At 42.5% G+C, this 120,490-nt stretch overlaps 3 protein-coding genes and 1 long non-coding RNA gene across 14 annotated transcripts; 3 read left to right on the top strand and 1 right to left on the bottom strand.

Moving 5' to 3' along the window:
* Nucleotides 1–9,519: 9,519 nt before the first annotated feature.
* Nucleotides 9,520–21,282, bottom strand: TP53INP1 (tumor protein p53 inducible nuclear protein 1). 4 transcript variants are annotated; one of them, XM_058030783.1, is made up of 5 exons: nt 21,200–21,282; nt 17,828–18,109; nt 16,968–17,319; nt 15,302–15,335; nt 12,856–12,959 (listed from the first exon to the last, which is right to left on the bottom strand). In XM_058030783.1, the coding sequence occupies exons 2-5, from the start codon at nt 17,937–17,939 to the stop codon at nt 12,942–12,944; spliced, it is 516 nt and encodes a 171-aa protein (XP_057886766.1). In that variant the 5' UTR covers nt 17,940–18,109; nt 21,200–21,282; the 3' UTR covers nt 12,856–12,941. The 4 variants fall into 4 exon arrangements, with proteins under 4 accessions (XP_057886747.1, XP_057886756.1, XP_057886766.1 ...); XM_058030790.1 differs by having other exon boundaries at nt 16,968–17,316; XM_058030764.1 differs by lacking the exon at nt 15,302–15,335 and having other exon boundaries at nt 9,520–12,959.
* A 19,595-nt stretch (nt 21,283–40,877) lies between these two features.
* On the top strand, nt 40,878–58,636 carry NDUFAF6 (NADH:ubiquinone oxidoreductase complex assembly factor 6). 4 transcript variants are annotated; one of them, XM_058019842.1, is made up of 10 exons: nt 40,962–41,029; nt 41,980–42,104; nt 44,475–44,574; nt 45,436–45,617; nt 47,627–47,683; nt 49,277–49,379; nt 51,939–52,072; nt 53,885–53,986; nt 57,924–57,980; nt 58,482–58,636. In XM_058019842.1, the coding sequence occupies exons 4-10, from the start codon at nt 45,480–45,482 to the stop codon at nt 58,608–58,610; spliced, it is 720 nt and encodes a 239-aa protein (XP_057875825.1). In that variant the 5' UTR covers nt 40,962–41,029; nt 41,980–42,104; nt 44,475–44,574; nt 45,436–45,479; the 3' UTR covers nt 58,611–58,636. The 4 variants fall into 4 exon arrangements, with proteins under 4 accessions (XP_057875798.1, XP_057875825.1, XP_057875807.1 ...); XM_058019824.1 differs by having other exon boundaries at nt 44,475–44,578; nt 45,495–45,617; XM_058019833.1 differs by having other exon boundaries at nt 44,475–44,578.
* A 27-nt stretch (nt 58,637–58,663) lies between these two features.
* Nucleotides 58,664–70,629, top strand: LOC131080987 (uncharacterized). Of its 2 annotated transcripts, XR_009114234.1 has the most exons (4): nt 58,664–59,570; nt 63,077–63,160; nt 67,283–67,501; nt 69,428–70,629. It is a non-coding gene; the product is annotated as an uncharacterized LOC131080987 (long non-coding RNA). The 2 variants fall into 2 exon arrangements; XR_009114233.1 differs by lacking the exon at nt 63,077–63,160.
* A 3,339-nt stretch (nt 70,630–73,968) lies between these two features.
* PLEKHF2 (pleckstrin homology and FYVE domain containing 2) lies at nt 73,969–93,453 on the top strand. Of its 4 annotated transcripts, none has more exons than XM_058027490.1 (2): nt 73,969–74,031; nt 91,160–93,453. In XM_058027490.1, the coding sequence occupies exon 2, from the start codon at nt 91,174–91,176 to the stop codon at nt 91,921–91,923; it is 750 nt and encodes a 249-aa protein (XP_057883473.1). In that variant the 5' UTR covers nt 73,969–74,031; nt 91,160–91,173; the 3' UTR covers nt 91,924–93,453. The 4 variants fall into 4 exon arrangements, with proteins under 4 accessions (XP_057883473.1, XP_057883463.1, XP_057883482.1 ...); XM_058027480.1 differs by lacking the exon at nt 73,969–74,031 and adding an exon at nt 74,348–74,430; XM_058027499.1 differs by lacking the exon at nt 73,969–74,031 and adding an exon at nt 74,852–74,875.
* Nucleotides 93,454–120,490: the final 27,037 nt, after the last annotated feature.

Below are 120,490 nucleotides of genomic sequence, written 5' to 3'. Positions count from 1 at the left end.
CTTAGGCTGCACTAGGGGAGGTTGGGGTTGGACATTACAGAGAATTTCTTCACAGGAAAGGTGATTAGACATTGGAATGGACTGTCCAGGGAGGTGGTGGAGTCACCATCTCCAGAGGTGTTGAAGGAAAGACTGGATGTGGCACTTAGTGCCACAGTCTAGTTGGCATGGTGGTGTTCGTTCAGAGGCTGGACTCGATGATCCCAGAGGTCTTTTCCAACCTAATTATTTCTGTGATTCTGTGCCAGCTGGAAAGGCCTCCCCCAAGCACAGCCTCCATGACATCGTGTGGACAAGCCCTATTCCCTGCAGAGCAGGTTTCCACGCCTTCCTGCCAGGCCCCCCTCAGGCTCCCACTGTGTCCAAGGGCAGCAGGGCCCACTGCAGGAGCACCCACCCTGCAATCCCCTTCTCCAGCAGATGATGCTGAGTCTTACCCTCAGCACCAGCACACCTCCTGTTAACATCGCTCAATGGTTGCTTGGAGTTTTCTTAATACACATTCCAAAACAACCCCCCCAAAAAACCACACTATCCCAAAAGCAATGAAACACCACATACCTAGCAATGCTGTAAGCAGATGCTTTTCTTTAAAACACCCAATACAGGGCGCCCACGGCCATTTTGCTAATAAGGAACAACTGGCACTTTCTCTTAGTGCTCAGCACGTGTCCTGCAAAACAGCATAAAGAGAAGCCATGTCTGCCTTCAAGTAAATCCACATCTTCTTTTTTTGTTCTTATTTTTCTTTTCCCAAGTGTAACATTATTGAAGAGTAAGAGTAGGTTTTGCCTCCAAGTATGTATTATAATAATTAAACACAATAACCAGGTGCTTCTCCTCTGGTAGCTTTGCCATTTTAAAGGGGGCAAGAGAAAAAGCAGTGCAGCCCACCAAGGCAGAGGTGTCACAGTAGGGTCACTGACAGCAGTTTAGCAGGTCCCAAGTTTTGGGCACCGAGGACCATCTCTCAGCTGTGTGTCCTTACAGTACCTGATGAAGTGGGGCCAACAATACCTGCAAACTTGAAGTAAAGCACTGACATGTGCAAGATGGGCATTGCAGCCAGCCACCCACCTCAGCTCTGCAAAATATCTGTTCTAGACCTTGTCATGAAGAAAATCTGCTAGTTGTGGCTCAAAAGGAATGCAAAAAAAGCCCAAAACACTGTCATTTAAGCAGTCTTTTGTCAACTGAATGTATTGCATCAGCTCATTGTAAGAAATCTAACCCATGTCATAGTTCAGGTTGCCTGCAGTCGGCATGCAGGTATCTCTTTTAGTTGACTTCCACTGAAATCTGCCAGCAAGATGCATCCTGCATCTGGAAGTTCATCTCCTACTCCGCTGACTACAGAGGAAAGGTGGTCCCCTGAATTTGGGCAAACTTGACCTCCTGCCTTTAGCTGACTGTTGAAGTTGAAATACTACCGTAGCTAATTTGTTTGAAACAACTGAAACTTCAGCTAGCAAGAGAAGAGAGACAAATTATAATTTTTCCCTAAAAGTCCTCTACCCTTCAGAGATGCTTGATTAGGGTTTGTTGGCAAACAGGCTCCACACAGCAAAGTGGGTTTGGTACATCACCAAAGGTGGTACATCAGGAATGAATTCCATGGCAAACTCTGAAAGGAGAACACTGTAAAGGGAATAGTAGCTAAAAATTGAATGGGTCAGGATGGCCACGAAGAGGTCTCAGCAGAAAGACTGTAATGATTATGCTGCTCATTTTTCCAGACCTTTTGATGTGAGCTGCTGCAGGTCGCCTGCCACATTGTTGTGGTTTTGATTCAGCAGTGGAATATGCACCAGGTCCCATGAGCATTCCTCATCCTGCCAGCAACATTTCCCATAAATTTTCATCAGTGAAAACATCCCACAAATCAACCAACCAAACCAAACCAAACCAAAACCCCAGAAGCTAATGTGCAATTGAATCCTGCAGCAGACAATGAAATTATGATTTTAATGTGAGCTAACACACTGACCTTTTGATGTGGCAATAAAGCTGAAGTGGGTTAGTCCACAATGGGGCATTTCCAAGTGGATTGACACATAATACATCCTCTTTCACCACTGTGAGGATGCCTCCTTAGGGAGGATGAATGTAAAAGAAGATTTTTTAAGCTTCTAGAAATATACTACTGCCGAGCAGTGTTTGTGTTGGGATCTGGCAAGTCCTTTTAGATATCTAGTGGGTTTCTTTTTTTTTTTTTTCTTTTTTTCCAATTACCACTTGTAGGTATATTCCAGAGAAGGTGTTAAGGCCTTCCTTACAAGTTTACACACCTGAGGTTGTGTTTCTTGGTTATCCTTTTATGGATTTATTTGAAGGACTCTGGAATCTACAAATGATCTAAAATGCACAGATCTAAAGCTATGAGGATCAATCCAATTACTGTGTGCTCAATACTGCTCTTCTGCCAGGGACTTTCTGAATCCATTTAGGTGCTCCCAAGGAAAGGAGTAGGATTTCATTAGAACATTTATACACAGCTCCACTGTGATCTGGGCACAAAAATAACATGGAATATCATGTCCCATATTCCTCCTACCTTGCAGTAAGTGTATTGCTATGGTCATCTGCTTGTGCTGTCAGGCTTTGTCCTTCTCAGTCACAGCCATTTTGTCAAAGCTGTTCTGTAAGGCAGTTAAGGGAAAGGCCTGCTCTTCTGTGGATGAACTTCACAGTTTTTAAGAGGAGTTTTAAGGTTATTTATGGCTTCAGCTACATAGCCTAAACAAAGAACCATTAAAGCTTCATACCTCCTAAAGAGAAATACTTTAGCAGGAAGTTACACCCTTCCATAAAGGTATTTTTTTATGTTGAAGAGGCTGAGACAGCTTGAAACTCAGAGGTTTAAAAACCTCTTGTTTTGTATTAGAACATACAATGTTCTGCTTTCCTGCTCATTTCATTCAGAGATCTTTTCAGAGAATCAACAAGTTTGGAAGGGAGCACAGTGGGTCATGTGGCCCAACCTCCCTGCTCAAGCAGGGCCATCCCAGAGCACATGGCACAGCGTTGCATTCAGACAGCTCTTGAGTATCTCCAGTGAGAGATATTCACAACCTTTTTATTTTTAAACAAGGCATGATGCAGTTTAATATACATTAAGGAGTGTTTTTAGGACCCTACAAGATGAACTCATTTTGTAGGTTTTTTTTTTTCTGATTTGGTGGGGAAAGAGCTCATATTACTGTTATTAAAACCTGTTAGCTAAAACATAGCTGAGTAAACCTTTAGTTATAAGCAAATGAATATCTCTTTCTAAGGCAAATACCAGCAACAGAGAGCATAGGCAAAGAAATCTATTGATAAGCAGCTTGTATGACAATCAAATCAGCTTAAGACATCCAAACCAAGAGTTTTAACTAAAAGATATTAACTAAGAATTATTTTAATAATAGAGGAAGGAAACTCAAGTAGAGATCAAGAATAAGTTACTAGTTCCCTTACAATTTACAGTGTCAAGCCTGGAACAGTATAGCATGATACAAGGATTTCCTCTTTCAATTAAATTTTTGAAGGCACACTTTTAAAGGAGGTGGGGAATCAGAGTCACCAGCCTTTTAAACTCACATTCAGAAAGTAGATGCTGTCACTTCACAGCAGTTAGAAAGCAAACCAATGAACTATGTCCTTCTGGCTCTTATTAGTAGCCTCTTTCTTTTTGAGATCATGCACCTTTCTTATCAGAAGGGAGCTTGGAAAAAACCATTCTCTTGTTCTGAAAGCCCTTTTATGCAGAAGGCACTTTATTTGTATCTATGAGAACTCATATTCATGTCAGAGACCCATAGCCTTTCCTGTACATAAATATTTAAACTCCTGCTGTGACACACCAAAGATGAAACACCTTTAAAGAACAATTCTTACACCTAATCTCCTGAGCAGAGCCCACACTCATACCCCAGTAGGGATAATGTCTCTGCAGTGAGAAGGAGCACCTGTAGTGGTGGTTGTTCAGCTGCTGTCATAGAATCATAGATTATGCTGAGTAGAAATCATCCACATCATCAAGTCCCACTACTGGCCCTGCCCAGGGCACCCCAAGAATCACACCGAGGGCCTGAGAGCATTGTCTAAACAATTCTTGAGCTGTGTCAGGCTTGGTGCTGTGACCACTTCCCTGAGGAGTCTATTTCAATGTTCTCTATCCTCTGGGTGAAGAACCAGAATTTTTCTGATATCCAGCCTAAACCTCCTGGCTCAGCTTCATGCTGTTCTCTTGGGTCCTCCACTGGTCATGAGAGTGAAGAGGTCAGTCCCACCCCTCTGTCTCCCCTCATGAGGATGTTGAGGTCTCCCCTCAGTCTCCTCCAGGCTGAATAAACCTACCTCAGCTGCTCCTAATAAGGGTTCTCCTACAGACCCTCCACCATCCTCGTGGCCCTCCTTTGGACACTCTCTAATAGTTTAATGTCTCCTTTGTGTTGTGGTGCCCAAAACTGCCCCCAGCACTGGAGGTGAGGCTGCCCCAGCTCAGAGCAGAGCAGGACAATCCCCTCCCTTGCCTGGCTGGTGATGCTGTGCCTGATGCCCCCAGACAGGGTTGGCCCTCCTGGCTGCCAGGGCACTGCTGACTCACATTCACCTTTCCAGTGACCAGGACCCCCAGGTCCTTTCTGTGGTGCTGCTCTCCAGCTTCTCGTTCCCCAGGCTGTCCTTACACTGGGTTGCTCCACCCCACATGCAGAATCTGGCACTTGTCCTTGTTAAACTGTGGTATTATCATACTGTGGTGATTGCCCATCTCTCTCGTTGACTTCTCTCTTCAGGGCCTCCCTGACCTCAAGAGAGTCAACAGCTCCTCCCAGTTTGCTGTCCTCGATAAACTTACTTGGGATTTTTTTAAGCACTGTGTCCAGGTTGTTAATAAAGTTGTTGAAGAGAACTGGGTTGAGGATGGGGCCCTGCAGAACCCCACGAGTGACAGGTCCCCAGCCTGGTGTCACCCCACTCACTGTCACCCTTTGTGCCTGACCCCCGAGCCAGCTGCTCACCCATCACAGGATGTGTTTATCCAGCTGTGTGCTGGACATTTTGTCCAGAAGGATCCTGAGAGAAAGAGTATCAAAAGCTTTGCTGAAGTCCAAAAAGGCTTTCCTAGATCAGCAAGGTGGGTTACTCTGTTACAGAAGGAAGGTTTGATAAGCAAAACTTTCTTCTCATGAAGCTGTGCTGGCTGTGACCCATGACTGTGTTGACCTCAAGGTGTTTTTCAATACCTCCCAGAATAATTTTTTCCATTATTTTACCAGCACTAAAGTGGAACAGACAGGTCTGTATTTTCCAGGGTTCCCCTTCTTGCCCTTCTTGAAATCGGACCAATGTTCACCAGCCTTCAGTCAGCTGGGACCTCTCTAGATTCCCAGTTCAAAAATCATCAAGAGAGATTTTGTGATGACATCAGCTAGTTCTTTGAGGATTCTTGGATGAATCCCATCAGGCCCTATAGATTTTTAGGGATCCAGCTGGAGGAGTAGATCCTGCACAAGTTCAGGGTCAGCTGGGATTTGCTCATTCTCACAGCCATGGTCCTCCAGCTCAGAGCACTGAGACCCCCTTGGTCCATCATCTGTGCTGAAGACAGAGGCAAAGAATGCATTAAACACCTCTGCCTTGTCCATGTCCCTGTTTGTGAGGTGCCCAACCACATCCTGTAACAGGTGATGTTATTTCTATGCTGCCTTTTGCCATTAATGCATTTGAAAAAACTTCTTACTGTCTCCCACATTTCTGGCCAGCTTCAAATCCAATTGGCCTTTTACTGCATGAATTTTCTCCCTACAGTGGCAAGCTGCATCTCTTATTCTTCCAGGTCACCTGACCTTGCTTCCACAGGGCACACACCTTCCTTTTTTGCCTTAGACCCAAAAGAAGATCCCTGTTCACCAAGCCAGCCTTCTGCTTGACTTCTGACACTGGGGAATTGCTGCTCCTGTGCCCTTGGAAGGTGATGTTTGAAAAGTGACCAGCACTGACAGACCCCAGCACTACTGAAACATTTCCCAGGGGACCTTTCTAACTAGGTCCTTGAGCAGCCTAAAGTCTGCTCTCCTCATGTCCAGAGTTGAGGTTTTCCTGCACTTTTCCTCCTGTCAACAAAGATTTTAAACTCAATCACTTTGTAGTTGCTGTGGTCAAGATGGCATCAGTCACCCCATTGCTCACAAGATCCACTCTGATGACAAACAGCAGATCCAGGAGGGCACCTTTCTGAGTCAGCTCCCCCAGTACCTGTTCCATAAAATTGTTGTCCACATCTTTCAGGCCCAGGTTGTACCAGCTGTGTGATGCTCCCAGTTAATTTCTGTCAGGTTGAACTTCCCCATAAGGACAAGAGCAGTTAATTTGGAAGAGTCCCTTAGCTCTTCAAAGAATAATTTGTTGATGTCATTGTCCTGCCTGACAGCTCTATAGTAGACTCCCACAATGACATCCACATTGTTTGCTTGCCCCTTGATTCTTATGCAGAGTCCCTCAACTGTGCCATTGCCAGCTGTGAGCTCTACACATTCCAGCCCTTCCATTACATACAGTGCCAACCCCTACCTCTTCTGCCATGTCTAACCCTCCCAAAGACCCTGTAACCATCCAAACATGTCAACCTGCACCCCCAGGTCCTTTTCTCACAGGCCACTTTTCAGCCACTCTTCCCCAAGCCTGCAGCACTGCACAGGGTTATTTTGATCCAATGAAGGATCCAGCACTTGGCCTTACTGTATCTCAGACCACTGGCTCTGGCCCATCAATCATTCCTCAGTCCCATAGATAGAAGAGCTAGAACTGAAATTGACTGCTAGGAGTAGACAAGGGGATGCTTCTGCCCATGTCAGTCCTCCCTTTCTTGATCAAGATCTCATCTCCTTTGTTTACCTTGCAAAAATTGACAGCTCTTGGATGATAACCACACATCCCAAAAGCCTGAGGCCTCCCTTCCCTTTTCCACCTCTCTCTGCTGCTGATTCTCTGTACAGCCTCATTTCAGGGAATCTACAATTCTTTTAGCACTCTGACAGATTTATTCTTGTGCATAATGGTATTTTTTTATTATATTGCCTAAGTCACCTTGCTTGGACACAATTTGAAATCTATAGAGGAAAAAGTATAGACCTATGGCACAGCCCATGTCTGCAAGCGGAGATCTGAAGCCTGCCCCTGGACACTAGCCTAGTTTTGTTACTCTTATCTATTTGTTGGTTTTTTTTTTTTGTTATTGTTTTTGTTATTATTCCTTTTCCCTAGCTTACTCATGAAATTGCAATTATTAATTTGCCTTATTAAGGTATTTGAGTGTTGAGCTATCAGTCTGCCCACAGAACTTTTGAACAAGTCAAGACTCTTCTGAAGTATCAGTTACACAGCAGTAACTCCCGAACAGTATTTTCATCAAGAAAAAGCTGGCTGCAAAAGGTATCCTGTTAAGCCTAAGTTCAGTCTCATTTACTCTAAGACTGATTTATTGTGACCACACCATGGGAACAACAGTGCCACAGCAGCATCAGCATGTTCTTTTAAAGACTCATTCCTACATGTTCCAAACCTTCCTTGCAAGTATCACTCAATAACAGTCACGATATTTTGTGGCTATAAACATGCACCAGAAGTCAATGGAACAAAGAAAGCAGATACCAAATTACTTGATGAGGTACCAGAGTAGTAATTATGGTTCTCTCTGACATTTAACACCGATGAAGGCACTGTATCAGAGACATACAAGGATTTATATAGACAGAAAACTAGAGTGTAAAGTGAGAACTTAAGCCAATAGTTACACTAATGCAACCCTTCTTACAAACATTTTTGCTTCAGCACAGAGAAGTTACAAAAGACACTAGTTCATGGTGTTTTGGAGACTGTCCAAGCTAAATTTTAAAAGTTGCATCGGGTCTGAAATAAGCACCCCCAAAAGGAATACTATCAGCTTAACTATGTTATCTGCATAGATACAATAATACAAGCATAATTGATCAAACCTTCTCCTGAAGAATACTGTACAGCTCTCGGTATAGACTTGCTGCTTTGATAGATGCACAGGACAAAATCTACATTTCAAAGGGAGAGATTTTACTCACTTCTTGCTCTGGGAATATGGATGCCTTGTTGCACAAATACCTTTTCACTGCTATCAGTTAAATAGATCATTTTGTCACCCTGCTTGTTTGGTGGGTGAGAAATAAATCAGGAACTACTTCTAACAACTCAGCTCATACAAATCCATGGAAGCCTGTATCCAATGTGCTGAGAGAGCTGGCTGATGTCATTTCAAGGCCAATCTCCATAAACTGGAAAGCCACAGAGATCAAGGATCCCCAATGACTGGAGGCAAAAATCCCCACTCATTCATATAGTTTCAGAAAAAGCCATAATAACATGGAGATCAGGGAGCCCATTTCTTACATTTCAAGGATTTCCTGCATTTCAGCTTGCACACACTGCCTTTTGTCCTTTCACTAGGCACCACCAGAAAAGAGTCTAGCTCTGTTGCCTTTATTGCCCCCTTCAGTTGTTTATATACCTTGACAAGATCCCCTCTGACTTTTCTTCCCCGGCCTAAACAGTCCCAGCTCTCATCCTCTCCTGGTTATTTCTGTCCTCAATCCTATTATGCCCTGGCCTCTTGCTGGATACCCTCTAGCACATCCATGCCCTCTCCTAGTGGGAGCTCAGCACTGGACATGCCATTCAGATGTGTCTCCCTGGCCCAGGGTGGAGGTGCAACATCACCTCCCTGCTGTCAACACCCTGCCTGCTGCAGCCCAGCAAGCTGTGAGTTTCTGAGCCAGCTCCTTCAACACTTACAGGTGCCTCCCATAAAACTGTATGGTGCATTTCTTTAAGCTTTTCTTACCTTGAGACTTCTCATCCAAGGGTCGATCTTCATTGCTTTCACATTTCCCACATGTGCCAGGGGCCTGCAGTCCCAAAGGGTGGTCTTCCAGTAGACACCAAGGCAAAGACATGGAGCACCTCAGCCTTCTCCACGTCCTTGGTCACATGGATTCTGGTCCCCTCCACATCCCTTGCCAAGTTCAGCTGCAAGTGGCTTTACTTTGCCTTCCCTAACCCCATCCCTAGGCATCTGCACAGGGTCTCTGCCCCCTCATAGGATACCTGTACCAGCAGCTTTCCACACAGATTTTCATGGTGGTGCATGGCAGGGCAATGATAGGCAGTGGGGTATGAGCTGCAACAAGAAAGGTTCAGCTAAGATACAGAAAAAAAGGCCCCCCACAATGTGGGGGGGGGGGGGTTATGTGGGTTTTATCTCTGTCCTGCTCACCTACAGACTTCCTGCATGTTGGTCAGGAAAGGCAGCAGTCAGCAGAGATGTGCAACACTGCTTGGATGTCACTGGATCAGCAATGCAAGCCAAGGCCCAGAGCAACTGCTGTACTAGAGCTAGCAGTGAGACACACATTGGACCTGCCACCTGCACAAGATGCTCAGACATTTGGATTTTCATTAACCTGTAACATTAAAGAACAGACTGACAACTTTTAATAGGCCATTTTTTATTGAGAGTTAAGATCATGTTTCCCCACAGTGCGCAGAACGCACCATGAAAACAAAATACAGAAGATCACTTTAGTAAATACACACTGGTTAAGCAATGCTACCTTTTTTGGCAAAGTGCTGTATTTTGTCTGTTTTCAGCTTGTGTTAAACTATTAAAAATAAGAGCCACAGATTCTTCCATATCAAAAGGACTGCTACAAATAGAGAAGTGGCTCTGGAGAGAAGCTGCCATATATGCATAGACTGATGTACAGTATTAATCCCAACTGAAATGTCCCTTTTGAATCTTCAAGTTTGCTGTGTAGAAGGCACAGTTTAAAATGCAAATCTGTCCATTGACCAATATGAAAATACAATTTCGCAAGATTCATGAATATCAATCAGTATGAGACAGTGCAAGGCCTCCACTTTTACAAGAAAAAAACACACACTTTAGTACAATTCAAAAAACCATATAAAAAGCCACACAGCTCACTATTAAAACAGTAAACCAAAACAAATCTAATTGCCCAATAGCTCCAGGCACAAAACAGGGCTAGACCAACATAAATACGTAAAACAAATTAACAAAAAGCCATTGATGTAGTACTATCTCACACAATAATATGGTTCCAATATTACAAATTGAGAAGCACAGCTTTGTGCAACAAAATAGTTTATATCCTGAAAGATATAGGTTTTCATCACCAGAAAGTCATCTAGTAATGCAGTATAAAAAGATCAGTATCTCCCAATTCTAGGAGCAGTCTAAAGTTGCATTTACTTGCCTACTGAGAAGAACAGACCAAGGCTCTCATTTTAATGCCTGGGAGCCTTATACTCTCAGCTCCACCTCCCCATTAGGAGTTAAGGGATTACTTACTCCTTCCAACACAGGGAGGTGGAGACTCCATCTTCCTTCATTGCACTTTAAGAAAATTAAAGCTGAAGGAAAGTAGTTACTTTTATATAAAGAAAAGTAATACAGGAAAGCAAAGAATTTTCCTGAGCTAGAAAGTTGGCACCAAGGATAAGGAAGTTTAAGCTAGACAAAAAGTTGGAGTGATAAAGGTAGGTAGATAATCTGAGGCAAGTAAGAGTACTTGTGAACAGATAAGAGACTGGTGAAACTACAGCTATTTGCAGATAAACCAAAGTATTTGGACCACATGAGAATTGTTGTATGGACATGGGCACATACTGCTAAAACAGCAGTAACAAGATATCTCTTTTGGAAAATCATGGTGTGACCAATTTTGTTTTCTTTCAGTGTCCACGTGAATTCAACTTGTCAAAAAGAAAAAAAAATCACCAAACAACAAAACCCCGAAAACTAGCGTATCCAGGAAAGCACCTCTTGCTTTTGTACATTTAATTATTTTCAACATCCCTTTGTGACAATCCTAATTGCAGTGAAGCAGGACATCTGCAGCGAAACATAGGCTATGAATGCTGTTCCCTGTATGCTAAGTAGGTTCCACAACAATTTCAGCTGCAGAACACGCAACAGTACCACTACATCAAGGTCAATTTGAATTGCTGGGGCTTTGCTTCAGTGAAATTGAAGCATCTGGCTGAATTTAAATACTTCTTAAGTCTGGAACAATTCACATTATCGACCTTGTCTTATTTCAAGGACTCCTCACATGACTCCTTGTACCAATTTCTGTGTAAGGACTACTGGAAGACACAGCTGAGTGTAATGTTAACACTGTAATGCCCTAGGCACTAAACACAGGGAAAACAGCAAATCACATTAAGCACTGGCAGAAAGGAAGAGAAACTTACTTTTGGTTCCCCCCCCCCTTCTCTCACTGAAGATTTCTGCTTCCTTACATCCATTCCCATTCAATCCACTTCCCAGACTGATCTAGCAGGGTCCAGCATACCACTGGCTGCTGTATAACACAGCTTTTGTTAACAGGTGAACTTTACCTGTAGTTGTAGTTGGCACTGCCTGCCAACTGCCAAAACATCTTGCTCAGTGCTCTTAAGAAAACTACTTGATAGTTTTGAATGGCTTTTCTTTCCTGTTGGCCCGTGGAATTGCTATTAAGTTCTTCTGCCTCCAGTGGGCTAGGAGAACAACGACAGCTGATTGATCAATTTTTATATATTGCTATCACTGTATTTAGCTCAGCATCCAATTCCCCCTACCTCACACTGCCCTTCATTTCCAGTCCCCGTTAACTTGGATTTCATTTTCATAGAGAAAAAGAGAGAAAATTAGGAGAACTTTGAATAAAAGCTTCCTTCTAGCGACTTCTGAGCTACTCTCAATCTGTGAATATGAGACAATCTAATAGCATTTTGTAGCTCAGAAATAGCTGTCTATCAGTCTGACTTCTTTGAAGAGCAGTCAGCTACTGATAGGTTAAAAGAATGGTCAATCCACCATCTTTCTCCTTTACCTAGACTAGAGATTAAATGAGATAGGGTAGGGGAAATACATGCTTCAAAGACAGAAATAGTTAGAGAAACTCAAACTTTATCTGGTAAAGCCCAGTTCAGTTCTGTGTTGTGCATCTGAATGTTACCCAAGGGTTCACTTTTCTTCCCGCTCCATGTGAGGTACTACATCTGTAACACTGGTGCCATATTGTACTGCTACAATGTTGGTGGGACATTTAACCCTCTTTCAATATCCATACCAAGTACCCAGCACACCTACACAGCTCCCACTAACACAGGTAAGTTCTAGGAATTTAGATGAGATGTCCTTCTTGAAACAGCTCAGCACAGCTATGTAATATCCACTGGCAGCTGTAGAATTTCCTTGTCAGAAAGTAATCATATATGCTGAATACAGACAGATACACAAGCTGTCAAGTACTGGTCATTAAAGCACATGGCTAACCTCAAATTTTCTAACTTCGTTTTGATTAATGCAAAATGTAACTGATTTCCATCTCAGTTAAATTTCTTTAAAATACCAACTAAGAACCCATCTATACATCAAAGTTTATAAAACAGCACACAAACTATCATACTGATAGGCTTCCAAGACATTGATATTTAACATCAACATTTAGACCTTGATGCAAGATGTTCGGAGATTTACGCGTCTTTTGAAAATAATGCAACACTAGTTATGATTGTGTTTGAGGGATTGACAATCAGCTTCAGATTGACCACACTTACCTACACATGAAAACAAAAGCAACCTAAGAAACAATTAGGCCATAGATTAAAACCACAAGAGCCATCAGTAATTGAACTGACGCTGACAAGGCTGGTGAATCAACAGTCCGTTGTGCTTGATTTGCCGAGAGTGGCAATCCCTGGCGAGGTTTTGGCGACGGAGACTGTTCCTGTTGAGACAGTGTCTTTCATTATGTTCTTTTATCCAGTGGGTAGGACGAAAGCTCTTGCTTTTTTCCAGAAAAGTTGAACTAGTAGCAAGAGCCGTGACATAGCAGTGAACACGCTGTCCTGTTTCATTTCGGGCCTCCTGTCTAGAAATGTAACAAGCAGGTATCAGTCACCACTGAGGAGCATTGGAAGGACAAGCAAAACAAAGGGGAGAACAGGGATATCAGCATCCAGCACTTCAAAAGGGAACCCTCATTCTACTGGACAGAGATTTGGGCTGAGGTAAGGTCAAGCCACTTACCACACCGGTAAGTAACCTGTAGTGCTGCTAAATCACTTTCTGTGTGGGGGCCCCACAACAGCCTTAGGACTTTTGGCTCTTACTCTACTGTGCTCTTTCTTCCCCACACCACCTCCCTAAGCCCAAGATGCAATAGAGATCAGACATGTAAGGCAATGTGTGTCACACTGCTCCAGCTTTAGAAGACTTGAGAGTTTTCCACTAGGCAAAGTTTGGTTTAAAATCGTCTTGAACACTGGTGGTTCAGCCTGAAAACAGAAGCACACTAACAAAAGTGCATTTCAATTGCCAGCCACACAAGTAAATCCAAATAAACAATGTTCATGCAGAGGAATGGAAAGGTAGACCAGTTGTGACACACATGAAAAATAACTCAGATTTTTCCTCAACCAGCCCCCTAAATGTCATGAGCAGTGAGTCAGCAGTTTTGGCAAACCCTTGCTTCATCATGCACTAGTGAAAAACAAACAGCAGCCTATGCAAGCAGCGACTGAAAAAGGACTTCCCTACTTGACAGAACAATCACTGGCATTTCCTGAAACTTCCAAAGTAAAGTTAAAAATAGCCTAGCCCTTTTAAAAATAAAGCAAAACCCTAATCTGAGTGCTAGAACTGGTGTGAGACCAGTGGCAGCAGAGTTTCTTGCCTTCTCTCTCCCCACTCAGGGCCCAACAAACAGCTGTCAACTGGTCAGTGGTGCCCAGGAAAGATGGCTGCAAGACCAGGAACTTGCCCAGGCATGAGCAAAAGGTCTCTTGGGAAATCTGTCTGTCAACATTAGCATGACTTTGTCATATAAAGTCTCTTCTGGAAGAGCTTAACTAGCAATTATTGTATGATGTCTCTGTAGACATAAGTCAGGTCTGCCATGCCCATGGTACCCTCTGTAGCCTTACTCTGGGAGGCTGCAGGTGCCTGACATGAAGTAAACGCTTCTGCCTCCTCCCACTGCACACTGGAGGGAAATACTCCTTGTCATCAAGGGAATACTCCCTCCCTTCTACTTTTTTCTTATTTCAAATATCCCAATCTTGCTTTTGGATCCTTGGGTAGTTTGATATGAATGACTGAAGAGTAGAGACTGCAGAACAGTCATATGTGACATGCTGGTCTTCCCCTATTTTTCACAGGTTATTATCCTATACCCAGCACTTGAAATACCAAACAAAAAGTGAGTAACAAGCACAGATCAATTCACAGTGCCTTGTAAAGACATTCTTTGCAGATTACACCAGTTTAATTTACATGAGGGTACCTGCAAATATGGGACTACTATTTTCCTTGTGGAGCAATCCCTTAGTGCATCCAACAGTGCTGGAGGTGGAACTGCAAGCAAAGCCTTTCTAGGGAAAGCTATTACAGAGGCAGGAAGCCACACCACAGTTATTGCAACCTGTATTTCCTAAGTATACCCTTAACTAGCAAAGGGCAGCAACTGTTAATACAAACTGCTGTGGTTTTGTTATGGAAAAATATGACTAATCTGACAAATAGGGAAGTTTATACAACATCCTTTTGCTTTGAAAGGAATTTAAAATGAAAAAAGAGATTTCCTCCACAAAAGGAGAAAAACTGGTTTAAACTTGCTGGCTGAAAATACTTTAGCTTTTTTCCCCCCCTCTTATCAAATACTCTTCCAGCAATGCTTTGCAAACCAACATTTTATTTGTCATCAAAGTGACACTGGGATAGCAGAGGTGGTTTGAATGAGCTAAACATCCACAGGTTCTTCCAAAATGCAGCCTTTCAGTACCTTAGGTGCATTTGGTAGGCTGGCACTAGTGAGCTCCATGCACTGAGAGAACAGGGTTGATGAGACTACATCACATTGTCAAAATGCAGTTTTAGAGGGGCTGTGTCTTAAGCCAGACCATGCACTTGCTGCTGTGCTTCCAGTGCCTACTTTGCCAGAAAGCAGAAGTGTCCTGCTCATCGTGCTACACAACCACAGCTCACAACAAACATTAAAGGCTTCAGACACCCAACCCAATCATTTCAGTAATTTTTCTGCACTTAGCATTTTGGCTTGTTAAAGCAGATGTAGTTAGGCTTGATCAAGTAATCATTTGGCACAAAGGTTAGTCCTAAAACCAGTATTGCTTTGGCAGACAAGGCTCTAGAGGAAGCAGTGTTGCTAGCAGCCTGATCAAACAAAAAGCACTGTTTCAAAACAGTAGTACTTACTGTGCCAGTGTGCCTTAAGCAGCTTTTCTTGGCCCTACAATATTAAATGGCCAACCATTAAACCACTAGAGACTTCATAACAGCTTTTGAAACTTACTCTAGTATTAGTGTAACCAATGTTCCCAAATTCTGCAGTCTACCTCAGCTTTAGACCTAAGTCTCACCCCAGTTATCACACAAAATATCCTGTACAAGAGCCTGGATCCTCTGATAAAGCAACAGCGCAGAGTTCAGTGTGAAGAAACTTAATTACACACCTCTAGCTTCCCCAGGCACTGAAGCAGCTTAACTGTGCTGTGTAACACAAGACAGGATTCTTCTCTGGCTGAATTTACATCAGGATCCCCAGGTCAAGTGACTGAAAAGTCAGTATCCAACTTTTGAGTGTTACTATTCACTGAAAATTGTATTTTCGATAAAGTGCTAGGGCATGTCCTGCAGCCTACAGCACTCTTGCAGATTCCTTCAGACTCTCATTTTAAAGGTGCTGTCTGTTCATAGTTTCCTCCAATTTAACTTAAACTAGACCCTGATGCTTAACATCATAAACTGTCCTCCCCAAATAATTATACAGATCCCACACCAAGATCAATAGTATCAGCACTATATTTCAACATTATACAGCAGTATGTCATTTCAAAGTCACCTGTTTCTTTGAGCTAAAAACTTAAATATGGCAAGGGGCTGATTGGACAAGTCAATAGGCATCTACCTACAGCAACTCAAGCGCTACACTAATTTCTTCCTGTATATCAAAGCTCAGTATACTGTGATTTTTTTTTCTTTAGTACTACTGTTTCTAAACTTAAGAACTAGATGGTATGAAAAGTCAGTCTTTGTTACTAACTGGGATTCACAAAACACCCAATTATTTCAAACCCAATGAACACACGGGGACATAATGGCAAAGGAATCCTCTATTTGCATACAGCCATGTTCACTGTACTGGTACAGCTGCATACACCAACATCAAAGAATGGCAGGGCATGGCAAACATGCCTCTACAATAAACCCACATGGATAGATTTTCAGGACCCAAAAGCACTTATTTTGCTAAAAGTAGAAGGCTGCAGCACAGATTTTCACATTGAGGGGACTAAGTTTTGTGGAATCTTTCAGTTTACTTTTGCTCCACAAGCCACTTATGGGCAAATTTAATCCTGTCCTTATCACTAGGTTGAGGAATGAAAAAAAAAAACCATAGAAGCCTCTCACCTAAACCCAAAGCTACTTCCCTGTCAGGATCATTAAAGTTCTGTGTTTCATGTCACAAGGTGACTGAAAGAATACTGACTAGCAGTTATGAAAAACACACATAGCCGTGAAGGGGGCAAAGTGCTTTCATATCTACATTACTGGCTATACAGTTAACTGCCACCAGTCTATACAGGACTGGAACATACTCTGCAAGGGAGTAACAAGGCTCCATGAATATTCACTGCAGTGCCAAAATGCATACCCAGCTGTTTGCCAACACTGCCATCTTGTACAACACTTTTCTGAGCAGGCAGGCACCTGACCACTCTACACACCTTGTGTAGTATTCATGCTTTATTCACCTCCCCTGAAATAAGCTGGAAAATTCAGTATTAAGTGTCTAAGCTGATCAAGGAGAAACCAGATATTTTCAGCAGCAGAACTCCTTGACAAGAGAATTCAGACATACCTGGGGCTACCTGGACTGTGAAACTCCTCATCCCCACATGCAGCCTCATTAAGGCTGTGACAGGTGTTGTGGACAGCATACACAGACATGCTGGGATGCTCTATCAGGAGGTTCTCCATGGGACTGGTCTCCACTTTGATAGTGGTTAATCCACCTGCAGTAAAACATGGGGGAGGGGTAATAAACCAGCTCTCCTCCATAGGACATGACTCAAACTGGATGAAGCAGGACTCGCTGGCCTCCGGCAAGTGTTCCAGGGGAGATGATAAACATGAGAAGACGGGCGAGCTGTCCGTGGCCGATGCTTCAACGAGGTCTGCTTCCTCCACGGAGCAATTAGTGCAAGTGTCTGCTGCAGGGGACCAGTCATCAGTGGAGAGGAACCATGGATGTTGGTGATAGCAGAAGGTCAAAAACAACACAGTCGCACACAGCCAGAAACAGGATATGAAATAATAATAATAAAAAAAGAAAAATTTAAAAAAGAGCCCTGTTAGCACATACACAAATTTTTACTTTTTAAAAGCAGGGGAGGGGAAAAGGGAGCTCCCAGACAAGCCATGTTAGACATGTGAAACAACATTATCAGTAAAGCTATATAATTGCGAAATAAGTCAAATAGGTTTTATTTGTCCAAGCGGTTCTGCTGAAGCCTGTGTCAGGCTTATAAACCTGACATCATTCTTCTCACCAATTTACACAACATGCAATATTTGTTTGGAAGACGCCCTACACTCTAATCCCACACTGGTTTTGCTGATATAAAGTTTCCCCAATATGCTGGTTTGTTCACATGGAAGTAAGACAAGCAAGAGCCAGAGCAAGACAAAGGCAGAACTCATGTCTGACAGACATCTTACCTATAAAGTCAACCAGAATCCACTCGTCATCTTCCTTCTCACTGAACTCTGGCTCTTGGCTGGACAAGCTATCAATCTCTCCCATGAGCATGTTATTTAACCTCTGGAACATTACTAAGGCAGGAACAAGACTTTGGCTGGTAGGTCTTTATATCCAAGGTTCAAGGCACAGCTCACACTACTAGCAGAGTGGCACAGACTTGAGATTAAAGTGCATAGATGCTTTATCAGCTTAGGTACAGGACATGCAAAAGCATGACTTGTAAACAGTTTACGTGAAACCTGGAAAAAATGATGACAAGCATCTTAATGACAAAACCACAGGTAACATCCCTAGGGAAACAAATTAGAAGCCCCTTGTTAGCGCAGTCTGAGGTACCAGTGAACATTTTTCCCCTAAGAGAGGCAGCTTCAGTGGCATCTGCCATCCCCTCCCAGCTAGATACAAACAAAAAGCACAATCCTAGGTCTCTCCTGGGAGCTGAGTGCCTTTGTCTCAGACCTCCTCCCCCAAAAAAGGTCTGTGTAGGTGTCAGTCCCCCCTTCTCCTAAGAGAGGAGGTGTATAGGACTCTTGTGTCTACACTCCCCCAGCTCCCTCCATGTCAGAGAGACACCACGGGCAAGGGCAGGTTTTCTGCTCCAGACAACTCACCTCCCCTGCTGACACAGAGGAGCCCTGTGAGCGCTCCCAGGGAAGCCCAAAGCAGTGCTTCTTCTCTGTCCCACCCTGACTGCAAGTTAACACAGTAGCAAGGCACATCCTGTCTTCAGGTTCAAAGTACACCACAGAGTTACCAGCCAGATCATGTTCACAGCAACCACCCAACTAGTCAGGTATCCTGAGTCGAAGGAACATGGAAAAGTATTGGATGTGTTTAACTAAACCCAGTGCTTATTTCTCAATTCACTCCCCTAAATCTACATGTAATTGGTCACTGTAAGCCTGACCTCTGCATTTGGCAGTGAAGATGAAAAATCCCATTAGTACCAAGAAACTGAATGTTTAAACACCCCAGAACTGCCTTTGATATTTATGTATGAGCCAATAAATAGAAGCCATTAAAGCAGGTAAAAAAGCAAAAACCACGAGGAAAAATATTCACCAACTTAACAACAAGTTATTTTTGCCCATAACAAAATTTGAATCATCACAGCAGGTCATAATTATTACTGATTAAATACCTATTTGATTATTAAATAGGAAAGAATATATCCATGTAAGACAGTATGAGTGCCTGCATTCAGAAAGGAAGCAAGACACATGACAGTGGACAAACCTAGATACTAAAAGATACAACTCATGAAGAATATTACTTATATATAGATCAGTATACCTTGCTTTACCCTAGAACTCTAAGGCCACACCAAAGAGCTGTTTGGCCTCCTGTGTCATCTTACCCCAGGAAACCAGACCCCATCACCCACTTGTTCAAGGGAAGGACAAGCACTTGCTACATGCAGCACTGCTCCTGTACACATTTATGCAGCTTCCTCCTTGTTCAGACAGCACAGGAGGAGAGGAGCAGAATTTAAAGTAGTCTTCAGGAGCAATATGAAAAGGTACAGTGAAACTCAAGAAGTTATGCTCAAGAGAAATGACTGACTGCAGGAAAACACAAGACTAGAAACAACAGGCTCAGCTGCAATAGCGATACAGGTCTATTTTTAAGGACCACACTTGAAAATGAAACATTAGGTCTCTCCTAAAGAGAGCTACAAAAATTATCAGAAGTCAAAAGAAAATCAACAAAACTTAAAAAATGGTACAGCTTAATAGAGGGAAGGAAAAAATTACAACAGTAGTCAATTATGTGAAGAAAGAGGCAAACATTTATTGTCTTCTTCTATACCCAGAGCAAGCAGAAGTGGCTTTAACTGCAGTAAAGTTCAACTTTCAGTGGTTACTAGCAGGAAACACATTTAACCATTAAGGTCTCTAAGCCCTGGATGGGTTACCTAAGGAAATGCCAAATGCCTACAGTGTTCCCAAGCACCTTCTTGAGCAGGTTTGAGTGCTTCAGTTATAGGCAGAGCTTACTATGGATAAGGAAATGAATTCTAAGTGTAAGTTTAAGTCTGTAGTTTTCCAGTCACCTTCCACATCCTTCCCTAACTCTCTCCTGGCACCAGGCCTATGAAAAAATTAGTTTGTTTTTTCTTTAGGCTAACTAGTAAGCCATTGTGTGGCTGCTGATCAGCACTGGCTTTCCCTGTACTCCCACACACGTGTGTTGTCTCTTTCCTACATCAAGCCTGGAGGCACCTTCAGGCAGAGGCTGCCTTTTTGTTCTGTGCAGAGTGGAGCAAGATGAGAGCTCACACTCCCCTAGTAAGGCTCCCAAGGCATCACAGCAACGTAAAATAATTACCCTCTAACAAGTTGAGAGAGAGATCCCTGTTCCTGAGAATGTGAGCTAAACAAACCTCAGCTTTTGACCCACAAATGACTTTCTGTAGATCAAAAGCAGTTTGTCCCATTTTTCCCTTCCCCCACCCCAAGGAGGATCCAAAAAAACATCTGAATCATTTTGTCCTGGTTTCATCTCCAGCTGGGCTTAAAACCACGGCACATTTAGAAAGTGGTTGATGCTTTGACATCCTTTTGGACAAGCGCCTTTAAAAAGGCCACGCTCGTGTGCTATTGTGCAAGCCAGGCAGCACAAGAGAAGTCAGGCTGCTATCAAGGGCCATCGTCCGGGGAGGAAAACAGGACAGAGACCGAGAGAGGCTTTCGGGTTCTTAGTCAGGAGCTGTCAGCGGCAGGAAAGCACAAGCCTGGGAACAACTGACTCAGCGACAGTAATGATTAAGAGGCTGTTACAGATAACACACCGAATGAATGTCAACAATACAGTATCGCTGCAATTAAAAAAGTATTTTTTTTCCTTTTTTATGGGTTTTTGTTTGTTTCTAACCTAGCAAAGGAGATGAGGCATGCGCTAAGCAAAAAGAAAACACAACCCAAGAAGCCACCCCCCAGTCGGTCCCAGAGCAGCCCCGAGCCGGAGCCAGCCGCCGACGCCCCGCGCCCCCCGCTCGCAGCCCCGCGGCCGCCGCCAGGAGGCTCCACACGGCCGGGCCAGCGGCGCGGGCTGACCCGGCACAGCCGCGGCGGCTGCGCACCTTCCCGGCCCCGCTCCGAGGCTGCCCGGGAGGCGGGCGGCCGAGACCGCCGGCTGCTCCACAGCCGGGAAACCGCCAAAAGCCCCCGGCCCCGGCGCGGTCCCAGCGGAGAGAAGCCGGGATGGGCGCACGGGAAAACGGGGGCCCCGCCGCTGCTGCTCTCCACCGCTCAGACGGCGGGAGCCCATCCCACCCGGGCCACCGGCAGCGCGCCCGGTGCCCGCAGCCCCCCGCGCACCGAACTCACCGACACCACACCGCCCCAGCCCCGGCGCCTCCGCGGAGCCCTTTGTTGTCAGGGCCCGGCGCAGCTGACGGACCGGCCGCCGGCCACGCCCCCCCTCCCCTTCACCAATGGGCGCCGCCGCCGCCTGTCGCTAACGCACGTGACGGGCGGGCGGGCAGCGCAGGGGGCGGGGTCCGGCGGCTCCGCCCCGCCCCTCGCCCCGCCCTCGCGGACTGGAGCGGGGCCATGGCGGCGTTACCGGAGCCTGGACCGGGACAGCTCCGCCATCCCGGGCTGCCCGCAGCCCCCTACAATCTGGCCTTGAGCGCTCCCAGGGATGGGGCAGCCACAGCTCCTCTGGGAAACCTGTTCCAGTGCCTCACCACCCCCACCGTGGAAAACTTCATGGTCTCCCTGGAGCCTTCTCACGGCTAAACAATCCCAGCTCTGTCAGGGATTGCCTCTTCTTCACAGGAGAGGTGATCCAGCCCTCCACTCATCTTGGTGTTACTCCTCTGAACTTGCTCCAACAGGTCACAGAATCACAGAACAGGTGAGGTTGGAAGGGAGCACCGAGGGTCATCCGGTCCCGTCTCCCTGCTCAGGCAGCGCCATCCCAGAGCACATGGCACAGGATTGTGTGCAGAGAGTTCCTGATATCTCCAGTGAGGGAGACTCCACCACCTCTCTGGGCAACCTGTTCCCATGCTCAGTCACCCACAGAGTTAAGAAGTTTTTCCTCATGTTCAGGTGGAACTTCTGTGCATCAGTTTCTGCCCATTGCCTCTTGTACAATTGCTGGGCACCACCGTGAAGAGCCTGGTCCATCCTCTTGTCACCCCCCCTTCAGAGACTGATGGACATTGGTGAGGTCCCCTCTCAGGTGCCTCCTCTTGGGGCTGAACAGGCCAATTCTCAGCCTTTCTTAATAAGAAGGATGCTCCAGTCCCTTGACCGCCTTTGTAGTTTTCTGCTAGATCTCCAGGAACTTCATATTTCTCTTGTACTGAGGTCCATGTCCTTCCTGAGGATTAGATCCAGGACTCCAAGTGGGGTCTTAGGGGAGCAGAGTATAGGAGAAGAGTTACATCTCTCAACATTTATTAGGCTGAAGCACCTTAGCTGGGCTGTGAAGCCCTAGAGAACTCATGCACTAGATCACTTACTCCATCTTTTTAGGAAAAATATAGAAGAGGCAATGAATGAAATGCAGCACTTTTCGTTTTAGCTGCTCTTTTCTCAGAAAGGAATTTCCAGACAGTGAAATTACAGTCCAGGAGAGCTGGTGTGGTTGTGCTGCACACCTTCAGCCACTTAATATTACTGGGTATATCAGAAAGTTAGTAGTCACTTCACACTGCAGTGAGTGCTGGATGGGCAGAGATCTGTGTCCTTCAGAAGATGCTGAAATAAATCAGTGATATGTAGGCATAGAGCATTTTACATGCAACATGTCCTACCAATTTAGGATATTTCACAGTTCCAGTTGTGCTGTGGAACTTGGTTTATTACAAAATAATAGCATTTTGTAATAAAATACTACGTATGCAGCACGAGTGTGTCAGTTGCTAGAGTCCAGATAAACTTGATCTTTTAACCTCAATGTTTAATGATATCTTTTTTGTCTACTTTTTTGCTTTCTCTTTTTTTTTTTTTTTCCCCTTCATTTTCTGGTAAGGACAAAGCTTCTCTATGTAAAACAAAATAAAGTAGACTTTGGAAAAATGCTGCAAAGTGCCTTCCTGTGGCTAGGAATAGGTTGTGTGAGTTGACCAAGAGACTGCCTGTACAATCTGCAATATTTTTGCAAAAGTTTCAATTAGCTAGCATTTGATGATACTTTTCCATGCAGAACTAGCCATTCCTGAACTAAAAGATCAACTTTATTTTTATAACATCAGCACTATCAAGGGACATAAACAAATAGTATATTTGATTGAGTTTCAGTTTATAAGTTGAGCAAGAAATGAGAATGCTTACAAAGTCTCTTCAGTTTTCAATGATTGTTGCTGCAGGAAGGGGGAGGGGAGAAGCAGCACATATCTGCAAATTCAAGATAGGCGAGACAGAAAATTAAATGTACAGAATAAATGCCCCAAAGGACTAATCTGTATTGCAAAATTACATTGTGTTAGAACACGTTAATTAAGGTGATACAAACCTCTTAGTGTAGACAAGAACTGTCATGTTTGGCAGCTGGGTTACCTTGGGTCAACAACAACAAAAAATGTCAAAGCCTTTGTCTTTGTTTGTACTGACTGTTACATTAAGCATTAAATGTTAATCAATTAACATAATGTATTTTTCCAGTGTAGGCAAGCCCTAGGAAAGCTTGGGTTTTATTTGAGACACAGGCTCCTAATGATGATAAAAAGTCACTGTTTATATTTTTGAAAGCCTCCTGAGAAGTAATTGAAGGAATAGAAGCTCTCTTCTTCCTGTAGTGTTGCTCTCAAATTCTTCCATTTTCATTTCACTTATTTCTTAATTCTCTCTTGTAACAAAATGGTGGAAACAATGAACTTGCTTATTCTTTCACTTAAATATCATTGCTGTTGGCAGGAGAAAGGCAGTTCTGAAAGCTACTCTCTTTCTCAGCCTGGCAACCATCACACTTTTGTTCCATATCTGACAAGTACTTAAGCATATGAATGGTTTATAAGGAAATGAATTGTGTGTGTGACTCAAATACCTGCTGAGCAAGAGCCCAGGTATTTCATCCTGCACTCACTGAGGTCAACAATAAATTTTCAGGTGGTTGCAGTGGGGCACTTTGTGGCCTTAGGTGCTTTATCCAAAGCCTTTAAAATAAATTAGCCTTTCTATTGATTCTAATGGTTGTTAGAGCAGGCCCTCAGCAAAAGAGATACAGTTGCTTAGACACAAAAATTTACTCAGAAACTGGCCTTCCTTTGAGGAATTTGATGTTTATATTTGTATTAGAAAAAATATTCTGAAGAGATGCCTGGAGGAAGGGAACCATCCATATTTGCAGTAACACGTGCCCATGCATGATTCTGGATTTATTGGTATGAGTTAGCAGCGAGCACACTGTACTTTCTGTGTGCTCAGTGGCAGCTTAATGGCACAGCCATTGCTGCTCTGTGAGACCTGGGAACAGTAAATGGCTGGGCAGCAGTCCCCTGTTATTTGAATTATATTGATTTTTCAAGATCCTACCCATTAATGCAAGGCATGACCTATTGTCTGGGTTGCCACTGGGATGAAATACTACAGCAGCATTTAGCAGGCACAATGTGTGTCTAGCCATGGAGTAGAGAGTGACCTTCCTACCACAGGACCTGTGAGTTACAATGGGTGCATTGAGCCTACAACAAAGCACTGCCATGTGTTGTGCCTCTGGGAGAGGCCCTGCTCCACAGCCGTGCCTGTTTCAGGGGTACGTGGGAATGCAGATCTGGCTCTGCATTAGAAATACTGAGTAGCAGGAGGGAGAACCACACCAAACAGAGCTTGCACATACTAAAAAAATAATCTCCCTCTAAACTTTGGACAAGATATATCCTCCAGACAAAGATAAATAAGAATTCTTTCCAAACAATGTGTAAAAACCAGTTTGATATCACTCTGATTTACATAAACACGCCCATTGTTCCCACACAGAAAAAACCTGGCATATCAGTACAGAAACCTCCACACCAGTCACCTTTGCTGATGTGTGCCATTGTTTTAAGGTCAGTCTAGCACAGCTACCAAAATGGAAGTTTCTGTTTAATGGTAAGCTATAAACCGATGTCCTGAACTTAACCCTGCTTAAGATGAAGTCTGAAACCTTTTGCCCTACAGCTTCCATCTGGCTGTGGCAGAAAGTCCTGTGCTGTATGGGAAGAGATTCTGTGTGATACTGCAACATCACAGCTGTCAGATAGATCCTGATCTGTCCTACCGAATGCATTATGCAGAAACTGCCAAGGTTTCTAATTTAAAAAATATCTCAAGTTTATGATTAGCCACAATGAAATACTGTTGTGTTGGTTTGGATTTTTTATTTGTTTTTCCTATAGAGAAGATAGTAGCTACTGTTCAAAAGAGCCCAAACTCTTCTGTCCAAATTTAGGTACAAACACTTCAAACCTGCTGTTTAGAGCATGAACAGTCTAAACAGATCCAAGCCTAAAAAAGCACAGTCTGACATTTGTATGCTTGTACAAATGTCAGTCCCATTTTTGAAGTGGACTTCTAGATTTAAACATCAGTCTCAACTAAAACAGGCACTGACTTTACTGCTCTTCTTCCCCTGACTTTATTTAGTGCAAAGATTTCTGCAACATTGGCTTCAAGATGATAGATTGATTGTTTCTGCTATAAGTCACAAGTTTCTAATGCTATTTTCCCAAACAGCAAATTACAATTTGAGTGAAAGCAGGCCTTCCAGACTTTTATGCAAAACAGGTGTTAGAGACCTGTTACTGTATTTCTACAGCATGAATTCAGCAAATTCAAGAATCCAATTTAGACATGACTAGAACACTCATGATTTGGCTGAGCAAGATCCAAGGAGGCAGAAATTACTGGATATGATCCTCTAAGACCGACTAAAAAAGTTGAGGGATTCTATTTTCAGAATAACTATTATCTTAACACAATCTGTTTTAAGGCAATCTGTTGCCCTTTTCAGCAGAGTGCATTTTAGGAAAAAACTCATTTTCCTTCAAAACTGTCAAAACACAAATCCTGCTTTTTGTATTGTTTGAGAGCAAAACCAGGTACAACTCTGCCTTCAAATTGCCATTGGCAGGAAGCCATTATAAATCATAGCCACATTGAAAAAATAATGGTAAGCTTTAGCTGCACTTTTCTTCTTGTCAAAATAAAAATCCTCTGAGAAGTCAGTACAGATTTCAGTGGTCTGAATAACTCTGTTTTTTTCTAGAGCACCCTCAGTGGCAGCATTTGAATTGTTAGCTTGGGCTAAAGCGTGTTGGGCATCCCAGTAGGGAGTGCTGTACCACAATGGCAGCCAGCAGAGAGCCAGAGCCAGATGCCTCTCCTTGTCATTGTGGGAATGATTTCTCTCCTGAGCCCAGAGGCATTCATCAAATATTTTCCATTGGGATTGTCTGTCCTCTCTCATATTTGTCTCTTGTACTAGAAGTCCAGTGCATTTCCACTGTTCTTGCCTGAACCTGTCCTCTCCTTCAGCACTCAGTAATAAAAGACTCCATTGTACCTCTGGGTACAGCCAGGAATACTCTTCTGCTGTTCTCTTCTTTGCCATGTGATTAGAGAGCCTTTCCAGAAGCAAACCTCCCACCTAACACAGCCAGGCAAAGTGTTCTTAACATCCAAAGGGGAAATGACCTGTGAATTTTTGACTGTGGCATTGAACATGCATTTGTTACATTTATTAAATACTTGCATGCTTCAGATGTTGATGGGTCATTACCATGGTTATTAACCCTTCATATTTTTTTGTTGTTCTTCATTTCAATGGTGATGTTAGGATGACCAGCACACAGTCAATGTATAGGCAAATCTGCTTTATCAGGTAATACAGGTTGTTTTGGAGGAACTTGCCTTGGTCATATAATTTATTTTACTCAGCTGGATTTACCTTTTAAAGACTGTCAGATAATGTTCAGTGAGAGAATAAGCAGTGCCTGTCTGTATTATATCTTTTGTTTAAATCACATAGGAAGATGGACAGTGTGCAAGATCACTTCCTCCTTAAATTGTCAGCTCAAAATGTGGGTTTTTTTGTGTGGCTAGCCATGCTTAAAACCCTTCCTTGAATTTTTTCTGCACAACCTCAGAGTCAGCAGACACCCTGCTCACATCTCTGAGGCATTTTTAGTCTCACCAGTGATCCATTTGTTTCCTTTTGGCTCTCCCACTGATTCATATGCTTCCTAAAATAGAGCTCACTATCTTTGTTCTGTTGTGACAAGTTACAAAAGAATTAGCAACATCAGTTTAGCACCAAGTAATATGAATCATATCATATGCCTAGATGTGCTTGGAGTTCAACTATAAGATTACATCTAAGTGTAAATTACCATTATTTTTGAAAGATTTCTGAGTCTTTTCAGGGTACAAAGCCACACACCATAATTCTGCATTGCTGCATTGTTACTCTTTTCATAGATGCTTCTTACAAATACTGAGCCAAATGTTCCTCACCATAGTTCAGACCAGTCCCAATTAAAAAAAAAAAAAAAGGCCAAAGGCTTCTGAGAGCAGAAAAAATAATGTCTATTGCAATGGAGGCTGAGGTGATCATGGTGCATAAAAAAGACATGAACTTTCCTGCACCCAGGTCTCAGGCACTACATTTGTAACAAAGCAGTCAATACTTCACAGTGTCCTTAGCTTGCACATTCCAACTCCATTTTAACATGGGATATATACAAATATATATTTGAATATACACATCTGAAATGTGTATTTCATAATCTATTTATGCAGTGCATTGCAGCATAATATGCATGTTTCTGTAGCTCACACACAAGAAGACCAGCACTCTGTGCTAGCTGAGGGTGGCTGAATGAATAAATAACGTGGGAGGTCTTTTCTGTGGGGTTAAGCATTTCACAGGAGCCAGGTGTGAGCATCTTCCGTGCCTACTGAATCTCTGCAGCTCAGGATCTGGTATTACAACTATTTTTTCAGATAGCATTTCAATATAATAATGGACAATAATGAATTTGTGAGGTCTTAGCCTCTTCAAGATTTGTGCTAATGAAGCCTTCAGGCAAGGGACAGATTGTCCCTTCCACATGCCCTTCCAGCTTGGAAGAGGTAATGTTCACAGATAGGTTTAGCTTCCCTACATAACAATATAACTCCCCAGGTGACAGCAAAGGTTTTACTAAAACTTGCTAGCAAGGTCATGTTGTGCAGCCACTGCAGTGAGAGCTGTAGCTCCAGATTTAGTTGCTAACCTGTTGCATGGCTTTGGGCAGACTGTGTAACTCTGCCTGAGTTCCTCATGTGTAGGATGTGGTCGGGCAGCCAGGCTCTCCACTGGGATGATGCAAGAGAGCTGTTTGCATTTAACCCTTTCTACTCTTGGCTGCCTAAGAACTTTTCAAATGGCTGTAAGTTGCTGGAAAGGTTCTTGGGTAAGGTGAAATAGAGCTGCTCCTGGGATATTCTTCCAGCTGACAATTCAGCAGGTGGGAGGTCCAAAACATAGAGAAAGTAAATTAGTATTAAATTCTTAAACAAATACACCAAAACATGAGTGACAGTACGACAGCAAGTGACAACTTGAGAATGATGCCCTCCTAGCACCTGGTATTTCCCAGGGCTCAGCCCCAACAGCTGATATGATACAAACCATTTGTCTCACCTATGCCAGTGCTTCAAGGCATGATACCAAACATATTTTAAAGATACACCTTTCATCCTGCTGTAGTGAAAGTGCTGAAGTGTAAGAAATATTTTTTAATGAAAAAATATCTGGCTGAAGCAGGGCCTTACAGTGTCTTCCAGGGTTTTTGGAAAAACACAAGGAGTGGTTGTGACAGAGTGTGGAATGTGTTGTGAGAAAACAGGCAGTTCAAGAGAACAGATAAATAAAAGACTGAAGTTGAAAGAACCCTTTTTCTCTGGATCTGAATTTTGGAACGTAATATCACTCAGATGTCAGTGTTTGAGTTATTAAAATGGTGTAATGAGATGTAATGGCCAGAGCTGCAAGGACAGTAAACATAACTGCACTATTATCAGGACAAGCTGAACTTCCAATGGTGCAACAGGTCAAACAGCTATAATCATAACACCGTACCTGGAACAGGGGAAGGGAAGGCTGCACATGAACATAATGTACCTGAGCTCTGGGACTATAACTAGAGCAAAGCTGGAGATTTATAGATCCCAGGCATAAACCAGCATGATAAAGTTAAAAAAAAATTGAAAGTAAGATGGAAGAAATATAAGCTTAGCATTCAACCAAGCAATTTCACACCAGTTAACTACATAGCTGAAAAAAATAAGAGGTTATTTAAGACTAGGAAATCCAATATTTTATGTCTGGTCAAGAATAAAACTCTGCCAAAAACACAGAGCAAATGAGTAGGGAACAGCCCTGATGAAATATTCTGGATGTTGCATACTCTATCAAAAAAAAAGCAAACTACATAGTGAGAGGTACAAATATAAATAGAGGCAATAAAGCACATGAAGCGATTCGTTCACTTTCCCCAGTACTGGCAAAGATCAGTGGGAACTCGGCAAGCCTGGCTTGGGCAACCATGCTTGGGAGAGATAAAACATTCATCAAGCTACAGAGTGGACCAATGTGTATGATCAGAGTTCTAGAAAAACACAAATTACATGGGAAGACTGGATAAACAAGGGTGCTTGTTCTATTGAAGAGAAACCTAACAGAAATGAGAGAGCAGTCTTCAAAAGTAAAGATATTACAGATTAATAAGACATTCCATTGCAGCAGAAATAGGCTTTGGTTAGACATTAGGAAAAACTTTCTAAAAATAAGGGTAGTGATGCATTAGGCCAGATTGCCTGGGGATTGTAAATCTTTTTAAAAGAGATCAGATAAAACTTAGTCAGTAATGACAGAGATAAAATATATCCATCTGTAAAGAGTGGGATGGTATAGATAACTTCTTGAGATACCTTTTAATCTCTATTTTCCATGTTCATCCACAAGATGAGTGTTTGTTTTTTTTTTTCAGACTTGCTTGTTTATTCATGCTAGTCACTTGCTTCTTCATCTTAGAAATGGAAATCCCATTATTCAGTCCCAGTCAGAGCTGAGTTCAGGTTTTTCTTGTACTCTGTAGCAACACAATGTGACTGTTCAAGGTGCAAAGACATAAAGACAAAATTTAAAACTGTGTTAAATTAATAACTATGAGCAAACAATCATACCAGACTTATCATTGGCTTCAAATCAAAAGAGTTTATGAAAACAAGCTCTAAGTTGTGAGTCCTGGGTAATTCACATGGTCCCTTTGACACTTCAAAGAGACTGTGATGCTTGAATGAGATGTGCAATTTTACTAGGACAGGCAAGGCAGAGTCAGGAACAAACCATTTGGATCCACTCTGCAAAGCAGCTGTTCCCACTCTTTCCACATGAGAAGCAGGAGATCTGCCATGGTTTCACGGTGCTGCCAGCACCACTGACACTTTTATACACATCCACATCCACTGCCAGCAACATGGAGTGCCTCTCACACAAAGGAGGTGGCAGGCAGATTTCAAGAGTGCTCCCACTGAATCTCTGGGGTCTTCAGCAGGAAGACTTGAGATGAGCTCAGCAACACAGGCCCCTTCCTGCCACCGTGGATGCCTTTGGTGCTTTTCTTCCCCCAGTGCTCCTACAGCAGTGGAATCAAAGCATTGAACAGCTAAGCCTTCTGCCTGTATTCTGAAAGATTTGATCAACATTTGACTATGTTTCTGTTTCGATGTCATTTTGGTTACTACTGAGAGAATTTTAGCTTGGCATCAAATTATTTACACTCCATTACAGTGATCCTTGTTGGGACATGTTAAGGCACTTACCTCCTGAGCAAGTGCCTTACAAAAAGGATAAAGTGCACCTATCTATTATGATTAATATTATTTTGCTAAATATGGAGGGCACTTTGGCTGCCCTCCCCCCAGGTTGCTACAGCAACACACATCTGCAAAGAGTCATTCTTCTAATTGTGCCAATTAGGCTTATATAAGGGTATTTCAGTGATCCAAATGCTGTGGAAAGCACAGTCTGAGGTCTGGCTGAAGACAAGCCTCATGCTCCAAATGCTAAAAAAATTATTTTGAACCTCCTTCTGGTGTAACTGCATTAGTCACAGTGAGCAAGGGGCAGTGCAGTAGTTCACTGAGCTGGGCAGGTTTGCTTTACTCTCTGATGGAAAGAAGCACAACAGGAGACTTCTGAAATGCGTCTCTGAAACAGAGGAAAAAAGTGAGCTTGCATTTTGTTTGCAAACATTATTTTTCTATCCAGATAACGAAGTGAGAATGCATACCCAGCATGTAAAAGTTTATGAGATTAATGATTAATACTTGACATCCAAATGGTGCCAGATTAATGACAAATGCTTTGCAGCTATATATAACTTTTTGAATAAAGCCAACCTGTGAAATACAGAGAGGTGCACAGGTCAGCAACAGTGAAAGTGCAGCAACTGTCTGATTGACCCCTTTGACCGGAGCAATGTGGAAGCTGCAGGGGCACCTGGGAACTTTGCAAGCCACAGCAGAGTATTCCTCATGCAAGAAAACTGCTATTTTCCACACAATAAAATTAAGCTAAGGAGTTTGTAATAACTAGCTGCTTATTTTATTAGCTTTATCTTCCAGGAGTGTCTTTGCAACCCAGATCATTATGTGTGAATAAGAAACACTTTTTGAAAACCTGGACTACTTGAAATGGTTGTCATTAAAACATGAGCAAAAGACACTGAGTTGCTGTTATGTGACATTATAACATGACACTTGCTGTGTTTTTCTGATGGTTGACTCACCATAGGAATTTCCTTGAGACTGGCTATTGGAACACCATCCAATTGCAATAACTGCTGTCTGAAACCTCCTGAAACAAAGACAATGATATCTTTAAAGTGAGACAACTATGTCTAATTACACCCTGTGATAGTCATAAAATAACTGTCCAAACATAACAGTACAATTGTTCAAATATGCAATTATATTAATCCAAAAGAAATTTAAGAGGTTCAAAAATCAACATGCTGACTCTTTCCAATTCTCATCATCTGTAGCAATGGGTTTACTGGTCAGGCTGGAATATTATTATTGTGTAGAATATGGAGATACAGGCTTTGCATACAATGTTTTCAGATTATACAGTCACAGAATCATAGATCAGCTTGGGTTGGGACGGACCTTAAATATTATCTAGTTCCAACCCCCTGCCCTGGGCAGGAACAACTTTCTATAGGAAAGTATAACAATGTCACTTTGAATAAAAGTTTATTCTCACTTTTTTTCCCCCACTAAGTTATTGGAGGCCACAAAGTAACTCACAAATGCATATTTGTATAAGATGGACCTTGAAATGTCTTTGTGTTAAAAGGTGATAGTGGCTTATCTGAGGTAAAAGATGACGAAAGGACCCCTTCCAGGGGACAAATCCCAATGCTACCTATATTTAAGAACTTCCTAACTTTAGGCTGAAGTATGAATCACCATGTTGGAGCAATTTATTTTACCCTTGCATCAGGCTGCCTAGGGCTGCAGCCTTTGGCTAGGAATTAGATTGTGGAGCTGAATGTGAAATGACAACACCAAAATGCAGTGGCTTCCCTTTGTCAAAGAGGGGGTGAGGAGGAGGCAACATGGTGTAAGAAAGCAACCAGAGAGGTTCCCCAGCTCAGCATTTCCAGAGCCAGTGCTGACCTACATTGACCTGCCTCCCAGAACCGAAGCTCTGCCATGCTGGTGCTGAAAGGATTACTTCCCCATGGTTTTCCATCGTCAATCTTCCAACCTAAAGCTCCTTTCTCCTTAAGATTCTCAATAATTGTTCTGCTTCAGCAACCAGAGAATCACCATAAATCACCTTTCTACAGTACTTTTCCCCCTTCTGTGCTCTCTCAGGGTGTTTTGTCATTGATCTTGTCTGCCCTGCAACTATTTTCACTATTTTAGCTGCATTTAATTAGCATGGCCATTTATAATGCTCAGAACTGGAGTGTTTGTGGATTTGAAAAGAGTTGATTTCTAAAAGGTGTTTTAGAAATGCTGTGAGATTCCACATCACCAGAAAAATGCGGGGAAGTGAAAAGCAGGGCAGTAGCTAGGCACCTCATTCTTTCCAGCAAATGCTGTACCCTGCTAGTTACTATGATAAGGATAAGGATAAGGTACTGATAAGGAACACTTTTGAGAGTGATTGTTTCTACTTACCACTGCAAATTTCAGTATCAAGATTCCTATGTATACTTATGCCCTGAAGCCCTCTGCAGAAGATCCTCCTGGCTTCTGCCCAAGTGTGTCCCCTCTCCTAGGCCCCCTGGATCTGACAAATTACTTTGTCCAAGCAGAGCTGAGAGGGATTCTCTTTGAGAGTAAGAACACCATCTGTAAGAATGCTCATGGGGATGGTTGAAAGAGTAGGATCCCACTGTGAGATGGAGCAGAACAATGTGACAGGGTAGAAGCACTCTGTATGACTTCTGAGGAACCGCGCTGAGTTTCAGAAGGGGATGTTCCAGAATTTATACCTGAGACAAAGACTAGGCAGAAAGCAGTTTGACTGGACAGTCAGGTCCAGGTTGTTGATCTGAGGAGGTGGAAGTGCCCAAGTTTATTACAGCGACCTGGGGAGGTTGCTGGGGTGAGAGAGAAGGACGAGAATCTTGTTTCTTGATCAGAAGGCTGGATTTATTGATATATGATATATAATACATTATAACTATACTAATAGGAATAAAGAGAGAAGTTGCAGAGGCTTGCTAAGCTAAGCTAAGGAATAGAATAGAATCCCAAAACAAGAGAATTCTCTGTCCCTGTGTTCCAGAGAGCTTGCCCTGTGATTGGCTCTTAATGGTACACACGGAACACGAACCAATCACAGGTGCATCCTATTGCATTTCACAGCAGCTGATAATCATTGTTTACATTCTCTTCTGGGGCCTCTGCTTCCCAGAAGATGGATAAATCTGAAAGAAAGTATTTCTGTGAAAAAATGTCTGCGACACAAGTTTTTGTCAGAAAAAATACTTAAGACACCCAAGATCCTGGTTCTGCATGTGGCATCATCTTGGTACAGCTGGCTGCCGCAGGACCTCTGGCACATCAGCATCCCTTACTCACCCCAGGAACCAGGCCCAGGAAACCTCATATTCCCTCAGCAACCATTTAAAAACGAATACAGATAGAACAAATGCTGCACAGTCTCAGGAGACTAGGCATGTGTCTTTACACTGTATTCTGCAGTACTGTCCCTACAATTGTTCCTTATGGCCTACATGGTATAAAATTGTCAGATCATTTAAGGGTGTTTTAGTTGGGTTAGCAACCCTGCACCCTTGCACAATGGGTTTTAAAAAGGAAAATATTTTCAAAAAGAAGCTTGCAGGATTTGGGTTAGTGTCCTGCTAAGCAGCTGACTCTGCAGCCTGTTCTCACTGGGACTGCCAACACCTGCCATGAGGGTCTGGGATGTATGCAGGAGAGGAGAGGTTAGTTTCATATCAGGAGTGGGGAAGGAGACTGCCACTGGGACAGAGAGCAAAAGTCAAGATGCAATGAATCTGTGTCCTTGCAGCTCTACAAGTTTGGAACATGTTGCTGCCAGTCATTGGTTACAGGTGAGCTTCCCAAAGCATTGTCTTATCCCTGGAAACTGGCACACTGCCTGGTCTGCAACATCCTAGGAGTGTCTTTTCTGCACAGAAAGTTTTCTCTGAGCCCTTTTACAAGCTGTTACAAGGGTCTTGGAGGGAGCAAGGGTGCATTGGTTGCTGTAGCACTGCCAGCAAACCTGTAATGTTTTGCCCAGCTGCCTGGCAGCACACGCAACCCTGAAAGAGTTTGGAGCCTGGTTAAAGTTCTTGGACAGGTCAGGGGTTAGGCTGAACTGACCATAATAAAAAGGGATCCCCTCAGGCCACCAGTTTTTTAAACAGCAGAAGACATCAGAAGTTCCTGGCTTGTGTCTGGTGGAATGTATCCAAATGCCAAAACATGCTGTCATCTTGGACTCTGCCAGGGTAACCAGTTTATGAATTATCCTTGCTGACTAACAAGGCTCGTGCAGATCAGGTGAGGGATCCTTCCTAGCTCTTGCAGACACAGACCCCACATGAAAAGCAACCAAAGGAATGGTCCTAATTCTGTCTCTTTTGGTGAAATGGCATTGGGTAAATTCCCTTGCAGGTCATTCTTGATGCCAAGTTCTACCCTTTACCTCATTCTAACACACAAAAGTAACAAGCCCCAGCATGCCTGCACAGGGAGCACAAGGCAGAAGAACAGTAGAAGAGGGAGCTGTCTGTATCTAGCCACAGCAAGTGCTGCTGGTCTCATCTCTTCTGCCTCAGTTAGCAAAGCTGGACACAGGCCTGGAGAATCTTTCCTGAATGGGACAGCTCTCATACCACCTTGTACCCCATTAATATGCAGTAGTGATGTGCCTTGTGCACCAAAGAGGCCCTTAGATGTGAACACTAAAGATGCAAGTAAATTAAAATGAGCTGGCCTAGGACCATGAATGGCCACCTCTCTCGAGGTGACCATTGCAGACAGTGCATGTGTAGCCACAGGAGCTCAGTGACAGGATTTCAGAAGCCCAGCTGCCAACTTTGTGCTTTAATTACTCAATAATGGTCCCTCCTGTATTTATATGTTCTGAAAAAAGAAAACATGGGGAAGTGTGGAGACCTTAGTAGAACATGATAAGGTCTGGAACAAGTTGTTCTCTTTACTGTTGTTGCCTTGCCCAAATGCCTGAGGCCTCTCTCACCATCCTGTATCTGCTGTCACTTCTTTCCAGGTTTGTCAGGGATTAGTCCTAGTGATGCAGTTTCTCATTACTCACCTTCCCTCCTTCTGAGTGCTAGTCTGGCTTGCAGGGGTCCAGGAAAAGAGATATAAACAAAAGCAGTGTACACAACAAATAGACCTGCTTTCAACACAGCAGACACAACATTTAGGTCAATTTATCTTCTGGTGAAGAAACATTCACTTGGTGAAATCATTGTTATATTTGCAGTTGACTTCATCTGCATGCCCCAAACAAGTTTGCACACCTTCAGCTTCCTCTCTTTCTTTCTTTCTTTCTTTCTTTCTTTCTTTCTTTCTTTCTCTCATCTCCCTCCCAACAACTTCACAAGAATTTCAAAGAAAAGGCTGGCAACTTGTTGAAATAACACAAAGACCCTGTCCTTGCTAGCCAGAGAGAAAGTGCTGGTACCTGTCTGTCAAGAACTTGTGGCTTTTCATTTTGCATATTTCTTGCTAACAGTGTTTATCCAGGTAGCACAGATGGGGCATATCATTTGGCAAGCTTACCCCTAAGCTTTTTACAACAAGGATGATAACAGGTGCAAGATAAGGGATACAGACAAAACCAGGAGTTCATTACAAATACATTTGCATCCAAAGCAGCAGTAGAAGGACTTGGCTTTCACTTATCTTAAAAGCACACACTTTGCGAATTCCATTCAAATATTCACAGTATTTGCATTTGATACTGTGTCACACCAGACAACAACATGGAACCAAACTGTGTTTGTGTGGGCTTACACTCCTATGCAAGGGTGGCCAAGTAAGTAATCTCTTCTCATGGCAATAGGGAAGTTTTACAATGGGTGCTGAAAAACTAGAGACAAAATTCTGAGGAGAGTACATTGTCCCCCAGAGAACAGGATTTTTGAAGGAACTTGTTAGATTAATAGCAAAGGCTTCTTAAGGTCTAAAGGTCTTATTTTGATCCCAAAGTTGATGTTGGACAGTTAAGATGCACTAAAGACTTGAAAACTCGGCCTCAAGTTCTGCATCCATGTGTTTGTGTGTTCAAAGAATGTGGCACAGCTATAGAGAGGCTCCTGATCAGAAACAGTCAGTAACCTACAGCAAGGAGAGGGATGAAGTTGATTAGCTGAAGCTATTCCTTATTCTGAACTACTTTCTGTAGAAGTCCTATTTTAATCAGCTGTCTGAAAAGAGATGAGACTAACCTAATGTCCTGGGTTGACTATATGATGCTTTTATTCCCAATTGTCTTGTTCTGTTTATGCTGAATAATAAGTTTTGCACCTTTAGGATTTGTTCCAGAGAGTGAAGGGGGGAGAGAAGAATTTTTTCTCCCGGACCGGTTGTGGGGAGGGGCCAATTGAATCTGCTTTTCTAGAGGAGCCTCTTTGGGGATTCTCTCCCAAATTTGCTCTGAACCAGGACACCTAACAAAAGATAGGTATCAAAAGGTTGCATAAGACACTGTTTCACTCACAACTGTGCATGCAGTTGGAAGCTGAAGTATTTGGAAGTCAGTAACATCTGGCTTTTACTTGATGGTGTATGTAAAGTGTATTGATAGATCCATCTGTTTCATGGGAGTGTACCTGAATCCCAGGTAAAAGCCCAGGAGGCTTGGGAATATCAGATGAGCAGCCATTCCCATTGAGTGCAGTGGCATTTGCCCATGGTTGGCAAAGGTGCCAGTGGATAAGGAAGAATTGCTGTTTCCTTCCTCTCTGCAGGACAGTCGCTCCAGCCCAGTCCTGCAGCACAAAGCCAAGGAAGCTTGCAGTGGTTCTCACTCTCCGTAAATCACTGAGACCTTTGTCTCCCACTGCTTTTAGCATGCCACCTTGTACAACCCCATTTGTGCCTGAAACTGGGAAGTGAAAGAGAACAACAATAACAATAAATAAACAAAGGTTTACCAGCAATTTGTCTACAGAGAAACATACCAAAAATTAAAAATGCAGCAGCAAACGAAGATGAAACATTTTTCATGTTTAAAGCATGAAAAATGGGGAAAATGTTTTAAAGTGGCCCAGTATTTATTAACACACACATTAATGTATTATTCTTTGTCCAGGACTTAAATGACTGCCATTAAACTAATTTTGTTAGTGTTCTCCTTAAACAAAAATTTTTGGTTGAATACTTTTAGTAGTTCAGGTAACAATAACTGCATGTGCCTGTTCACTGTGGCATGGAACTTGACAGGAAACACTAACGTTAGCACACATGGATTTTTCCTTGACTCTGATATTGGAATTAAGCCAGGATTATTCAGAAAATGAGAGAGAGGAACATTATATCCTTGGCCATGTGAGTATAGAGAGTTGTCAGATCACTTTCTGCTCTTGTTGCTAGAGAAGAGGGATCCCAGTGACTGTCCCTTGCATCCCAGTTAACTCCCCAGCCTCCAGTCCCTGGATATTCTGGGGGAGATCTCTTTCCTCCCTGCTCTGTTCTCCTCAGCATGGAGACTTTTGTGTCTACTTGAGCATATACAGGCTCTCTAAACTTCAGCCTCTGTCTGGCCAATGGGACAGCTGAGGAGCTCTTTTCCATTTCTCTGTTGACAAATTTAACCTGGATCTTATAACAAGGTTGGGTTATAACTGATCAGTATTTCCTTGACACAGAACTTGGGTTTTTTCCCAGAAATGACAGGTTAGAGTAATAACTGAACTATCTCTGCCCAAACCAGCCATTGCCATCGCTAGCACTGCTGCCCAAGGATTTCAGTTTTGTCTGAGGAGTCAGTGGGACAAAATATTCAGCAAGAAGTACGTATCAGAGAGGTGGTCACCTTTCAGCTTCTGAGAAATATTCAAAAAGGTGAAGGAATGTGCTTTTTAACATAGGTAGATAATGAAAAATAAGTTTGGAGATGACTCTTACAAAGCTTCAATTTTAATCTACAGTGTTAAAAACTTGCTAAAACATTAAGCCAAATCCTTACTCCCACTGAGCTGGTGGCACAAAAAGCTAACTTACTAGAATCTACACAGTCTTGAGCAAGATTTTCAATAATTACACATGACACTTAAAATATTTGTTTAAAGAAAAAAAGAAGTACTTTAATAAGAACAGTAAAGGTACAGAACAGTAAGAAACAAATGACTGAGAACAAGGTCAGGATTAATATTTTATATAAACAACTGGTTTATTCCTTTCTTACTATGAGTTTAAATCAGTTTAGCACCCTTTTTGTTCAGAGACTAAAAAAAAAGTTAGTATTTTATAAGATTTATTTATAATTCCCTTGAGGTTTAGAGTATGTTTATGTAACCCTTCTGCCAGGAATTGGCAGCAGCTGAAAGAGCTGGATTCGTTTATCTAGGGGTTCTCCCTGAAAACTTAAACAACAGCAGTTTCAGCCTCCACCCAATGCTAAATGACCTTCTTTGGGTGCCCTAACAAACAATAAATCCTGCTCAAGGCATAGCAAGGGTTTAAAACAAGGTTCAGAGTTTGAAGACAGAGAGAACTTTAGACATGAGAAAAAGGGAAGAAGAAAGGCTCAGAGTAAGCCCACAAGGGCCATTAATCAATAAAATAAATAATGTTAAAGTGTGATCCCTAACCTCTTTCTCTTCCTCATCTCTGTGACACAGAATAAAGGCTTGCTCTGATTTCCAAATAGATGCCTTGTCCCTTGAACATCACTGCCCACTCAAAACTCTCCCTGTATTTGCTGCATGGCTTCACTTTGCAGCTGAGCTAATGAACACATGTATTGCTGCCCACAGCCAAGGAGAGCTCACCCTCTCCCCAGCCCACAGCCCACAGCCCAGCTGACCATGCAGTGAACTAACTGAAGGCACCAAAGTGGCAGAAAAGGAACTCATGAAAAATGAAAGTGAGCAGTGGATGTGTCTTTACTGGTTTAATTCCCTGTGCCATAAAATGAAGATCAAAGTTGGCACCAAGGAAAAGGATGGCATGGCTGGGGATAGAAAGAAGAGCCAGACTGCTCTTGTGCCTCTTCTTGCAAAGCTAGATTGAGGTAGTTACTAATAGGTAACTATCAGTAGATGTAGTTTTAAGATGAAACTGCTTTTAAGCATAGTGCCATTTCTGATGACTCTGCTGTCTTATCCTCATACAGGCCAAACTTTGAGGAAGCTGTTCTGTCCATGACTACATGGCTAACAGAGCCATTCTGTCTCCAGTTAAAACCAGCCAGCCTGTATGGTGAGGAACCCCTCTGCCAGCTAAGAGGAGGAAATAAGGCTTCTGCTGCAAAGCTTGAACACATTTTACCAAGGATGGAGCCCTGGGACTAGCTTTGTTGCCTGGGCAGAACTGCTCTGCCTTTCCACCTCACACAGCACACCTGTGGCTTTTCACAGTCCTGCAGCTGCTCCTATGCCACACTGACCAAAACAGGGAGGCTTTTACAATTCAGCTTCCTTGACTTTTTTGGGCACCCGGTTTAAAAACTTAATCACAGAATAAATTAGGTTGGAAAAGACCTCTGAGATCATCGAGCCCAATCTGACCAAACACCATGTCAACTAGATCAAGGCACTAAATGCCATGTCCAGTCTTTCCTTAAATATCTCCATGGACAGTGACTCCACCACTTCTCTGGGCATCCCATTTCAATATCTAATCACTCTTTCTGTGAAGAAATTCTTCCTAATGTGAAACCTAAACATCCTCTCTCACAGCTTATGCCAATTTCCTCTTGCTGTGTCACTTGTCACCTGGGAGGCCAGCACCACCTGCCTACAACCTCCTCTCAGGCACTTGCACAGAGCATTAAGGTCCTCCCTGAGCTTTTTCTCCAAGCTAAACGCCTTCAGTTCCCTCAGCTGCTCCTCATCAGACTTGTGCTCCAGACCCTTCCCAGCCCTCTTGCCCTTCTCTGGACACGCTCCAGCCCCTCAATGTCCTTCTTGTAGTGAGAGGCCCAGAACTGGACACAGCACTTGAGGTGCGGCCTCACCAGTGCCCAGTACTCTCACTGCCCTGGTCCTGCTGGCCACACCATCAGCTGCCAACCAACACCCCGAGCTCCTTTTCCGCTGGGCCTTTTCCAGCCACTGTGCGGGAGGAGCGGAGGGATTCGCCTCGGGAGGCTCTGGACGCTGAGGCGCTGCCAGCCCGCGCCGGCCGCCATTCGCAGCGCACAAGGCGCCGCGCGCCCCCACAGCGCCCCGGCCCCCGTGCGCCCCCTGCCGGCCCCCGTGCGCCCCCTGCCGGCCCCCGTGCGCCCCCTGCCGGCCCCCGTGCGCGGCGCGGGGCGGGGCGGCACGGCGGGGCCGGGGCCATGGCGGGCAGCATGGCGCGGGCAGCGCTGCGGCGTGGTGGGATCGGCCGCCGCTTGGCGCGGCAGCCGGCGCTCGGCGGGAGGGCGGCGGCGGCGGGCTGGAGCGGGCCGGCGGCCGGAGGAGCGGTGCAGTACTGTGCCGAGCTGGTGCGGTGAGTGCCCGCCGCGGGGGGCTGCAGGCGCGGGGGTGCGCGCTCAGCAGAGCTGGGCGGCGAGCCCGGTCTGGGAAGGCTCGGCCGCGCTTCCCAGCCGACGGGAACGCTGACGACTTCCTAGAAAGGATGGCTGGGATTGCCCAGGCCGCCCTCGGGCTCTCCGGGCCCCGAAAACAGCCCGTGTGGCCGGCCGCGGTGGGCCGGCGGGACCGCGCCGTGTCGGGAGCATTGAAACCCGGCGCATATTTAGGCCGCGTGGATGATTCAGCCTGCACACAGAATCACTGATTCGTCTGTGTTGGAAGGGACCTTTGGAGATATCCAGTCCAACCCCCGCCCACGCAGGGTCACCTAGAGCAGGTTACACAGGAGCGTGTCCGGGTGGGTGTTGAATGCGCCCAGGGAGGGACGCTCCGCCACCGTGCTGGGCAGCCTCCCGCGGCAGCGCCCTCCCCCTCTGTGGCTGCGTTCCTTCGGAAGAACGGAACGTTCTTGTTCCCTTGTATCGGTGTTTTGGAGAGCGAAATCACCGAAGTGGATGTTTAAAAACATTGGCTGTTTTCTAATCTTGGCTACTGAGAACTAGCCATGCTTGCTGAGCGCTCCCTGGAAAAACGGGATAAAGAGTTGCGGTCAGAGGACATCTGACAGCTGGAGCAGCTCAGTACTTCCTCTGTCGTAAATGCAAGAGGAGGCCTATGTTTCCAAAACATCCTTTTTTTTTTTTTTTTTTTTGTCAAACCCAAAACGCACCAAGAGGAGCAGAGTGCAGTCAGACACTTCCAGGTCAGGTCACTTTTCCTTCTTGGATTCTGGGCTGCAAACAATGTGTAGGGCCCCTTGGCTGCTTTGGAGTTCCCAGGAATTCAGTTCCTTGTAAAGTAAGATGTTAAACAAGTTTCTCAGTAAAGACCTAGGTAACTTCTCTTTGGATACTGTTTTTCCAGATGATTGACAAAACCTGGGAGAAGGTTTCCATGTGTGCATAGACAGAATGGAACAGGATTATCTTCTCCAAACTGATGCTTGTAAAAAGACAGAAAGATGTGTGTGGTCTGCAGTAATGTTTGAGGTAGGAAAACTGAGGGAAAGAAATGGGACAATCTTAAATGTTCAGTGCAGCAGCAAGAAGCTGACCCGTACAGATGCACCAGAATGCACAGCCACATTGCATTTTTCATGATTTTCAGAATAAGCTTTCTTTTCCTAGTTATTCTACCCAGGATTCATTTCCCTGATACTCAGGAGACCAGAGGCTGTGTGTACAGCCAATACACAAGGTAAAGTTAACATCTGCAGGTGAAATGTTTCCAGTAACAAGCAATTATGAACAGAATAGTTAGGTTCCAATGAGATGGTTGAATTAAAACTTTTTTTATATGTATTTTTGTTAAATGATAAAAGGACTAATTAGAAAAATACACAAGCATTCAAAATAGTAAAATGAAAAGTGGTTATGCTTTTGGCATTATTTAATTGAAGCTGCTGTTCCCAGTAGTTCAACTATTGCATGGAAATAATAACTATAAAAAATAAGTGGAAGGAATTATTCAAACAGTAATAAAACACTTGGGGCTATGGAAGTGTCAGCAACTCCCTAGTTCTGAATTTGAGTCTCCAACACATTAGGAAGTACAACTGAGTTGTGCTTTTATAATGTATATTTGTTTTTGGAATACAGAAAATGCCCTTTCTCTTTGGTCTTCCTTTTTCTTTAAACAACTGAATTCACTTCAAGATATTTGACTAAAAAAATGTTTTCCTTATAGGTATGTTTTATGTCTCTTACTGTCAGGGATGCCTGGTCTCAAAAACAAGCTTGTGGATCCAATACCTTTATTACACATTCATTATATGGAAAGTCCAGTTATGACCAATACTAATTTTTCTTCTGGCTGTGGATTTATATATAAGCTTATACTTATTTGAAAAACCTCAACTTATCTATCAAAAAAGTCAATACCTGACTTAAGGTCATTCCTTCCTTTCTACAGTTCTTATGCTCATACATGAAGAAGGTTGGGGTGGAATGTGATCTACAGCAGTATCAATTTTATTTTACTGAGGCTTAATGGATTTGATGCACTAAAATTTTGAGCTTGGAATAATTGGAAAAAAGCAACCAAAACCCCACCATGTCAACAGCATTACCAGAGGGAAGACAATTTTCTCTATTGTGTTGCTCTGTACTTTGTGTAACAAATTTCTTTGTTTCCTTTTTGAAAGTAGAGGTGGTTCTGTGTTGTGTGAACAACACAGACAGACTGGAACTGGGAAAATGTGGCTATAAACTATGCAGCTCTGTCTGGGCTGGACAATACTGGTATTTCTACAATAAGTCTTGAAAAAAATACTAGGCTTTGAGCTGATAATATTTTTCAAAAAGTGTCCTAACTGAGGGAAATTTAATGTATCTGTTCGGTAATATGGTGTCTTTTAAAGCCTACTACAGCTCCAAAATGTAATTTTTTTGGGTTGATATTTCTGTATTTGCATCGAGGTCTAAAAGAGTCTGACAACAGTTGTGGAAACAAAGCATTTGCTAGTTTTCAGCTGCTGTGTATTGCAGGGTTAAGCATCTCTGTTAAACTTCACTTCCTTTTTGTTTGATGCTAAAAGTAGCAACCCTAATAACCTTTGGGTTTAGTTTGGGTTTCTATTTTAAGATCATATTCAAAAGAAATATGAGTACATGCAAGAACAGCAAACTTATTGAAAATGAGTGCATGTGTTTTCCTTGACAACCTGCTTCTCCACTCTTCAGGCCAAACTTGGGAGTTCATCTTGTTCTAAGCAAGAATCAGGTTTCAGGCTTATCAGAAAGTACACAAAAATGTTGTTCAAAACAAGCAGTTTAGCTTTTCAGAGGTGGTCATGTGTTTTTGTTAGCTGGAGTGATTTTGTAGTTCATGGTTCTGAGCAGTGTGTTTTTAATTTTGTGGCACACACACCCACGTGGCCAAACGAAGGCACATCACTCTGGGTTGGCAAGGAGCTACCTGCAGCAAAAGTGCCAACTCCCTGAGGTTTTATGCTTTGAATATAGTTGCCAGTAAACAAAAACTTAATGGTTAAGCAAGCACTGTTCTGCCAAGCTCCAAAGAACAGTCTTGTAAAGAAATGTGGTTTCGTGTTTGGAACAGAAATTGCAAGTTGGACAATCTGGATTCTATTTGCAGTTCTGCCACAGCCTTGCTCCATGCCTTTAGCCAGATATCTTGAGATGTGGAATTCAGAGGTGCACTGAGAGTTCAAGCAGCCTGCACTCTCTCTTGGAGTTGGTCTTACTTTAAAACAAGCCTAAAATAGCTGCTACTTTTGCAAAGTCAGAGTTTTGAGCTATAACTTACTTCGACTCTTTCAGAAGTTCAGTGCTAAGGAACAGCACCTCCAATTGACTTAGAGCTATAAATAACAAATGTGCATTTTGATTCTTTTATAGGAAGCGTGACTATCAAGGGTTTCTGTGTTCTCTGCTGCTGCCTGTGGAATCTCGAACCTCTGCTTTTGCCTTGAGAGCCTTCAATGTGGAACTGGCTCAGGCAGGTATTAAAATACATTTGTGAACTCTGGAAATTGAAAATAAGAATTTTGATACTCTAAGTTACGCTTGTAAGTACTCTCTCTTTCTGTAGTCAGTGGTGTTTTGCCAAGGTTAACTTTCATACAGTCAAGGGCCAAGAATAAATAGTGCAGCACAAACCTCCAGTTTTGAATGGCCCATGGAAATTACCCAGCCTGCCCTGTTATTTTGTTTATGTGTAAATTTTTATGACCTTTTCTTTATGCATTTTAAAATCAAGTTATAGCAAACAGGTAGTGGTTCTTGATACTGTTATGTGATTGCATGTAAATCCTGGCTTCACATGCAGTTAATGGGTAAAGTGCAGCTAAATCCTAACTGTAACAGGTTGCTCAAAAAATGGGATGCTATAATCAGAACCAAGGCTTTGTTGGCAGAAGCAAGGTGATGAAAAGGCTGCAGGAGGGAAGTTTGTAGTTAGAGAGTTGTGGGAGAGGAGTGGCTGCAGTCTCTCCGATTTGCAAGGTGCCCAGAAACTGCCAGTGCAACCAGGAAGGTTGGCAGTGCTTGCCAGAAGGGAGTGATCCAGGAAATGAGCTGACCAGGCAAAATCCCTCACCAGCTTCTGTAGGCTGTGCTTCTGGCAGCCCATGGTGTGCCCTCCCTCGCTGCTGTCACCACTGGGAGCTTTCCTTCAGGGAGGAAAGCTGGAGTGAGGGTTACCCAACATTTAATCTCTGTGGGTTTCAAAATCAGGTTGTGGTGAAGATTTTACATTTACTCTATGCAGTGTTCCGAAGCTTTACGAGGAATAAATGTCAGTTCAGAACTGAGCTCTTTCTCTTCTGAGTTTGACTGTGTCCTGTGTCTGTCTTTTCAGCATAGATAGACCAAGTGTGTTAAAGACACTGAATTTCACTCCGGATGTGTCCTTTCCAGATTAAAGACTCCATAACTCAGAAGACAACAGGTTTGATGCGGATGCAGTTCTGGAGGGATGCTGTGGAGGACATATACAGCGATAACCCACCACATCAGCCCGTTGCTACAGAGCTGTGGAGGGTAAAATACACCTTTCTTGTCCTAAAATCTGCTTTAATATTACTGTGGGAAGTAATGTCAGTGTTTTGTGTGTGCTGTGTGGCATCTGTTCTAACCAACAGCACTGTTTCCAGCACAGATCCAGAACACAGCACCATAAAAGTACTGTGAAGAAAATTAACTCTATCCCAGCCAAAACCAGTACAGTATTCAGATAGAAGTTGTTCTGATTCTGGATACCAATTGCAACCCTCTCCAGTAGCTAAGATTGCCAGATGTACTCCCTTCTCACAAAACAGAAAATTGGTTTTGAAGTGGAAGAAGAATGGTCTTTGGTGAGATTTCACCTCAGGTATGATTCTAATAAAGGAAGACCAATATAATACATTCCAAACAAAACTGCTTGCAAAATAAGATGAAAAATAATTCAGAAAGTATTTTAGGAGCTCTGACAGCTCTAAGCACTGCAGAGCACTGGAGTGAACTAACAATTCAATGTGACTTGGTAACTTTTGCTGTCAAGATGGGATTTTATTTCCATATTTCAGCAAATACCCCAAGAGTGACCTATTTGAAGCCCATGACTTCACAAATATCCAAGAATGTCATCGCAATTCTTAGAAAAAAGGATTTGGAAAGACACCTGAACTCACAAGTATTGCAGAGCTGTTGGTAGAATTAACGTGTCTTTGTACAGCATATTCTATGTATATTCCTTTGTTGCTGTTGAGTTTATATGAGGACAATGTGATTTTCCAGAATAAATTTAAGTTAATGATGCTTAAACGTGTTCCTGAAGTTTTATATATCCCAGAATACTTGCATGTAGGTTCCAAATTTTTATACACTAGTAAAGTAGACAAGTAGCCTTTAATAGTATTTCTAGAATTACTAATAGCTCACCTCTTGGTGACTTTAATATAAACTTACACAGCAACTGTATAATGCGTGATCTTTTCTGTCTGTTTTGAACGTATGAAAAGTGAGACTTAATTCTCTGTTCATTTCTGTGGAAGAAGCCAATTTTTCAAACTTCTGAGAAATGAGGACCCATGTGTTTGAATGAAGTAATGGATGTAATGTACAGATTGGGTAATTTAGCATAGTTGAGTTTGGTCCTTTTAAGTCTTGACCTGTTAGTATTCCAAGGGTTTCATTTACAAAATTATATGTGAGGTGAACAAGTGAGACTAAAAAACAATATTTGTAGTTATAACTTAAAATTTTCCTTTTCATATACCAAGTACTTTATAGAGTCTAGAAGATCTGGTCTTGTAAAACCTTGAAAAATATTTACTAATATGATAGATGTAAAGGAGAAGTTGAAAGTGAGCAATGAGGACTAAACAGTGAGAAATCTGCTCCCTAAATTTTGTTTATAGATGTTTTCACATGTGATCATAGCCTTTCTGAAAATGTGTTCTAAAAATTAAAAGTGTGGAATTAAGAGGATTGAAGGTAAGTTGATAGAATGAAGTGGCACAGGAAGGAAGTCAAATATAAGACAAGAACCAAAAGAAGAATGTGTAAATATGAAATACTGTGCAATATTTCTTTAAACAAACCCATAATATTAATTGTATTGTTTTGTTAGCATTCTGTCTTTACAGTATGTATTGGTATGTTGTGCTGACATTTTCTTGAGAATTTACAGGGGAAATATTTTTATTGCTAGGCTCTGGAGGAAACTGTTCTTTTTGGAAAGTGAACATAGTTATCTGCAAATATTTTGTGGGAACATATGACTCCAAGAATAAATTAATTTCATAAACATTTTAAAAGAAATGCTTTTAGTTTGCTGGCATGATGTCTGGTATTTCATTTTCTCTGTGCAGCAACTTGCTGTAAATAGCAGTTGAAAATTTTTGTATTTGAAGAAGATTCTCATTTTCCACTGACTTGCCACTTTGATTTAACCCAGTGAATACAAGTCTTGTATTAAATACCTGAAATGTATTTCAGCCTTCAGAATGCAGTACTACCATCACTTTGTATACATTAACGATGAGGTTTTATTCTATAATTTTCAGGCTGTCAAGAAGCATAACTTGACTAAAATGTGGTTCATGAAGATCATAGATGAAAGAGTAAGTATTTACCCTTCAGAGACTGATTCTGCCTTTAATCATATTTGGGTTTTCTTTTCCTTATTTTTATAGGTTTGCATGTAAAAAAAAGCTTATGTAATTTTCCAGACAGTAGTATTTCTCTTTAAAAATTATACTGCTACATTTTAAAAAATTCTTCCTTCATCCTACTCTTCATAGTTTCTGTTCTTTCTTCAAAAATGGCTAATAGAATCCTTTGTTTATTTTTGTCCTAAATTGATGTAGTTTGTGAATTCATGTGGATATAAAATGTCAAAATTTAAATTACCTATCTGAACCCTTCTGCCACACTTTCATGCAACTCCTTATCATGGCTGTGGAGTTTTTTCTAAGCAGTGGTGTAAACTGGACTACTCAAATCACATGAAGTTTAACATAGCCACCTTTTTTCTTGGGAAAAACAAGGTTAAGAGCATCACTGGTACAGTGATGTTGCTACAAACTCTGACACAAGGACAAGAATGAAAAGCAGAGTGCAGGAATCTCCTAAGCTAATTTTGCTGCTAAAGTGTCTCATGAAGCTATAAATTGAGCTAGTTGATGGTCAGTTACTTGCAGAGGGTCATTGCTATGAAAGACTTCAGACCTTCTTAATGTTAAGACTTTTTTAGTCTTTAGAGTGGTATATTTTAAGCATAGAAACCGCTAGGACAGGAGGAATGCTGGAGGATGTTACAATTTTGGGTGTATTTTATTATTTTGGATGTATTATTTGTTAGCACCACTAAGTTGTTCAGAGGGCTGGAACGCTTCTCCTGTGTCCAGGCTGAGAGATTTGGGGCTGTTGATTCTGGGGAAGAGAAGGCTCTGGGGAGACCTTTAGAGCGCCTTCCAGTACCTGGAAGAGCTGGAGTGGGACTTTTGATAAGGGAATGTAGTGATAGGACAAGAGAGAATGGCCTTGAGATGAAGAAGGGTAGGTTTAGATTAGATCTGAGAAAGAAATTGTTTACTGTGGGGACGGTGAGACACTGGAAGAGGTTGCCCAAAGGGGTTGTGGGCTGTTTATGAGGCTTTCAGGGGTTGGGTGGACTTCTGAACAACCTGGTCTGGTAGAAGGTTTCCATGTCCATGGCAGAGAACTTTGAGCTAGATGATCTTTAAAGTCCCTTCCAACCCAAACCACTCTATGATTCTATGAATCTCTGGGTTTTTACATGACTTTAACACTTCTGTGCATTTCATAGATTTACTTTATGTTTTTAAAAAATACATTCCTGTTTATCTAAATTTCTCTCTGCTTCAGATGCAAATTAAATATTGACAACCCTATAATGTAAGAATAGCATATGATATTTTGGTTTTGCTGTTTCCTTTTTTATGGAGAATTCTGATTTCATATTATTGCAGAAAGTTGTATTTGCTCCTTGGCCGCAGTTGAGCATAGTTATTTGTTAGGTTTGCTATAAGCTTTAATGAGTGCTTCTATCTGACTTTATACTCTCTTTCAGTCTCTCAATTTTGTCCTTTTTTGGTTTTGGTGGTGCATTGGATTGACATGGCCGTAGTAATAAGCCTGTACAAACAGCAGTTATGTTTGCATTCTACTGAAGCTCCGTGTTTATGTTCCAGGAGAAGAATTTGGATGATCGGCCGTACCGTAACATCCAGGAGCTGGAAACATACGCTGAGAACACTCAGAGTGCTCTCTTGTACCTCACCTTGGAAACACTGGGTAGGTGTTTTTTCCTTTCTAGGTTTTGCTGACGACTCATTAGTGCAAGTACAATATTTACTGATATTTCAAAAAGCCTTTTCTTTTCCTACTGGAGTTTAATTTCAGTAAAAGCTGTCCTAGCTAGAATTTCAGATATCTTTTGAATGCTGAACTATAAATGTGGAATTGTACTGCAGCTGTCCTAGAACGCTACTTTCCTTGGAAGCTGCTCAGTGCAGAGCTCATTGAAGTGCAGTTTCCTACTGTTCTTTGTTGCTTGGTTTTCTCTGTTCTTGCTCCTCCTACAGCATGTGGAAAATTCAGCTCTTCACTGTATTTCAATTATTCCTGCTTATCAGAATACAAAGTGCTGTAGGTATCCTGCAGCTGTTGTTCTGTATTGCAGTGATGGACGCTGATTGTCTTCAAACAGCCAACTTCCCAACCTACAAACTTCCTTTGGTGATGTTTTAAATTTGGGTCTGAATCCTCTCCTCTTGTTAGAAGTAGCTTAACTATCAGTAATTGAAGAGCTAGAAAAAATGCAACAAAATGATCCCTGTGATCAAGAGCTACTGTCTGTGTCATGTCTAATGTAAGAACCACAAATTGGGAAAGAACTGTTCATTTGTAGTGAAGAAAAGGGTAATTTTCATTTAGGTATCTCTTGTGTCATGGAAGTATTTGCAATATGAGCTTGGATGTAAAAAAAAGGTGAAAAAACCCCCAAATTATTATTAATATTATTAATATTGTTAATATCATTATTGTTACTATTATTATTTAGTGTTTAGTATTGTAGTGGCAATATTTTCCTCTTGCTTGTCAGACTAATCTGATGAAAGGCAAATACTGATGCTAAAAGTTAAAAAAAAATAGAAAAAGGAGAAGTAAAAAGAGAGAGATGGTGAGTACATTCTTCTTTGAAAGAATTGAGGAACTTATTTCTTAACATCTGATCTTTGCTTCCTCAGTAGGAAGTCAGTGAAATGTTGCAAATATCTTTCTGAATCTTTTATTGAAGAAATGTAGGACCATGAGAAATGCCAGTGTCTTCCATTCTGAGAAATCCTGAATAAGTTCAGTCATGCTTGGATCACTCACTCCTTGTACAAATCAGATAAAACTGTTTTTGAAAATCTGTATGGAGAGTCTGGATATTTAAGTCTTCTGTTGTCATATTTAACTTCTCTTAAATATACAAATGTAACAAAATATCTGAGCAAAAGTCTCCTCCACTGCATATTAAACAGTTAGCTTCTGTTATTTTTCCCCACAAATTGAGAAACTAATCAAATATAGCCCCTTTCTTGGTTGCCCATCAGCAGTGTTTTCTAGACTAGGTGGACCTGGTTTCATTCAGGTCATGTTTGCTAAATTTCTTGTGCTTTTTAGATTCCTTATTTCTGACCAGTCTCCTGTTGTATCTCTCCCAACGTGTACTCTCCCAGTACTGGTGCTGTTATATTCATGCTGATTTCAGGTTGTTTCTTTACCAGCTCATTTTGGCTGGTAATCCTGTCATCTGAAGTCCTGGTGCTTCCTCTCAACTCCTGTAATTTAAAAAGACTAATATTTGTGCTCTCTAACTAATTACTTAAGTAGTTAGTAAATAATATCCATTGTTTCCTCCAAGCCACACTTTGCTTTCTGCTGCCATTGCTAAAATCAGTCCCTGTAGTGTGGGTATAGTAGGTCTTTCACAGAGGATTCTGAGACCCACTGAAGACCCAGACAGGCTTCTGCAGTGAATCTGGTACCCCTAGTGTTATTTCCAGATGTCAGTTAGGCCCATTGATCTGTAATTGCTGTATCCCCATTGCTTTCTTTGTAGAATGCTGCTTCTGTTAAGTTTTTATAAATTTTAATTCAAATTTTCATTTTATCCTAGCTCAGTTTTATAATCAGTCTAAGCCAAGCTTGTATGGTCTTGCCATGAAGAGCAATGGTGCTGCTCTGCCCCACTCACCTTCCTCTTTCAGTTCTCACAGTTTGTGTCTGTGCAGTAACTAACATTAGTTTTTTGTTGTTTTGTTGATCTGATTCAGTTTGCCTCATTGCTCCTGACAGCACAAGGGAAGGGGCAGAGAAATGGGTTTGGGAAGTGAAGCATAGGATCATTTCTCTTTGACTTCACTACACTGATGAATCAGCTGCAGCTAAACATGAAACCACACTGAAAGCATTAATGCTTGTCAGAAATCTCACACTTGAATGACTTTTTCTGGCAGGAAAAGCAGTTCTTGGAATACTGTTATCCTGGGAGAGGATATGCCAATGAAAGTGAGTTTGTGTACCAGTGTTATATATCTGAATAGGTCCTGCTCTGCTAAGTATACCTTTTGCAGATACTGCAACAAGAGGCACCTTGCTCCTGAATGTGGAAATGAATGAATTTTCCTGCTGTTTTGCACCTCTGAGTTGAGATCTCAAAGCAGTTTATTCACATGAACAGTTCGATCATGGACCAATGCATGTAGCTTTCCTAAAGTATGACTGTGATACACATCAGAGAAGGCCATACCCCTCAGCAGGCCTGACTGCATGTTTCTAAACATATTGTTTCTGCAATTTTAGGTGTGAGGGACATCCATGCTGACCATGCAGCCAGTCACATTGGGAAAGCACAAGGCATAGTTACCTGTTTGAGAGCAACTCCTTATCACTGTACAAGACAAAAGGTCTTTCTTCCCATGGACATTTGTATGTTGGTAAGAGAAGCAAATAGTCTGGAATTGAACAGTGTAGTTTTTCTATCTCTGTTTCTCAAGGCTAGATATGAGATCATAATTTATTATGCCAGAAAGAAATAGTATGTTTTTTCTTTATTTTTACTCATTCTGCTGTGGCCTGCTAATTGTCACGGCTTTATATCTTTTGGGAAGTGAGAGCAGTGATCTTCAAGAAACTTCAAGAAACTCTAGATTTCCCTTAGGGGTTTGTCTGTTATTATTAAATGTATTAATATTTTAGGTTTCAGGAATTTTTCCAATAATGTATAAAAATGCATATACAGAATGGGTCCTGGGGGTTTGTGTTTTGGAGTTGGATATGGGTTTTTTCCTTTTTTTTTTCTTTTCCTATCACCATAAAGGAAGCACTGTGAAAAATTTTACTTTAAACAATCTTTTTGTGCTTCTCTTTATTACCTTTTCATAATGTGCTGGTGGTTTGTGGGTTTTTTCCTGTTCCACATTTTAGAGTTACAGGCCTATATTCCATACATTTATAGGAGATGGTATAGCCCTCCAATTTAAACTGTACATCAGATTTACACTGGAATTTAGCAGATCTGTCAGTTTAGATAAAATGAGATTAAAGCTTGGAATTTTTCATTAATATTCCCTGGTTTAATCTGTAGGCATCTCAGCTGTTAGTCCTTCATTTCCAGTCTTTATTTTTAGATGCTAATACTGTTCTTTTTCAACTTAAACAAAATTTATGCAATTACGGTGATGCCTAAGGTGGTTGTGTTAGTATTTTCTGAATATAATTTCAATACAGTTAAAAATTTGAATTGGAAGTCTAGTAATATAGGTAGCTGCAAAAAATGATGAAATGATTCTAAGGTACTAATATAGGTCAGATACTAAAGATACTAATATAGGTCAGTGTTATAAGACAACAAAAAGGGAATTGCACTCTCCTTTCAGCCTTCTGGGACTGCGTGTTATGGGAGGCCTTCCAAGTTTTCAGCTTTTCAAACATAGCCTGAAAATTCAGTCATTCTTTGCCATGGAAGGTGTTCTGCAGTGAAACTGTAAAAACAGCTTGTATCCCTTCTGTGCAGACAATCTTGTAAGCTTTTCAGCTGCTGGCAAGAGCTGTGGAGTTCTCTTACTCTGTACCTCCTGTGAATCCTTTCTGCCCACCTTCATGCAGCTCTCACATGCCTCAGTGTGGTTGAGAGGCGTGGGCAGCTGGTGCAATTCTGAATATGCCATATTCTGTGTTAACATTGGTCACTGTAGTCAAAGAATAAGTTTGGAGTTGGCTTTTTGGCTCTTTTCTGGTGGTTCTGGGGTTGGTTGGTTGGTTTTTGGAGATGGCTTTGTATCTTGTTTTGTTGGTTGTTGGTTTTTTGTGAGCCTGGGATGTGCACACCAATCCCAAGATTCAGAAGCCAGCATAGCTTCTTGATAGCTGTTACTGTTACGGGCTGTCTTCTGCTTAATATTGATTCTTGGATTATGGTTTTAAAAATTGGGTATCTAAACTGATCTAAATCCTCCAAACTTTGAAATCTGACTTTGTAATCTTACTGACCACAAAATTTTAGGAAACAAAGTTGTGCAGAGAGTCTGTACCAACTGTTCTCTTTGTTTTCTTGATTTTGTTCCAAGTGACTGACCAAAAGAAGGGGAATTAAAAATGAGAGAGCAGTGGTAGAACACTTAGGCTGTTTTAGTCTTTAGTCCTTAGCTTCATTGCTGGGACAGGTTTTTGAGAAGCAAAAATGGAAACTTGATATTTTTAGAGGGTTTTTTCTCTTTTTTGATTTTGGTTTTCCTTCCTATGTCTAGCATGGAGTTTCACAAGAGGATTTCATAAGAGGCAAGCAAGAGAAAAATGTGAGAGATGTAATTTATGACATCGCCAGCCAGGCCCATATTCATCTAGAACATGTGAGATTCCTTTTCTTTTATTTATCTAAATAAACATAACTGATGCTAGTCTTCACAAAGCATTTGTTGTTAGAAGACCTAAAGCTGCATACTTAACTTCACATACTTTGCCCTTTTTTATTTTGAGAGTTTACACTAAAAAAATCCCACCACATTAAAGATTCAAATATTACAACTACTTCTGTATGAATATTATCTTTATGTACAGGAGACAGTTTACTCACAGCCAGGTCCAATTTCATATATATAAATGCTGCCTAAAAGAATTATTAGTGGAAGAGAAACTTTAGTAGACTTTTATAAATGCAGCAATGTGCCAGCATGGGATGAGCACCATAGAAAGAACATCTGCATATGGATTTCACTGTGGAATGGCTGCAGGAAAACAGAGCATGTTGTCTTTAACTGCTGGTTCGTGTGTGGGAGGGGGATTCATTCCCTGACATGACCAGCCATGCCCAAAGCTATGTTGAGAAAGGTGCTTTCTGTTTATTTCTTTCCTGGCATGCAGCCAAGGCAATTAGGAAAGTCTGTTTGGTTGAAGCAGTGGATGATGTGCCCTGAAGAACTGCAGAGTTCTACTCTATTTTTTCTTTCATGCTTTTATTCTAGCTGCATTATGAGATGTTTGCCTAGTGTCCAGTACAAAAGCAGAAAAATATTTTATTGGCAATGCTTTGTCTGCCTCTAGCTGGAAACCAAAGTGCTACAAAGAGTTCCTTACGTCTACAAGTACATGTGCACTTTGAGTATTGCACCCAGCGGTTCCAGTCAAGGTAGTCTGGAAAGATAGCACTTCAGAGTAAAGAAATGCCAGATTTATCTCTGCATTTGCACCATTAATATAATCCTCAATTACAGCATTACCTGTGATCACAGTATCTTATGCAATCCACATAGGAGAGCCCTTCATCTTTTTTCTGAAAGTCAAATTTGGCATCCCTGGTTTGTTCAGTCAGTGCCTACTGAGCTGATAAATGTTTTTGTTTTATGTTAATAATGTGTATATGTTGTAACAGCCCTCCAGTACCTAAAGGGAGCCTACAAGAAAGCCAGAGAGGGACTTCTCACAAGGGCATTAAGGACAAGGGGAAATGGCTTTAATCTGAATGACAGCAGGTTTAGATTAGATGTTAGGAAGAAATTTTTTATTGTGGGGGTGATGAGACACTGTCACAGATTGTCCAGAGAAACTGTGGATGCCCCATCCCTGGAAGTGTCCAAGGGCAGGTTGGATAGGATTTGAGCAGCCTGGTCTAGTGGGAAGGGTCCCTGCCCATGGCTGGGATTGGAACCAGATGATCCCTTCCAACCCAAACCATTCTATGATTCTTTGTACCCTTTGGCTTTATTTTTCATACACTAATTATAATTCACATTTAAGGCATTCCTGTTCATGTTGTTTAACCTGATGTCTCAGTTTTTGTGGTCACATGCCCAAGAAAACTGTTTATTCCATTTAGAATTAGGGAACAGAGACAAAGTACAACATCAAAACTGTCGATTATCTTTGTTCAAGCTGAAATATTTTGATTTTTTTTTTATTCTCCACCCTTCAACCCATAATGTACAGGGTATAAAACCCATTGCCTTTTGGCTAAGAAAAATGCCAAGTACATGGCCTGAAATGCCTCGTATCAGGGATGGACCGCATGAAAAATAAGTAATGTGTATTTATGGTCCACATATTTAAATTTGGTTGCTGGTGTTGTATGAAAACTTTGGGATAGAAGCAGAAAAAGAATTTGGTTCTTCAGAACCTTTCAGGTAATTTGATAATTCATAGTGCATTCGTCCCCTGGTTCCCAACATGAGCCTACCAACTTCTGAAGAGAACTGGCCTCCTTTCTTCCCACTTCATTCCTAGAGCCCTGCCCATGTTATGCACTGGGAGGGTCCTGTGGAAAGTATGCAATGTGATCATGTGATTGGAGACTAAGGAGAAAAGTATAAATACCAAGAAACCAGATTAGGGCAGCATTAGCATTTTATTCAACTGAATGTTGATCCTGGCACTCCTCCCATTTTCTTTCTCCTTTGTATGTTTTTTAATGGGTGGGTTATATCACCTTAATTAAAATTTTAAAAAAATTCCTCTTTGAATACTTGTTTCTAGTCTCCCATCATCAGTGAATTGTGGACAGTGCAGGAACTGTTGAGTGTTCAAACCACTTGAACTGGCCATAGCTGGCAGCAGTACCAGAGTATTGGCCTCCTTCATAATCAGATGGTCTCTGTTAATGCAAGGACAAGGATACTTTCTGCCTAATGGATGAAATGGGCTTTTGCTAGCAGCATTTGCTGGGTATTTCAGGACCTTAGGTAAATATAATGGGCTGGTGCCTTTAAATGCATCTGTTCTGCTGTATAAAATCACCATATTGTTTTGCCTGAGGGTTTTCACAGCCACTTATCCTTTGTTTTACTTGGGATTACAGGGTATAGGGTAATGTTCAAACCTGCAGAGAGGTTTCAGCTATCTCAGCATTTATTACACAAACCATGTATTTTAGAGGATGAGAGTAGCAATTACCACCCCTGTTTCACAGCCAGAAGACACCTAAATCTGAAATGCTGAATGGAGTCTCGGCCATGTTACATGAAGCATACTGTAGTAGTGTGGCCCTTAATCTTGAGAAAAAAGTTCCTGGAGTGTGGTCAGGTCTTCCTGACCACTGCAGCTGCTGACCAGCAGGTGGCAAAATATGATGATGAAGATTGCAGTTTTCCTTAGGAATTGTGTGTTTTATCAGCATAAAAGCATATAAGGAAATGCTCTGTCAGTCCCCCAAAGTGTTCCTTTTGAAAGCCTACAAATACATTTACACATCCTCTTTCTCTTCAGCACCCCTTCCCCAGTTCCTCTGGTGAAAAAGGGTCTCCCTTTCAGCTTTTTGCATTTGTCTTTGTTGTCCTACATGTTATGGGACTCAGTTTATCAAGGGAGATAAAATGCTTTCTGAATGACATGTGACCCCTTCTGGGTTGAGAAGGTCAAACAAGACTACTTTATTTTTTCATTTGCAATAAATAATAGAAGGGCAGAGCATTAGATCAGGGAAGAACATTTTTCTATTTTACAAATAGATATACACACACAGGTGTTATTATATCTGAAATTTTTAAAATAATTTGTCTTCTGAAAAGATTGATATCTTTTTCCTCCTAAAGTTTCAGGCACATTTTCTCAGTTTTCTGGAAGGGTCCATGAAAAATTAAACTTTACAAACTCACACATTCTTATCAGTATTTATAGAGAGTTAGTTTGTTTTAGCCTGTAAGAAAAGGCAAAACAAGAAGGGGTTTTGTTTTTATAGACAGGCATTACAGGAAGACTTGTTCAGCTCTGTTGGATGTACTGATTTGAATATGAGTTTAAACTGCACATTTGATACAGCCATGCTTTAGATTTTTATATGTGAATACTGAGGAACTGAGATCATTTCGATGTCTCAGATACATAACCAAAGCATTTACAGATGGACTCCTGGGACTGATGGCAACATTGAACCAAAAAGATGCACTCAGAAAAATGCATTTCTGTTCTTCCATCATATCTGTCTGTTGGGGAAAAAAAAAAGTTAACCTGTATTTACTAAACCAGGTGCATCTTGGGACTTTGTTGGAACAAGGCATGCTAATTTACCTTGGTTTATAGTATGTAGTCTTGAGCTCTGTCAAATCATGTAAGTATTTTTGCAAGCCTCTGCCAGTATTACATACTTTTGTTTAACTACTTTTGTACACAGCTTTCATGGAATGAAATGTTACAGTTTCAGGATGTCAAAATAAAAAGGGATAACGCTGGTAATACAGTGTGTTGCCTCTAAGCATTATATATAGTACTTGATGTTTAATCAGAAATGTTAAATTCTTCTGATAAGTACTTTTTTTTGTGTTTTGTTTTTCCCTCCCACCTTACCCCATTTACTTTTAGGCTAGATCTTTCAGTAAGAAAGTTCCTGTGAAGGCGTATCCTGCTTTTTTCTGTACGGTGGGTGTGATATATGCACTCTTTAAGTGATGGACTTGTAACTGTGCTGATTTGTGAAGAGCATTCAAATTAAGCATGGGGAACTACCACTTCACCTATCTTATTTTGGGAGGATGTAATACCTAAAACTCATAGAAATCATAATGTGTGCCTGACTGTAGAACCTTACAGTTTTGATCAACACTTCTAATCATTCTCTTTTAACTACATCATTCCACCCAAGATGTCTTTGCTTGTAGACTGCTGTTCTAATGCAAAAGCCCCAAATCCTGTCTATTTTCATAATTTGGTGTTTGGTGTACTAAAAGATAATGCTTCTCTTCACAAAACTTGACTTTTTTATATGTTTGGATTGTGATGATTACACTACCATTTAATAGCAAAGGCAAACTGTTGAGCCTTTTTTACAGTTTCTCATTCAGTTTCTCGTATTGCTTTTTAAACTTGATGCCTAATTATTTGTGTGCACCATGTGTATTAAGCCTTTTTCTTTTTTTCTAGGTTGCTTTAGATGATTATTTATATAACATGCGGAAAGTGGACTTCAATATATTTCATCCAAGCTTACAAAAGAAGAGTACATTATTACCATTGTATTTGTATATTAGATCTTGGAAGAAAACATATTAAAGCTTGTTTGGTTATTTTAATATGGATTCAGAGTGCTGAGTTTTTTTTGCTGAGTTTTTTTCTTTAATGTCTTAACTTGCTAGAATTGCAAAGTGTCTGACTTCACACTTCTGCAAAATGCTGTTCCAGAGAAACAGCAGATGCACATGAACTGTAGCTGTCAGCTTGCTGGCAGTAGCTAAGTTTCTTCTTGGAATATTAGGCTGATATCTCTTTTTCACTTGTCTGCCAAGTCATATGTCCTTGTCTGAGATTGCTTTTCTTGTCTTTCCTGTAATAACAGCAGTATGACAGAATTCTTGGAGAAATACTGTGCTAATGGATACTTCTGACAGTTCTGATTCTTTGCCGAGGAAAGGAAATAGAAAAAAGACTGCTGTGTTTGTTCCCAAAAGCAGTTACAGTAAATGCCCTATAAATCAGCTAAGTAGTTCTTTTTAGTGCAAGGAGCAGGCTTCCTGCAAGCAATGGTGATGCTTCAAAGTTGGAAGAATGAGCAAGAAAACTGTCAGGAAAAGCTTTAGCAGAAATTATTTAACTGTGTGTTGAGATGGAGCATTGAAGTGACTGTAGGTAGTGGGAGGATAGCTTTGCATCCAAGGAAGAGAGCCCATACGTTAATATGTATGGATCAGCATGGATAAAACAAAATACATCTTTTATCTCTGGTGCTTTCACTCTGCTCTTGGTTTGGCTGTGTCTTCCTCCTGGCCTCGTGTCTGTTGTTGCCCACAGCTGTCATTGCAATGTGGGTTTGACTGCCCCTTTGTTCAGTGTTCAACACATCTCTCAGGACATACTCCTCTGTGGCTTCCCTGAATTCCTTTTCTTTGGTACTGTGAAAACATTCCTGAATGTTTCAGGTAATTTTAGTCCTCTCTCTCTCTCTGAAGATACTGGTCTGAGCTTTTTTGTGGGAAATTACGAGTAACTTTGTACTCAGCATCTCTTAGGATCAAGGTAAGTAAGTATTTCTGTTTGATTTTTTTTACGGTAAAAGAATGCTTCCTAACATTCAGAATGATTAAATTGCACAAATCCGGTCATTTGTTCTGCCTTCATCCTAGTTCTAGTAAATAGCTGCTTTTCCTAGAGATTTTATTTCTTAAATCAGGGCAAATCACCCCAGATGCTTGGCTGTATAACAACATCCTGTATTTTTGTGTAATATGTTACATAATGAATTTCTGAGAACAAGATTTGTGACTTTTTCTATCACAAACTGTCAGCATGGTGAAAATGTTAGGAATAGGAACCTGACATAAAGTTCTTCATTTGGTGATTTTGCTTTACATGTTTTAAGTTGGTTTGTGATACAGATCTTGGTTAATCTGCAGTTTTTTATTCCTGAGTAAGACATTTCTCTTTGAATTTGTTCAGCTCAGGATCCTGCTTTCTGTATTACTAGAGGTGGAATAATCAAGGTGATATAAAGCAAAAAGAATCAGTATGTAATGGATTGGGAGCATACTGGCTGTTCTCTTAATGCAAAACCTTTACAGGTTCTGTCCACTTGTCAGATCAGCTGCAGTATCATATCACTGGTGTTTCTGAATGTGGCAAAGAGGTCTGGTGAAAAGAAAATGTTTAATTCCTATGCAGGCATTGCGACTCTTTGTGCCAAATGAAGAGCAAAGGCTTAGGCTCTGTTGCTGCTACCAGGCCAGCTGCACATTCCCTTTGTTTATTTTGTGATCTGGAGCAAGCATTACAAATGCCTCTTTCTGCACTTGGTCATGTTTTGTTCCAAATGTGCTGAGTCAGGCCAGTTGAGGCAGACCTGTCTGTCCTCTCAAAAGGAATCACTGTCCTGTAAAGTCTTCTCCCAGGCAACTAGCAACAAGATAAGAGGGCACGGCCTCAAGCTGTGCCAGGGGAGGTTTAGGCTGGACATCAGGAGGAATTTCTTTGTGGAAAGGGTTGTTAAACGTTGGAACAGGCTGCCTGCCCAGGGAAGTGGAGGTGTCACCATCCCTGGAGCGTTCAAGAAATGACTGGATGTGGTACTCAGTGCTGTGGTTTAGTTTGCAAGGTGGAGATCAGTCAAAGGTTTGGCTCAATCTCAGAGGTCTTTTCCAACTTAAATGGTTCTGTGGTTCTGTAATATTTCCTTTCTCATCATGGCAGGTAAACAGCAGCCTCCTCTGCCTTGACCATCCTCCAGCTCTTCAACGTAGCAATTTCCCAAATTTTCCTCATAGCAATATCCTCTGAAGGCAGGTCGTTCTCCAGCCTTCTCCACTCTATGCAGAGCTGTAGCTAGGCCTGTTCTTGACCCTTTCCCCAACTGTAGCCCAGGGTGGCTTCTTTCCTACAGGGTACTGGAGTTACCTTATAATACTGCAACTCTATGTATGCTCAAGTCTAACATGGGATTTTCAAAGAAATTGAGCAAAGCAAGTACTAGTATTTTGTCCAGGATGAAATTCTGGTCACTGAACTTCAGGTTTAAAGTCATCACTGCTGAAATCAGTCCTTTCCTGGTTCATATACATAAAAACATGCAAACAGCAAACCAAAACAACCCCACCCCAATCCATCAAAAAACTGCTAAGACATTAATAGCCAACATTACTAGGAGGCTATTTTAAAATGTAAAAAGCCCTTTTACATTAAAAATTAGGAAGAGAAACCAGTCTCCTAAAATGTAGATCACTAAAAGCAAGAGGAACAGTCCACACCAACTTTGGAAACAAGTCAGTCCATTACAGGTTGAATTATTTCACAAGCTAAATATCCCTCCTATAATTGTTTGAATTGGCATCAGTTAACAACCAAGTGAATTTGCAACTGTATGAGTATCAAAAAATGTCCCACTTTGTTACTAACAAAATTGAAATCAGACTTACTCTGAGCTCAGGGTAACCAAAAAATGGTCCCCATGTGTAAATTTTCTTTGCTTTCCCATCACATACTTGTGATTCTCTTTCTACCTGAGAATATCTTGCATGAGCCATAGGGTGTACCTGCAAATCTGCAGTGACACAAATGTCTTAAGTCAGGATTTCTCTTTCTTTGGAATAGAGTATCAATTAAGTATTCCATACCTGGAATAGGTGTGTCTCTGCAAAAACAGAGAACTGTCACCATTTTTTCACTAGGAAACGCTTGACTTTTACTTTCTGGCAAAAGTCACAGCTTCATAAAAATGAGAAACTTGGATACAAAAAACCCAAAAACCACTAGTGAAAAATGTCATGTTGCCATTACAGCACTGTACAGTAGAACTCCAAGTAATTTAGGTTAGGAAATCATCTTGCATTGCAAACTTTAGGACATAATTATTCTATTTCACATGTTACCCTGGGTCCACACTGCTTGAAGTACAGCTTTTTTACCTTACACTGTTCATTACTGGGAAGCTATTCATAGAAATGAAGGCCAAGAGATTATTTTTCAATTAGGTACTGTTTGAAAACCAAACTGCAGAATCAAAAAAAGCAGCAGCTGCTGAAAAACATTAGTTTGGCCAGCATAACTAGAGGGGCAGCAGGATTATGCAAGAAACTGCTGATTTGGGAGAGTAACAATGGATTAAAGAAAGCTAAAACCTAATAAATACTGTAACTGTCCTTGGGAAGAAAAAAGAAGCTAAAGATCCAATTTGACTTTCGCTTGCTATTTGAACCTGCATCTTCAGAAGTTTGAGCTCTTTGACAATCTGACATTTCCCTCTCCTTGCTTAGGTGTGACTGTTTAGGAGATGTGATACTCTTGTTTCTGGAAGGAGACTTAACCACAAAGATCACTTTCTTTCCATTTTGACCCATTTTTCAGTTGTCTTTGACATTTTAATGTTCTTTCACATGAATATTCTGGGGGGATGCAAACTGAACGTTCCTGGGAAAAGAAGGAAGAACAGTTATCTGAGCCACTGAAATTAAGCTAAGAAGGAAATTCTCAGTCATTGAGGCAAGTTTACTCTGTAATTCTCCTGACTCAACTAATAGCAGGTAACGAACCATTTCTACACCAAGCAGTAGCTCTCAGGAAAAAGAACCCAAAAAAACCAAAAAAACAGCTTTCACAGCTAAAGCTCCCTTCCCGAACTCTTTTCTTGTGGACAGTTTGGGCTCAATAGCCATTGAAAATTATTGTGGCAAAGCCTTTCATAAAGACTTAGTGTTTCATGAAAAAAAAAAAACAAAACAAAAAAAACCTTTAATTTCAAAATTAGTTCAGTGACCAGCCTCCAAAAGCCCATCTATAGCATGTGGTGAGGAAAAAGCAGAGGTACTTAATGCCACAGTCTTTAACAGTAAGACCAGCAGCCCTCAGGGTACCCAGCCTACTGAGTTGGGAGAAGGGAACTATATTCTTGCTTCTTTTCCAAGGAATTATCCTCCTGGCAACATACAGTGTTTCACTGGATGCTGTCTAAGATTGATGAAAAAAAAGACTGAGTGTTTATTACAGGTACTATAAAATAGTTTGATTTATCCTGATAGTGCTGATACCTCACACAGGTGTTTTAGGAATCTGTTGAGCATCATCACTCTCTGTCACTTCCCTTCATGCCTGAGGGCCCCAGGTTGGATTTGACACCTGAGGTGAGAGAAACTTGTGATGGGGTGTGCAGGAAGTGGAGGGGTTGGTGATTAAATTGTTTTTACATGCATTTGAGCATGCACTGCAGTCAGCTTTTATTTCTCACATGCAGTTGCCATCCATTTGTGTTCATAATATGCTGCAGTACTGCCTGTTGTGCAGAAAATAGTCTTCTAGAATTTCTTCCCTGGATAATTCCATCATGGGAGTGGGTACCTAACTTTGGTATAGGCAAGGTAAGGTATATCTAAGGGAAAAGAGGGAAAAAATGTAATAATTTCGTTGTGAATGTGACTGTTATCTGGGCTTTCAGATGAGAACTAAACTTGGTCATACTTGCACAAAAATTTGCTGGAGTTATGCCCTTCTGATTTTCCTGGGATAGAAACCTCATTGAACCGTATAAAATAACAGAAAAATCTTTGAAAGCAATTCTTCTGTTCCTTCTTCCTTCTCATGCCACCCGCATCAAAGCACAGATATATCTTCTGCCTTTTTCCCTCCCTCGTTTATTTACTTTCTTTTCCTCAGCCTCTGACTGGCATCTCTCCTTTGTCCTATGAAGACTCATTCAGGGCCAGAGTTAACCTGCAGTCTTTCAGTTTAAATCTGCATTTCTAGCAGAAACAGTAACATGAAATATTTGTACTGGTTCACTCTAGAGAAAAGCATGTCCATCTTCTACCTTTCTTTTTGCCCCATGGTGATTTTGCTCACGTTTTCCAGGTGCTTCTTTTCAATGAACTCACCAACTTCCCCATGTCAGACACTCATCTCCTCCTATACCATAATGATGTTCTTCTTACTAAGTCTTAAATGCCTTTCAGGAAATTTGGCAACCCAACAGAAATGGTGTTGATGTCTGACAAGATCTGACAGCTGAGTCAGGGTCTTGGCACATGTCTGGCTCTCTGTTATCAGCAGACTCTGTAAAATCATGGTGAAGGATGGGACAGAGTAATAATGATAAAATCCACATTGTTTGATTACACATAATGCTTTGATGGATTATTTTTCTGCACTTGGCTAAGGCATAATGGAAACACAGTGACAGTTCTGTTCAATTGAAGTTCAGAATCTCCCCTTTAGACATACATCCTAGAAATAAAGTAATTGGAAACAATTGGCCTCAGACATGCAGAACAGTGTATCTTTTTGGACTTGTTAAACAGGAATTTTAGGGTTTTTTGGTGGTTTCCCTTTGCAAACAGACTACCTTGACTTGTTCCTGAAAGCAATTTTGGCCTCTGATTTTAAACTGAATTGATACAATTTCTTGCATTAATAGCAAACAAATCAAACCCTTATATTAGGAAGCCAATGCACTTGAAGGGAAAACAAAACATCAGAAAAATAAAACAGGAAACCAAAACAAAAGGACCTTCAAGTCACACACATTGCTCTTGGCATGCTGTGGTCTTTTCAAAGTTTTCAAATAGCTGCATGCAAAGAAAGGTTTGAGTTATTTATGCTTTCTTTACTTACCTGAACTGCTAACTTTGTCCTTTCTTTCACAGTAGCTGCTTTTTGATTACTTAGAAACACAGAAGCTTCTGTTTGGTTTTTGTGTTTAGTTTTAGCTCATTCTGTATGCTTTGTTTTACCTTGTAGGGTCTACTTACTAGGCAAAAATCACAAGAGTAGCAAAAGTCCCATGTTTGTTTCACAGTATTTACTTCATGGAAATATTCTTTTAGATGCTCTTTGCATCTAAAATTATTATTTTTTTTTTTACTAAAAGCTAGTTGTTTAATGACTAGAGTTGGTGCTCTTACGTGAAACTATACTGTATAAATGGTGATATTTAGAGAATAACGCATGTGCTGTGATGTCTTGAGAGCCTTGCATGCTGCAAGAATTGTGGTGTTCAGTGTGTGTGAGACAGTGCACACCTATGGCCAGAAAAATGGGTCAGTGCTTGTCTCTGGGACACCTTTATATGACTGCAGTTGTCTGGAGGAATTGATAATTAAAACCCATCCCATGTCCATTGAGCTGCATGAAGTATTAAACAGCAGTTGAAAAGATTTCCTCTCAAAAATACATATTTTTCTCACTTTCTCCTAATTCAGGGAAAAGGAATTTAGCAGTATTTACTTACAAGTTTCTTACAGTTGGATATATGATCATTTAAACATTATTAATGTATTTCATATAAGCATAGGAGTTATTTGTGTACACAATTTCATTGTCTGGTAACTGATTAACAGAAAAGAAGACTGAATGTTTCTGTTGGCTGAAATAATAATGTTACTACAGTTCTACCGTGAACTTTCTGCTTGGAGTGATGGTTTTTATTTCCAGTCTTTTGCTGTATCAAATACATTACCTGAGAAGTTGCTTTACATTTTCTGCTTAGGTCAGATCCAGGCCCCTTCAGTTGCTGGTCCCTGCTGGAGCCTACTGTGTCAGACTTGTAGTTACCAACTCAGAAAAAGGACTTTTTATTTTCATAGTTCTGGGTTCTGATGGGTTTTTTCCCCCCAAAATATGTAGATGGCTGAATAAATGGTCCTAACATCATTGAGAGAGATGGTGAATTCCTAGAGTCTTTGAGGCATAGGAGCCAGCCCTACCTGTGACCTCTATGACAATGACACTTTTCCAGGACTGTAAACTTAATGCAAGTAAAATGAATGATAAATTCAATTTTTAAATGCCTGCAGTTTTAGCAAGTAATAAATACATCCCATCTCCCATCCTCTCACAGTAGTCTCCTCTTGATGAACCATTTTATACCATTTACTGGCCTGAATTCCTGACTTCTCTCCTAGCCAGTAATTTCACCCAGAGAGAAGTCAGTGGCAGAGGTAATTGTGATAGAAAATATTAACCCATTGGACTTGCACCATTTCTTTAAGCAAAGGTGTTCTGAAGACAGGCAGGGGAGGGTTAGAAATCCAAAAAGCCTCCATTTAAAGGGCAGTAGATGAGAAAGTGTTTGAGCTGCAGAGGTGAGGCAGAGAGGCCACTGTCAGTTGTCTCTGTATGATTTTCCAAGGATCCCCTAACAACAACCTGGTGAGGTGTTGTGAGCATACAATATTGTCCTGCAATTGAACCTGCAGGTTCAGGCCAACAACAGTAACAGCAAGGAAAATTCATTTCTAGCTGTCAAAAAATTATTTTTTCTAGTCTGACCTACTTTGTTAGTTCATCTAGTGACCATCTGCAGAAGGAAAATTGTTGCCTCCTCCTTCTTCTGGTGGTGTGGCTACAGAGAGAGATTTGGCCTTCAAAAATGTCAGTGTTTAGTTTAATTTGGAGTGTTTGAAATGTGGTTTATTCATTAACCTAGAGATTGGTGACTCTTCACTGTTCTAGAGAGTGGAAAAGAGACTTGTTGAAACATTAAACCCAGCCAGCTCAACATCTTCAAAGAGTACACCAGTGAAATCCCCAAACCAGACAGTATTGCTGTGTAGCAGAAACTCCTGGCACTATTGAACTCCATGCTCTCAATTCCAGATCATATTCACCCATTAATTATAGATGGGCATTTATAGTGGATTGTAACCCCCAAAACCTCCTTAGTTTGGATAAAAACTAATTAATCAACAGTGATTCTAATCATTGACTGGTATTGGAACAGTGTTTCCTTCAATCCAAGGAACATCTCTCTCTGCTGAAAAGACAAAGGGACCTTTTCAGTGAGAAATCTGCAGATTTGGGATATAAAAGACACACAAATGCTGAAGTCTTCCTCTTGAGCTTCTATAACATTTCTATTCTCAGTATTCTGATCAGTCAGAGTCCTTCTCAGTAACACACAGTGCAGTAGTCAGTGAGCACACAGATTTGGACAATAAACATTCAAAATGGGTGTCAGGTACCAGTAGAGGCCAGTATACACCAGTTGAAATCCATCAGTAGGTCTGGTAGATCATAGGCTAGAAGGGGTGGAAGCAGACTGACCCTTCTGGTGTGTTCTACACTCACAGAGCAGCAGCTGTCCTGCCTTCAAGCAGAACCTTTCACATGTTATCAGGTTATGGCAGCAGCTGAAAGTAGTTTTGGTGTAAGCATATGCGGAAGCAAAAAAAGAACCCAGACCAAACTGGGGAAGGAAAAACCCAGGGAAATGGTGACTGTTTGAATTAATGTAATTTATTTTGTGTGAGCAGATAAATGTAGCCTCAGCCTTTGGAGAGTTGATCTGGAAAGCAGAGTAGCAGTGTCAGCCCTGGAGAGTCAAGGCAGCAAGAAAAAGAGAAAGAAAAAGGAGCAGCATCAGCACAGGAAGCAACATATTGGAAATGGAAGAGAACTGGAAAAGAGCCAAAACCACAAACATGGGGAAGAAACAAAAGAAGAGCAAAGGAAAAGAAAAAGATGACCAGCAGGTGAAATCTTGTCACTTTATAGAATGACAGAGGATAAAAAAATCACTTAATTTCTCATTCATCAGTTCTTCCATCCCTGGAGATGCATGCTAGTTTTTGACATGCAGCTCCATAGGACACACAAACCCATCAAGACATGGGTATGTTCTGACTGGACTTGACACCATGGGACATATAGCCAGTGCATGGGGACACCCAGGAAACACACAGCCCTCTGGCATCAGTCCAGCCTTTACTGACTGAGGCAGGGACACAGTGGTGGAACAGTGCTGGCTGAGTGAGGGGGTCTCAGGAATGCTGGCTCAGCAGGCACAGGGTGCTGGGATGAGCTTGCCAGGGTATGGTCCCCAAAGGGGTGTGTATGTGGGGGGGATGGCAGGAGGTTGGGATGTAGCATGGGATTACAGGGTCCCTGGGTTGGAATCAACATCCTTGGAGAAGCTCTTATGTCACCTTGTGTCTCCCTGGTTGCCTTCAGTCTCTCCCAGTCACTCCAGGACCATTCCATAGTGGCTTTTTAACACCATGCACTGTCTCTTCTCGTGGACAGGGAGGACAGGAATTGCCCCTGTCCAGGGACAGCAGCACCTTGATCTAATTTCCAGCTTCTAGTGCTAGTTTCACTCTAGTGTCCTCTCATGTGCTGTCTGAACATGACAGGATGTGACTGGTGCCACGAGGAGGCTGCAGGGACACCCTCTGACTCAGACCACCCTTGCTATTCCAGGCTTGCCCGCTGGAGCAGGCACTGAGTCCCAAGAGACACAGAGTGCTGGTGTGGGAAAGCTGGGTTGAGTGCAGATCTTTATGGAAGTGTACTTTTACTGGCCTTCAATCCAAGAAGCCTTTTATCTTTTTTTTTTTTTTTTCCAAAAAGTGCTAAAAAGTATTAGTGATAGCCAGAGAAAACCCACAAAACTAGGGTTCCAATTTTGCACACTGTCCCCCACACACCATCCCCATCTCAAAACTTTTTGGTTGCTACATACCCATTTTCTTGCTTAGCTGTTGCTAATGAGCTAGAAGGTTCCCAAGCCTTGCAGTGTGCTTTACATCTTAGTCCAAGTCTCTGTTAATAAGTACAAGTAAGAACATCAGATCCCAACACACTTAATTTGCTCCAGCACCAGCCTTGATCAAAGCTTTTGTTACCAAAAAGAAATTCTTGTGTGCACACCATTTTTTTTGCCTTCAAGATGCTACAGCCATACTTTATAATGAATTCATGAACTCATTCTTTTTAAAACATTTTGGTGTCTGGGAGCATCCTATTTTCATCACAGGTCAAAGTGAAACCAAAAATTATCAGAGCAATAATTACCTGTTGAAATCATCTTACTCACACATACCCAGTACCAGATTTGGCCTCCACAGCAAATGCAGTCTCCAGAGAGCTCTCTGGTGTCCAACTGGACACTGCTGATGGAGACTTGCACTGCCCTGTGATGCTGTCTTGTTACAGGGGTTTGTTATAAAGATGGACTTTGCCTCATAAGCACTAAGGCTGAGTTGAAATTCTGACCTCTTTGTTTGGCAAGTTGAAGTGGAATTCTCACACAAAGTGTCCAGGTCTTCATAAAGCAGGATCTACAGATTCCAGTCTGCTGATGGCTCTGACTGCCACAACCTTTCCACAGGCAAAGCCACCTATTACTGCCAGAAGTGTTCCAACAACTGAGCTAACAGAAAAATATGATTTGCATTCACTGGTTTAGTAAATTTTCTTCAGTTCCACACAACCATTTCCATTGATCCCTCAAAAAGGACAATGTTTTAATGATGAGATACTGATTTGCAAAAGAGTCATTTTAAGACAGTAAATACAGATAACACAGACCCTGGGCTGATTTCAAGCCTAGTGAATTGTTTTTAATTCTCATTTAAAAATCATCTGAAATTCACTAGCACTGAATTACTACTTTTCAGGTTCAATGAAAGTGTCACATCAAGTTAAATAGGTTGTGGTCTTCTTTTCACAAAGATCAAGCACCTTCTATACAGATACAAGACATGTCCCACCTATGAACCTGGTCTTGTTTGCTGGACCATACAGGAGCAAGAGCATCGATCTCATCCAGGAAAACAATTGAAGGTCACATCTGGCAGGCCTACAAAGAAAACACAGGAACACTGACATCAGGAAAACAGCATTGTATGAAAGGCGAAATACATTAAAAACATTATGGTTACAAGAGTAGTAGAACTGGTTAGTTTGGGGGTTTTTTGAGGGGGATGGTGGTGCTTTGCAAAATTTTCTTGTTAGCGTTATTAATATTTCCCAATACATCCTAAGATTTGCAGTCCTCCAAAACCCCACTGGAAAAGGAAACACTGAGAGTCCCATTTCTGTGGAAGGACCTGACAAAACATGAAAAAACTTCTTCTTCAGCACAGAAAATTAGTTACAACTCAGAACATGTGGCACATTTCAATCATACCTGCTCAAATAATAAAGAAAAATTGTCATTCATATTCTCCTACCCATTCACTCAGGCAGTTTACACATTTCTCATAAAAAAAGATTACTCCGCCTTCACCCTGGCTACATTCATTAGCAAATGTCTGGTGCCAGTGTCTCTCTAGTCCCTGGTGTACCATAGAAAAGGAAATCTCTGAAATTAAAAAAAAAAAATCACACAAGAAAAACTTATAATGGAAAAGTGCCTATTATAACCCCCATCCCTAAAACTCATAGCTCAGCTCTCCTCAGCAAAATACTTCATGGATAACACAGCAGTAAAAGTGTGAGAAAAACCAAAATGTGTTCCTTCACAATTCAACAGGGCAGCAAAGGAAATTCATAAAAGGATAATGTATATGTACAAAACATTGAGAAAAGATAGTAACATTCCAAAAGCTCTGAGATACCAGCAGGGGTGTGTCACACACCACACAGTGGAGCCAAACAAACTTCCAGTGCAGAAGCTGAGGCCAGGATAACTTAGAAATCACCAGTTCTGCACATTCCTTCTCATTTTCACAAATGGTAAGATTTGAGAGTAAAGCATTTAACTGCCCCTTGAATAGCTTTAAATTTCTGTGTTTGGTCTCCCTTTGCATGTGATAAAGAAGAAGTAATCTAAAGCTGGGAAGGTATTCTGCATTTCTGCATTTCCATCAGCTGGAAAAGCCAAGATGCTGCTGCTTCAAAATGAATTTCATTTAATAAAGAAGCAAAAGACAAAGATTTTCTTTTCATTGTTTGTAATACTTTTTAATTAGCATTTGAATATACCATGACTGAATTTTGCTGACCAAGAATATATCATGTTAATAATTAAATCTCTAATGATTTCATTTTGTAACACAGAACTCAGGTGTTACTCACCTGTCAGAAGTGGACAGATTCTTATTCTAGCCCAAGCACAACAAACACTGCAAGGTTCTAGTTGCAAGTTCTATCAATTGCAAAACTGCTGCTTGAGTGTTTGAAAAAACCCCAGCTTGTGGGAGAGACAAATGGACTTCCATGAGGCAAACTGCAGTTGACTATCAGTAGGTAATTCATTGTACATGAAACTCTAAGGGAAAAAAACTCAAACTCCAGCTTTTAAAGGCAAGACACCTTTAAAGGATTTACACAGTAAATCTCCGAACCTACATATATGCTGGTTTCTATAAATTTTTTAAATATTACTTTTTAATTTTCTTAACACTACTTTTTACTACTGCTAAAAAACCCCATTCAACAGTGCTGAAAATTTTGGAGCATTTTTATAAGTTAAAGAAAGCTGCAACCTCAAAGAAGTTCCATCAGAATCTTGATGTCAACACAAAGGAAACATTCACAGCAATTTTCAAATTGCTGGAGAGAAACCTGTAAGCCAAGGGAGTTGTAGACAGCCCATTACTGGAGGCTTTCATAAATAGTGTAAATATCTCACTGACATGATGAAGTAAAAATCCTTACTGAAACAACTATTTGCATTGGCTCAAGCCCAGAAGATTTGCTTCAATTTTCATGTGATCCCTGTGAAGATCTGAAGTGAAAATGCAAGCCCTGATACAGCTGTGTGCAAACAGTGTCCATTCAAAAGTCATAAGGCAGCACAGTGTAAGACATGTATTGCAGCATATCACTGCTATTTCATATTTTCTGAAGAAGATATTTCCTCCACCCTTAAAGCACAGCTCTGGCAAACTGACAGTAAGATTACAATTAGAGAGCAAAAATTAATGTCACTTTAGACTACACTATGCATTGGAAGAAGTTTTTTTCAGCTAAACTAAAATTACAAATAAATAATCACTCTGTGTGAAATAGTAAAATAAATTGGTGTCTACTTCTTCCAGTAGACCCTGGATGATCTTCCATCCTTTGCCTTCTATGCATCTTCTCTGTACAGCCAGTTTTTTCAAGAGTGCTTCTGCAGTACTAACAAAGTTGACATATAAGAGCAAAGATAGATAAATACAAAAACCACCATTGAAACCAACACACATGATCTGTATGACATTTCCATATAGTGAATACAAAGCAAGAATTACTGGCATTTAGCCAAGTTTTTGAAACTATTTAAAAATTAGGTCAAATGTTTACTTTTTTGATAGATACTTAGGAAGAAGTGTTTGAGGATTTGCAAACAGACCATTTTCAGATTTATTTTCCCCTCTTGCTAAATAGAGTAAAAAAAATCCCATTCAGTAGGAAAAAACAAATTCTGAAGGTATAGGAAGATAACAGAAAAAAATTATGGCAGGCTTTCACAGCACCAAAGTTGCTTTGCATGATAACATGAAGTCACTTTTAGTTCCTAGGCTTCCTCAGACAACCTGTTACTTATGTTACTTATTACTTAGGTTACTTATTCTTCTCTTAACCCGAGTTAAGGTCTTGTGCTGATTTTCCATGACTACATATGGTAGAAAAAGCATCTCACTGCTGTTAGTTGCACTTTGCAAGCCTTTCAGAAAACAATGTCAGTTTGCACTTCATGGTGAGACTTAAAACACAGACACGCAGGCAAAAACACTAGGATTGCTTCACTTTGCCTGTATCCAACTTTCTCCTGCATCTTAACTCGGCTGGGGGTTACAAAATTATTTCCAAGCATGAAAGAAAATTTAATTAACCATGAAGCTGCTTCTAATGCCAAGAAAATTGATTTAGAGGACAAGTAAAATCTACAGAAATTTACAACACAAAGAGATCTTTTTGGTTCACAAGAACCATCCCAGCCCATACGTAAAAGATCCTCTGGTGTGAAGATCTCTCTGCAACTGGAAGTCACAAAATGAAGACGCTTGTGGCCAATTTAAATATTGGCTGTGCCCGAATTCTTTACACATGAAGCACCTGCCAAATATACCTTGCTGCACACAATCTGAGATTTGTGGCTTAAGCCACAAGCACCTGTTTCCAAAAAACTCATGTTAAACAGCTTGGCCCACACCTTATATAAATCAGCGCATTAAGAGTAATTACATGACAGCTCAGGCTGACACACTGGAAGGATTTGAGGGGGAACTGGAAGGCCAGACTGTCATGCTGCAGGGTGCTCAGACCTCCGTGTCCTGCTCCCTTTCCTGTGTGCCTCTGCCACAGCAGGAGAAATCCAGCTCAGTGATGTGGCTCTTGCCTATGTGTGTCCCTGTCTGAGCTGGGATAGAAAATCCAGCTGAAATCACAGAAAGTTCAGCAGTTTCATGATTACTACTGGAAAGCCCCACTACCTATTTTTAATCCCCAGAAAAGCCCAACCACATTATTGCTCAATAATGTAAAATTTGAAAAATGAAACTGCCATATTACATGTAAGTGAAATTTTCTTGAGAAAAAAAAAAAAAAAAAAGCCCATTGGGCCATTTTCCAGTGCAGACTTTGGCATTGGAGCAACACCATCGAAGTGAATGGCCTTGCTACCTGTCCTTGCTCCAAAACTCTTCAGAACCCTCCCAGCGCCCCTTCCCCCCTGACAGCACCCATCAATGGCTGGAAACCCTGGAGGATCAGCTGAGCTGCCGAGCAGCCGGCTAGATTTGGGAAATACTGCTCTGGGTGACTCCATGTGTACACACAAAAAATTCCGACACAGAAGGTGGAAGGGGCTCCTTGTGCTTACAGTGTTTCTGGTGGGAGCCCTTCTGCCATAGTTTCTCCAGGCTTACCGGCAACTCTTCAGAGTGAGATATGTTATTAATTCCCTTCCATCTGTTGCGTAGAGAGAGGTGGTTAAAAACGTGCCCATCCCGAATTACCTCTGGGCGAGCATACTTAGAGCTAAGCACAAACCCGCGATCATCAAAAGCCCGACGAGGGAGCTGTCCTGCCCGGAGCATCCCGCTCCCACGAGGTGCCACCCACGGCTCGGGATCGGCCGCGCCGCCCCAGCCCAGCCCGGCCCGCCGTCCCGGCTCAGGGCGGCTCTGTGGGCAGGCAGCTCGCGGCTGAGGCGCTGCTCCTTCCCGCCCAAGATGGCGGCGGCCCCGCCCCGCCGGGCGGTGTCCCGGAGCCCGTCCCCCGGCGCGGGGTGTATGACCGCGGCCGTGCGGCGAATAGGGCAGGCGGCGGCCGGAGCGGGCTGTACCGGGTGAGCAGCGCCGTCCGGCCGTGTTCCGGGCGGCCGGGGATCGGCTTGGGTCGGGGCCGACCGGGGAGTGAGAGAGAAACTTTCCTTGCGGAGCCCTTCTCCGCCGGGACTCCGGCCCCTCTCCCGCGGCCATGTTGAGAACCGGGGTCTGCCCGGAGGGGGAAGGAGCTCCCCGGTGGGAGGCGGCGCTGGGCTCCGCTGTCCCGCCGCGGGGCTGGGGCAGCGCCGCGTCCCGCCGGCAGGGAGGGAAGGAGGCGGCGGGGCGGGCAGGACTGGGGAAGGAAGCCACGGCGGCGGGCGCTGGCTTGTCCCAGGGCACTGAGGGAGTTGGGGGTCTCGGAAACGTCTCGTCTTCGGGAAAGGGGAGAAACAACGACGGCGGCGGGCCCGCGGCGTTACGTAAGTGCCCGAAACTCCTCGACTCGTGACTCCGCCGAGGCGCCTTGAGGCGGCGGGACGGGCGGGCGGAGGGCGCTTCCTGCCCCGGCGGGCTGGCGGGGCCGCGCTGCCCCCGACCCTTCGCTCGCCCGGGGAAACTCCGTGTCGTTCTCGGAGCGAGTCGCCCGAAAAGTGTTGGTACTGTTGTGAAAAAACAGCGGAACCGCGAGTCGTGCGGCTACGAGCATAAGGTGCCTGTTTTTTTTTTCCTGTATGAAATTCGCCTGTTTTGAGGGGAATCTAATTGCTCTGCCGGAGATACGTATGGCCCATAAGCTGTTTTCTGAAAGTAGCTCGAGAAAAGACAGCTGCATGTTTTTCCTCTCGCCTCATTCGAAATACTTATGTTCATAGGCACCGATGTTTATAAATGGCAAAACTGCTCATCACGGCAAGAAAGCGATGGGTGAGTCTGCTGAGCAGCACGTCCTGGCATCGGCTTTGTCCCTACTAAGGGAAATAGCTGTAACTCGAGTTTTGACATGAAGCATCAGTACAATGGTTGTTGATAACCAAAAGGACCTTTTATATCCTTAACCAGAGATCAAGGATTGTCTTTTGGCTCAATTGATGCAAATGCTTCCAGAAGCATCATTAAGTTGTAATTCAGGCTGTCCTCAGGCTGTGCTAAGAGTTACTGAAAGGGTTGATGCTTATTTGAGAAACACTATAGCTGAAGCTTCAATGTGCCTAACAGCTAAAGGTCAGATGAGGTTAATACAGTAGGCAAAGTGACTCTAAAACCAGACCCACAACACAGGAATCTGTTTCAGAAGTGAGACTGCAAATTCCTCTTTCTCTCCTGAAATGAGGAGAACTTAAATATTCAGATCCTAAATTCTGATACTTGTACATTGAATTATTTTAAGGATGCCTGTCTGAAAGAAGGGAGGTATTTAAAGACAGCAGTATAATCGGTGCTGAGATCCTGCAGATTAATTGCTTTGTGTGCAGTCATCAGCATGCAGAATGGAATCGGTTCTTTAGCTCGGAAGGCAGTGCTCTTGCTTTTAGCCTCTAATCTAAATACTGTTGACTAATCCCAGTGGGTAATAGGAATCCCAGTGTTGTTAAATGTCTTTTTTATCAGCTCACTTTCTTGAATAATACTTTCCCAAGAGTTTTAGTGCCACCAATTTTGTTGAAAACAACAGTGAAAGTGAAGTGTTGTGTGCCTGAGTCCCAAATTCTTCCTTCTGAATGCAAATCAGCTGTGTGCCGTTTGGTGTGTCTGCGTTTTGCTCTACATAGAAGCCCACATAGAGGAAGTCCCTTAAATGCTAAATGAGAGTTGGTGTGTAGAAATTTTTAGCTGGAGAAGCTGGTTCAGTTTTCTTGTTGTGCTCTGTAGAAAGAGAGTAGCATCTTTTTAGCTGAAAAGCGAGTTTTCATTAGGTGCAGTGATGAAATAATTTTTCAGCTAGAGTTTTGTCCTGTCTCCCTTAATCAAGGGCTGAGCTTTAACTGTAGTAATTAGATGTGTCCCCAGAGTGACAGAAGGATCTATCCATAGTATCCTGAAGCCCTTTAGTTTACAAAAAATATCATTGGCAAACTGATTGCTATATTCAAAAGCCATGGTGGGTTTAAGTTTCGCTGTTGTGGTTAGTGGATGCAGGGTAGTTTCAGAGCAGTAAAGAGGTGGAACTGCAGTTTCAGGTGAGGCACGATATGACAGCGTATTGCCAAAAGCCCCGTGAGAGCAATTATGGCAGAGTACAAACACTGGTTTCATGCAGTTACAGCTTTTTTAGTGGCTTGTCTTCACCAAAGAGGGCTAGAGGTGTTTAGGTGAAAGCTTTGGGTCAAGGCATGGCACATAGATAAGGCAGTTTGCTTTTTTAGTACTTGCAGACCTGATTTTCTGAAAATGTATGTTAGATAAAATGTTGGAAGTGATGTCTTAGCAAACAAAATGGCATGCCAGTTTTTGTTCTTAAAGTGCACCTGTTAGTGAGTGATGTCAAGTAAGGAAATCCCAGTATTAAAAACTAATACAATTCTTAGATGATGATAGGCTAGAAATACAAATTCTTGGTTTTGTACTAGAAAATGGAACTTGGTTCTGTACAGCTTCAAATTGTAAAGATACGTTTGTGATTATTTTAAGCTGTGTTAATATTCAGGCTTACTTTTTCCATTTAATTTTTGGGGTTTTTTTAAGTTAGAGATCATGCTTATATATGTATATTTTACTACTTTCATGAACTAATTCAGTATTTGGATGAAAGTGTGATATTCCAAAAGAGAATACATACAGGCAAATATGGATTTCTGAAATGGAAACACATATTTAAAACTTTCTCCCTAATGCTGCAAGTGCCAAGTTTGCTGTTGTAGTATGACTTTTGTCTTCATGATTCATTGGAGGACTTGTTTTTATAGTTGAGAGGGGTGAAAAACTACTCTATAGATAGGTGTGGTAGAATATGTTTACTAAAGATTATTTTATTGTTGTCATGAACTGTAAGATATGATTATGTTAGCAAGTAGAGTCCTACAAATTCAATGCTGCAAGAGTAGTCTGGTTGAAATAAATGAGTCTTTACACATGAGAAGTGGCTTGATTGAGACTTGCAGGACAAAAATTCTCCCTTTAAGAAAATAAATATTATTGTGGAGAAGTGTTATTGAAGAGTACTGTGTGTTTTTCAGGCTTCCTTTAATGCTACACAGTCAGAAATGCACACATGTTGACTTTAGTTGCATACATAGGTGAGAGTATTGCTTCTTTGGATGAAATTTTTTTTTTGTTCATTTAGTTGGGTTTTTTTATTCGTGATTGAAAATAATTTAAGGATTTGTAAAATGAAATGGAAGGGAGTGACTTTCTATTTTTTCCTCTTTGCATCATTTTATTTTACAGTAAAACAGTGTTAAGCGTATTGTGTATGTAAGGTAGCAGGATTTTGGCATTTGTCAGACTGTGCCAGAATGCTGCTACATGTGCAAAAGAAGAAAAAAACAGTTGAAAGTTAAGGATTTCCAATACAGGAATTTTGTTGCTGCATCAGCCTGCCCTCCATTCCCCAGTGTAATGGGGGTTGTAGGAATGTGGGTGAATGTAGTAAGATGACGTGCAAGCAATTATTTACTGTGTTGAGAGGCAATCTCTTGAGAAATTTTACTGATTCAAGCACACACACGGGGGGGGGGCTACTAAATAGTGATAAATAGGATCTTTGTATCTGCAGCTTTAGCTTTTTTTAAGTGCTTCTTGTGCCTCCAGCATATCATCTAGAGGTAACTGTTTTGCTTTTAAGTGCTTAGTATGCCTTCTGAAAAAGGAAAAGTTACAGCATGTTCTTTAACATCTGCGTTTCTAAAGTGTATGCATGATTTGCTAACCAAATTAACAGTGTACCATACACACAGCTGTTCAGGTTGCCAGCATCTTCCTTGTGCAGGTTAACTTCAGTGCAAACTTTTGTGTAGTTTTCCAATTGTCCTCTGTATAATCTGTACTCCAGTTGCTTTCCATACAACTAAAATAAATCCAACAAATCTGACAAGCAGTGAAAGGGAAAAGGGCCAGTGAGTGCATTTCCTAGGAAGGTCATCACCTACAGTAAGCTGCTGTGATTAAGGGGTTCTTCCAGGAAATAACTCCTTGTTTTTACTCTTCTCCTTCTGCTTTAAATTTCTCCTGCCTTAGCTGTCAATACTTGGTAATGTAAAACTTCTGAGAGTGATTTTCAGTGTACTTCTGCTCTGAAAGCTGTGTGTGACAGTGATTAGTTCCCCTTCCACCCCTCTCTCTGATCTAGGGTAACAGCATCGAAGCAAACTGCCCTTTTAACACACAGGTTATGTTTGAAAAGCTAGTTACATTGAAGAGTGACAAATTTTATTTATGGCATCATTGTTATAGATTTCCTTTTGGCTTTTATTAATAGCTGTCACATGTCAGTTTTCTAGACCTTCATCATTCATCCATGTTTCACCAGGTAGCAGCATTTGATGTAAGAAAGGCCTTATGTCCCTTGCTCAGAAAGAGAATTCAACCCTTGCCATATTGGCTTACGTGTTTTTAAATAATGCTGGATAAAGATATTTTAAGTACTGCTAGGGATCAGCAGTGACAGGTCCATGATTGCAGCACTTCAGTGTTGTCAAGCTTTCTGAAAATCACATGTAGTTTGATTCCAAGCCCTAAGCTGTGTTTTGGCTGCCTGCACCTCTGGGATCTCCTGATGCCAGCCCTGCACATGGTTACTGGGGTATGAGCCATTTTTGGTACAAATTTGGGCAACTTGTTTCAGTGGTTTTAAATAGTAGGGGAAGGATTCCCTGCAACCAGTCATACTTGTCCTTAGTCCATTCTTGCTGATGGTAGAAGTTACTTGGAGCTTTTATAATTAAGGAGTGAAGAATTTTAAAGAGTTCAGTATGTCTGTATATTCTGTTTTTCTTACTGTAATATTGAAGATGTGCTTCAGCATTGTTATGTCGGATCCTGTTAGGTCAGCAGTCAGCTGCCTGGCCTCCTGAAAGTATTTCTGCAGTATGATATATTATTAGGGTTACCCCTCAAAGTAGAAATTTCTTAGCTTAGGTGGGTCAGGAGCAGGAGAAAGTTGAGGTGATCGCACCTGCTTAAGAGAGGAGAAAGGTGAGTGTTGTTACTTGGCTTGTCTTGTTTAGTTTTGTGGAAGTGCTTAAAATTACTGAGCTGATAAAAGAACCCTCTTTGTTGTGCAGCTTCTTTTCCTATAACAGGATTCAAAGAACACATGCAGGTGAAAAAAACTGATATAATAAAAATGAAATAGCAATGATGTTATGTTGCTGTGCTTGTAAATTGTGAGACTCCATGGGAAAATTTTGCTCTCTTTTAAAGCATGGCTTGCTAAAAGTGAAAGTCCTTTTGTGTTGTAGCACTTTGTAGAAAATTAATGGCTCTCATCAGGCTCCAACTACTTGGTAACTCTCTAGTTTGGTCATGCTGTGAATTATTACCTGTCCTCTAGTCCTTGTTAGATTGTTAGTGAAGCCAATAACTTCTCTCATAATGGTAATAAAAATGAACCAAAGAAAACTTTAAAAAGAAAAAAAAGCTTTCTGTTTTAAGTTGTTTTAACGCTGTCTTAAGTACCTGTGCATAATAAAAATACATGATCCACTGAGCAGGCTGCATTTGTGGGGAAAAAAAAAGGAAAAGTAAATTCTGTGAACTTGATGAAGGTCTTTGGAACATGTAGCTGGTCTGGTAGCTCTTAGGTGCTGAAACAAGCGGGTGCCCTGAGATCCAGGAGGTGATATTTTTAATGTATACTTGTGTCTTACAGATGCATAGAGATTTTTCTGTGAATGTTCTGTACTTGTCAGTTAAAGTTGCTGTAAAAAACATGCTGAAAAATACAATTTCTTTCAGTCACTGGAAACCAAATCCTCTTTTTCACATAGACTGAGAGGTCTGGGTAGCCACGAACAAGTTATCTCCGTGTGTGCTGCAATAATCCACAGCAACAACAACAACAAACCACACAGCCAATCTGGTTTTGGAAAATTGCTTGCAAGATGGATTTGGCAATAGTTCTTGTAGAACAGCTGCATCTGTGTTTTTCTATACTAATGATGCTGCGTCCCTTCCTCAAAAGAATTTAAATAGGTCTTTTCTAAAGCTTAAAATGTTGATGCAGTGGGTTCTCTTTGTTATGCTGGATTGACAAAGCTGAAGCAGGCTCTAGCTTGCTCAGAAATTGGTCGGGTCCTTTTGGCTGTTTTTTGTTTATTTCTTTGTTGTTATTGTTTGAGTTTTTTTTTAATATCTCTCACCCAATGTCCATTTAATGCTAAGTGTGTACGTCAGTCAGGTAATTTGCTGGTCCGGGTGCGCGGCCCGGCGCTGCCGAGGGGCTCTCGCAGTGGAGCTGCTCCGTGTGTCGGATGGGAGGGGCGCGCCCGGCGCCCGGCCAGGCAGCCTGCGAGGGAGGGGCGAGTCCCTGTCCCTGCTGCCCAACTGGAGAGTAACGCTTCGTGGGAGAGGCTCTCCAAGCAGCTAAACAGTTGGAGCAGGGAAACGTTTAATTGTAAACAGAAAAATACATCCCAGTGTTTGGTATCGCTGCCTGGTCAAGTGATCTCTTAGGCACCGACTCAGCAGATGGGGTTCGTGTCTCCTGGAGCTTCTTGAGGTGGAGCAAGATCCCAGGCTGCTGTCCTCTGCACAGGCACATGTAAAGTGTTGATCTATTGGCTGTGTTTCCTCTGATGTATTTTATCTACTTAGAACTGTGGAAAACTTCAGAATGAACTTCAGCTTTTTTGAACTTCAGGTCTGTGGAAATGGGTTTTGAAACTGTACTCTGGTGTATGTCCCCAGTGCTTTGGTGAAAATGAAAGATGCAGTTTGCTAGCACCAGAAGTTAAGCTAAACCACTGATAGTGCTCTTAAATACCTGCAGATGGCAAGTCAAAATACTGAGGTGTTTTCCCATGACAATAAAAACTTGATCTGAGTACTGGACTTTTTCAGTCAGTTGTTTGTTAATTAGTTTTAAAGGGCATGCTTGTGTTATGTAGTTTATTAATACATAATTTTTAGATATACAAAATACCAGCTTTTTTACTTATCCCTGTTTTAGTATGCTGACAATTGCAAGTATTTGCTGTGCCTGTAGTTGCCTGGATCTTGCTTTTTGTGCTTTGAGAGACAAGTTTGTCAAAGTTGAGCACTGTTCATGGTGGATCAGGCCTGCCTGTTCATCTCTGCAGAATTCAAGCTTTCAGGGTTTTTGGCTGTGTGCTGTGTTTTGGTTTTTTTTGTGGTTTTTTATTTTTTGTGCGTACATTTTTGATTAGTTACTTTTATAAGAATTCCTTTAATTCTAGCTATTTCACATGCTTATGCTGGTGGCCTTCTCTTTCACATCTTGAACAGTGTTAAGAATTTTCTCATCTAACTGTGGCAGTACCTCAGCTCCCAAAGTGCTGCTCAAAGCCATGTAAGCCTGTGTAGGTGCTTGGGAAATGCTCAGCTTATCAAGAGATGGGTAAGGACACAGAAGTTAGTTTAGATAGCTGCTCTGTTTGCTCCAACCCCTGACTGCCAGGTGGGGGATGAAGAATTAAATGTTTCTTCCCAGCAGCAGCTCTGTCTCTATCATGGCAGAAGACAAAAACAGTACCAGCTACCATGGTTTATTGTAAATAGAAGCCTGACAGTGGTAATAAGCAGCTGACTTCATTAAAAAGTTGGACCTCTTACAAGAATGTTCCTTCTGGACTTCTGCAGTGAGGTATCTTCTCTCCTAAGGGGCATTCTGGTGCTGCAGGGGACAGAAGGGAAATGCAACCCCTTCCAATAGGTCTAGGAGTGCACTCCTGATCACATACTTCCCTGTGGCACAAACCCTTTAGTACTGCTTGCATTTCCATCTTTCATGTTTTCCCCAAGCAGAAGATAGTGGGAGCAGCTTTGAACTCGGTAGTTCTGCATTTCTCTGTTTCTTTCATGGGTGCCACATGTTTCTTGCTTGGAGCAGGGGTGCTGCTGTTCCTGCACGTGGCCTTATGGCCAAGGTGGTTGCTCTGATCCTTCGTGCAGGGCAGGTTTAAAACAGGCCAGACATGTCTGGTGGGACAGCCCTCTTCCGCATGCCTTTCTTTGTGTCTCCTCTATGATTACTTGGAATTATAGCTCCTCTGGATGTGGGAGTTGGACTTTCTGTTTACAAGCAGGTTAAGTTGGTGTTCTATTTCCAGCTGAGGTTTATGGTGTTAAATACCAAACCTTGTGAGGAGCTGATGTGCAGAACTTGGATGGTTTTCCCTGCGTACAGCAGCTCAAGGAGTGTAGGAGTGTGGTGATTTTTCAGCAGAGTAGCCTGGATAGTAAAACAGCTCTGCTCTGCTCTCACTGTGCTGATACCTATGCTGCTTGGCAAAATAAATAGTCTTTTGCTAAGGTTGGCTTTCTGTACCCAAATGAGCTTCTGAGTGGGTTGGGGGAATATAAGGTCATACATCTTGAAATATCTCCCTAGAAACGATCTCTGTCCTGAAGATAGAATTGGCCTTTCTAGGTAATCTTAACTCAGGACTTCCTAACTCCTTTGGATAATGCAAACTTGAAAAGCAATGCACCTGCTGTGCAGGTTTGATAATAAAGTGAGGGTTTTGGTTGTTGTTATACATTTAGAATTATTTACATTATATGAGCAATTATTACACAACTGGTGAATTAAAGTGAAAGAACAGTCCTTGCTTGTAAGATGGAAATTAGAATATACAAAAATTAACTGTAATTTGTAGAAAGAATTACTAAACTAAACAGCCAGTTAAAACAAGAATATCTACACTGTGCTTTCAAGAAGAATTTTAGTAGGATTTGGTTTGTGACAGTCATGTGCAGAAGTTAAAAACAAAACAGTTAATTATAGTTTGTATGGACTGTCATATGGTCCATTATAGTAATTATAGTGTATAATGACATCTAACCAGACAAATGCATGGATTTGCTTTCGTGACCTCCGTCATGTAGTTGGACATGACTGTATGCTGGACTCAGAAGTAATCTGAAGGTTTTTAAAGTTCTGTCAAGGCAGAGCATTCGCAGGCTGCACGTTACAGCATGAAGTAATGTGGTTGCTGTGAACATATTTCCGGCCTGGTTTCTGTGGTTGATGCCACAGCATTGGCCAGCAAGTTGAGACAAATGAAGGGTTAAGATTGCTGGGTCATACTGGATATACCAGTAAGGGGGTGAGTTAGCTAATCTGTGTTTCCCCACACTGCAGCCATTGCTCCACAGGCTTACACAATGCAGCAAGATGTGTCTTCATGGGGGAAGAAAAAATGCATGCATATAGAAAATCCTAAAAATCATGAGAATCATAAAATGGGACTTGGGAGAGGTCCACAGTAACACCCTCTTTCCTGCCAGTGTGCTACTGATTGCTGCTTACACTCTTTCTTTATAGTGTTCAGAATAAAATGTTGCAAGCATCTTTGCATCTGTAATCTGAAGCAGCCTTGGTGTTGCCATTATCTTTTCTTGTGTTTTATCATGCAGCTTTTTTGCCTTTAATAAATACCTGTCTTTACTAAGGATGTGGAAAATGGTTTGAAGATTCAGTAGCTTATATTGCCATAAGGAAAAGGGCTTTTTTTTTTGTCTGTAAATCAAGTCAAAGTTTCTGTCCCACTATCAGTAGCTTTCTGAACACTGCAGCCATTAACCAGGTCACTCAGAAGTGATTATCTGGATAAAGACTATGCTGAAGTTCAGAGGGATCTTATTGCCTCATTTCCTGCTATCATCTGCACCTTGATAAAGTCTCTTTAATATCTCTGGTCTTCTTTCTTTTCAGTATTGTGATGGAGCTTTTTGTGGCACTTGATCCATCTTTGATATATTATCAGGGTTATCCTCTGTATCCTTACCAGCTGGTTATGATACTGATAGCAAGACTGTTTGTTAAATACAGCAGTTTGGGGAATACTTTTTGGAAGAGAATCATTAAGAGAACTGCTTGTTAGAAGGCTGTATTTCTCTTTAAGTGACAGTTGTTGTCTTATGTTTTAAATAGCATCCACCTAGCTCCAGCACAGGATGGGCATTTAGTTGTTGCTGTTGTGTCAGCTTTTAGCAGTGATAAGACCTTTAGAAAACATTTGTCGTACCCATATCTCCTAACAACATAATATTTTTGTGGGTGAATTTTTTTTATTTCACTTAACTTTATGCTCAAATTGGTCTTTTTACTATTTAATAAAAAGCAACTGGTGAATAATGCAAATATATAATTAACACTAAAAAAGCCATCAGTTAATTGTTACAAATGTATTTAAATAACTGTAGATAATTGAATGAAATACTAAGAGATTAAAAATGGGTTGATGGATACTTAACATTTAATTTTCCTCAGTATTTTATTTTACATACTAAATTATGGAAACAAAGTTTAATTAAATGCCTCTTTCTATATTATGTTTAATCCAGCTGTTATTGGCTCTACCTGTCAAGGACTGTAAAGGTGTCTTGTGCACCTTTGAATGCTTGGATTCTGATTACAGCTGATGAGATCTAAGTCCTTAGAAAATGTAATTTTACCAGCCAGGACAAGAGTCAATATCATCCTTCTCAGAAGTACTGAAGGATGCAGGGTAGGAGGTGTAACTACTGAGGCTGAAGTAAGATTTAAGACATGCTGATTTGTCTTCTCACTTGTATCAGATCTGCTGTATGTGTTTCTAGTTCAGCGATTTTCCACACTAAAACTATTTTCAGCATGTTAAACATGGAGAAGTTTCCTTAAACAGGTTGCACTTCAGAAATTTACACTTGTGTTTTACTTGGCAGTAGTGTCAAATGTTGCTCTTAAGAGCAATATATATAATATTGATGGAGGTCACCATATTGTATAACAGTACTGAGATGCCTTTATAGTTGGAAATTTGTCCACAAAAGGTAGTGATTCTACTCTTTCAGACAGAGCTTTAAGTGAGGGATGTATGAGGGTCTGGGTAACTTAATTTTTGGTGTTTATGCAGCTGTGACTCAAATTAGCCTGTCTTCCTTGCATAGGTAAAGTGCAAGAGGAAAATTGTATGAGTCTGATGTGATAATATATAATAATTACTTTAAACTTGTTACTAAAATACTTGCATGTAACTGACTGATTCTGCCTGATGATCTCTTTTTAGGAAAAGTGATATTTTCCTCTTTGAATCCAAATAATGAGTCATCTTACAAACCAGTCATTTAAGGCACAGTAGATATCTGGTCTGCAGATAGTTCTTATCTGTCTTTGGTTTACAATTTTTGTGTTTCTGAATTGCAAAAAATTTCTTTTGCTCTTCTCTACCTTTCATATATGTTTAATTTGTGTGATTTAAGTGTAATGAAGCACAATGAATTTCTGTTTGAAATTTGTTTTATTCAGAACCTTCAAGTTGTGGAGTCAAACATGATAAAACCTGTAACTTTTGCCTGCCATTAAGAGATTTGGAAACTTTTATGAAGCATGTATGTTACCTTTAGGTAAGAAGGATGGTTAATTTGAATGTATGTGGTGTAGCAGAGTTGCTGGTGTTGTATGTGCAGGTGTGGGAACAAGGGCTCTCTATGACAACTGGATAATTATTTACATGTTATTGTGTGGCAAGGTATAATGTGCTTATGTGCTTTGATTTAGATCTGCTGTTTCTGCCTTTTTTTTTTGTACTCCATTTCTGACTCTTTTCTATTCCCTAGATTTGCTTCAGTGCACCCATATCTAGATCTCACTTGGCCATTCTGATGGTGTGGTTAGTGACACTTTTTTATTGGACTTGTTTTACTGAATCTGGCTTTGAAACATCCAGGATCCTGCTGCAGCTTTAGGGCTGGATGGGCCTCTTTGTGATTAGTTCTGAGCTCTTGTGCTTTTTGCAGTAGCTTAAATAAGCTTTTTTTCTTTAAAGCTGTCACCTTAACTGTGAGTATTCATAGGAATGGATAAACTGCCTGTGTCTTGATCCCATACTCTGAGAAATACAGACTGCCTGGTTTGTATTAATGCCGTGTGTTAAATGTAATTGTTAACAGCCTAATAGCTAATTGCAAAGATGATGATAGATTAACTGACAATTATAACAAGACCAGTAATATTTTTCTCCCTTGAAGGAGTGTTGAAGAAAAATAATACTAAAAATTAGATGTTTATTAATTAACAGTTGTTAACAAGGACTGTACACTGGACTTGATTTGTTCTTGCTCAAGCCAAAAGTAATGGAACACTGCCAGTTCTGCTGTCTTGCTGAAGAAACTTGGGAATTTGGGTTGTGTCTCTCCTGAGCACCCTCTGTGCCTGTTCTACAGCCTGAAGGGAGTGCTGGTGATGGTGGTGTGCACTGAGCTGGGGTGAGGAGGTGTTTAGTGCTGAGCTGCATGCAGTCTGCCTCACTCTGCCACAACAGCTTTTTCATCTCCTTTCTCCCCTCCAGCACCTTTGTTATTTGTGGTTTTGCTTATGGTGCTAGCTGCTACAGTGCTAATGTACTGGTAGTGAATTGGGTGTAACTATGTCACTCAGGGTTGCATTCTTTTTGGTTGACTCCTTATGTCTGTCCTCAGCTGCAGCAATTCTGTGCAGTTTAGTCTGGTCACTGTCACAAGCAGAGCTAGCGTATGAAATAAACATTCTGTTTTAAATAAGACCTGTAGAAGCATTGAGTCCTGGGAGAGCACTGGTTTGGTCTCCAGGATACAGTGGCAGAAAGAAAAAATTATGTGGAAAGTGACTTGTCTGTGCTCAGCAACCCTAACAGAATTATTTTCCTGCTGCAGTAGTTTGGAATGTTAATAACTGTAGTAAGTGCATGACTTCCTCAGCATGGATTGTGTTTTAGGTAAGTGGATAACTTGTTAGTTCTTCAGAAATTTTGGTGATGTCTGTTGTTTGATCACATTGAGGGGGGTTGTTCTTGCCAACAGGATACAAGTGTAAAATTAGAAATGGAGGAGCAAGATCTTGATATCAGATTTGTTCTTTCTCTTTAAGCTTCTTGTAAATAAAAGTGCATATAACTTAAATGTCAAAAACAGTTCTTTATGTTGTAGGAGAGTTGGGGCTTTCTGTGTCATGACTATTTTGTCACCTTTATATGGCATATTATGCCATGGAAATGAAAGCCTTTGCCCAGCATTTTCATCAGGAAAGGTACTAAGAGTGTGTGTGTGAGAGGGACAAACTGAAGGTATTGCAGCATTTTGCGAGCTGAGATTTATTTATTTGGAAAGACTTGTAAACCCTGCTTAGGAAGTAGCTCTTTGTAGCTAGTTTTCTTACAAAGTGATCTGTTAGTGTTCTTTTGGTTTGTTTGGGGGCAGGTTTTTAAATGTTTTGACTAGCAGCTAGTATTGTGCTGCTGTCTGAGCACAGCACATGAATCTGATGGCTGTGAGGACCAGCAGTCCATCACTAATGGGGTCCCCCTTGCATGGAGGCCTCAGGACTTTTAGGAGTTTGTGTGCCAGAAGTGTGAAATCAGTCACATATGATAGAAGTGGGAATGAATTTCACAGCATCCATAAATGGAGACACTATGTAAGTGTCCTACTAAACTGTAAGGCACTCTCTCCTTAAGTGGAGCTGTCTGACCTTTTATTTTGAAGCCTGTAGTTCTGGTTTATTCTTCACTTGCTTGAGGAAGGATTTGGGTATGTTTTCAGCAATTTGCCATTAATCAGGAATCACTTTGTTTGATCAGGTCTTGACATCCTGCATCTTCAGGGCAGTAATCCAGTATCTGCTTCTCATGGTGGCCAACAGTAGAAATTTCAGAATAAAGTTTAACTGGAAGAGAGGAGGATATTGCCACCCAGTTCCAGGGCATGATGATCTGCTCTCTCTTACAATAGATCTGAATATGCTTTAAGACAAGATTGTAATTTTTAAAGACTGGTAATTGATAACTTTGTTTTTGGACTGTGACATCTTGGGGTTAAAAGTTCCTTTGTGTGTCCAAACACTATTTAATTTAAATCTCTTTGGTCAATGTGCTCATGAGAGCAAGAGGTGCACTTCTTGTAACTTTAGCTCTTGTCAGTTAGGGATATCTTCTCTTGTATTTCTATTTTTGTCACATTTCATGATTATTTGTAATCAGGATGTATTTTGGATAGTTTCCCCTCCATTTCTGAACTTACATCCTTTCTTAGAAAAGGCTAGTGAAGGTGTACGAGCATTAGTGTGCATAGGATTTCAGATGGATTTTTAATTTTTAGTTCTTTAAAAACTCAAGAGAAAAATACCTGCATGCTTATTCTAAAAAGTCCAGTCTATTAGTGTGGGAAAATACAATTAATGCCTTGGAAAGGTGGAATTGGCAGCAGCAGTCTCTGGCATTTACAAGCTTGAGGCTGGCAGGTGGGAATGTTTATCCATCACAGAAAAAGGTTTCAATCTAGAAGATATGCAATTTATCTTGTCTTTCGTAATAGTTTTTAACTTTCCCAGGATTCTTGTTTAAGGTCCAGTTAGTGATTATTTTCACAACAAGCTCAAAATAGTCTTAGGCAGAAGTTCTGGAGCTGTGTCTCTTGATTTCAAGCCATGATGATTATTAAACATTCCTGGTTGGAGTTGTTTTCTCTTAAATTGTCCTAGGGAACAGTTAATTGAAACCTTTAGCTTTTTCTGTCCTTGTTTTCTTCTCCCAGTGACTTGTATTTTGAAAGCTTTTGCGGTGGCCTTGAACTGAGTTTGCAGTTTATTGGCGAGGAGTGCAGTGCCTGAGTTGGAGCTGTGGAGCAGCAACTGCTTCCTACAGGTGGCTGTGACTTCACACCAGGAGCTTCTCTGAAACCCTTCAATATGGTTGTGTTTGTGGGGTGGGGTGGCAGCAGTGTTCCCCCTGTGGACTACCAAAAGCATTTAACTTGCTGTAACTTGTAGATCATTTGTATAAAAGTGCAAGTTCGTAAGTGGTGCATGTTGATTTGTACCTGCAGAAAAATGTGTTTTCTGGGCTGTCTGCTTTGCATTGCGATGACTGATGTTCTTTCCCACTTCATGGAGAGCTTGGGATTACTAAATAACTTTAGACTGACCCTGTGACTGAGGCCATGCTTCTTAAGTTTGAAGGGCTGTTGGTTCAGTTTTGATGTTTGCAAAGGCTGTTGATTTCTCTTATGTTGTTAAATGGGAATGGTTATTTGGCAGTTAATGTCAATTAACTGTTGTTCCAGATTCTGGACTTCAGCATTCAGGCACCTCAATTTGATTTTGGAGCCTAGGACAGCAGCAAGTACACATAAAAAAAGCTCCTAGTTTCTTTTCCATTCCCTTCTTACTACTTTTTACTTGGCAGTTTGTATTTTGTCTTCACCTTCTGCAGTTCAAAATTGTTTTGTATTTGGTGGCTTTATCCTAACCGTAAAACCAGTTAACACAATATTCATGTATTGTGCTAATGCTGTGAGGCATGTAAAGAAAATTCAAAAACAGCACTGAGAAATAACTTTTAGAGATTCTTCTGTCTTGAATTATCTTCAATACAAGATAATGTGTGCAGAGCTTAAAAAAGGTAGTTATATCTGCAAGCTCACTTGTCAAACTATTTCAGTGTAAAACTAATTACACTTTCAGAGCAGTAACTTAAAGTGTATGTGATCGCAGGTAACATGTTTATTTAGATGAGGCCTGGTGAGATGTTTCATCCCTATATTGTAAGGAAGTATCTGTGCTTTGATTCATAGGAGGAAGATTGCCTGGATCAGGTTGTAGCAGAGCGATGGAGTCTGAGCTGTGTCTCAGCCCAGTTTCCTCTCACTTGTAGGCTGATGCTGTATTCATGGCAGGCAGTGCAGATTAAAGAAAAAGTAGCTGATGTAGAGAACTTCCCACCCTGGGATCATGTTGTGAAGCACAGGTAGAAGGCCCTGGAGTACTTGCTGCTCTGCTCCTCTTCACTGTCCAGAGCTGTGGCTGTAGCAAGGGGCGTTGTGAGCCCTGTGCGAGGCATGGGGGAGCATCTTCTGTGTGCTGACAGTCTGTCCATAGCACTTGCCTCTGCCAGATGTCTCACTGCTCCATCAAGCACAACAGTTCAGGTTCATGGCTGTGCTCACAAGGGGTTTGAAGGGAGCAGATCTGGATTAGGCTGGCAGGATTTGCCTTTGCCAGACTTCTGCCTGGGAAAATTTTAGGGCAAAAGAGGCTAAAGAGTGGTTTGCCAAGGTATGAATCACTGTAGTGACTTCTTAATTTTAGTTCCCTGTTGGATGCCTTAGCTATCTCACACAAGAAAAAAAATCTTACTTGCTACTTGGGGAACAGCAAGATGGGACTTTAATCTGTAATGGGACCATACAGTTCATTAGCACTTCCTGGAATTATAAGTAATCTTTTTTAAACTTTGAGCTGGTGCAGGTCACTTAGTCTTTCTCAGGAGCAATTGTGAGCTGTGTGGCTTATCCTCTGTGTGGGTTGCCTGAATGTGATGGATGCAGATGTGGCTCATGTAGGTGAGGAGACTGTGGGACTCCTGCAAAATGAAGGCAGCAGAAAGCAGGTGATGAGCCACCAGCCATGACTCACACCCTGTTCCTGGCTCAAGAGTTTGCCATGAAAGCAGAGGTAGTGGGGGGTGCAAGCTGTGGCTTGTGCAAAATGTTTCCAGCAGGTAGATTCATGGTTTTGGCTCATGATTTGAGGTTTGCATTCTGGAAAAAACGAGCAGTAGTGAGCTAGTTTGGGGAGTGTGGTTTCCTATGTGAACAGCAATTATATAATTTGTTTGTTGTGTTAAAACTAATGTGGGTCTCCAGGCTGCTCAGTTAACTTGATGTTTTTGTAGCATTAGAATTTGAAATGATGGATGATACTTCCTGTTGCCATCTGGAGAAGGTGCAGGAGGATATAAGGAGAAATATGAGCATTAAACCAGGATGCAGTAGCCTTACTAAAGAGGAACTGGTTTGTTGCTGGAGGCTTCCAAATGCAGTGCTGTAGGTGCTGTCTGTGTGATAAAGATAGCTGTCAGCTGCATAGAACATTTTTGGTTTTGGAAAAAAGACTAACCGGTTGCTAAAAATTCTTAGGTGTTAATACTTATTTAAATCTAGCCCAAGTCAGTGCCTCTCAGCCAGCAGGTCCTGTTAGAATTTTAAGAAATGCAGGGTTGGTACCTTCCTTGGGGAAGGCTGCTTGCTGTCGGGTTCGGTCCTCTTCTAATAACAAACTTTTTTTTCTGATTTTAGGATACTTGTGAAAGATGGTGGATCGCTTGGCAAACAGCGAGGCAAATACTAGAAGAATAAGTATAGTGGAAAACTGCTTTGGAGCAGCTGGTCAACCCCTGACTATTCCTGGCCGTGTTCTGATTGGAGAGGGAGTCCTAACAAAACTCTGTAGGAAGAAGCCTAAAGCAAGGCAGTTCTTCCTGTTCAACGACATTCTTGTTTATGGTAACATTGTCATCCAGAAGAAGAAATACAACAAACAGCACATAATCCCACTGGAGAACGTCACTATTGATTCCATCCAGGATGAGGGAGACTTACGGAACGGGTGGCTTATCAAGACACCAACCAAGTCCTTTGCGGTTTATGCTGCCACTGCCACAGAGAAGTCGGAGTGGATGAACCACATAAATAAATGTGTTTCTGATTTGCTCTCCAAAAGCGGGAAGACCCCCAGCAACGAGCACGCGGCCGTGTGGGTGCCGGACTCGGAAGCCGCGGTGTGCATGCGCTGCCAGAAAGCCAAGTTCACTCCCGTCAACCGCCGGCACCACTGCCGCAAGTGCGGCTTCGTCGTGTGCGGGCCCTGCTCGGAAAAGAGGTTCCTGCTCCCCAGCCAGTCTTCCAAGCCAGTGAGAATCTGCGACTTCTGCTACGATCTGCTTTCTACGGGGGAGATGACTGCCTGTCAGTCCGCTAGGTCAGACTCCTACAGCCCGTCACCCAAGTCATCTTTAAATGATGTATCTGATGATGATGATGATGAAGACAGTAGCGATTAAGGACCAAATGTTTTTCCATGTGTTGCGAGTTGTGTTTCAAACCATACGGAGCTGCTTTTGGGGAAGTCTGTAGTGAGGTTCCTCAGAGAAATCCTGTTCTAGCCATGAAATATGCCTGAATATCTTCAATGTGCCTCAATCTATGAATTCTCTAGACAATAGTTGTTTATTTTTCTCCTCTGCAGGGATAGACTGGTGCAAATGTTATTAGAATATTTTCCAACTTCATTTACTTGAGTGGTGTCTGGGTTAGACTTTTGTGGAAGATTGGCGAATGAAATGTACTTTCTTAATTTAAGAACCCATACTTTCTAATGTTTCACATTGGTATGTTATGTGGGATTTTTTCAGAACTAGGGAGGAAAACTGTGAGCATGCACGGGATGGTGATGTTTTTGTTAATCCTGTAGACTCATATCTTTTTAGCCATGGTATATAATTAATTACAGAGTCATCCAGTGCACAAACCTAAATGTCACAAAACTTGGGAACTCTTGTTTTGCTGTTACTTATGACTTCCTATGCCAAGCAGTGCCTTGTACCAATTGTGCTGATCCAGGAAGAAACAAACCTATTTTATGTCTGTATTTGCCTAAATGCTGGTATCTGAGAGATTGTTGGTGCTATTGAAAATAACTGCTGTGTTCAAAGTGGAGCTTTGACAAGGTCATAACTGTACCCCATGTTGGATGATGGACACCCAAATGTTACGTCCTCACCTGTGCAGGCAGGCCTGAAGACTCTGCAGATTCCCACAGGATTCAGTAGCTTTCTCCTTGCAGAAGTTCTGTTGTAGGTTGGGATCTTGAGATGAGAAACTTAGGGAGATTCTTCATGGGGATTTATATACTTTGTTTTCAGAACAGTTTCTAAGTTTCAAATTTGGCAAATGCATACTGAAATTTTAGTTGGGTGATACAGCATTTGGGTGTGCTAGCCTACATATTTTTGGAAGTAATTCCCAAAGATGTCACAAATTTTTTTCTTAAAACACTGGTGAGAGTACTGGGTTTTTTCTTTCCCCCAGGAGTTTTATTGGCTTGTTTGAAAATAACCTCATATTTTGAACAAGAAGCCTGCAAGTATCCTTGTAAAACTGGCTTTCCTTTTTACACAGCTGACCTCAGGATAAATGTGAGATGCAAGTTCATTTTAAATGAATACCCAGGACCAAGAGAGATGTATTTAAGGACTGTCATGAAATTGTCAGTGCAGAAAATGTCTCTATCATAGTGTTCACTTTAATTTCTTGAATACAGAAGTGTCATGTTCCTGTATAAATGCACAATTTACACTTGCAAAGACATGTTAAACCCCCAAATATATGTTTCTGTGTTTTTATAATGATAACATCAATTTTGAAGCAGAAAAACCTCTTTGAAATAGTTGTATGGATATAGTAGCAACTGACTTTATAGAAAAAAAATGTTAAAGCTTTGTATCTATACATGACAATTTCTGCACTGTTTGCCTTGGTTGGCAATAATTGGGTTAAGTATTTATTGAATAAACAATCAATGCTGCATGTTGCACTAGTCTCCCATTCTGTATGCTGAAAGTGTCAGTCATATTTTTTTATAACATTTAGCAGAGTACTTCAGAGCCATATCCCTCCATGAGATTTCTGGTAGCTAAAGGTGCACTTAGCATCTATAGAGAGGCACTCTACACTCATACTTTGCAAGACATTGCTTCAGGTGAAAATTGCATCAGTATTTTTAGCTTAGACAATTTCTCCAAATAAGGCTTTCTTTAGAAGCACTGAGGAGTATTTGTTCTACTTGGAAATAAATACACAAAGGGAAAAACACTTTGATGCAGACTTGGGACCAGGAAGATTCTGTAAAATTGCCAGGTTGTATATATTGAAAGACTAGTGGAAATAAAGAGTTGCATATACTTTTTCCTTGAAAGATGAGGGAGTGGGGACCCTGCAGCAGGGAAAATGGGCTGTTCTGAGAAGGCACTTTGTGTTAATAGTGCTTACCTTTTGTACCTTTTGGTATTTCTATTTTAGGAGTGGAGACTTGCTAGCTTCAGTTTTTCTATGGAATCAAAGTCCAAGCCTCCCTCGTACATACCTTCCAACGACTAACAATTGTTTTCCTCCTTATCCAATTGTTTCCTCTTTCTTAAGCTGTCAAATATTAACTTGTCTTATTAAAGAGTCCATCTCCTTGTGTACTTTCCCCTTGATTTCCATATGTTTTGCTTTTCAGCACCTTTTGGTGGTGGGAAAAGGGTTTCTCAGAGTTAGATCACATCCTGTAATTTGAGAATGTACCTGTACCTACTTCGTATATCTTTTTATCTGTGAATGAAACTTGCACTGTGCTGCACTGACCCCTGAAGCTGTAACCAAACCAATGTGTGCGTGTGGAATTTTTCACCTGAAATTGTTGTATATGGTCCAAGCTTTTTAAAAAAGCATTAAAAAAGGTGTTTTATGGAAATATTCCTATTCCTCAGTGATATTTGTTTAAAACTTTACAAAATGGACTGAACATTGACTTCTCTTGTAGTTAAAACATTCTGAAAGGGCTCATTTCATACTTTGTAATCTTGTTCTGTCAAGTTATTTTATTTACAAATACATGGTATAGCTTCAAGTCTGTGTTTAATTTTCTTTAACTGTCGGCCTTCCAAGGTGAGAGAAAACAGGGCAGCTGGTATTTATATTGACATGTAGTTTAGCAGCAGGTGTTTTCACTGTCAGGAGATACCAATAAACTGAGAGCATAAACCTGCAGAAGGAGTTGTAGGACTAATTCTGAAATCAGTGTGGTTATGGATTTAGATGCCAGTTATGCACTTAAGGAATGATTTAAAACAAGTATGACCAAGCACATTGCGAAGGTTGGCTTTGTTGGACTGGTGTTGGTTGCTGGAGGTGACAGCTCCAGTCCCTGGAAGAGGCTGGGGGCCCTGCGTTTGGAGTGGCGCAGCTCCAACGTTACAGGTCTCAGTTCTTGGTCCTGTCACACCACCCCTGGGGACAAGACTTCTTGGGGTATCGAACAGGAGAGGAACTTGGTACTTTTCCCAAAACTGCTGCACTCTCCAGATCATAAAACAGGGATTATGTGTGGGCAGTCTTTGTATTTTGGGTACTTTTTGGTTGTGGTAGATTTAACCTCTTTTTTCTTTTTCCAAATTCAGTGAAATAAAAGCAACAGTGTGCATGTCTCCTGCAAGGCCCTGCAGTCAGTTTCTGCTTTGTTGAAGATTCTGTATTGGAAAAATAAGTACGTGTTTGCTTCAGCTGAGTTCACATTTTGAACACTATTTACTAGTACTTCATAGGTCATTTGCTAGAAATATTAAAGGAAAGGGAAAGGTCTTTCTTTTGAAGATTTTAATTGAACACTAGTAATTTTAGCTTTTGCACCTAAACTGCCATTAAGATAAATTCCGCTGTTCTCCCTTCAGATTTGATGCAGCTGAATTTGCTGTAGCTGTAATCTGAGGGTCAAGCACTCAGTTGAAACAAAGTTTAACAAAATGGGGGAGTGGATTAATGAGTGCTGAGTGTGCAGTGGAGCTTTTAAGGTCCTGTCTGTAACAGGCAGATTATGAAAATCACATTCAGAAACGTTGTATTTATGTGAGGCTTTCTCCCCAGGGGACACGCTTTAGCTAATCTCTTAATGCAAATGAAACGGTGGCTGCAGTTGCTGGTTAATGTTTGTGTGGAAGCAGATTCTGGATTGTATTGTGATTTTTGTAGTTTCCTGTAAGCCCTGAACTGAGAGAAGCATGCCTGGTTCTGTTAGCAGATACAGACAGAAAAGAGTTAGAGTATTGTTATCCCCCCTTTCCCCTTCAACAGCAAATTATTGTAGTAAATATTGGAAAGTCTTTTGACTCTCTATTGCATTTCATTTGGTGAAATCTGAGCTACTTGTTTGTGCCTGCAGCCGCTCTCTTGCCAGAGCTGGCTCCCGTGACTCATCGGGTCTCTGGCGGCGCTGGGAAGAATCTGTGCTCTGTTCCCTTGCCACGATGGAGCTGGGATGGAGCTGCTCGGGAGCACAGCCCTGGCTCTGCTGGACTGCACCGACCTGAGCATTCTCTGAAACTCATTCATCAGGACGAAATTTGAACCTCAGTCTTTGGAATAGAGACTGGTTGCTATGTAAATTTTTCATTGTCTGTGAAATGCTACATGTGCCCAGAGTAAAAACCAAAATGTTTCAACTGTACTTGGACACATTTAGGATAGAAACTAACAGAGTGAATTAGTTGAGTTTACAGTGAAATAATGTGCTAAGGAGCAGAAGGCTCCTTAGTCACTTAGTGCATCTAACTGGTCCTATCTAAGTAATTGAATCTGTCCCTTGGGATGAAGTTTTACATTTATGAAACTCACAGTTACTTGTACCTAGCATTTTTAAAAGCTCCACCTCAGGTTAATTTCTGCAAGCGTAGAAGGCTAACACATAACAGCAGCAGCAGCAAAGGCCAAGGTGAAGCCAAGAGGTCTGATTGCACCCACAGCTTCCCCCCCTGCCCTGTTCAGGGTCATTCTCAGTTGCACAGAAGGTAACTGGATTAAATGGTAAGAACTTCTTTAAAAGAAGCCTCCTTTACAAATCCTGTTAGACAAGGTGATACCCCCAGACTGAATAATTGTTCAGGCAGAAAGCAAGAGATTATTTTATTCAGATACTCTGAGGCATAATGCTAATGAGTTCAAGCGCTTAAATCTTTCAACAGTCAAATCTTCAAGAGCATTTGTTGACCTTTCTTAGGTAGTCTTTTTTTGCTGATGAAAAGTAGATGTGGTCAGCTCTATTACAGGTGTGAGTGTCTTACTGCTGATTCATTTTAGCATCTGGCTGCTAGACTAACTATTTAGATTTTTGTATCTAAAAGCTGTTGCCTTTATGCAAATTTAATCCTAGGCTGTGTTGTAAATAAGAGTTAGGGCTTGCTGGCTATTTTATTTATAGAGCCTGATGTTGCTGTTGAGCACTTCTAATCTCTGGGCTTGTATCAGTTTTGCATAACATCAGCAGTCTCTGAGAAATGTGTCCAGCAGCAAAGGGAGGGGATGTGCTTTGTCTGTTGGAAATAGCAGTCAGGTCCTTCTGGTACCTGTTTGCCCCACTCCAGGCTTGTGCTCTCTCCAGAATGACAACTCCAAAATTAGTTGGGATATCTGCTTCCATCTGTGTAAATATATAGGTAATTTCCTTCCTTCCCCACCTGGCTTGCTGCATGCTTGCTTTATCAGGGTATTGCCCTAGAAGATAAATGACTGAGGGCTCAGCCTGCCTCTCCAGTGGAACCAGGACAATTGAGTGCTCCTGTGGTGTTATGGCAGGTTGTGGGATGTGTATGCTGTGCTGGGAATGAGGAAGATGACAGAGCTGAGTGCTTCACTGAGAAAACAAACACTGTCTGTAAGGAAAGACCTGGCCTCGGTCTACTGACAGCATGTAAAATGCTGTGGTGCTTACTACCAGATGCAGGAGGGGCAACCAGCTTCAGTGGGAATGGGCATTGGAAGGTCTGCAGTCTGGAAGCTAAAGTTACTATTAAAAGAAAAAAAAGTCTGTAATAGGTCTGTGAAAGGATTACTTGTGTGCTTCTGACTTGAAAGTTACTTATACTTGACTTTTTGAATAGGTGGGCTTTAAGTTTGGAAAGATCAACCTGGCTTTTAAATAAGAGTGTTGTGTAATGTTATAACAGTGCTGAAACAAGAGTGTGAGAGGAGGAGCACATGAAAAAGTCTAGTTTGAGTATTGCTCTCTGGCTTTTAGTGATGCATACAGTTTGTCTTACAGGAGACAATTGGAAGCAGAGGAAATTTACCTTCTGTTGAGGTACTTCCTAGTTCACATGTTACTTCCCTTGATGGAAATTAAATGTGGTAAATCCAAGAAAATCTCATCTTTCTGTGAATAAGCTAATCCTATCTGACTTGTTACAGGGAATATTTAATGCAAATCAATGAACACAGTGCAGTTCTGCTCATTCCTAAAACAAAGTCTTGATGTGCTGCATACTGGTGGGCTTCAGGTTTGCAGGTGCTGACAGCAGGTTTTGAGCAGCACATGAGTACAGTATTAACAAGGACCCTCCTTGTCACCCTTTTCCAAGGGACAGGAACAATTTGGAAAGGAAAAATTTATTGCTAGTGCTGGTCAACATGTAGAGATTAATTCTGGCAAGTTCAGTGTGTGATTCTTAGTGGCTGCAAATGCCTGAGGATCCTTTGACGTAGTTTTGGAGACAAGTACCTTCCTGCCGTGCTGTCCAAAAACCACACATGGGGAAGGAGCGTGCCTCATCTGAAGTGCCCTGTGCCTGCCTGCCCTGGAAGAGGGTGCCCAGCACTGTTGGGTGCTCCACAGCAGCTCTGCAAAAAGGCAGTGAACCCTTGCTGCCCAGCTGTGCCGCTGCAGTCCTCAGCTGAGCGGGCTGGGTAACTCAGAGCTGGTTGAGGGGTGCAGGGAGGATCACCCAGGATGCATGTGGGTTTGATGAAGTTTGCAGTTGGTAGTAGAGCAAGTGCAGAGAGCACAGTCTGCTTAGAGCACAAGTGTCAGCATGTCTTGTGCCTGTCACTTGGCTCTGCTGGGTAGGTGTGGCTCAGCAATGAATACCTGGCACCAGAGCTGCTGGCTGAGAAGCTTTATCTGCAGTTTCTGTCTTGGATCTGGTGTTCTTTGTGGGTACCTGTGTTAAGAGACTGCTTTGGTTGTCAGAAGAGCATCAGGCAGGTGTCCTGCAAATGTCAGTGCTGGTGTACAAGTGACTAATGCTTGGTGCCAGCTTCTGCCCTGCCGTGTTTCTGGCTGCTGCTGTTCACCACAGCACGCAGTGGCAACCTGAGTGGGGTTAAAGCTTGTTGGTCCACAGAATAAATACAGCACAACTGCTGCCAGGAGCAAGGGACCAATGGTGCCACACGAGGTCCCTTCTGCTCCTCTGTCCTGTGTGCTGTCAGACAGGTGATGTGAGGCTGGGACTGACCCAACTCCTTGTCTGAAGAAAAATCTGTGAACTGTTCTCTTGGTCTTGTTGTACCTGTGTGAACTGGGAGAAGGAAAATGGTGTCTGTCTGCTGCTTCTTGTGGGAATTCATGGGACAGCTGAGGCTGGTAGAACCTCTGGAGGTTGTCTGAACTAACCCTCTGCTCAAGCAGGGCCACCTGGAGCTGGTTGCCCAGGAATGTGTCCTGGTGGCTTTTTAATATCCCCAAGGATGGAGACTACACCATCTCTCTGGGCAATGTATTCCAGTGCTCAGTTGCCCTCACATTGAAAAAATGTTTCCTGACATTCAGAGAGAACCTCCTGTGTTTCAGGGTGTGCCCACTGCCTCTGATTCTGTCACTGGGCATCACTGCAAAGAGCCTGGCTCCCTCCTCATTGTACCCTCCCTTCAGGTATTTATACACATTGGTAAGGTTCTCCTCGAACCTACTCTTCTCCAGGCCAAACTTTTCCAGCTCCCTCAGCCTTTCTTCATAGGAGAGGTGCTCCAGTCCCTTTAAGATCCTTGTGGCCCTTTACTGGATTCTCTCTGATATGTTCATGTCTCTTTTCTGCTAGAGACCCCACAACTGGAGTGGATTCAGGTGTGGCCTCACTAGTGCCAAACAGAGGGGAGGAATCGCCTCTCTCTGCTGGCAATTTTCCCTCATGCATACTGTTTGCTGCCTTTGCTGCAAGGGCATATTTCGCCTTGTGTAAATTGGATCATGAAATGCTGGGCACATTTATAAATTCTGCTAACTTGTTTTTTTTATTTCAGGTTTGCTGGTCCCACCTGTGTAGTTGTGTTCCTTCTTCCCTCCTCCCCCCACCAAAAAAAAAAAAAAAACAAAAACAAACGACTTGTATTTTTATGGGTTTTGAAAGAGGAGGAGGAGATTTTAAAAGTTGCTGGTATTTTCTTTATTTGTACCCAGATTTTTCACACAAGGATGTTTACCCTGTTGCCACCCCTTTGTTCTGCCATGCATTCTCACCCACGTTTCTAGGTGGGAGAAGTCTACCCAACCTCTTAAGTACTTCTCTGTTTTCTAGCAGAAGAGCTGACGCTCTTTTGATTTGGCCCTCCCAACGTAGTGTGAGGATTTTATTTGCTCCAGCCAGGAATTCCCATGCCAAAAATCTTGGCTGTGTTTGGGACGGTTCCATCCCAGATGACGCGCGGCCGCACCTGTGGGCCTGCCTGTGACTAAAATAGCACATCTGTGGGTGTGGGTGCCATGGCAGCCTGGGGCAGCGGGGCAGGACTTCCCGAACCTCAGTGTGTTCGTCCTCAATGCCCAAAGCAGCTTCGTGCAGGCAGAGGTGTGGTACCTGCTGCACTTCCAGCCATGCAGAGGGTGGGAGAGGATGTGGCGCTCAGAGCGTGAAAGCACCGAGAGGAGTGGGATGGGCACGGCCTTGGGCACGGCCTTGGCATTAAACACTCGTGTGCCCTGGGGAAGGAGCGTCTGCTGGTGCAGGCTTGGAGCAGGGCCAGAGAGGCAAGGAGAGAGACAGGGAGTGAGGAGCAGGGACAGGGAGGTGAGGAGAAGGGATAGGGAGGTGAGGAGCCGGGAGCGGTGCTTCTCCACCTCTGTGAGGCAACACCCCAACCCGGCTGTTACAGAAACAGCTCTGCATCCTTGCTGAGATAAGGGCTTCTTTGTTGTTTCACTTCATAGGAATGCCGAAACCTGCCTCTCTAATAAGTTAGGAAGAAAAAAGGGCAAATAAAGGAGAAGAGGAATATGAGTCACAAAGAAACAACTGGTTAAGGGCAATTCGAGAGAAGCTCAGGGCAGGGTTTGGAGACTGTGCTGTGTTGTTTTCCTCTTGACTCGCTTTCTCTGCTGTGTGCAGTTTTTTCTCCTCTTCGATCAGAGGTTTGGTAATCAAGCCTGACCCCACATTTCCCACAGAAACAGCACTCTCAGCTCTCTCAAGGGGAGGGAGGACAGTGCTGGGGGTTAGGGTGGAAATCCATCTCACCCATAGCATGCTTGTGCACTGGGAGCACCCTCATCACTGATGTGGCTCCAGGAAGGTTGCACCAGTCTCCTCTTTGCCCCAGTCCTTCACTATACATAGTGCATGACCGATACAATGGTGCTAATCTGGACGTTAAGAGCTGTATTTTGTGGGTATTGGGTATTGGGATGTGGGGAGCAGGCAGTGGGTACTTGTTAGTGACCAAGCAACCAGGGATGTCTTTATGCATGGAAAAGTCAAAGCAGAACTACAGGCAAGTTTTTCATGTAAGGACAGGAGAGGAGCTGGACCAAGGTTAAATAATAAAGAAATGCTGCAGGTTGGATTTTTCTTTTACAATTTGTGTAACTGCTTGTGCTGGGAATTGCAAAGGCCGTGGTGGGAAGGAGAAGGTTTCCCATGCTGTGCCTGCCTTGCAGCTACTGGCTGCCAGGGCTGTTGCAGCAGGTGGATGTAAGAGTGCAGCTGATGCTCTGCAAAGCTCTAACTGGGCCAAATCCCTCGTGCGTCAGAGCCTGCCTGGCTGCAGACAGCATCTGCCCGGCTCCGCCGCCTGCGCGGCAGCGGCCGTGTCACCGCGTCGGGCGTGGGCCACTCCCAGGGATGGCACTGGCGTTCACTGGAGCCTAGTTCACAGTGCAGTGTGCGATGCAGCCTTCCAGGAAGCTATTCAGGGCCTTCAGAAAGCTTCCCCAAATCTGTGAGTCCCCTGCTCTGCTCAGATTCATTCCTCTGTCAAAGACACCATTGATCTCCCTTCCCCTGCCTGCAGTTCCCTGTGCCTTTGCTCGGCACTGTCAATAACTTGAGCTGTGCTTGGTCGATTTCCAGTGCAGCTTGATTTAAGAGCAAAGTGGGGTAACAGGTGCTGCAGGAGCTGCTCCGGTCAGCCCCTGTGAAGGGGGAAGCTCCCTGGCAATGGCACCACAGCCACTTTCTGTCCTTTCCTGTGCCGAGGCGGGGGCTGTGCAGAGCTGCTTCGATGCGCTCCACTCAGGAGAAGGCATGAACCTCCTTGGAACTGTGAGGGAGGGCAACTCTTCCAACCCAGGGAACAACCACAGATAAGGGAACACTTGAAACTGATACAAAGATGGAGGCTTCTTCCCAAGGGGTTCACAGTGGAGCACCTGTGAAAGAAAATTCGCTGCTCTTTTCTCTCTCCCTAGCATGCTGTGGTGGAAACCAGCAAAGGCGTGGAAGGGAAAGGAAAGGCAGCTAGTTTCTGCTGTTTGCCTATAAATTGAGGACAAAGAGGAAAACGTCAGTTTTTAGGTGCTGCCAATTGTTTTTGCAAAATAATTCTTAGTACAAGTAACAATCAAGGCCCTTTTAAGGAACCATTATCCTTGTGGGTCCAACAGCAAACTAATGTGAATATGGATGCACAATTCGCTGGGAATCTTAGAGGTCTTTTACAACCTTAATTATTTTATGAAACTCATGGATATGAGCTCCCCCCTGATAAAATGCTTAGGGTAGGAGACTGTCAGTTGTTATCTGTGCCATGGGGAAGCTGCTTGGGGAGCTGGTGTTACCAGGGGATGCCAAGCTGTCAGTGACACCCTGCTCTGGGCTGTTTCTCCACCAGTCACTGTGGTCACTAATACTCAGTGGGCAGCCAGGCCTGGGCTTAAGCAGCATGTGGTTACTTTTTGGGTTTTGTGTCTCAAGTTTCAGCTCTTCACAGACAAGAAGCCTTAAAATGTCATCCGTGTTTTGGATTTGCTGCTTGCAACAAAGGACTGCTCCAAACAGAGCAGCACTGCTCAGCCCAAACCTCTGCCATTCACAGGTCTGGGTTTCTCACTCTTATAAGTAAAAGTTTTCATACCTGGAGAAAAGTCAAGTAACTTTCCAGCAGTCCCAAAGCACTTTGCAGAGTATGCTGGGTATTGTTTCCCTCAGGATGGGGACATCAATGAAGTTATGACTCGAATGTCAGGCTGAGGGCTGGACACAAACCCTTTCTGCTGTTTTGCATGTAAATGTTTTACATGATGGACTGTGTCCCTCCTTTGATAAAATGATGTCAGCAGTGGGGGAAGAAGAGTTTGCCTCCCCTTACCAGGAGCCACTGCCTTGCCCTGCAGAAGGGGCTCCCAAGCCCATGGTGGTATGCAGAAACAGATGGACATTGCTTCTGCTTGGTCCTCAGGTGACAACGTACCCTGGGGCTGGCACTCACTTTTCCAGAATCCACAACCTTTGCAGGATCCCCAAGTAGGAAAGAGGATGTATCCCATATTCCTTCTTTCCTCTCTCTGTTTTAAGCCTGGGCTTTTCAGCCATTGTCTCTCTAGAGATTTTCTTTAATCTGAGTGTGTATGAATGTGGCCGTTCCACTTGGTGGGGAAGGACAGGAGATGGCATCTGCCTCCTCTCCTGGCCAGAGACAGCTCAGGCAGCCAATGCTGCCATGCCAATGAACTGGGCTGGAGGGCAGAAATAAAGAGCAAGAGCAGAAGAGGAGCCAGCCCTCAGCAGGCATCTGGCTCTTTCCCAGCACATTACCATGGTATGCAGTGGCACAGCTGCCTCGCCTGTTTTTTGTAAAGTACAGAACTGGTAGTTGCTTATTTATCTCATGAGCTGAGGGAAGTGCTAAGAGAGCAATCTTTTCCCCTGCAGGCTGCATGTGTGGGTTTTTGCTTTTAACAGGGAGAGAAGAAAGATTTAAAGATATTTGATCTGCAATCTAGTTCTGAGTTGGTTGAATATTTATTTTTTGTACATGCAGTTAGTTATTGAAAGTCTTATTGTGGAAGCAAATCAGACAGGAGGCTCATGGCTGAAACCCATGAGGCACCCAGACATGGAGGAGGTCACAAGGAGACCGTGCCACACAATGAGCAGAGAAGCCTGCTCGCTGCCATAAGCTCACCTACATCAGGCTCTCTGTGGAGCAAAGGGCAGCCCATGGTGCAGAGCCACTGTGTCCCCTGGGCCCTTTCTGCACGGAGCCCTCCAGCCTGTGGGCACCGAGAGCAGCCCTGTGGTGCCAGAGCCCCCGTGTGCTGTGGGCAGCTGCTGCCACAAGAGAAATGCTGCATGTGTTTCTGAAAGGCTGTAACTGCCCAAAGCAGGAGTTTTACAGGAGTTTCACAGAAGCCCTGTAGATGGGCAGCTGTGTGAGCCAGCAGGGATGGGGTTCTGCTGTGGGATTCCCTGATGCCTGCTGCAAGCTGGCTTCCTTCATCAGCCTATTCTGCCATGGGGGTGATGGCAAGATTTTTATTTACTGTTTCTATCTTCACAAGACTTCTGCAGGCTTCAAGGGTTCTAATTTTCTTTTTCCCCCTCATTATGTTAAAATATGGTGGGCAGATTCAAAACCTGTTTAAGCATGTTAAACAGGAGAGAAGGACTGCTTTCCTCAGATGACCTGCCTAAAATCATAGTTCTGAGTCTTGCAGAACAAACTGGGTACGGAACCAAGAATGAGCAGAGCTCTTGGAGAAGACAAGAATTTGGTTGGAAGCTATGCATGGGGAGACCCCCAACAGCAGTGTGAATTAATTTTAGGGTACAATACAGTGCTGTTTACCTGACACAGAGCAGGGCTGGATGCCTGCCTGCAGGTGGGCAGGAAGATGCTGTATTCACCCAGGGTGAGAGCAGTGTGCTGCTTCAGCGATGCCTCCCAAAAAGCAGTGGGGAGTGAATGACATGGTTAGTTAATAATTTTCTTCTTAACCAGATTCTGCCCCTCTCATGCTTTACTGTCATTTTTTTTGGGTTTATAAGACTACACAGCATTCCTCTTCAGCAGAGAAGTCAGGATGGTTAATTTGCTCTGGAAATTAACCTCCAGAAGAGGAACCCACAGAAGAGGAACCCTTTTGCTGGCTATTAGAATGGCAGCTGGCTGCAGAGTGCCATGAAAAAGGTGCTGCTGGCTCTTGATGTATGTGGTGTTTTATTAAAGCTCTACCTTCCCAGAGTAATATGAAGCACATCAAAATGTCAGGTTTCATTATGCAGTTAGTGGCTCCCAATCTGAAGGAGAAGGCAAGTGCATTTTATGTAAATTGTTGCTTTTTAAGCATTGAATTCTGACCTTTACATTCTTGAGAGTTGGCAGCTCTGTGCAAAGTGGTATGCTGCTCCTGCTTTTTATCTTTAGTTTGGCAGCTTTGGTGTGTTTCCTGGTTAAGCCACGGTGTAGCTTAATGGCTATGGGGCTTTGATGTGCTTTCCAAAGTCTGATTCTGCTGCCTTGGGTGCAGCTCCACTCTCTACCCCTTGGTTCTCCCTGCATCAATTCCTCACCCTTGGCCTCCTACAGCAAATAGTACAATGGTCTAAAAGTACAAACCCTTCAAGCAAGGTAGCCCCCTCTTCTTACTAATTTAGGAGGATCTTTCCTTGCCAAAGCTCTGTCAGTGAAGAGCTGGGGCTAGCCTGGGCAAACCCAGCCTCTCCATTCCAGGTGTGATTGCTGCTGGAGGCACTGCCTGGGCTCCTGCCAAGGTCCAGAAAAGTGTCAGCTGCTGTCTGCTTGGATGGAAACAGGGAAGAGCCAGGAGCCTGCAATACAGCACGTAAGCTTGCAAGGCAAGAGTTACAGGAGGGCTCGCAAGGCTGTCATCTGCACTGCTGAGTACTGAGTACTGAGTACCCCTAAACCATCTAGGGGTGATGGTTTACCCTGCAATGCTGCAAGAAGGGAGGGGAAGACAGCTGGGGAAGGGGCTGCAAAGAAAAAGCAGGGAGAGAAAGGCCTGGAAGTGAGATAAGGTAGAAGAGAGAAAGGTAGTTCAGAAAACAATAAAGTAAAATGGATTAGAAAAAGAAGAACCAGGATTTGAAATGGGTCACGTTGGTCTAGGATGACTCTAGTTCCTTCTGGACATTTCTTTTGATGGGGTACATGCCAGTGTCTGTCCAGCCTCGGGCCAGGAGCTGCTGCTCAGACCAAGCCCTTTGCTGATGACAGAGGGGGACTAGTTTGGGATGGGTCTGGAATGGACATGGATTTACTGATAGACACAGCCCAGACCCTGGGGATGAAGGTGCAGGAGAGGGGAGAAAGCACTGCCCACCCCTTGGAGAGGCCAAGATTGTCTCCATGCCACCATCTGTGGATGAAGTGCCAGAGTCCTCAGGCCAAGCAAGTTATCTGCTGCAAAACTTGCTCACAGAAGGGGTTGCAGGGGTGAGTTGTCTCCAGATTTTACAACAGAATAGCAGGATAATGTGGTAGAAATTGCTTAAAGGTTTTGATTTTGTAACAAAATCATCTATTTCACCCCTCAGCATAGGGCTAGCCCTAGGCTTGCACTGCCAGAAGAGAAAATTTGGCTTTAGATGACAGCTGCACCTGGGAAAGGGGGGAGATGCCCAAGAATAATGAATGTGAAATTAGCTGCATTTTGGAGAAAGAATCTGATTCTTCATTAGGGTGTGATAGACCATCCCCATCCCACTACCAGTTGTGTTTGTAGTTTGCTTTTGAGGGTTTTTTTTAAACATGAAGACATGGTTGCTGGTGGTGTGGCAGAGTGTAGGGAACCAAAATATAATTTTTAATATCTAGACCTGACTTAGCCTCATTCTTAGGTGTCTGATCACAAATGAAGGGCAAACTGGTGCATGGCTAAACACCCAATAACCTTTCAGCACCCCTGAGTGTCTACAGCCTGTTTTGCACAGCTGCTTGTCCAGGTTTTGTGTAGGGAGGTAAGATGCCAAATAACAAAATGAGGCCACGGAGCGACTGACCTTTAACAAGGCAAAGCTAGATGTGTGTTATCATGCCCTAGCAGTCTCTACCTGATTGCAATCCTCTTGAAGTTAGAAAGAGTATTGAGTGTGTAAAACCAGGGAAATGGCTCCAAAATGTGTCATCTTTCATGGCACATCTTCCAAAATGCTGGAGAGCAGCAAACAGCAGCTCCTTGGGGACAGAGAAATGCAAACAGCAGCTCCATGGGGACAGTCCCCACATGCTGCCTCTGGGTAGTAGTGACATGGGGAGGGTCAGGGTCTCTGCTGTGGCCATGCAGCTGTGAGGCTTTTTAAATTTTGCATCTGTGGCTGGACTCCCACAAGTTGTACCATTGCTACACAAATACATCCTCAGCAGTGAGCAAAAGCAGATGGAGCAGAACTTGCTTCTCTCTTAGGACAGCCAGAAGCACTGGACCATGATGAGACTGTCCCAGTGGGGAGGGAGGGCCAGACCCACCCCAAGGACCCTGCAATGCCTCCTGCTCCTGGCTGAGCTCGTTTGCCCCCAGCCTGCTAACTCGATGTTGAGGGATGAAGTGCAGCTGGCTGCTGAGAGAGGAGGGGTGGGACAGGGATGCTCCAGCACCTAGCAGGGTAGGGACAGTGCTGCCATGAGTGACACAGGCATGTGATGCTATAGCAACCCCACGATATTGCTGGCTTGGGGGCCACCGTGGGTCAGGTCTTCACATGGCCTTGACGGGGACCCCAAAACCCAAATCTCTTTCTTTCCTTCTTAGCTATTAGCTATTATTAACTGATGGGTTTAGCAGAAGATTAGCATCTTTATCCATAAGGAAGTACTTGGCAAGCTCTTTTGCATCCCCTATGGGCAAGTGCCCTCTGTCCTCGACCTCACTGGACACACACTTCCAAATTAGAGGGAATCACTCTGACAAATTCCCTCCCTGCTCCTCTACTGGGTGAGTGTGTGGCCTTACAGGATTTGGGTGCGCTGGTAAAAGTGGGATGGAAATCTCAGCCCTGGCTTCCTCTCCCAGCCTCACCATTTTTCTGGCTAACAAGGCAAGCCCCCTCCTCTGACACCCTGGCCTGAGTCAGCAGAGCCCACACAGCCTTTATGAGCCAGGCTTTAACTTAATTCCTGCCTTGCTGAGGGGGAATGAGCACAGAGCTCAACTGTCAGTGCTCTCTTACCTGGGGATCCTGCCAATCTCTTGCAGGCCTTTTCCTCAGCTTCCCACTCTGAAATCAACTCCTGGATCTGGGTCAGAGTCCTCGGGGCTGCTGTGCCAGTCCCTGCTGCAGGTCTGGCCTCATGGGAACCCCAGAATGAGCTGGATCAGCTGTAAGCATGATGCATAAGCAAGGTCACAGTGTAATCTGGTTTCCTGAACCTGCGCTGTGTTTAAGGGCAAGGCCTATGAACACATCCCTGGGCTTCAGGTGCTGTATAATGCACCTGAGCTGCACAGTGCTCAGTAGATGTGTGCTCCATCTGGTTTTCCTTTGATGAAACAAAAGGATTGTTTGTGGTGATTAGGGCTGAGTCATAACCAGCCTGGCCTATTTGTAAATTGTCATGTCTCTAACCAGAAGCCTGTGCCAAGGGAAGCAGATGCTGCTCATGGCTGCTGTGCTGGGAAGGTGACTGGAGCTCCAGGACACCTGGTAGGGCAGCAATAAACCACCTTTTATTAGCTGCTCTGAAAACAGGTTCTCCCATCTGAACCCTGGCCAGATTACAAGCAGCATGATGAATTAGCACCAGTTAATGTGCTCATCATAACTACTTCAAGGGAAATTACTAGGAATCACAAAGGCACTCTTCATTTAGATATTATTCATTTATTTTAACTTGCCGAAAGTGGGCAGGTGGGAAGGAATGCAGGGAGTAAACAGTGATTAGCTCTAATTGGCAATGCTCCATGGCTTCATGCAGGGGGTGCCCCTGGATGCCAGGGCATGTCCTGTGCTCTCAGCATGAAGGAAGTGGTAATTTTAAATATCACAACCATCAGGCCAGGCACGTGTGACACGGGGGCTGAGAGCTGGAGCTGCCTGGGCAGTGCATGGTGCCAGAGGGCCAGCCCACAGCACCCTTCTCTAAGCACTTTGGGGTGAGAGATCCCCTGCAATGGGGGAAATAAGGTCCCTCATCTTGGTCTGTATGGATGCTCAGGCCTCTCTGGGCCGAATTAATTTTGGACAAATGTTAATTTTATCTTTGTTTCCAACCATGCAGACTTTCCTCTGGAGTGTTAGCCCCTCCAAGTCACATTAACACAACAAAAATCAGTTCTGTAGCTCTCAAAGGGCAGCTCACCCGTGGCAGCACCACTCTATAGATGCTTTGCAGAATTTCTGAGCATGGCAAAGTGGCTCTTTTAATATTTACACTGGCAATGCCCTACACCAGCAAAGGCACAAGCCTTATAAAAGCACTGGGGCAGTGGCTCAGTGGTGAGTGGCCACTGGTGGGGATGAAGGGCAGGTCCTGCAAGCTCAGGGGAATGTCCCTTGTTCACCAGGTCTTTACTTACCCAGCAAATGGGAATCTAAATCCAGCACCTTGCATTCCTCTTGTACCCAGCTCCACCCTGCCACGTGCCTGTGGCTCAAGCAAAACTCTACAGAAGCTGAGGCCATAAGAGATGGCCTCAGATGGGTTTGAGGCTGAAGCCACAGAAATGGTGCTTTTTGAAATTCTTCCTGAGAGAAGAAAGCCAAATAAATACTAATTTTTTCTTTTGCTACAGCCATTTCCTGATGAATAAAAGCAGTGCTTGTGTCTCTGAGCAAAGCAGCCAAAATGTCAAGGACTGGCACATTCAGTACCTGGGGGGCTAAACCTGCTTCAAAACCACTCTGAAGCATGTAGATTTGGGTACAGATGTGCGTCCTCCTTCTGTGGGCTGCACAGGGGGAAGCTGCCAAGCTGGAGGCATCCACAGAGGCACAGGAATGACATCTGGAGCCCTGGGATATGAAAATAGGCTGGGAATGTGGGGATGTTTGCTCAGGTGTCTCCTGCTATGCTCGCTACTCTGAAAGAGGCATTGATGATCAGCCCCAGCCACAAGTGGGGTCTGATCCAGCCCAGCAGGTGGTTTTCCCCAGTTCCATGACACCTCATCCACAGTGGATTTTGGTCTGGCAAGGCAGGCAGCATCTACCAGAGAAGGGCACTTCAGGTCCCACAGTGTCACTTTACACCCACCTGCTGGTGTTTTTTCAGCAGGCTGATGTCTCAGAACAGAGCTGCGATTTTGAATAAATTTTAATTAAAGGCAATAAAAAGGTTTGTGGTTTTTTTTTTTGTTTTTTTTTTTTCCCCCCAGAATTGTTGGTCTCTGGAATAGGCTCCCCAGAGAAGTGGTCACAGCACCAGCCTGATAGAGTTCAAGAAGAGTTTGGACAATGCTCTCAGGCACATGGTGTGACTCTTGGGGTGTCCTGTGCACAGCCAGGAGTTGGGACTCCATGATCCTTGTGGGTTCCTTCCAACTCAGGATATTCTATGATTAGCTGTGTCTATGATCCACAGCTTCTCAGGGTTCTTGGCTTTTCTCATTTCTGCAGTACCTGAGCTTTTCTTCTGCAAGCTGAGCATTCCTAGTGGGAATCAGAAATCAGAAATAGCTCAAACCTGTCCATAATTCATCTAACATAAAGTTGCTGTTTCCAAAGTGGCTGCTGCAGTGTCTACATCCAAGCAAGCAGTGATGGACAGAAATTCCATGGGCCGTGCATCCTGCTCTGCCCTACAGAGGCTTTCAGCTTTGAGTGCTTGTGTGCTTATTAGTAAGCACTAATTAAATTAGTAAGGGCCCCTCTGTGCAGACCATGTGGCTGCAGGGTTTGTGGAAGATTCACTGCTTGGAAACAGCCTTTGAGCCAAAGACCAAGAGTAGGAGAGGTACATATGGGTGCTGAGGGCAACAACATCACTTCTGGGGTCACAGAGGGGAGAAAGGAACAAGGGTGGCACTTAGGTGGCAATCATCATAGGCAGCAAAAATGCATCCTCCTTACTTTCTTCACAAGGAAAGGAAACTTCCACAAATTTGAAATTTCAGTGTTTAAAATATCTTTTTTACCCTGTTTGGTGGGACAGACAGAGCTTGTGCTTTGCCCTTCTGCAGCTCCACAAGCCAATGGAGGTAGCTGAAGCTTCTTAATGTCTGGGATATGGAAGGGAGGCACCTCTGGACTTGTGCTCTTGTACAGCATTACCCTGCATGTGCTGGGGTTATGTTCTTTGCTTGCAGTGTGTTTCCAGCTGCTGGAATGAGGAGAGGGAGTGCCAAGGAGGACAGTGGAAATTGGTTCCTTATTTTGCCTAATTTGCTCTCCTGTACCTAAGTTCTTTCAGGGAGCTGGAGAACAGCAGCCATGCCATTAGTTGTCCATACCTCTTCCCAGTTTCTGATGCCACTGAAATTGAAATGCACAGCTAATGCAGGGGGAAACAGCATGGGCCTTTGTCTCTTCCCTCCTGAGTGAGGGCTGGATAATCCTCCAGATCTTACTGCTGATGCCATGTAGTGCGGTAGTTAAGAAATGACAGGAAGGGCAATAAGAGGCCCAAAGCCTGCCCCTACAAATGGAGAGCCCTGCCTGGGATGGGAGGAGGGCTGAGAGACCTCAGGGTGCTGAGGAGGTGCTGTGGGACAGTCAGCCCTTGCTCACCCCAAGCACTTCCATGTTCCACAAGCCTCTCCCAAGCTGCTGCTCCTGGGAAGCATGAAGCAGCTCCTCCTCTGGCCAGTGTTATTGGCATAGTGGTTTCTTCCAAGGGAGTCAATGTCACCCTTTGCCACGCTGCGTCTGTCACTGTCCCTTGTGGGTTCCTTGGCACAAATATCTGTCCCCATCACTCCCTGTGCTTCCCCTAAAAACGTGAATGGGCCCTGCACTTCCCAAACACACTTTAATCTCTTCTCTGCTGTGTGCTGCCTTCTCCATCTTCCTCACCAGTTACACTCAACCTCCCGTTGAGTACTCACTGCTGGTCGTGCTCTGTGCTCCTCAGTGTCACCTTTCCTCATTGCAGCATCTCTGATTCCCCCACCAAGTGCCTGTGATTGAAAGGGCAGCAGCAGTGACAGCACAACTCCTGACAGATTATTTCTGTGTTAAATAAGCAGTCTCTCATCTGCCTTAATGCCAGTCTGCTCTGACAGCAAGAAAAAGGTTTGTGAACTTCAGGCACTCTCACTGTCCAGAGGAAACATCTGCACACTGATATCTGCTATTACAGAGGTGATCCTCTTCATTTTAAGTGAATGATTTTTTAAATTAATGTAAAAGAACTGCAGGAATAGTTGAGCTCCTTGCTCCAGGTTTTATCTTTTATGGGATAGCTAAATACTGGTTTGGTAAAAGGACATATACATACACAAGCATTCCAAAGGTTCTCTTTCTTGATAGATTTTTCTCTCTGTATTTCCCATATTCCTTAGCTACAATTGAGCACATCAGTTGATTCGGCTGTAACTGAAGTATTTGGAGTGGTGGTTGTTTAACATGTTGTTAGATTGCTAATTTCAAAGCAGGTAAAGACAATGAAATTGTACTTGATGCTACTCTCTTACTTCTGCAAAAGCAGTTCCTTAAAAAAGAAACCAAATTGAAAAAGTAGTGAGCGCACAGGAAATGAACGGACATTTCAGTGGGCAAAAGTTATCTGTAATTATAAAAATTATCTAAAAGAAATCTATTTACATTTCAAGGTTAAACACTTTAATGAGACCAACTCTGTTGGGAATGGTTCTTCCAGTCTGGAATATGATCAGATACTGTGATTACTATAATTTAAAAATGTGGTTTAAAGGATGAAAAGAGGTGAAACCTCTGTGAGTCTTTCTCCTTCTCACCATGTGTCACTACCCCAGCATTTGCTTCTGAGGGGATCTGAAGAGTACATTTTTATACAGTAATAATAATTTTATAAAATAATCAGTGTGAATGCAGATTTTAAACCCTTTAGCCTCAATGACTTGTATTTTAGCTGTGGGAACTACTGAAATCACACAGGCAAAATTTTCCCTGAGGAGCCAGCTTGGTTCAGCTCCCACCTGCCAGCAAGGCTGAGGGTTCTTTGTAAAACCAAACCTCAGCCATGTGGGGACATCCCTGTGTGTAGGACCACATGTGTTGACAGGGGACAGTGGGAAGGGCAGTGCCAGGGGTGCCTTGTGTGTGCTGGGGGCTGGTCACCCAGGCTTGCAGCTGGACAGTGATGCTCTGGAAATCACAGCAGACCTGAGCACCTGGGTTTGAAGGAGGTGAGGTGGTGAGAGGCTGTGATTTTTTAAAATTTATTTTTTAAGCCTGTGACATGGAGAGGATAAGTGGTGGAATGGGATCCCATTTTGCAGCTACACCCCTGCCATAGCACCTCTGGTCCATGCTGCAGGGCAGTCAGTCAGGTCACTCCCAAGGCATTGGTGTCTGAGGGACAGGTGGGTTTCACCCCTAGTTTAGCTATGTGCTTATTTAGCTCACTAAAGAAGCTGGTAGTTTTTTATCTTTTAGAATTTGTCATTTGCCCAGATACTTTCCAGTGCTTATCCAAGAGGAATTCAAACCTGCTGCCAAACTGCTTCTCTCAGCTGTTTTTTGTGACATGTATGAATGTGGAGGAAGCACACTCCAAAAACCACTGGAACAAGCAAAGGTGGAGGCAGGTATGAAAGACACTTGTTTAAAATGCAAGTGCATAATGTTTTGCAAAAGCTTCAATTAGGTTAATTGTTCCTGTTGAATTACTGCAATCCTACATTTAGATAAGCTCCTGAGGTATGACTCTTAAACTAGTTTTCTTTGGAGAGTATCAAAGTCTGGCTGACTGTTCTTATTCTTTCTAATTCTAGACAGTGCTGAAAGGGATGATAATCTCAGCTGGTTTGATGGAACCACCACAGTCTTGAACAAGCAAAGGCACTGTCAGCTTGTTCCCCAGCACATGTTAAACCAGTCTTAGTGGGAAGCTGTCCTAGACCCAGCTTGCCTTGCCTAGTTATAGCACGTTTAGTGCTCAGACACATCATCATTTTAGAGGAACACATCAGCCAAACATCTTCATGTTGCCTTTAATCAGTAGCAAAGGAAGACTTTTTATGGTGTGCAATTTGAAGGTTAAGGTTGTCCTGTGTGCCATATACAAGGCAACTCTGCAAGGGCAGAGTGAATTACAGGCCCTGTGCAAGCAGCAGCATCTTAAAATCCATTCTCAGGTTGTGAAGCACGCAGAGAGGTACGTTCCTTTCAGGTATCTCTCAGCTGAAACAAAACCAGTGGATTTAGTTCAAACAAATGGCATTTGTGTATGTGCTACCACCAAAATCTAGACTCAAGATCCCCAAGGAAAATCTGGAATAATCCCGTTGAAGGGTGTATTTGAAGTGGAGCCTCCCTCTGGTGTGTGGCCTTGCCTGTGCCCTCACAGGAAGGAATGCCTCCTGCGGGATGAACCATCTATGACGGGCATTGCTGGTTCACACAGCCTGACCCAGCTGCAGATCAGGCTCTGCGTGACTTGGGAACACACCACAGTTTTTCCATGGCACAGCAGCAACTGCTGTGTGCTGTATTTTGAGGAGTGAGTTGAAAGGATCGCTGTCAACAAGCAGTGTTGCGTGGGGAGCATTCCCCTGCCGTCATGCGGAAGGATTTAGGTACGTAACTCCCGACGCAGCTGCAGCATAGACACAATAAACTGCTTTTACATCAGTCCCTAATACTTTATCCATCTGCCTTCCCTGGAAAGCAATGGAAAGCTCAGTGGAAAGCCACTGCAACCTCTGGCATGAGCAGGGTCAGTCTGGAGCTGTGCCCTCCAAGCACTGGTGTGGATGTGTTGGAGAGTGGATGCTGAACCCCTTCTTGAATGCCTTTCTCCACAGCCTTTGCTGCCCTGAGAGCCAGTTTGGGCCTTTCAAGAAAACTGCTGCACTCCTCAGTGGGAATTTCTGTATTTAAAAGAAATTGCAACTTCTCTAATCCTTCTGTCAAGGCCTCAGCAGTGACCAGGGGTGTGCTTGATCCTTGCCCAGCCACCGAGTAGTTTCATCCTTTAATTCAGGTTAATGCTCCAAAGAAGTACTGTACTTATCCCCATTACACAACCACAGTCTGGAGGCATTTCAGGGCTGGCATACCTTATTTTAGCATCAACTCCTCTTAAAACTATTAAGTTCCTGATGCTGTTTGCATCATGTAGATTTATTTTATGAATCAAAGGAAGATAATTTCTCAAGGCTGTAAACTATACAAACCTGTGTCAAAAGAGTGTAGCTGTAGCTTATTCTCTAATTTTTTTTTGCTTTCCTTGCTAAGAGGTGAAGTTTTTTTTTTTTTTTTAATGACTAGCAGTTTATGGAGAGATTTTAAAAAATATGCTATGCATGTGAGTACTCATTGTCTGAACTCTCCAAACGTCTAAAAAAAGTGCAGCCTGCCTCCTCCATCTCATCTTCCTCTGCTTTCTGGCTGCTGACAAGCCCTCCTCAAGCACAGTGCACTTGTGGCTTCACAGGCGCCTCCTTCTTTCATGGTGGAGCCCCAAATCCCTACTAGCAGTGTGGGATTTAGGAGAGGAGGAGGTGTGGAAGGGCCTTCATTTCAGAGGAAGCATCCTCCATCTCCTTCCCCTTTCAAACTCACTGCTACTCTTTTTGGCAGCAACCACTGAGGAGCTCCTGCTAGGAGTCCCCGCCTTTGTATTTAAGGTGCATGGAAGAAAATGGAGCCCCTTGGCTGGCAGGGTGGGTTGGTGTCATATATTAAAAACTTCCTAGAGCATAATTAGCAGAGTGAGGGGAGCTCCTCAGGTGTTCCTTTCCAATGAGCAGACTCCTCAGCGCTCACTCACACCTACCTGGATGGCAGCAACTTACGTGATGATGTTTGTACACAAATATGTTAATGGTCTATAGTTTAAACACAAGTGCTGAATCAGAATATGCTACAGTGGAAAGATTTTCCTGAAAACATCCTTGCATTTCAAGAAGAATTTGGCTCTGTATTTTGAAAAACACAACAGCTGTGGCTGTTCCACTTGTGGCCACACTCTCAGACCTTTCTTTCAATCTGCAAACCCACACTTTTTATTTTTTCCCCAGTAGTACAGTTTCCAGCACAGAAAATTTAAGACTGCTGACAACAGAATTGCTTTTCTTAGCTACCCTTCTTGGACCTATTTGATGTGGCCTGTGACCTCCTGGGGCCCAAGGCCCAAGCACCCACAACTCTAGACTGCATGCCTCAGAGAATAACTCAGTCTCCTTCAAAATTTAGAAGGATGGCTGTCAAACACAACAGTTGAATTGGCTAGATTTATTGAGAAACTAAATTTGCTTCCTCAAAGTTTGCTTTGCAAGCATGCCCTAAGCTTTTCCCAGGCTGTTCAGACAGAGATAAGGATTTTTCTGGAGTATGAATTAGCATAGTTTTAAGTCTGTAAAGAAAACAACAGCCAACTGGAGCAAAAAAAAAAGTGTGGGAAGCAATGTTTTACTTTAAAATGTTTGAACAGTGAATGAGCTCAGTTAAAGCAAGACTGTCAAAAATACCACCAAGTGCCTAAGCCCACTGTGATGTTAGCTTATTGCAGTTCTCCCGGGCTCTCCCACGTGTTTCTCTCCTTGGCTAAGACACAGCCCAACCCATCAGTCGGCAGGGAGAGAAGAGTGTTCCTTCCCTTCCTCCTGGGACTCACTGGGCAGCTGGCACAGGACACAGGGTGTCACTTTCTCTGATGTACCCTGTAGCCAGCTCCCCTGCAGATGGGAGGGGCATTTCTGGTGGCAACCTGCACCTGGGTTTAGCCTCAGCTTCCTGAAGGGGTAGTCCTGTCTCAAGGCAGAAGGTGATGCCTTCCAGCCCTGCGTTACTATCATGCATTTGAACGTGGCTGTAGAAAAAGAAAAATATTTAATTCCAGACAAGTTAATGAACTCTCGTTTTCAGCCCTTAGCCCTTTAAATAGCAGGACAGGAAATATTAGTAACCTGCAACATCTGACAGAAAAGGAAGGTAGCTGCTTCATTCTTTTATGGCCTGTTATTCCATTGAACAATGACGTGAGAATGGGTTGGGACAAACCTGATGAGGTGCTCTCTGCCACGAGCTGCCCATTAGGCTGTTTGTTTTTCCCCTACTTAAAGGTGTCATTTGCCATATGATGGATCCTGAAAATACCCAAGGTAACCACATGCCCGGCACTGGTTGAGAACCTGGAGTAGGGAACTGTTATTGCAAAGTCTGCCAACTGATTCGACATCTGGAAATTATCCAGTTTACAAACATATACTTTATAAAGAAGTAATATTCTCCAGGTTTGAGGAAGGATTTGCAGCATACCACAGGGATAAAACTCTTTTGCAAAACTAGAATGATTAAAGATTTTAGCTTACCCTAGCGACCCTGGTGTGGAGCACCTGGCTGGATATTCTGGTGCTAAGACTGCTGACAGCTGTGTCACCACGTCCTCCTGTGCTCAGGAGATGTGTGGTACCCACATTCAGTGAGCAGAACAGAGAGACCACAATATCCTCTTGACTTGAATTATTTTAGCCATTCAAATCCAGAATGTCATTGTTGCCATGACCCAGGACAGATTGCTTTGTTGCTGTTCAGGACATGGGTAGACTTTTTTATACCACTCTCCTTTTTCATAGTTTGGTTCTAGCCTTCCTCACTAGAATGGAAATAAATATAAATCTAGCATGGAGGATGGGAAAGATGTTTCAGACACGTGTGAAGATGCAACTAAAAGATTGCTTTAAACTGCCTCCAGGTCTCAATCTTAGCCAAAATAACTTCTCAGTATACTTTGGGGAAGACATGAGAAATGAGTCATCATTCATAGAAAAATCACTGTGGAGGAGCCTAGCATTTTGTGTCACTTCAGCCACTGAGGAGCACATATTGATGGAATGGTGCTTTGCTGTGCTGTAGACTCAGAGCAGATGGATTTCCCAAAATATACACACACATAAATGAAAAGGAAAAATGACATTGTATGTTAATGAGCAACTAATTACACTGCAAATAGTGTTTTGAAGCCGTGTATTTGCCACTTGCAAACAAGACAGCTCACTGATCCAAAGCACTTAAGACAATGCAGCAACAGCTTTTATCTCTGAAGAGGTGGGACCAGAGCTGTACCAGCACTGCTATAAAATCTGTAATCTAGAAATTAAACCAGATATTGCAGTGCATGTTCAGATTCAGGAAAGGCTTATATTCCTTTATGGATAGTAAGACTCTTACTATGGCAAAGTTTTTATTTTTAAAGACACATATCCTCCTACTTTAGCATGCAGATTAATCTTTTCCTTCAAGTGCAAGTAAGCCAGACTGAGTGAGACTGTAGTGCACAAAGCATTATTTTGGACAAGTGGCCCCCAGATATAATCCCTTCCTAAACCCATCTGCACGTGTAAGATTGTACTCTGATTACCCTGATGAGAATGGTCTTCCCAGGAAGGGCCAGGCAGCTATCACAGGCTGCTGGAGCAATTTATACACTTTTTCTTATCAGCATCCTGAGCAGCCCGCTCTGCCTAGATAAGGAGTTTGATGCTAAATTCAGCCTTCCTGTCTCTGGTAACTGCTTCCCCCTTCCTGTGAATGCTGTTTACATCAGGGCAGTCAGGACACAGAATTGCAAGCACACTCAGACTGCTGACTATCCCAAAGCTCCTAGCTGGAAGGTGTGTGCTCACTATTTAAAGGCAATATGGCTTGCCTTTAAACAGAGATTGAAAAATTCTATGAATACATCATAAATATCCAATCACCATTCAAGAGTGAACATTTTTTCCCCTTTGCAGACAATCCCATTTTCTGAGCAGAGGAATTTATGGTACTAAGGAGCTAGAATATTATGCGCTGGTTTGACTGCTGTGAAAATGCCTTTCCTCCTTTCTGCCTCCCAATTCTTTAGCAAAAAGTTCTGAAGCTGCAAGGGTTTCAGTTTCACTAAACTCTCTTAAAAAACTTCAATATCTTTTGCTTATATTTGAATAACGGCTTTTAACCACTGTCTAAGAGGGTTTTACAAACCCTGAATATCTTAGCTCTTATATCTAAATATAATATCTATGTTAGCTATTATCTCTAAAGCCTAACAACAGGAAACAGGTTTCAAAAAGCTACAGGAAACCCTGAAAAAGGGAATTGGTGGGGGGGTAGATTCACCCCCATCTTCAGGACCAGCCTGTGGAATTGCAATCATAAAAGATTCCTAGAATGGACACTTCCCATGTGAAGTTTTGTCCTTGCTTTTGGCAAATGGACATTTGATCTTCTCTCTGCAGCATGGTAGTTTTATTTCTTTCACTTATGTGTGTCTTTAGTTTAGAAGCAAACAAAAACCAATGGCTTATTTCTTATCTGAAAAAAATGTTTTATCAAAATATGTATGAAACCTCTCACAGTGTGCTACTCAGCCTTGCTTGTTCCTTTCTGCTCTATTAAATTTTTAATTCATTTTTTTCTCCTATTAGAAGAAATCCAGTAAGTAAAGAATGAAGTGACACAGAGGTCACTCACCTATGGTGTAACTAGGCTAAATTTAGATCATACTCCCTATTTTAAGAATAAAATAATTAAACTTTAGTTTCATGGTTTAGGTATGTTTGTGCTTCTAGTTAAAAGCACCTTGTCACTTCTTCACTTCTGCAGAAACAGACATAACTGTTTCTTCACTGGTTATTGGAAATCATGTTTATTTCCATGCACTTTAAGTCTGCTTTGTACACTTACTGTCTGGACTTCCAAAGAACTAGAAGAGAGTTCAGAGTGAGACTTCACTAACCTCAGCAGTGGCTCATGGATGATGGACTGCAGGATGCAGGTCTTAGGATGATTCTCATGCTGCATCTCAGACTGCTCTGCAGCATTTCTGGTCTATATTGCTTTCCTACATAGACAGGAACAACTTTTTTTTTGCATTTACATTTTGAACTTTTAGTATTTCCTTTTAAAGAGCTGTCACCTTGGGTGATGTGCTACATAAATTTTATATTGAATATTAGAAGATCCTAACATATGCAAACTCTACTTGCCAAAATTATTTAACATTTTCAGGGAAAATTAATTTGGGCAGGGTGAAAAAATCATGAGGGAGTTCTGGTTTTCTACTGATGTTATTAGAAGATAAACATACGCAAATATACCTATGTATAGACACAGAGAGAGTTTTTAATGCTTCTTTACATGCCAGTTAAAAATTTAATCTACTTCAGTATTGGTCAAGGACCACTTGAAGACCATTTGGATGAATTCACACAAAAATCAATTGGAATTCTTACAGATCTGGCTATCCCACTTACAATGACGCTAGCAGGAGACAAATGCAAGCCTTGGTCTGTTGAATGTAAATCCCTATTACGGAAAAAAATAGGAGTATTAACAAGTGAAGCAGAAGCCTGAACTGTAACTCTCAGCGGTGCTGCTCTGCCCTCTGCAGACTGGACTGAACAATCACATATCAACCCTGATCACGTACTTCTAACTCAACAGAAAAAGAAGTTATCAAAGTGAATGAAACACACATAAACATCACTGTGATGCTGCAGGTCCTAAATAAGTCAGGAGTACTCCTGAGGCAGTGACTGAGTATCCTCACTGTGTCCACACTGCCAATTAAGTTGGGGAAATAATTATTGACTGAATAGCACCCATGCCTGGAATCCAAATTCAGAATGAGGTACAGGAAGTATTTATGTTTGTTATTCCAATGTAAGCCACACGGCATTTCTGGATGGTGGAGAAACAAGTTCCAACTTCCACATGCAGAGCAGCTCCTCCCTGGTACCAAGAAGGGTTTCCTACAGCAAGACCACATGTGGACCACAGCCAATGCATGACTGATACACCA

Source organism: Melospiza georgiana, chromosome 1, assembly GCF_028018845.1.
Source record: "Melospiza georgiana isolate bMelGeo1 chromosome 1, bMelGeo1.pri, whole genome shotgun sequence".
Lineage (NCBI taxonomy): Eukaryota > Metazoa > Chordata > Aves > Passeriformes > Passerellidae > Melospiza > Melospiza georgiana.
This window is presented reverse-complemented; position numbering and strand designations above follow the sequence as displayed.

Bases quoted from the DNA above. Each gene is read 5' to 3' on its own strand.
- TP53INP1 (XM_058030764.1), bottom strand. From the start codon at position 17,939: ATGTTCCAGAGGTTAAATAACATGCTCATGGGAGAGATTGATAGCTTG. The intron at 17,320-17,827 runs GTAAGATGTCTG...GGTCCCCTGCAG, and splicing joins GATTCTGGTTGACTTTATAG to CAGACACTTGCACTAATTGC. The intron at 12,960-16,967 runs GTATGTCTGAAT...TTACATTTCTAG, and splicing joins CACAGTCCAGGTAGCCCCAG to ACAGGAGGCCCGAAATGAAA.
- NDUFAF6 (XM_058019815.1), top strand. From the start codon at position 40,878: ATGGCGGGCAGCATGGCGCGGGCAGCGCTGCGGCGTGGTGGGATCGGC. The intron at 45,618-47,626 runs GTAAAATACACC...TATAATTTTCAG, and splicing joins TTGCTACAGAGCTGTGGAGG to GCTGTCAAGAAGCATAACTT. The intron at 49,380-51,938 runs GTAGGTGTTTTT...CTGCAATTTTAG, and splicing joins CCTCACCTTGGAAACACTGG to GTGTGAGGGACATCCATGCT.
- PLEKHF2 (XM_058027490.1), top strand. From the start codon at position 91,174: ATGGTGGATCGCTTGGCAAACAGCGAGGCAAATACTAGAAGAATAAGT.